Source organism: Cyrtonyx montezumae, unplaced genomic scaffold (genome assembly GCF_038088225.1).
Source record: "Cyrtonyx montezumae isolate F1298 unplaced genomic scaffold, pur_monq_1.0 scaffold_5, whole genome shotgun sequence".
Taxonomy (NCBI): domain Eukaryota; kingdom Metazoa; phylum Chordata; class Aves; order Galliformes; family Odontophoridae; genus Cyrtonyx; species Cyrtonyx montezumae.
Window position 1 is genome coordinate 6,252,361 of NW_027072056.1, and position 144,179 is coordinate 6,396,539.

Sequence of the window (144,179 nt, forward strand, 5' to 3'; positions counted from 1 at the left end):
ACAGCTTCTGTTTTCAGAAGTCTCGTTCCAGAATAGGTGCAGTGATGTAAACAGCATGAATGAAAATTGCCAAACTTCGAAATAAACAAAATGTTTGAGAAGCTCCTGAACCTTCTTAACTTAAAATAATATTCAGTATTCTCAGATGCTGACAGCATGATGTTCAGCTACTGTGCTGAAGTTGGTCTCACAAAGAAAAGAACCAAGCTTTATGGATGCAGTCACCCTAATATATTATCTCACTAGAACATACTTATCAATCATCATTCAGGAGTTAGACTAAATTAAATTGATACACGATTTCTCAGATAGGACTGAGAAATTGAAAAAATCAGTGAAGTTAAAAAGTCAAATAAGTCTTATGTTGATGGGAATATATTCATTTTATATGGTAAAGTAATAACCACTCTCCTTGTATTTTTTAAGAACTGTGATATTGATCATAAAAAAAAACGTATATGAGCAATGTAGATGTAGAAAATGACATGCATCTAGGAATCAATATTGAAATCCTTATGGTACAAAGGACCATCAGCAAATATTTAACTGTCAATAGTACCTGGCTGTCATTATTTGAAGTGGTTACAGTGCATATGCTCGCCTCTGCTGGAAATTGGAAGCATTGTAATCTAGAGCCATTTTTTCTGGACGTTCTGCAGTTCAGTTCTGAAAGCTGCTATGTGAGGATCACTGAGGACCACTGATAAATATTCAGATATAAATGTAAAAATTATTGCACAAATAGCCTATCTTCTGTACAGTGCAAAAGATGTATGAAACTTCCATAAAAAACTGCATGATTTTGCAGCTTCAAATAATCAAACTACTTTTGATGTATTGAATTTCCGAACTCTTTGACCTACGTAGAAGAAAATCTGAAGACAGAATTTAAGGTATTTTTAAATGCTACATATTTTGATTGTGTCTTAAAACTTTGAGAAGTGTGATAAACCAACACTACTGTCACATCATCATTGATGTTTAATTCAACTGTAACAAAATGCTTAATAACATAAGAAGTGTCCTGCTTGCTCAGGCTAACAGACCATGTTAGCCCAGAATTTTCTTTCTGGCTCTGGAGAAAAGAGGGCACTCCAGCCTCTTCATTTCCTGCAGATTATGCTCTTGTATGATTTTAGCATCCACAGTTGTTCCCTTGGAAATATCAGTGCATACATCCTTGTCAACTCTCTTAGGAATCCAAACACCTGCAATATTTAGTTTTCCCTTTCTTCTTTTTCTTTTAATTTGTATTTGTGGTGCAGAGACTGGAACTCCATGCTGTACTTAAGATGTGGGCAAAGCTAGGATCTATACAATCTATATAAGCAGCAAAATAATACTTTTGAAGTGGTTCTCCTACAAACAAAACACCTCACAACTTATCTCCCCTTTATATTCCATTCATAAACCAGTCCTAGAAAAGCAGTTATTTGCAGGTTGGTTTTTTTTTTTCCTTTGATTCAGATAATGGATGCTAAGATGCACCTTGGTGTGGGTAACATTCCTGTCCCTAACCACTCTTTTGGAGAAGAAATTTTTCCTACTGTTCCACATGAATCTCCCTGTTGCAGCTTGAGGCCATTCCCTGTAATCCTGTTACGAGATATGCAGGAGAAGAGGCTGACTCCACACTTTATTGTCACAGCTGTTTTATTTTGTCCTTTACCACTGCTAAAAGAAAATTTAAATGGAACAATTCTGTCTGCACATTTAGCACTAGTTTTGGGTCAGCAACTCCTGCGGCTGTTCACGAGTTCTAAATTGAAAGACTTGATGAAGTGTTTATATTCTGATTCTTTGAACACCTTTGTATTCCCTCAGTGCCTCAGTTTCACAGTCTTTAAGCCAGAGTCTTCAAACTTCATACTAGTTGATAATTAATATACACTTCTGTCAGGCACATTCATTGCTTAATTCAAACTTAAGCACTGATGAGTGGACTGCATGATAAAGAATCTCTTATAACCAAGTGGGGAAAACACCCATCTTATACATTAGGATTGCAGAATGCACTAGAAACCATCACTGTTGTGAAAAATAGATTGCCTGTACAGAAGAATAGACTGAGTTGTGATAGACACCTCTGCTTTATGTTCTTAAATGCTTAAAGAAATTACACCAGAATTAGGAAAACGTAGAACCAAACATCTCCCAGTCAGTCACTAATGTTCTGGAAGGCTGAAACAGTACAGGACAACAGATATTTTTCTACCTTCTCTTACCATTGTTCAGGAAGACTTCTACCCTCATTTTCTGATCCACCCCAACCTGGCATTCTCACATAATTGCTGCTAGCACGAGGCTCCTTTCTGTTCCTCCTGCTGCAGTGTAGAAGGTACACCTAAAACCTAGCCAGATTCTGAGACTCTAAGAGACTATTTTGTCTAGGTATGATAAATTCCTGCAATGACAAACACTTGTTTTTCCTCATAAAGATGCTATATTTTTCTGTTATTTATGATTTACCTTTGTCTTTCTTATGGTTATAAATGTGCTAGTTCATATTCACTAAGCTAACTATTCTACTTTCCTTTCTAGAAAGTTGAGGTACTTACTGTGAGCCTTTTTATTATTTTCCATTTCCATTTAATTGTTATGTTTGAGCACACTCCACACTATTCAAGTAATTTTCAGGATTCTCATCTTCTGTGCCTTACTCTGTATTCCTTGCTACGTGATCTGTCCCTTTCACTTTTGAGAATTATGTGGCTTTAGAATTAATTCAGAGACATTTGTGAAAATTATCAGTTCTCTAGGAATGTTAAGAAACATATTCTTCTATGAACTTGTTATGGTTAGTCGTGACCTCTCACCAGGACATATACTGTTTTACATAACAAAGACAAATTGAGTGTCTGTATGGGTTTCATCCCATGTCTTAGTGAGCAGAGATCAGTGACGATCTCTGTTAAAGTCTGGTTTTGCTTCCTGATTCTTCATACTAATCCAGAGCATCAATCATTGTTTCTTGTTCTACTTTCCAAATATACTTGTTGCACATGATGATATTAACCATGGCCAACTTAATCTCTCAGGATTTAAGTTACATCTCCATTTTGTCTACACAGATTTCAGTTCTGATTCTACAATTAGAGTTCAGTGATTCATTGAAATATTTCTGCAGCAGCGTTTCCTCTGAAAGGGCATCGGAATTTTTTCTTGAAAAACTGGTGGTATGGTTTTACTGAATAGCCTGTAGATGTCTCCTTATATTTGGTGCTAAGGTACTCTTTGCAGTGGTTACTATACACATTTTTTTTAATGTATTTTCAATTCTAGCATTTTTTTCTGACACTATATTTATATTGGAACTCTTCCTGCATTCCTTTTCACAGCTTTCGAGGTAGAGCATACCAAGAATGGAGAAACACTGGACTTAATCTCCAGCTCTGGTTTTAGTTTCACAAACTCAAAGTCTGTGTAGAACTTCATGTGTAGATACATGAGAAATCCAAAGTAAAATTGGAGAAAGAGAAATTCAGAGTAATGACTAAATCCATCATATTGTTTTTGCACTGCTTATAGAAAAGGAATGAAGAAACTACCCTCAGAGGACCTAAGCCTTAAGAATGCAAAGAATATTTTTAGGCAGTTCAGGGGGTATATATAGAGTTGCCAACTGTGCCACTGATTTCTCACTTTTTCAGCTCTATCTATACATGAGTAATTATGGCACTGTCTTTACCTTGGAACATCTCTTTTTGAGGCAAAAATGCAGAAGAATTCTATTCATATGAGCTTTTTATCTGTCTTGATTTTGCCAAAATGTCACATGTTAATGCTAGTTGCAGTGGATGCAATCTGTCTCCTGAAAATTGGACTGAGAATGTGAATGAGTTCATCCAGCTCTCAGCACCAGATTCCCGAACTCTGATATTCATTATTTAAGAATGTTATTGCAGCTGTTTTTGTTCTCTCTTCCCTTTTGTAGTGCTAGTAACTCCATGAAAGAATGGGCCCTTTAAATATCCTATGTAATATGTACACAAGGACACTACTTTTAATTAACACAGCAACTTTTTCTTGAAGCAGTTGAGAGCTTAACAAACCCTGAATAGGCCCACTTCCTCACTGTGATACATTTTAAAAACCTGCTGTCCAGACTGGTGAACTCAAGCATGACAACTTAAACAAACTGATGCCAGAGTAAACCACAGCCAGAATAAATCAGAGCTAGAAAGCATGTTATGTTCAGATTTCAAAAAACAAATTTTAGAAGTCTGGACTCTCCATCTGCCTGTCTGCTAATTGATTTAACACTTTTCTTTTTACTGCATCAGTTTCCTTTATTAGCAGTATTTTCAGCAGTGCTCTCTTAGTTGGTCTGAATTCGCTCCAGCAGAGCTAAAGGCAAGAAGTGAGCTTCTCTGAGGTACAGTGGCTCACATCAAGGTTGGTCAGTTCACCTTCCTTATATGGTCTGTGTACCTTTAGCAAACCTGGTCTGGCCTGGAAATTTTTGTGTCTTTTAGGATGCACTTTGAGATGAGTTCCTGCTATTATCTTTCTATTCTGAATCACCCGCAGAAAGATTTGGAGCACTGTGATCTTTGGTATGAGCTGTTGCCTGGATAATATTTATTGCATGCACCTTTTACAACTTAAAAACATAAGCTTTTACATAAGCTGTTTTTTTTACATCTGCATATGATGATGTATAAATGTGTGTAGCCAGTGGGTGGATATAGACTCTATCAACAAGTTGTTGCATACTTTTTTCTTCTTGCTGTAAGAACTAAGCTTACACTGACGAGGTGGGCTTTCTCATTACCAGTGATGTGTGCATACAGATTACAGGAAGAGAAGAGCTTTATAAAAGGCATCTTGAGTTTGTGGAGATCCATTTGTAGAGAAAGCATTTGAAATCTTTGCACTGTGTGTTCCACAGTGAATTGGCTCATTTTTCATATCACTTTGTTTTAAGACAGCTGAACTTTTTTGTTATGAGAGGTCTACAGAGTTTTGCCATATCTGACTATATAGATGTGAGTATATTTTTGGGAGTTTTGTTATGTGAATTCATAAAAAGAAGTGTTTGTAAAATAGATGTTAGCAATTATTTCATCTTTTGCCTTCGGGAGTTACAGCTGAATAAATAAAATCTTTCTTGTTCTATGACGTGGTAGATATCTCTGTTATAAGCACTCAGGATCTGAGATTATTAGTAAGTTAGAAACGATGAATGCTTAATCACCTTAATGAAAGAGAAAACTAACAAGGCTGACATGCTTTAGCTGTGGTATTCTTCTGCATTGTTCCTCATCTGGTTATCACTTCTATTTTCAAGCCTGGTTGCCAAGCTCTCAGCTCCTCTGTTAATTTCATCAAAATGCTGTCACAGGTCATGGAATGTCAAGGCACGAGAAACATTCTTTCCACTCCTCGTTTCTATTTATGTCTTTCTCTGTCATTCCTCTAAGCCATGCCTACTCCCAGTTTTACCATCTATACTAATGGTAAAGTCTATTTGGATTCATTTTTATATTATCTACACAAATGGGGCAAGCAGCATGCACTCATATTTTAAATCTTAGTTATCACCTCAAACACTTCTGCAAAATACTGAAGTGTTCCTTTGATTCTACTTGGTTGCTAAACAGATAATAAAACATTCTTCTAACTTTTCAGTTTTTTGTTTTATTTGATAAGTCCCCCTTAGATTGTAATACTTTGCATTACTTTTTGGTCTTCCTTCTCACTTTCTGCTTCAAAATTAAGGTTTACTTGAATGGTAGAAAACAAATGTTTTGCTTTTAGGTAAAACAGATTCTTTAGCTAGAAGGTAGATTTATCACTAAGATGATCTCCCTGTTTTTCTGTAGCTGTTAGATTATGCTCCTTGCTGGGTTCTCAATACCTCTGTCATTCTGTGATAATCAGTCAATTTCCTAGAAATTATTATAAGTCTCTAGAGGGAGAAATACTGTCCTCTTACTGTTTACTTTTTGCTTAAAAGAGAAATCTCAAAATTAGTGCTGAAGGTAATGTGATGTAAAAATGCCATGTTTCACTTATTTCCTATTAAATTAGAGAGGGAATTGCTGTGGGAGCAAATTTTGCCTTGGTTTAAAAAGTTCTGCAACAATTTTGAGTGCCAAATAGTATTTACCTAGAATGATCTGAAAACAGATACGAACAGTATGCATGATTCTCAAAAATGAAGCAATAATCCTTAAAAACTTTTCTAAGTGGGAAGGACCACCAGTGCAATAGAAAGGTTTGTCCAGTATCAGAATACATCCCATAGTGCTAACTGTGCCTCATGGCCCCTCATTCCTTTTTAGGTTTGAGGGGTCTTGATCTGTGTGTGACACAATCCTATTGCTTGTCTTTCTTCTGGGGGTCTGCTGCAAGAGCTGTGCTTTACCTTCAGTTTAAAATGGTGACCCACTCTAAAATGTTCTCTGGGAAAGACCTGAGAAGTGGCTTTCTTCATTCCACCTGTGCCATGCAGCAGTAACTAGCTGAAAGCTCCAACAGGAAAAAAAACTGCATTGTAGAATAAGTCAGCTGATGTCAGCACAAGTTCATAAGAATGTGCCCAAATATTAGAACCTTTATTAAATTTCATAAGGCGTTTGTTTGGTAAGGGACAGTTCTCAGATTGCACTGGAAGAGAATCCTTCAAGCTGATGCTTGGTGGAAGTCAGGTTGTCTAAATACTGGAAGAAAAAGTCTGGAGGGAAGAAAAACCCTTTCTTCATTTAGCCCAGCCTTTGAGCCAAATATTATTTTATATTAAAAAGCCTAGGAAAGAAAATTTCTCCTTGCCTCTCTGCAAATCTAATTTAGAGTCATTACCCTGTAGTACAGAGAGATCTGTATGTTCATGGCCTCTTTTAATTCGAGCATTAATTCATTCACAAGAAAAAATAAATATTATATAAAGCTATTTTCCCAAAGTTCTGACTTAATAATGCATCGTGCAGAACATTGTTATTTACCTATCATTATCGAGCAATTTTCTTCTAATTTGATAACTCTAGAATCACTGAAAATTGCAGCCGGCAGAATCATAGGGAAAAAAAAAGGTTATATAGTTCCCAAAGATCAGTATATAATTTTTTTCTTCTCCCCTGTACTATTTAGTGTTGCATACGTTTTGGGGAAATGTTTGAAATAGTTTCCTTTTCTTATTTGCATAATCGTCTTGATTTCAGGGAAGCTTTATACCCTTGAACATTTTTTTTTAACTCCTTTGTCAAGCAGTTATATGAGAGCATCCTGCCATCTAGTGGTGAAGAAAAGGAAGAGTAGGGCCCAGCTCCTGCAAAATCTGATTTAAAAAGTTAAAACCAGTAAAAGTCAATTGCATCAGTCTGTATGTGAGGTGTGCTTCAAGGGTCAGTGAGCCAACATAATTAAATTAAAGAGTTCTTAGAAGGCTTTAAAAACTTGTGATTAATTTATACTCATAATAAAAATTGTTCTGAAGTGTCCAATCTAAGTGTTAGATATTAATAATAATTTGGTTACAATGCTATTTGTTGGAGAAAAAAAAAAAAGAGGCAATTGCCCCTTAACCTATTCCAGAAAAAAAACATGCATAGCATGTCCTTTTAATCAGGCTCTAGCCTGGAAAAATGAAAGTTTAAAAAACTCTTGCCAAGAGACTTATAAGAACTGCTTTTAAAAAGTGGTACTCTTGGAGATTAACATGTTTAATTAGAAAAAATTTAATTTTGTGAGCTGAATTCAGTGTTCATCCAATTTACAGTATAATCTGACTTTTCTTGATATTGTTTCATTATCTTTTTATAATCAGGGAGACTCTAGGATTACTGACAATGTTGGTTTGTCATTGATGATGCTTTTGGCTTTCACAGTGCAGAGAACTCTTTTACTCCAGTATGTTCTCAGGCTTGAGCAAGTCAGAGCAACCAGCTGCAGTGCTGCTGGCACCTGCCTCCTGCCTACCCCATCCACCAGGGCAGGGCGGGCAGCACAGGGATGAGAGCTGGGTCCAGAGGGCACTGTGCAAAGTGGGTGCACAGTCTGTTGTGCACAGCCAAGCACTAGCTAGTGTGTAGAAGAAAAAGTGCACATGGAGCATCAGTGATGTATGAAGTAGCTGCAGAGGACCACTTACACAGTCACATGAGTAATTCCCATTCACGGACCTTGGTGGCATGTTTACTGGGCTAAGTGTCTGCCTTCTTCAGCAGTGCACAGGCTGTTCTGTACAAATTCTCACCTTCCAGCACTGGATCCCACTAAACCTAAGCAGATTCCACAAACAAATTGGGGGCATGCAGTACTACAGAACCAACTGCTGCCTTGAGAACAGCAGCGGGCGGCAGCCTGGCTGGGGGCAAGTTTCAAAAACACCCATTGGTTCTGCACTTACCACAGCCTAAAACACAAAGGTTGCTCCTCCTATTAATGACATGTTTTGCTTGTGCATTTAAAGAAGACACTGAAGAAGGCCCATAAGTGATGAAAGAACTATGTTCATGGAAAGTGTGAGGTGGGGTTGCTGTTGATTTTTTTTGTACAGCTGAGTGAGCGGCAGCCGTTGTGCAAAGGAATTGGCAGATGAAACGGTGGTGCTGTGCACTGTGGTTTTTAGGAGATCACAGCAGAATTCACTTCTAGTGATTTTCAAGCTGCCGCCATCAAAAGGCATTTAAAATTTACATGTCGGGATAGCCAGTTGTAGAGGGAGCTGCACCATAGGGAGAGTTCCTCCTTCTTTTTCCTCAATTTTCGAAGCTCAGTAGACTTGAAGCAAACACTGCCTCCCACCTTGTATCAAACAGACTCTAACTATTTTTATAAATTACAGTTTGCAATAGCTTTGCCTTAGCTAAATGAATAATTGTCCTTGTGTTTCTAATTTTAGATTGTTAGCAGACCAAGATCCGCAGCACATTCCTCTCATGACACTACATCAGGTGCCATTTTTATAGTATGTATTCATTTCAAATTTTTCCATGCTGCATCATTTTATTCTTGAAATGCTTCTTCACAGCTACTTTTCCTTAGAATACTGTGCATAAAATAGTTTCTGAATAGTGTTTTTCTTTGACTGTGGTGAAACTACTGTGCATTACAGGGGACCTCAAAAAACAGGTTTTCCTCACCTTTCCTAGTATGATGAACATGGATTCTGTTAAGTGCCTATAGATTTGCCAGCCCACGAAGAACAAATGAACAGTTTTTCTACCTCAGAGTAGTGAAATGATAAGGATAATAGGCAGAATTCAATTCTCACTTCCTTTACTGGTTTCCTAGCTATGCAAAGTGGCCTTATTAAGGAATAGATCAGCCTACTACATGCCCCTTTCATCCATCCATCTCTTTACAGAGTATTCAGAGGACGAATAACAATCAAATTGTGTAACAAATATGAGACAGATGCCAGTTTACTTCAATTGCTTTCATTTCCAAGATGCCACCAGGATTTAAGAAACCTTGGTAGTATTAGAAATATAAGGACTCACAGATGATCTTCTAAAGGAATCATGTCAAGTCTTGTTACAGTCCAAGCAATGACAAGAAACACCAATTAATTAATAAAACCTGCTATCTTATTACAGTGCAGCCTGCACTGGGCACCACATCCAGTAAGCTATGAATTCTTTATAATCTTTTAGGGATTGCTTGAAAGTCTTCCTGAGTAACTGCCTAAGACAGTTGTTTGAGATAGCAAACCCCTGTTTTACCACAATAAAGATACCATGCAAAGAGGTCTGAGAATCTAAATATGCTATTTTGTTTTTTAATTGCACTCATACACTTTAAATAGTAGTAGTAGCTCTGACTACAGCCATTGGATTCTTAAACTTCATAATGTTCTGTAGTTTTATTAGCTTTCTCCAAGCTTTAGGAAGCAGTAAAAGGTCCTATATACATAATATTCATAATCTTTTAAACAGAGGCTGGACCTTGTTGCAGTGAGACATTCATTTCCTGCCTCAAATAAGTGCAAGTTATCCATTTGTCTATTCATTTTCCTTGTTGGAAGGACAATTGTCTCTGTGCTTTTTTTTTTTTTTTATTAAGGAGAGTTATATGTAAGCCCCATCTAATTTATTATATCTCTTTTGTTCATATGTGATAAGCTCACTAAAACATCTGCAGTGTAGTAGAACATTTCTAAAACTGATTTTCAGTGCCTGTTTCTTCACAAAGACGCTCCTCTCTCTTTCATCTGGTCTTGAGAAAGAATGTTATGCTCCTATCTCCCTGAGAAACTTCATTCTTTGTTGAAACTTAAAACCCAGTAGTGAGCTTTCCAGTTTTTAAGTGAGGTTATCAGACTGAGTAATTTCCCACTTCAATAGTTTAAGGTACTTGCAAAGAAGCTGGCAACTTGGGGGTGGCTGCCTCTACGGAAGGAGACTGAAATGAGCACAGACCAGAAAAATGATCATTGGCCCTTTTAAGGGAGAGGGGATTTTGGGAAGTGGACAGGTGTCTCCCTTCTTAGAACAAGATCTCACTACTTTCAGGGCAGCACTAATGGAGGAGGATGATTTGTTCCTTTCTGATCTGGCAGTGAACATCAAGGACCTAGATCGCCAGGAGAAGGTGTCATAGTTGAATATTTAAAGCCTTCTATGAAGCTCCCAAATCTTGCATGTGTGATATGTTTCATGTGAAACCTCACTGACTGACTCTGCTGTTCACTGGTTCAATGAAACAACCACCCATTGCATTACTAGAAATGTGACACTTTTGCAGGGCTCTTACTCTTTCAAAGAAGACATGCTTAGCAAGCCAAGGAACTTCACTGTTTTTTTTTCCACTTCACTTTCCGCACCCCTCTCAGAGCAGTTCTGCTTTAGAAGTATTTAGTCAAATTTTGAGTTCCTGTTTTCTACTCTATTGGCCCTCTGAGGGGCTCCCACAAAGAACAACTTTCATTTATGCTCATTTCCTGCTTACTGTACTAGGACCTTTCAGGTTCAATATTCACATTTGCCTGAAGTCATTACTGTATTTGCTAAGTAGTGAATAATGGGGCTGCTAATAGAGCTGCACATCATTTGTTTCATGAGGAAAATGTATATTGACATGTAGCTAGGAGACTATTTTGAATTTTTCTGACTATTGATCCATATTCTGAAGTGCATCTTGACTTGATCGTAATCTTTAGTTCTCCATTTATTAAGGGATCGTTTCCAGTAAAACCGAGTAGACCTCTGGAATTTTGCCTGATTTGCTGGAAAGTACTGTAACTGTTTTCAGAAAGACATTTAGATTTATATCCTTAAAATGGAGGCTTAGGTCCAAATATTGACTTCATTTACACCACAGTAAGTCTAAAGTAATTATTGTGCTTGCAGTGGAACCCTTCTCTCTCACCATCCCCTCTCTGTGATGTGCTGAATATTTGTCAGGATGAGTAATAATTTCCCATTAAAATGGAACCAGAAAATAGTCAGCAAGTGGTGAATCTCAAGTGATTTTCCTAGACCAGTAAATGAAAAATAAAGTAAGATATTGCTTGGTCCTTGGTATTTTGTGTCTCGAGATCTGTGTTACTACAGCATCTCTCGGAAACTAGGGAAATATTTTCTGGAACTTGTCTACGTCCACTTTTAGTGAAGATGCATTTTTCTCATCCTCGTTAGATTCATATTTCCTGGGAAGAAATTCTTGCCTCAGAGAAAGGGAGAAAAAGGACAGAGCTGCAGATATATTGTCAGATATTGCAAAGCACTGAACGTCAGCTGAACTGTGATGATTTAGCACAGATCCTTAGATATATTTACAAGTATAAAGTAAATGACTTTGTTTGGAGGGAAATAGGGTGCAAGTGCAGAGGGCACTGAGAAGTCAATGCACACATTAGAATTCAAAGCACTCCTGTGTGCTTTCAGTCCCTTGAGACTAGGTCACAGATGGCTTGCAAGATGCATCTCAGTCTTTTGAATATGAACTTGGAGCTGCCAGCTGATGCCCCATTCTACGCTGCTGATTGTAGAGGCTGGCTGGTAGAGATCAGACATTATGACAACATAAAATTGCCTCGTAGCCTCTACCTCATGCATGCTCTGTAAAAAGCAAATAAACAAGCAAACAACCTGAAAATCTCTCATACAGAAGCGTGACCATACATTCCTTAAGCTAAATATTAACAAAATGGTTTGTGAATGTGGATAAGGGAAGCTAACTTCTAGAATTTTGCTCTCCTCATCACAATCACTGTTTTAATTATATCTCCCATGGCCAAGCAGCACCTGGGTAATGACCTTAAACAAACATGCCAATTGGGAGTTTAAAAGATTAATGCATATAGGTCCATTTTGGCTCTCTTTCTGGCTTTTAAGTATAGGATTTGCTCTGACAACGTTTCCAAGTTTTGCTCTAAATCCATGAACGCTTGAAAAGATTATAAATGCATCACCTAGCTGTAGAAGTCTGGAGGCTCCCAAAACCAGGAAATCAGCAGCTTAAATTTACAGCACTGCCTGTGGATGAAATAGTCATCCTCTTTCAGGAAAACAGCCTGCAGAATCAGATGTACAAATTTAGTGTCCCTTATAACAAGAACCAGAAACTATGTTGAGAAAAATGAGATTGAAAGAAAAAATCAAAGAAAAAGAATTTATGTATGGTGATAGTGGGCTGAGGGGAAGGGCTTGCTCTAGGAGAGGAGCTGTGTTGATGAGGAAAGAAATATCCAGAGGGGCAGAAGAGCTTTCCTTGTGCCCATCTGTAAAGGAAACAATTTGTCTCTCTTGTGGTCTTGGCAACAGCACAGAGATAGAAAGATAAAAGTGCCTTAAATGTAGCTCTTTTGCAGCTTATCCCAGTGTGGAATGGAAAAACAAGTACTTCCAATCTCTGCATGTATACAAACAAAGCAGGCTGTCAGGAGAACAGATTTACAAGTTGGAAAGCATTTTGCAGAACACTGACAAAATAATGGCAGAAAAATCCTTTTTCTCCTACAGGCTGTAGAACATGACCCACAAAGCTGCTGGTTTCCTCAGTGCCTTGTGCTGGCCACAAGCAGCATGCATTTGCACCAGACCTGTCTGTGCCTGGTTATCTCCCAGATGCTCACATCAGTCTGAAAACCCCAGAGCACCTCAAAGGGAGTCCTAGTTACTGTCTACTCATTTGCTAGGGAATGGCAGTTGCATTCTGTCCAAACAGACAATATTCTTTAGGTTTGGTTCAAGCTATATGAAGCAGTTTTGAAAACTGGGAAAGGGAATAGGAAGGAGGCTGTACCAAGAGAGTACAAAGACAGCAAATGAACTTAACATTTGATACCTTCAGAAAAAACAACTGACAGATAGGTGTTTAAAAATTCCAAACCTATGAACAAAATCTTGTTTGTTTGTTAGAAATGTCTGATAATCTGTAGTTTTAAGGTTATCATTCTGTCTGGATACAGCTACACATGCCCATCTCTTCATTCCTGGTTACTGAAAGACTCTGTTCTGTACGATTACAGCCCTTGCACTTTCTTTCTTCGTTTCTTCTACCTCCTGCCTCACAAAGGCATGCAGAATCCCAGCTGAAATGAAGAATTATACAGAAGCAGTAGAAATTTCTAGTTAGGCTGTTAAATGTATTGTGTTGTGGAATACAAGACGATTAAGATAATGCAACTACAGCCTACACTTGCTGCAGATAGCAAAATGTAAAACAAATTAAGCTGGCAGTCTTGAATGGACTTAACCACATAAACACACTTCACAGTCATTATTTTAATAGAAGTAAAATCAAGACAATTTGGGGACGCAAAACTAAATAACTGCATCTGGCAATGATGAGAATGGTACAGGGGAGGGTCTGAAAGAAAGTCTGAGTTTGGTCATACTCTTTATTGCTTTCATTCTGTTGCTATTTTGGAAAGTGAAGCACAGTTATGCTTTGTGCTTGCTTACCAAGTCAGATCTAGCTGGGAAAACGCTATTAGTGGTTCCACAAATTAAGGGTAAAGTTTCTTCTTTTGGTATACAAGAGAACTGAAATACTATTGGAGTTATTTTCTGCTTTTCAGGCAAATTATGCAAGAATTCTGACATCCTTTTGAAGTATTCCTGCAGGAATGTGACATTTCAAATCTATATATTACCTGAACCTTGATCACATCTTGTCTGCTATCAAAATATATGACCCAAAAGTGCTTCTTTGTGAATTAGGCACTTATACATTTTAACCTCCTTGGAGAAAATTATGCAGGCCTTTGGGTTGCCTGCATGAGTTATCTTTTATTCATTAGAATCCTAAATGTTATTGAAATGTATTCTTAATTATTCCCTGCTGAAAACAGTAGTGTTTCTGAACAAGTATTTTGCATTTGTTATGTCCTGCTGCTAACACAGTTAATAATGCATATAATAATAAGAAACTGTAATAATATAGTAAGGAACTCTGACTGCAGAACAATAGAACCTATTAATATGGTTCAATTTAAGAAAAATTTTATTTCTGACTTTTGCAGGCTACAAACAACATTGTCAGAATATTTCAAGCATGCAGAATCTTTGCTCTAGGTCCACAGCATAGAAATAATACTGCTGAAAGGGAAGCTGAAAAGGCATCACCTGCTATCTGTGTATTCATACCCTCTAAAATCATTTACTGTAGTGGTACTTCATTTAGTGCAACAGCTATTGCCAAAAAAATTCAAAGGCTGTCTTTGGACATATTTCTGGAATTTATGGTCTTTTATTCCCCTTAAAATTATATTTTTTCTTCAATACTTTCTCTGTCTGCTTTATCCACTGCTCTCCCTCTGTACCCACACATTTTTCATTTCTTTTTCACTGTATGGGAAATGAAAATGCTTCTGGAAACTCAGAAGCTGGTTCTGAAAAACTGCAATATTCAAGGTTTCTCTCTAGTAGGTGATCTAGAAATGTCAAAAGAGTCATTAAAAATTGCAGCTTTTTGTGGACTAGTATTTCTCATGCGGCTCCATCGTAACCCCTTGGCTCAGCACAAAGTGCTTGTGATTTGCCAGCACATCCATCCTTTCTGGATGCAAGTCCTTAAATACATGGCTTTGCATGATGTGCAACTCAATATCACCCAAAGATCTTTCATTTCTTTCTGTGATTATTAGGCATCTGTGATTATTAGTAAACTCTGATTATTAGTAACAGTAATACAGAATGAATTCTTAAATCACTGTCACATGAAGGAAACCCAAAGACAGAAAGTAAAACTGAAAGCAGAGAATATTATACCATCGTGGACACTTAAGGAACTTTTCAGAGTTATTTTCACAGACAGTAACTGGCTGATGCTGAAATATTTGCTTGCCAGAATAACAAGAACTAGCTTTTTTTTTTAATCTGCATTTTAATATTGGCATGATTGGATTTCAAACTTCTGTCACTAGTTTTGACAAAGAAGAGAAAACAATTATTAGAGCTGAAACGTTTGCCATCACTTCTATTTGAAAAGCCTTCACATTAATAGTCTGCATTGCACCAGACAAAGTAATGTGTTGAAAGATATTTGAAAATGGCAGGAACAAAGACTGGGTTCAGTTCTTATAATAGCCTTTGACCTAAAGAAGTCTATACACAGTATTTCTGCTTTCCATTCATTCACTGGTTACCTGAAGACAAAACTCTGTGAGATAGATATGGGGAATTTACTGATCCCACACATTCTGGATTAACTTAAAAATGCCTTGGCTATGCATGTACAGTGAGAACTGGAAATAACTGGAGGCAAGGCTGAGATACTAAATGTAGTCTTTTGTAACACTGCTATTTTGGAGAGACAATCTGTAGGGCAGCAGGAGTTAGACAATCATTAGGACAGCCTAATGATAGGCTGAGGAAAGGCAGGGGAATCACATTTCAGAACCTTCATATTTGGTGGACTGAAGTCCAATTTTTCTTCCATTTCACTCAGGATTTGTTAGAGGGGAGAGGGAGATACTGATTTACACTAAACTGCACAACTTTAAGCCCACTTTGTCAGACCTCTGTTCCGGTCTTTACGTGCTGCTGCCAATTAACACATAGCAAAGTCTTCCAGGAGATGAGATTAAACGTACCACAAGTCTTCATTTCTAATCAGAGCTCCATGGGAACGCCCCTGGGATCCCTGCTACTTTGCTGCTGTCAGAATTGCCTGGGATCATTTTCTATCCTTTTGTGAATTATGGAGGCACCAGTATGACAGATACAATGCTGACGATTCTGCTTTTCATCTTCTGGGCATTCATTGCAAAGAATAGCAATGTTTTCCTCCAATCCTCAAAGTCACTTGCTTACCCACCTCCTTTTGTTCAGAACTAAAATATTTAGTTTCAAAACTAGAGAGGAATAATGTCATTTTACATTCATCAACAGCAGGAAAACAACAAGATACTGCTTGTCTTTCTTAATAAGCTTATTTGTCTAAGCATCCAGGGTGCTAAATTAGCTTTCCCATCTCTGTGTGGTTTAATACCCTGTCCATCCATTGGCTGAGAACAAAACAGGCCTTAACACAGCACTGCCTGCTGTGACAAGTGGTGTAGTCTTTAAAACATCGTGACAGCCAGTACTACAAGGACTGAGTCCATTAAAGCATATACTGACAGGACTATTAACTGCACATTTATTATAAGAGTAAGAAATTATGTACATGAGAGAGGGGGAAATATATGCCCAAGATCGCTGATGCTAGATTTTTACAGAGATCTCTTTGTAAAAATCACTGATTTTGCCACGTAGTTACCATTCTCAGTCTGCCACGAGGAGGCTAAAGGCTACTGCATTTAATCAGCAAATTATTTTCTTTAGGAGTTTGAAGGCTTACTAGGTCTACAATTAAATATTTTTGCCTCTGCAGGGGATTTCTAATTTGCTAGAGTAGAAAAAAACATTAGAAAACTTAGTGTATTATAAATAGGGCCTCTAAACATTAGAAATAGGAGAAACACAGGTTGTCCTATAATCTGTTCAGAAACAAGCATTTGCTCCTCAATAAACAAGTGCATACAAACAGTACAGTCTCACTTTATTCACAGAAATTTTAACCCATTTGTCTTGGTTTTACTTCTCATGCATGGAGGTGTAGTAAATTTGACGCCAGTATAGCTGAGAGCAGAACTGAGAAGCCAGCTGCCTTTGTACCTGTGCCAATTGAGAGGCAATTTGTTTTGTACATAATCTTTATACACATATCTACCATACCAGCAGTTCAGTGGAAAAAAATTACTAAATATAAGAATGCTTTCCTTATTCATAACTTGCAGTTGCCTGTGGGACGTACTCATTGCCATCTGACTTCTAAAAAGGGCTAATTCTCTTCCCCTTAGTCATGCTGATGTAAACCTGAAATAAATCCCAAGGTCACTGGAGTGAAGGCAGAGTCCTCTTTGTGTATCAGAAATCAGTCTACAAATCAAGCACAACTGATATACGCTACTTTAGAAGCTCTGAGAATCTGCTAATGTCTGAGACTACTACTGTCACTGCATACAGGAAAACAAATCTCTTAAATGCTGTTTCAATTCCAAATTCAATTTTAGAACATTGGTTTCTGACCAAAAAAAAAGACAAATTTCAGTGTCAAGCTTCTGGAGAGGAATATCAAACTGTTGGAAATGAGGAAGGGTAATGAAAGTCTCAAAATAGAAAACTCTATTCACTTGATGGCTGTCAGAAAAATAGCCCCCTGGTTTCCTGCAGCTGTGGCACTGAGAGCTCACTTCAGTGACTGTCAGTGAGTGAGGCAAGTCACTCTTTTTTTCTCTGCACTTGAGCTACACAATACTTATAAATGTTTGGTACTGGGTTACAGATCTGAACTCTCAATCTCTCATAGCACAGATGTAGAGGGGAGGTTCCAAATCAGGAGATGTTTGTAGACCTCTGAACTAATGACAGACTGAGAGTATCATGCTCTGCCTGTCTGTCTGGTAAGTAAGCTCCATGGCATGCTGCATTCCACAGAGTGCTATACATACATAAACAGTTTGATGATCCCTTGGGCCCTGATCCCTAGGCAGGACCTGTGAACTTCAGATACTACTCCTAATTCACATTTAAGAGGGCCTGCAGCTTCTTCTTGATAGCAGCAGTAACGTTACTCCTTTCTCTCCTATATCTGAAAATGAAGCTATTAAGACTGCTGCACCTGGATCACTCTTCATTTGGGACTGTGGGATTAATCAGTTTGTTACTGACAGCTCCATTCACATGAACGTTTGCTTTCAGACATGTACTTGAGAAAATAAGCATTTGGGCCATTGCTTGGTTGATTCTTTTCGTTATGAGCGATGTGATGCTCATGCATACAATTTGTGTTATTTGGCAATTCTCTGTGGTGACTATTATCAAAGGGTCTTTTTTATCATCACACTGCCCACAAGTCATTTGTCTGTCTTGTATTCCTAACTCAATACCTTCTGATATTTTCTTGATCTTCTCCTGTCCTTGAAACATGCCAGCTAGCTCTGTGCAAAAACTAACAAGATAAAGAAGGCACAGTGTTTCTGAAAATATATGAGTTCCCAGGGACAATGACAAACGTTTTATACTGGCAAGCAGTCTTCATGAACACTAAATGCTGACAGACTCTGTGTTCAGCTAGATATTGTTGACCTGTAAGACCACCATTTGACCTATTACTAGTTCTTCTAACCTAAAAAAAGATGCTGTCTTTAATGTACTAAAAATACAAGTATTAATATTTTTTTTACAATATATGCAATGGAGAGTAATCTCCAAGCATCTGTTTTTAGCATCTATCATTTTAGTGAGCAGTTCAAAACATGTAGTTTTCTTTCAAGCATTCCTCAGACACACTGAAGTAGGTTTTGTTGCCACCCCATTACATACATTGGATCCTCATCTGTGGGAAGACATCATTCTCCTGACATACTATAGCATTTCAGGATAGTATCCTGACCCTTTATGTTTCATATTCTTTACACATATCTGAACTGATGGTGGTGGAAACCTTATAACAGCTGATTGTTGAGAGCCAGCAGTGCTATCTGTAGAACATTAAAAGAACTGATTAATAGACAACCCAGATCACCGAGGAAGATATCACTTGTCATGACTCTGGACAAGAAACACTGCCTGAGGTTCATATGAGAGGGAAGCATGGTGTTAGAGCCCTGAGGGCACCTCAGCTGGTGTACTTACCCAAGTCCCTGCTTAGGAGCTCAGGAGTCCATGTCACCTAAGTGTGGGGCCTTTGGTGCTGGTGTCAACTCTGTTGTTGTATGTAGGGAGGAAGCTGCACTGCTCTCTGGTTTATTTATAGCTCTCTGCATTACTACAGAGTCTACCTGTGGACTGGTTGCCTGGCTTAACTTTGGTCTTATTTATTGTGGGCCCGTCAATCTGACCTGGATTTACTTTGTAGCTTAACCAGGGACCTATGTTCTCACTGAACTCACCTGAGAATTTGGGCTCTAAGGCAAAGCTGGCCCCAATCTCTAAATTTGTGCTTCTTCCATTGCTTGGGTAATGCGGCTGTTACTGCTCTCTGCCCCAAAGGGAGCAGAAAACCTCCCCTATGGTATGCAGCTGTAGTTTAGAGGCAGTATGAATGGGATGTGCACCAAATACAACTGTCAATGTCTAAGGTACTTCTCTAGGATTTTAAAAGCATATGGTAAGTAGCTCTATTTATATGGCTTGAAATCTTCAGTAACTCTACAGAAGACAGCTGACAGGAAGTGCAATTGAATTGTACTTGCATAGGTAAGAAAGGGAGGGCTTAAAAAGGAGTGTGGAGGCAACTTGTAGGTTGGGAAGAAAGGACATTTAAAGAGCGTGAGGCTGTAGTAATGTGTTACTAAGTCATTAACAAAACATAAATGGCAGAAAACTGTAAACACCTTTCCAAGTTAGGACTCTAGGACCAACCAATGCTCTCTTAGATATTTTAGCAAAAAAAGAACCTGATTTGCCTAAGACGTTACTAGCCTGGACTGGGGTTAGTATTCTTATTGTATTAGGAAAAACTGTTAGAAATGGGCTTAGGAATCCACACTGGGGAGAAGGCCCTGATTGATAGTTCACAGATGTTCTCATCTGCCTAAGTTGGTGTGTCACCTCAATAATTAAGTAAGCTTATTGTGATCTAGATAATATTTGCTTGAATTAAATGACCTATATGCATGCTTATTTTCAGCTGCTATTTATTTCACAATTAGAAATAAAATTGTCTTGAGGCGTCTGTACATCAGTACACTACTATTCTTGCCTTGGAGCAATTGTATGTGTTCATTCTAGAAACTCATCTGATCCAGTAGCATGTGCACATGTTTGCATGGGAGAAGCCTTGTGCTGATTCACAATATGTAGGATTTGTTTTAGTAGTTTAGTGGTTAGGGTTGGTGATAGGAGGATGGTTGGACTAGATGATCTTGTAGGTCCTTTCCAACCTAATGTACCTATGAGCCTATGAATATATCAATGAGTGTTAATTTTAAGCTGTAAAGATTAAATGTTTGTAAAGGAAGGTCTTGCAGTACTATTTCCTTGCATTAGGACAGGTCCAAGCTATACACATCTTTCTTGTATTCTTAGCTAATTGGTATGTTCACACAAATATGAAGCTAAGCTATTCAGTTTCAGAATTCTTTGGTTCACATTTCTAGTAATAATATCTTAATACTTTTATTTGAATATTGTTTCTACTACGCCCACCTGTATTATCTGAATTTTTCTTTCCCTCCTGATGGAGCAGCACCTCACTATGCCAAATGTTGCTGTACCTATGTTACAGATCATATGCTAAGGAGACTGGCACGTACTGTTACGTATGAAAATTTCCCCTCTGTAGTGACAAAGAGTATTATATAAATAATATTTGTATTTCATCTTGAGCTTGTATGTGTGTGTCTGTTAAGTATTCCATGGGATCCCCCATTTTCAAATTTCAGCAGAAATAAACAAGTAATGTGGGACACTGGTATTTCCTATTTGGCACCCTTGGTTTTGGTTTTAATAGAAGGACAATGACTTGAAAGGAACAGCCATCCCTCTTCACATCTGGATGGAGCCCCTCACAAGCAGGTTTGAAGCACATGAATGAATGGGGTAAGAGAGTCAGTAATGATAATTTAAGTGCTGAAGCCTTTCTTTTTTTCTTTTTTTTCCTGGGTGCATTTTGCTAATAAGACTTTATAGAACTTGGCAATTTTCCTGAAAACTAAATACAGCAAAGAAATAATATAATGTGCTTAAAATTCACCTAGCTTAATGGACTAATTCTTTAGTTCTGCCTAACAGAAGGGTCAGAAATCCTCCCCAGCAAGGTGTCTGGAAGTTCTGCAGGTACAGGGAAGCATTCAGATATAAGCATTCAGTAAAATCCAGTTTTGCTGGCATCTGGTCCCACTGTACCCAGTAACAGAAGGCTAAAAGCTGTCACTCTGAATAACTTCATTGCCTACTTCTTTGGCAAGTCGAGGCCTAAAATCACATTTTGCAGAAAGAATATTTATGAACGGGAAACTCTCCTGTGAATGTATAAGGGTAATTTCCTATATGCTGCACCCCCACCCTTTCCTCCCATCTCCATGTAAACAGCGCAGCAATGCGGCCACCCTGGTTGCCTAGGAAGCCAATTGCTGCTCCTAATGGATCCGTTTAAAATTCCAATCCAGATTCTAGTCAGGTTTGTGAGACCCTGGGAATGGAGCTCTTGAAGTGGTGTGTACTTTCCACTTTTTTTTTTTGTTAATTTCCTACCCCATCCCTCTCTTCAGCTCCTCTGGACTGAGAGAAGGCAGCTGTGGCACTTGGCTAGGCAGAGCAGCTGGACTTGGTACCCTTAGAGCCAATTAAGTGCTGTCAGAATGGCATGCCTTATTCCAGGGAGACAGAGGGAGCTATTTGGTACCAGAAATAACACTAGAGAGTAGTTGTGTATATATGCAGTTATCTTAAAGGTTGTTTTTTGAGGCTTTTGCTCTGTCTATGCACCTGCTGCCTTTTTGTGGGGCATTTGTACTTTCATCTGAGCTGTTTGAAATGCAAATAAAAGCAACGATAGATATTCAGACAATCTCAGAGACCTGTGTTCCAGAGGACTTTTCTAAACCCTTTGTAGGCTTTCCTTTCAGAAGCTAATCTTGGTGGAAAATTACTAAGTGGAACTTTAAATAGGTGAAATAATAAGCTAGCCAAATAGTACGGGTAGAGTGGCAATGTGTGTATTGCCTCCAAGTCTGCTTCTATCTCATAGCTATGCACTGTTGGCTACTGTTTGGCAAAGCAGCACAGGGTGGTTTAAAGACAAATTTCCTTAACATTTAATTTTGGATTAAGGCTGTTCTTCAAGAAGTTGTTCTGAAATCTCATTGTATGTGCTATTCAAACTTAAGATGTACAGAATAACACCAAGGTCGAAATCTATTAAAAGAATAACTCTTTTATCATTGTAATCAAAATAAGTCTTCGGTTGTAACAAAAATCAGAGTTTGATTCACTTGTTTTGCTCTCAAATTAGTGAGTATTTAAAATTTAGTGAGTATTTTAGTAAATTAGTGAGTATTTAAAATTACTTTGAAATGAATTATGAACAGGACTCGTGTATACTCATGTAAAACGTGTCATAAGATAAGACACAAAACAAGCAAAAACCCATCACCAAAAAAGTCAGTTTGGATACAAAGATGATAGCTGAACCTCTTCATAGTGAGAACAAGTAGTTGGTTCTTGGGGTGAAATCACAGTGCATGATAACAGTATTTTCTTAGTGTACTTAGTCCATTTATGCTCTTCCAGGAGTGCGGTCCCATGCAGACTTCCTCTTCTAAAAGCTTCAGCCCCAAGTAGAACTTGTGGTTCTGCTGCTTGCAGTAATTTCTTCATAAAGAAACAGCATTTTTTCTTTTTTTCTTTGTGACACCTTGTTTTCACATTTAGAAACAGCGCAATTGAGGCATCATGTGCAATATTGCCACTCTGTGATATGTATCCCCACGAATACTCAGAACTTTCTCAGTTAGGTAACTGACAGCACTGTTGTTGAAAGTCTTGATCAGGGGGCCTCTGTTATTCTGATATGCCCTGACAAACCTCTTGTGACCACAAAGGGGTCCTGCTGGGTTAAGGTGTTGTCCTGATGGGTTGAGATGCCTGTATTTTAATCCTGTGATTGATATGTGCCCAGCTGTGTGACACTGGGGCTTAGAAAAGGAAGGAAGCAATGGGTCAAACCAACTGTTCAAAATGTATTTGTCCAGAGGTCCTAATCTGTTCCAGAAAGTCCTGCAACTAAGTCAGCTGAACTAAGTCCAGTTAGTCATATACATATATGTACTCCATTACATTAGAGCCATGTATGAACAACACAATTCTGTTCACTCTACAAGAGCAATAATAAATGCTTTCTTTCTTATGCTATCCAGAAGAAAGGAAAATATTTGCAAATACAGCCACATAAGGCATCTTCTTCTGTGTCTGCTTAACACCACTGAGAAACAGGGTAGAACCTGCAATTGTTATTTGGGATTTAATCAACCAGTAAAGAGTAGAAGAAAAAATAATGAAAGACATGGTAATATTGCTAGTACATACTTAAATTTCTGTTTGCTTAATTAGTGATGAAAGTGATGAGGCTAAGTGTGATGATATCAGGAAGTTAAGCCTGAGAGGAAGAGATGAAAATGTCTAACATGAGCATGACATACCTCAACCAGCATGTTTGAGAGCTGAACTGAACCAACTCTCTGCAGAGAGACTTTAGGGTTGTAAAGCTGTATTTGTAGATATGCTGAAGAATAAGTTAATAGGCAGCCACTAAAGAAAACAGAAGCTGCTCTAGTGCAATAGAACAGTTACAGAAATGTCAGTGAATTGCTTTTGCACTGTACCCAGACCAATGATTTTGACATTACTGAAAGATTCCTAAAGATATGATGAGACTCAGACTGGGGTTAGTGAGTTAAAATGTACATGAGTCATCAAGGCATTCTGAACTGTAAAACCAGAGATGCCTTTGTTCAGGCATTGGATAGATATGTCACATGACACTTGGAATGGGGCAGAAGTACGCGCAAACAAACTGAATGAAATGACATCAGATTTCAGGTATGTGGTGGCAAAAACAGGCATAGATAACTGCTTTCAAATGGTTTTCCTTCAGAACTGTGAGCAGTTTCTTACTATACTTAAAGGCAGTAGGAATGAGACACAAAGGATGTCAGTCTGTAATTAGCAAACTGAAAATACACTTGCTAATGAACAGGGTACTGTCAGACATGACCTTTTGCTAGATGGAGAGTAAGGACTGTAAAGCACTCAGGAATGTGACTGAGAAACGCAGCCGCAGGCAGGATTCAGACTGCTGAAACTTGTGTTTGTTCTTTTTTACTTTTTGTAAGTACAGAGCCTCAAAATAGTAGAGTACAGAGGCAGCACCAAGATTTAAATTTCCATTCAAATATAAACTCAGATAAAATATTGTCTTGCAGATCAAATGTGCAATAGCTTAGAAGTGACAGAAACACTCCTTTATTAGCAAAGCTGACAGGAAACTTGTCATTGGAGCCATGGCATGTCTCTCTCTCTTCCCAATCTCTTGCACTGATATGAGTCCAAAATTTAAGTTTTAATAAACTTAATGTGGTAGATATTACCAGCTGAATTTTGTTACACAAGACTTGTGACTAAAGCTCCAGAAGATGCCACATTATGGTAGGAAGCATAGAGGACACAAGCTGGATCCCTATTAGCATTCACGAACTTTGAAAGTGATAGCACACCAGCATTTAGATTAGGAGAATGGGAGTATCTGTAGTAGAGAGGAATCTGGATCCATGAAGGAATGTAAGCTTTGCTGTGAACTTTGTAAATAATACCTAGACAATATTAACATACGAGTATTAACTTAATGGTGGATAGATCAGAAATGCAAAGGACTGAATCAGGGAAGAAATGATAAATGGTTATAAACTACAAACTGCAAAGCTCATAGTCTGATGAGACTTCAAATATTTTGATTTGAAACTATCTGAGACAGTGTTGGCACGTGAAAGAGACAGTTTTTCCTCCATTTCATTCTTTATTAGTTTACCTGGTTTCTGTATTAGAAGTAAGCACTGGATATTTACAAGGTCCATCCCAGGTTTCTTGCTCATGGTCATCAAAAGGCATGCACAGACTTAAAGCGAGTGACACACAGAATGAAAGCTTAGCACAGGTAACATTACTTGAGTGATTTCTAAGAACAAGCCAACTCTTTGTTGGATCAGTGTCATGAATAAGTCTTTTCTCATAAACTTTGTTAGTTAATTTGCAGCGTTCTTTGCATCATTCAAGGAAAACTAAAACCCTAATCTTGGATGTGAGGCACATAAAAAGAACATACAGTTATGGTGAAATTATTCAGAAATGAATACCAGTTATGTTGACACTTTCTTCTTTAAATAGCTTGAAATTCAACATTGCACTTTAAAAATATTACTCATTTATATACTGCTAAGAATCAAATACACTGTGATCACTCCATATTAATATGCTCAAATGCTCTCTATGGGGCACCATTCCTAAAGACAGCAAAGATGAATCTTGTAGGGGACAGATTTCTGGCCGTGGTGCAGCCATTAGCTTTCTCTTCATCTGTTCTTTTGGATACCCACTGCAAGTCTGCATTGCAACAGAAGGCCTACCAGTGTAGGAATCCCTACACTTGTCTCCCTTTCTGATGCCCTCCCTAAAAAAAACAAAAGAGAGATTTTTCAGCAGTGTTAAAAAGAAGCTTTTTCTTCAGGAGTTTCATCTTGGGAAGAGGCCAGTAACACCTGTCATCAGTGTAAACTTGGTGCGCTGGAAAACGTTTTTTTTTCTTCTTTTTCCTAACAGTCCTCCTTTGAATTTTTGCATGCATTGTTTAATTCTTGATAAGCAATGTCTTACTCACAGTTATATTTGTATCTGTGAAAATGGGATCTGTTTTCCTATTCCTGTTTCCTCAAGCAATGGAGAATAAGGGAATGCAGGCCATAGGCAAATACAGCAGTTGGGATGTACTTGATCCTGCTTTATTTTTAGGAGAATAAGAATCAGGATCTTCTAAGTAAACCATAAAATGAGTGCTTCCTCCCTTGGATGATGGGGCTGCATTTCACAGTCAGTTATCCTTTGAATTCAGACTGTCAGTTTACCTCTTGGGATAGAGGTCAGACAGAGGACCTGTGCTGTGTTCTGACCACGGGCAGCTGGGGACTGTCTCAGCATCAGCTCGTGGCTGTTAGGTAGCTCAGTGTGTGTCCACTGGCGGCCAAAATACTTGTTAATTCATAGTTATTTCACTGAACTGTATGGGTACCTTAAAGATATTGCCAGAGGAGCAAATTCTGATGATGTGAAACAGTACTCATGCTATTTGGAGATTTTTGGCCAGAATACCAAGCAAAGTGATGTGGTGGGACTGCACATCACTCCAGTGTGCTCCACAGATAGCAGCTGCAGTTCCGTCCTCTGCGTATTCACTTTCTCCTCTGATTTCATCCTTGTAAAACCCAAGTGTATGGTGCTCTGCAAAGATATTTTCAAGATCTTAACAACTTTTGAGTTCATAGTCTTTTACGTGATGGATTTAAAAAATGACCATCTCTAGCAAAGTTAATTTCTTTTGTGTATCCAGACAACTGCATTTCAGGCTGCAAATTGAAAGCATTCTGTGAAGGAAGTGAAATCCTTTTGTTGCAAGTAAAACAGATTAGCAGTTCCCAAATTCCAAGTCCTATGTGAATTATACTTTGTTCTGATTGAGGTGGAAATGTAATTGTACTGGCAAGCATTTGCTGCCGTCATAAATCATTGTTTCCATATGGAGATGGGTTTTCAGTAAAACATGTGTTCTGCTTTCTGTGTCAGGAAAGGCTGGAGTTCTCTGTGTGTTTGTGGGCACTCTGCAATCCTGTGATGCCCTGAAGTGAGCCACAGAACAGCAGTCAGAAGTGTCACTGTTCAGCATCTAGAATCCCTGAATTTCTCTTCTACTCTTCCATAAAACATTCTTTTCTTTCAGATGGTTGGCACGAGTTTTCTAAAAAGAAAGAAAATAAAATAATAAAGAAGTCATGATGATGGATGAGCTTTAATCGGATGTGCTGCTGCTAGCTGGGGGGAACAGCAGCTTCTGTGTGTGCTGTGCAGCTGTTGGCTGGCAGAGGCTCCACTGTGCTGCTCAGCAACTCTGGATGTGGTTTTTAGATAGCAGAAGTAGGGAAAGGCTGCAGGCTTGTGGCTACCCATCTGCAGGGCAGCTTCCACATTGCTGCACAGTCCGTTAGTCAAAAATACTCAAATTTGCACTTCTTTTCCCAGAAGGTGAAAGATGAAGAACCTCAGGGCACGTCCAGCTGAAATCCTATCAGCCTGGCCAGCTGTACAGCATGCGTTGTCTCTCTGCTAGGTGTGGTGACCTGGAGTGTCACCAGGCTGGCGTGTGTCCTGCCCTGGGTGCTGCCTCCTGCCCACGGCCAATGCAGTGCTGACGGGCTGCTGGCACTGCTACGAGCTGCCTGGTGCTGGGTCTGCTTGTGTAGGTTCTGCATAGATGCGTCCAGGTGGGGGCATTGAGGCGCTCCTCCAGGCTGTAGTAGTAGTTACAGAATCTGTTTTAGGGATAGATGAAAAGCTGGCGTTTGAAGCACAGTCTGTGTGTAGGATGAAACCAGTGCTCCTGGCTTCTGTGAGGGGAAGGAGTGATGAGCTGGGAACTGTCTTTGTTGGCCATGAATCCTGGCAGACTTTTGGGGAGTTACAAAATGACTTCACTTGCATTAATGGAACCACGGAATGTATTGAAATTCACGGAATTCCCCTTCGACGAGGACTTGGGAGCCGGCACTTCACGGTTACACTGGATGATCTTAGAGGCCGTCTCCAAACTTGACAATTGCGATACTTCTAAAGGGCGCTTGCGAGTGACGTCACAGCGTCCAGTTGCACCAGGTGAGAAACGAGTGCGGCAGCCGCAGGGCGCTCCACGCCACCGCTCGGATCCCGCGTGGGGCGTGAGCTGGGAAACCACACGGCGCGGTGACGGGGCGGGCTGCCCGCAACGCAAGGAACGCTCGCTCCGCTCGCGCCCAGCCCCGGAGCCCACTCGGCTCCGTCACGCTGACGGTCCGCGGAGGCGGCGCGAGAGCCGCCCGACAGCCGTCGTGGCGCGGGCAGCTCCGCCCCGTCGGGGGAGTCACGGTGAGGGGCGGGGCGAGGCCGTCCCGTGGCGGGCGGCAGGGGGCGCCGGCGGGCGGGGTGGGGGCGGTGCTCGCCCGAGTCGGGGCGCCGGGCGGGCTGCCAGCCGGAGCGGTTGCGGCTCCGGCCCCGGGGAGAGGCGAGAGCGCGGCCGGGCAGGTACGGAGGTGCTGCGGGCGGGGTATCCTGGCTGGCCGCGTCCCGTCGCCGCTGCTGAGCTGCGGTCTGCTTCTCGCCGTCCCGGCCGGGCAGGTGGGACGGCGCACGGAGTGCTGCCTGGGAACGCTCCCCGACGCGTCCCGGCTGCGGCCGCCCTGCCGCCCGCGCCCCACACCCGCAATAACCGGCGGCTGCGGAGCGGCGGAGGGATGGGCGGCCGGGGCGTTACTGCGGCTGCTGGCGGCGGCGGCACGGCTGTCCCGGAGCAACGGCCGGGAACAGTCCGCCCGTCCCGTCCCGTCCCGTCCCGTCCCGCGCCGCTCGCCGAGGAGCGCTCGGCCAACCGGGAACCGCCGCCGAACGCGGGCGGGATCCCGGCGCGGGCTGAGCTCAGCGGGCGGGGGCTGTGCGCTGCCCCGTGTGGCCGGGCCGCCTCCGTAGGGCCACGGCCGCTGAACTTCGCTTCCGAGCCGCGCTCCGCAGACGGACGCGTGGGGCTCAGGGCGCGGCCGGAGCGGCGTGGGCTTAACCCGCGCGCTTATTGAGATGGATCCGTTCGGTTTAATGGCTTTACGCTGTGCGTATGTGTACGCTCACTGGCATGCAAGCAAGCCCGTGAAATGCACTCGCGAGTTCATCAGAATGTACGTGAGCCTTCTTGCTTACTACCCTTTCTGCTAGATAGAATGCGTTGTTCAGAGCTGCTGTGCTTCTTCAATGGACCGCTATTTAATCATCTGTGTGCTGATAGACTGCGGCTGGTGTGGAGTAGTTTGCCTGGATTTCTCTTTTCTTTCATTGACTGTTGCCTTTAGTGTACTTGATAGCAGTCCTTTCCTTTTATATACTTAACCCTGATGATTTTGTCGCCTTGAAAAACTTCCCAGTGTATTTCTGCACTGCAGGATCCTGAAAAGTAATCCTCCACCTCCTGACACAAATGGGCTTGCCATCCAATTTGTGTTCTGATGTGGAGATCTTCTTGGCATTCGAGGCTACACGCAAGTAAACAAGAACTGGTGAAAGTGTAGCTTAAAATGGTAGAATAAGTGGTTAAACAATGTGTTTGTAAGTCCCGTGACCTGACTTTCTGGTTTGGTCGCTGTGCATAGAGGCTGGGACAATGGAAATGACAGGGTAGGAAGTGTGTGACCTTAGGAGCCTTCTGTTTTGCCTGGCATTAATCTGAGACGTGCATCTAGTTCAGACCGTTAATGTTCTCCTTTACAAATTTTATGAATATACTTCTACGTGAGTGAAAAAAAGGACTCAGTAAGTGGATCTATACTTGACTAACTGCATAAACTGTCATGTCTAATAAGTTTCTGTACCCATATTACGATAATAAAGGGGTATTAAGCCAACATATTTTGGCAGTGATTCCTTGTAATACGTATGCCCTGTTTTGACGTCTGTAGAAGAAGGATTATCTCAGACAGACTTTGTAGTGGGAGGGTGTGAGTGGGATGAAAGCAAAAGCTGCTTAATTTTAATCTTCTCTAAAAGGTAACTAAAAGTAGTGTGCATGGTTAAGGCACGTATGCTTTTCTCACTAATGCCTTTTAATTGTAGTCTCTTAAATTTTTAATGTAAACTCAGCAGTACCAAAATGTTAATTTTTATAAGGTCCAGAACATACTGAAACAGTCCCTATTCTGCAGATAGGGAAGCCTTTACGGGATGGCCAGCTCTCTTGTAAAGATCTGACAGGAGCCAAAACCAAGATAGTGTGTATTCCTGCAGCAGTCACAATCTGTTCAGTCTTCTGGCGCTTGGTTACACTGTGTCAGTATTGTAATAGTGAGCTTGCTTTCAGTAAGGCATTCTTCTGTCTTCTGTGCTTTTTTAATTCAAAAAAAAAAAAAAAAAAAAAAAAAAGCACCTTGGAATAAGCACACACAAAACTCAGCGTTTCAAGATGTGCAAAATGATTGACCTCTATGCAGTTTGCTTTCTCTGGTGGTTTTAGATTCTTACCTACTCCTCCCTCATGACCTCCTTAGACAAAAGAAACTTCGAGCATCCTGTGAGATTTCTTATGTAGGCCTTTCTTTTCATAATCTCATATGAGACCTTTGAAACTAGTTTTTGCTTGAATCTTTCTGGATGCTTTTCCTGCTGAAGTTGCAAGGTTTTTGTGTTTTGTTTTTTTTTTTTTTAACTTATGAAAGAGTTTTTCTGAATTTTGAAAGGTTTGTATCTTACCTGCATGTTATTGCCCAGAAGATGAGTGGCAAATTCCTGCAGTCCTAAGATTGGCTTTTAATTGGATTGATGTTCAGGTCTAGTTGCATCTTCTCTTCCTATCGCCAAGGATTTTATTGTAACAATACAAACTCTGCTGGCAGTTGGTATGCAAAAATACCCACTGTGAGATGCACATTGCTCATAAATGCACATCAAAGGAGCACAGGAATGAAATGTTACTAACCACCTACTAGCATGCACTTCATGATTTAGGTATTGGATTTCTGGTTTATGATGGATGCTATAGAGGAGGTGGTGTTACCTTAAGTTGTTCAAGGAGGTGGGGAGAAACATGAAAGCTGAGCCACATTGCCATGCATACTGGTACCAGACGTGCCAGCACACAACAGCCTTGAAGGTGAGGAAGGATTTGTTTTAAACAAATGAAGAAGTCAGTGGTTCACGTGTTGAACAGTGTAAGTTGGTTCAAAACCGCTCCAGCAGAAAGTGGGATTTGAAGTGTTTGAACATAGCCTTTAGTCTTGACTTGCTGTGAGAAGGAATGGAGTCAGTAAGTAAGTGATGCGTTGATTCATGTTTAAGGCTGTGCTTAAAAATACTCTAGCTTGGGTGGGAAACTGCAGTTGAAAATAAGAGCTTAAATTGTGTAGAAAAATGAGGAGAAACCCTAAGCAACTGGGAGAAGACTTTTAAGTATCAATTCAATGCGTGATTTCTACCTACTTGATTTTTAGATTCAAGGTAATTATACTGGAATTGTACTAAAATATTGTAGCACTGATACGAAGGCTATGCTGTGAAATACACTTTTTCTTTGAAATGCTTTTCAGAATGCCTTCTTTGATAAATACAGGCCACTATATGGTATAAATCTCACAAGTATAAATATAAGTGAAAAGAGTTGATCACAAGCTACGTGTTGGATGACAGTGGCTGAAGGATGTAGGAACTTTCCAGAAAGACATCAGAAATACGATACAGACTGTGACATGCTTCGTGTTCCGCTATAATCAGGCTGCTCTTGGTGAAATCTAACTGGAATTCTGTCAAGCAAACATTTGTCTTTGTAAATCAGGGCAGAAAGTTTACACATTTTAGACACAATGCTTCCAGATGGAAGGTAGGTAAGTGTTTGCAGGACCATGTGAGCTTTGACCGTGTAGCTTTTTTTATGGCCTTTTTTTTTTATTTCAGAATTCAAAAAGAATGCTCTTGTTTTTGTGAACAGTATTAGGTGGTCACTGATTGCAGTTGGGTGAGGCTTTTTCTTGGAGAAGAAATAAAGTGGGAAGGGGTATTGTTAGAATCACTGAGTCTCCGATTTTTTTTAAATTTATTTTAAATGAGATGATGTCATTTTATTGTGCCCAGTCAGGGCCTGAGTCATTAATATAATAGTTAATCCCGATTGCATTGTTGCTTTGTGTAGAGCCACAATGAAATTGTAGCTTTCCTGAAAAATGCTCCTACGGTGGATGGTAAATGTGTGATTATCACTGAATGGTTCTGATGATTTAGAGCAAGATTGACAGGCTGCTTCATGTTGTTTAAAAGGATGTAAACTGGGCACTGAAAAGCTAGAGAGCTGACATATTTCATGAACATAACAGATTTTTCTATTGAAATAATTAGACTTATTTGTTCGTGCTTCTTGAGAAAGACATCGATCACAAGTACTGTTCAGATGTAGTATTCAATAACTGTACGCCAGATGTTTCATCTATAGTTTTTCAGCCCTGTTAAACTTCCTGTGTAATAAGAATGAAGTCTATTTCCCCCAGAAAGTTGACGCACAATTAATGTCTTCTATTGTGGAGAAGAGAACAAAACACCACTTTGTCTCCACATCCACTTTGATAAGTTCCCCAATTGCTTATGCAGTGGAAGAAACTTTCTTGTGTTCTCTTCAGGTGATATTCTCAAATGATTAAAAAATAAACCCTGTGAATACTGTGTATATATTTTTGTTAAGGGTTCTTCTAAAAGGATGATGCTTGACACTGTATTTTGCATTCTTCCATAATTGTTCACCTTCTTCGCCACCTTCTCTGGCTATTGTGTTGGCTGACCAATTGCTCATGATGTGTTAGAAGTCTGAATGCAGGCTTGCGTTTCTGTCTGTCAGATCTTCTGGTTACCTTCATGGGGAGCTTTAGATAGGCCAATGTGTTCTGGAAAAAACACCTTCCTGGATCTTAGCAACAAAAATGTATGCAATGAGCCTTTCAAGTGGGACGTCATGTTTAATGCCAGCACTGTTGACCCAAAACTGTTTCCTTTTAAAGAGATAATCAGCCTGCCTGCAACTTTTGTACTCAAATGGTCTCTAATTTTAAGATGACACCTTTCTGGAGGTTAGTCTGTGCTGCTGCCATGGCGAGCAGGGGTAAAAACAAGAGCTGCCTTTGCAGAGCTCTCAGTGTGCTCCCTGTATTATTCCTCATTCATCTGTTCTGCACTCAGACAAACTGACAGCTGAATGAAGTGTTGTGGGAAACAAAGGGGAGCAGAAAATACCGACTATATACTAATGCATTTATCTAATCACCCTTCTGGAGTTAGATGGCAGGAAAACTGACAAAATTGCCTTCCTATCAGTATGAGCTGAAACATTAAACAGACCGAGGTCATAAACAGACCAGTGTAAGATCATCTGGAATGAAAAGAATAAGGACAGACTTGGAGCTCAGATCCACCTTTCTTGAGTGCAAGGGGAGTTACGCAGAGGAAAATGATTTCCCTTGTACTAACAGCATCTCAAATACTGGGGAAGATAAATTGGACCTGGTGTGGGAAAATCTGCTTCTTCCACTTACCAGCTTCCCAGCCTAAACCTCTGACGTAGTCTGTTTATTCAACTTGACCTCACTGACTGATTTCAATTAGTTCTAAGTGAATCCCTGCAACATTTACTTGCTAAGTTAAGGCTTAGAAAAGTGTTTTTCAGCAGCATACATTCTCTGACAATGAAGCAGAGGGAGGCAGATTTGTGTCCAGAAACATGTTCAAAGGCTAATACTGGAAGTGCCTGCAGAAGACAGCCTCGTAGCGGGCAGGAGATTTGTTCAGACAGTTAAAACGGTTAACTAGAAAATCTTAACTAAAAAACAGAAAGTGTAACAACTCAAGCATGCTAGCAGCTTTGCCTTTGTGTGCTTTTCGGAGCTGCATTGTTAACTGATCATCCTTTGACTGTGATCTATGTGTGATTAAGATCTCTGCTTGTACAATTACGAACATATGGTATGCAATTTTGAAATTGTGAGCTTAAAATAATTCAATTCTGGTGTTTTTTTTTTTTAAGAGTTACTTAATTGTGTATGTTCTAGAATGGTTTTGCTGCCAATTAGGATTCAGTTCTGGCTCAGAGCCATCACAAATCATAAGGTTTCTTTCAAGTTTTCTAATAATGTTGAAATAGAATTGCTCAGTTTCCTTTTAGGAAGCAAAACCACTTCCTTTGTATTTGTTTTTACTTTCTCTGCAGCTCAGCGAAGTGGAAGTGTGTCCTGTCTTTGGATAAGGAATATGATGATATTTATGAAGTGGATGAAGATTTGGGCTTATGACAGCTATTAAATTTTTGTTTCCACAGAGACCTCACAGTGACAATACTGACCAGGTGAGTTCACAATGATTTTTGTTTGTTTATTTTCAAATTTCTGCAGTGCAATGTATGCAGCTATTAAGCTGTATGGCACTGGCTGTATTTGCAACCAGAAAGAGCTAGTTGAGGCCAGAGCAAAGCACTGAAAGAGAAGTTTGCCCAAATGGAAGGATCTGCCTAACTAAGTTTAAATGGATCAAAAGAAACTGAAGTGAAGGATACCTCCTCCTTGAAATGCTTCCTGCTCTCTTATATTTGCTATTGAAAGTAGTAAGCCAAATGAGATCTAATAGAAAACCAAACCATGGAAGCTTTTAACAATTCCTGAAGGGAATGTGAAAGTGAGAGGTGTTAAGCTAGCATAGGAATTAGTGTTGTCTTTTCAACACTTATGATTGTGTGTGCTGTAAGTCTGATTTTTTTTTAAAGAGGAACTGCTTATGTTCTTAAGTTATTTAAATACTGCTTAAAGCTTTAGAATTTGACAAATTTGATGTGATTACATTGATAGCTTTTTAACACAACAGTGAAGCTTCTCTGTGATTTGAAAGAGTCTATGCTACATCATTTTCTGTTCAAAATGTAGCTTCAAATTTGCATCTTAAATTCAGAATCATATCCATTTTCATATCAGGTGCTGTTCTCTGAGAGATGTGGTAGATAAGTGTGTTTTTCCCGTTGAATGAGGTGATCTCTGTCATCATTATGGTAATCTAAAATGCGTGGATTCCTTAGGGCTTTTTAAAAATTATTTTTAATACATTTGGACAGGTTAGTAGCTGGCATGGAATAAAAATGTGCTGATGATGAGAGAAAGAGAGGTTAGGAACGGAATGGTGAGAAATTCTGATTATTTGAAGTGTTACAAAAATACACATGGTGGTGGCAGCACGTGTTTGTTTTAATGCTGTTAGTAGTAGAACTTTTTTTTCCTTACTGTTGAATGCAAGGAGTATGTTATAAAAAAATCTCTATAACAGAGAATCTACCTCTTGCAAATATGTTTGTGTAAGACTTGTCCTCAAAACAGTGGTCCAGGGAAGACCAGTGTCACTTGGAGAATGTGGAGTTTTGCACTTGTGTGCAGTATCTCTACGTAGTTGGAAAGAAAACAATTTGTTTTCCAGAATGATTTTTTATTTCCTATGCAGGGTTTGCCATTAATGAGCTTTCAGTGATGTCATTTCATGGGGTTTTTACCATCTTTTACTTAACAGGAGTGTAACAAATTTTTGTACTTTCAAAATTAAAAAATCATAAAAAACATGCTTTTAGTTTTAGATTTTTGGTTCTGTTGATGTGTGTAGGTTCTAAAACCCAGTAGTGTGTGAAGATTCGGCTCACATATTAATAGGAATTGATGATGCTGTCACTTAAAAAACAAACAAAACCAACTAACCAAACAGAAAAAAAATCACGACACAAAACCAGCAATAAAACTACAGTGAGGTCTACAGTGAGGATGTGTTTGGCTTTAGCTTTGATTTTGTGAATTGTGAAGCAGGAAAAATCTGGTAGAAATCTTCTCCAGCATCTTTTTGTCACTGAGCTTTGATGTCTTCCTTGTTAGTGTAATGGTTTAGAAGCAAGCCCAGCAAGATAACCTAGATCAGTCTTGTGACACTGTAGCATGTCACCATTCCTTTTTTAGGATTAATTCTGTGAATGCAAACCTATGGATGCTGTGCTGGATCTAACTAGCAATAGCAGGGATCACATTTACTGCTCACAAGCAGCTCATAAGTAGTAACTAACTCTTGTGGCCGGCAAAATATAAGTAATCTCTAATCTTGTAAGATCTGTTTCCAGCTTTGCATCTATAGAGTTTATTTATTTATTTATTTATTTTGAGGGATAGCCAAGGAGAGAGAAATGCTGTAAGAAGTATGATATATATATCTTTGGTATAGGGACACATTGTATATACGAACTACAGTGGGTATTTTGAATATACACGTACTGACAGATTTAAGATAATCTAAAGCCTACTAGGAAGAGTGAGACTTCTGGCAAAAACTAGGACATGGTCTGGTTGCATTAAACATTCCATAAATGTTTCTGCCTGCAATCCTGTTTTTCTCCTTTGTTTACTGTCAGCTAATTTGGACTCCTGTGAGTTCCTCCCGGCAGGGGCATGTCATCTCTTTGTCATGGTTGATGGGAACAATTGATGTTCTTTATGAATAACATAGCAAAGCTGATAGGAGGAAAAGTTCCTGCCATCAGTGTGCTGCTACAAACTGGGCATGAAGGCAACAAGCTGTTACTGTGTTGAAGGGGAATGTGTTCTGGGAAGAGGGGATGAGGAGGGGGGAAAGGCAAAAGTCTAACTTAAGATTGATTTTTTATTTTTTATTTTTAAAGAGAAGAATGTGCTGGATTTAGAAATTATATTTGAATTGCAGCTCTTCAGAACTCTTCTGGTATATTTTCTTAAAAAAAAAAATTGTGTCCAGTTTCTTGCCTGTTCTGCCATCTACATCCTGCTCCCCATTTCACTGTTTCTGTCTTCCAGCCCTAACTGAAAGGAGCAGAGAATTCATCCATTATGGTGAATAACTTGCTGTAAGCCCTAGCTGTACAAATGGGTTTACCCTGAAATAGAAAACCCTGAGGGAGAAGCTTCTGAGGAACTGCTTTGCTGTGTTTGTACATTGACAAACATTGAAGTCATGTAGAAACAGCCACATGGGACACAGTCATTCTGTCTTAAAATATTGCTTCCTTATCTTACAGTTTCTTTTTTGACTTTGGATTTCCTGGGTTGTTTTTTTACGGTGATGATAGATTGATCGTCTTTAAATTACATAATCCTCCATCCTCCCTACTCACTGTCCTCACTTTTTTCATGGTTAATAAAAAGCAACCAGAATTGTAGCCAAGCAGTTATTTTTCTAAACAGTTCTGTGCATGAAGATTGCTATGTCTGTTTTCAGAAAGAACTTTTCTCTCCCGTAAAAGAATGTCATTCCTGTCTCTCTCCCCACTCCTCAGATTTTTCCTCCAATAGTCACTGCTGAGGAAGAGGCCTTCAAAGCAGTATCTTCAGGCTCATTAAATGTAGTCACTGTAGCATTCTCAGCCTTCTTCAGTCTTTCAACCTTTGAAGCTGAGCAGTGGAAGTGGTTAATCACACCTAGGATTTTGGAACTTTGGAATCTTCATTCCTTAGGGAGATTTGGAGATCTCCCACCTGCTTCTCAGTTTAAGGTGTTTGATACTATATTATTTCTAAATCACTTCCAGCTGAGCTTTAAGATGTTTACCCAACGAGAAGGCTTTGAAACTTATGTAAATCTACTGCACACTGAAAATAATGAGTACTGTATAGGAGGACAAAACTTGAGTAAGAGATCTGTTTGATCTCTTAGCTTTAATGAAGAAAGAGCTTGTGTTGGCAGCTTGGATAGACTGGACAGTGCTGCTGTGCCATTTTCAATAGCTTTTGGATGTCTCAAGAAGACCAACTGTGCCAGTATGAGGATTTAGAACTGAGAAGATAAGGAAGAGATAGAAGAATAGGAGAAAAGAGAAATTTAGATGTAGATATTTAAATGTTCTAAATACCAAAGTAGGTTAAATTTGAGCAACTGAAGTAGCTGTTCAGTTTCTTTTTTTTTTTATTAATCAGGTGCTTGCTGCTGAAATGTTATGTAACTTGAAAATAAAAATTTTAGAGCGTTTTCTAGCTGTTACTTTTTACATATTAATATGCGATTCTGCTCTAGTAGATATTCAGTTCTTTCTGTTGTGGAGTGATACATACTAAAGATTTTTTTAATGATGTCTTTGCTTATCTCATCTTCTGTTAAGGCTCAACAAGCTGCTGACCTGTTGATGCTTTCTGTCAAGTTCTGTGTTTTCCACAGTAGCTGCCTTCCAGCTTAACCATGGGGGGTGGACTAACATACATAATGTCACTGTGTAGGTTTTATTTAATTTTATCCATGATGAGATTTATTTCTCATTAATGCTTTTTAAAAACTGAGTATGTTTTTTCTTCCTGGCAGGAAAATGAAGAATTACAGTTAACAATTATGCCAGTGCTATCTTTGTTGGTTTATGATGCTATTCAAAATACAACATTAGTGGTGCAGGAGTAGTATACTTATTTTAAATCACTGAAATGGAAGTTAACTATAGGAGTTTTGTGAGTGTTTCCTCAATGTGACAATTACAAGCATGAAAAATTAAGCAGGTTGTGCTAACCTCAGCTCTGGTTCTCCTGTGTGATCCTGATTCCTCTCCTCTCCAATTCTTTCCTTAGATCTTTATAGCAGTGGTGGCTTCAGTCATAACTACAATATACTAGTCACTGTTTTTCATGTGGGGAGAGGGATAACAAAACCAAAATAAATAAAGAAACCCACCACCACGTCCTTTAATGCATCAAAGAAAACGTTTGGCTTGTGCTACTTGCTTACACAGATACTTTCTGCAGCTTCTAGTTTAAGGGTATGAAGTTCTTCAGATGTGTGAAAATACCTGGATGCTGTACTTCTGGACGTCAATAGATGGAAAATACACTGCCAGGTAGTCAGCTGCCAAATGACTGGGGAATAGCTGATGGAGCATCATTCATTAGTGTTTTGAAAGTAAGAGCAGAAGTGTTCATCATGATTGTATTGGGAACTGTCAGCCTCATTTCAGGGGCATTCAAAACAGAGCTTCTGTTGGAAAATAAACCTGCAGATGTAGAGGAAAGATAAAAGATGCATCAAAAGGCAATTACAATAAGAAATTCTCAAGTTGCTTATTGCGTTCTGCATGGAAAAGAGATCACATCATAAGTAGGTCCCTGTGTTCTTTCGTGATGTTTTTTCTAAAACTATCTGTGAATGCTCTTCCGAATGAATTTCACGATGTCTGTAGGCTTTCTGTTCTCCCTTGTAGGTGGTATAAGTTTGCAAGAAAATATAGTAGTCTTTGGCATATAGTTAGTTTCAGTCTTAATGCTGTCTTTCTGTTTTGAAGCTTCTATTGCTTTTTGCCATCTCATTGTGACTCCTTTTGCTTGCTTGTGTTTCAGCAATCTGTGTCATTTTTGGCGTGCCACATCAAATAATACAGTGTTTCTATTGAAGCACACTTTGACAAGTGCTATTGATTATTTATGGAGACATGCTATTTTAATCGAGTAAATTCATTTAAGCTGTCATGGTGATTCAGTGTAATAATGTGCTTATATTTCATGTTAAGTAGTAGGTTTGCATTCTAGATGGTTACAGATAATTTAGAGGACACAACAGGTTCAGTGCATTGGTACAGAAATGTGGTGGTGGTGGTTTACTGTCATGTCAGACTTCACGTGAGCTTTGAAAGGATTGATCCAAATGTAGTTTCAAGGCCTGACTTAAAATGTTTCAAAGAAATAGCTCAGCTATTCAACCCAGCATCTCTCTATACTTTTCACGTAAGGAGGGGGGTGCAAGGGCAGAAGGCTGCTCATGCAGTGCTACGTAGCAACACTCAGGCAGTGCTGAACAAAAAGTAGGTTAGTTGTGGCAGCTGCTCTGCTGGGAGCTGCGTGCCTAGCCCGGGCTTCTGGCAGTCTCCTATGTGTGTTTATAGACATGCTGCCCTCCCAGCATTTCTAGGGAGTCATTAAATTTTTCAGTTGAAATGGCCTAAAACAGAATGTGCCGAGCCTGGCGGAGGTATGGGTAATATCCTGACTCCCTGGCCTTTAACTGCAAGATCATTTTTACACTTGTGTGAGCATGCTGTGTCTTACATTAGCACAGGTCTCTCATTGTCTTGTGAAAGTAGGTGAGCATTGGAGAGGCTCTAAATGCTGAGTTGCTCTGGTTATAGTTGAGATTTGAAATTAGTTTTAAAGAAAAAAAGAATATTCTGTGAGTAGGGAGTTGTACTGCATAGGGGGGCTCACTAGTAGCCTTTTAATGATCTGTATTTATATTTGTATTTAATAGAATGCTTTATTAACAGATATTCTTCAAAATATCTGAACTGCTTACTTGTGTCATGCTTGTAATTAGCATTGTCTAAGTAAGTTTTGGGTTCTGTTAGTCTTTTAATCCAGTTCTGCATTCTCTCTTGACTAAAGTCCCATCATCAACGGTGACCATAAATCACTGTTTTTCTGGCACACCTCAGAAGCAATTGCAAGAGTGTTTAGTGCTTAAAATGATGACCTCTGCCTGTCTGCAGCAGTACAAAGGTGCGTGGTCACCTTTGAAAGCAATTACTCCTTACCTGTCTCTGAGGAAAAGAGCCAAGGGCCATGCCTGGTGACTAGCAAGGCAGCGTTGCCAGTTGGTGACCTTTGAGTACTGAGAGCTTATTGGTGGACATGGTGAGATTGGGGCATGACCTGCGTTCTGCCCTGTGTGCAGAGTAAATAGGTAAAGATCAATATGCTCTAAATGTCACGTTCACAGCAGGTGTTTTGCAGCACTGCAGCCTCTGGTTGTGTTTGGTTATGTGGTCGTATATTCTGAAGATGCAGAATGTGCTCTGCTCTGCTCTGCGGTGTGTTTTGTGTTCTGTCTGCACAGGAAAATAGATTTACGGGGAGGTGAGGTTATTTTATTTTTGTCCTTCCTGAGCTTCTTATTATTTTATTTTATTTTATTTTTTATTTTTTATTTTTCATTTTTCATTTTTCATTTTTTATTTTTTATTTTTTATTTTTTATTTTTTATTTTTTATTTTTTATTTTTTATTTTTTATTTTTTATTTTTTATTTTTTATTTTTTATTTTTTATTTTTTATTTTTTATTTTTTATTTTTTATTTTTTATTTTTTATTTTTTATTATTTTTTTATTTTTTTATTTTTTTATTTTTTTATTTTTTTATTTTTTTATTTTTTTATTTTTTATTTTTTTTATTTTTTATTTTTTATTTTTTATTTTATTTTTTATTTTATTTTTTATTTTATTTTTTTATTTTATTTTTTTATTTTATTTTTAATTTTTTTTTAATTTTTTTTATTTTATTTTATTAGCTCCCTTCTTATGATATGCTTCCAAATGCTCCTGTCACTGAATGCTCCCTGTGCTTATTGCACTGTCTTCACTTGGTGTTCTCTGTCAAAGTGCTGCTTTTCTCTGGGAGTACCTCACATGCCAGTACTGCTGAATGGACACTTCAGGTTCAGTCTTATGTTTGCCAGATTCCTGGCTCTGTGATATCAAGTGACAGCTGATGACAGAGGTTGTATTGACAGGTCCTTATTTAAGTTACTCAACAGCAACTTCTCCCATTCGCAGTCAGTTGTAACACACCAACTTTAACTTAGCAGGACAAATGTATTTAAATGAAAAATCTTTCTGCCTTGTTTATCATGACTTAACTATTGCATTTAAAGTGCTTTAAAATTTCTGATCTTGCAACTAAGATTTTAAACTAGTTAAACTTCTGCTCTAAATTGTTTTGGTAGTGTGAGATGTTATCCCCCTTTTCTCCTATCTTGTCATCTTTCCTTTTTCGTGACAGCTTATATGTGTGCAGTAGTTGTATTAATAAATGTAGGCTGTGCACAAGAGCTTTTATTCCTGAGAGTTTTTAATGTGTTTTACCTTCTTCTCCTGTCTGAGTCTCATTTTGCTTTTTTTTTTCCTGTGGTTCCCCTTCTGTTCTCCCATCTGTTTGGTTTAACTGCTTCATTCTCTCCTAGTGTTCTGTATTCACTAATCCTTTTACCTTCCTCCCATCACAGCTTTGTTTAGTTTCTTTGGCTCGAGTTCATTTTGGTTTCAGCATATCTTTCTTTAAGATGTTTAAGGTGAGCTATGATTTTGTGAAACTGGAACTGCTAAAATCATTCCTTCTTTTTCTTTTTTTTTTTTTTTTAACTTTTTAACTGCATGCATATGTCATTTGTGGTGCTCTTGGTATTTTGGAAAAACATTGTAATAGATCTGGTTTCTTGCTTCTCAGCATCTCCATTTTTTTTTCCATTTGCCATAGTTTCTAAAAGCTGTGACAATAGCTTTTCAAGTAAAATGAGACAAAGAGACATAAGTCAAGCAAAATATACATGCACAATACATTTATTTGCAAGTCTCACTGATTTTGTTTCTAAAGCATCACTCCTTATGCTCTTGGTCTCTTTGCTTAGTCTTAAATAAATCACAGTGGTCCAGTTCACAGATCACCACTCCTTCTCAAGACCAACAGTAATAGATAAAACAAGTGATTCATAAGACATTTTCAGATATTAATGACAGACTTTCAAACTTGGATTGCAGTTGGCTTATTAGTGCTCAGAGGCTGGCATCCAGGTCTTGGTGAGATAGTTAGATTTTGGAGTGCAGAACACCGAAGAAGAATTCTGTGATTTGGTAACTAGTACATCTCCCTTTATGAAAAGATAGATAAAAGAGAGATACATTAATTATGTGCTTTATATGTAAGTAATTTCCTTCTCAAAGGCAGGAAAGAAGCAAGAGAAGCCTTATTTTCAAGAGCAAATAAGTACCAGGGCAATAAGAAACACTGCTGGGGGGAAAACACTATTTCTGTCAACATATTTGGATGCACTGTCATAAAGAGAACTTGATTCAAAGAATCGGAGAATCGCAACATACTGTCAGTGCTGGGAAAAGTAATCTCTTGCACATAAAGGCAGCTTTTTTTTTTTTTTCCCCTTAAGAAAAAGAGGAAGGGGAGAACTCCAGTCCCCCCACTGTTCCTTATATGGCCGTCTGTCAGAACAGAGCAGCAGTTCAGCAATTCCTATGCACTTTACTTATTTGGGTATTTTCAGGTGGTTTTATTTTATTTTATGTTGTCTTTTAACTTCTGCATCAAGTTGACATTGTCAAAAGCCTGTTTGGATTTTCTTAGGTAGAGCTGATGCTTCCACATCTGAAATATGTTTACCCATGTTTTGTTGTTTGCAGAAACCATTGACACGTGAAGATGAAACCATGAAGAGAAAGCAGAACGAATAATAATGCTTTTCCGAAACCGGTTTCTGTTCTTGCTGGCTTTGGCAGCCTTACTTGCCTTTTTGAGCCTCAGTCTGCAGTTCTGTAAGTGTATATTCCTTGTGTGTTCTGAGTAAAGTGATCTATAGATGTGTTTTGAAAATGGCCATACATGTTGCTTAAGCATTCTTTTTGTATTTAAATATTTGTAATTTTTTTTCAACAATAGGGGAATAAGAATAAAAGTAGTTCAGTGCATTATATAGGAATGCATACAATCTAGAATCATTTCAAATAAGATTTCAGAGAAAGCTTTAGTTTTGCAGTGTAATTAAGAAATTGAATGTGATTTAGACCTTTCATGAATTTAAGCTTTTGAGTAAAAGCTGCTGCAATTTGTATTTCACATTGCATCAGACTAGACAGGGTTGAGAAAACTGCTGTGGGAGTGTTGAGTGTTGGAACTTACTTATGCCCTCCCTTTAGGAAAATTTAACTGCTTAATTAGCTCATCATAAGTGGTTGATTTCTTTAAGAAAACCAAATTATATAGTACTTCAGATCTGTTAGTTATTAGTTAAGTCAGAGGATGGTCATTTCCTGATGATGAATAGGAAGATGGTCCTGAGTGCGTGCTTGTTTATGTTGACAAATAAGCATTGTACCAAATGACTGCTTATCACCGAGTTTATAAATGGCATTGCTTGCAAGTTGAAGTCGTGTTATGGTCATAGAATACATGCCAATGTAATTATTTGCTGACAGAAGGTAGGCAAGGAAAAAGACATACCTGTAGTATAGGGTGATTTTTTGCTGTCTTGAATCATGGCCCACATCAAAAGCACAGCTAGTAGGTCAGAGGAGGCAATTCTCACCCTCTGTTCTCCTCTCTGAGACTCCATCTGCAGTGCTGCATTCAGTTGTAGACCCCCCCAGTGTCTACAAAGTCATGAGTCTGAATAGAAGGCTGGAGCACCTCTCCTGTGAAGACAGGCTGAGGGAGATGGGGTTGTTCAGCCTTGAGGAAAGAAGGATGCAAGGAGACCTCATTGTGACCTTCCCCTACTTTAAAGGGAGATTATAAACAGGAACGAGATGGACTTTTTATGTGGTAGATAGTGACAGTACAAGGGGTCTTTCTGCCTATATATATACACACACACACACAGATATATATACATATATGTTGGCAGAAAATGTGTGTGTATATAAATATATATATATATACATATATATATAAATGTATGTATATTTGAGTTTGCATAGAGTGAGTAATTTCCTGGCTTGTAGCTACAAATAAATATAGAGGATTACTTTGGATTTAGTGTCTTCTGCATATATTGAGCAGGTGCCTTCTTTCACTGTTAAAAAAAACAATAACAAAACACAGGAAAAAAAAACCAAACCCAGAGCATTGATTTTTATGTTATCTTTAAACTAATTTGCATGTAATAGACAAAACTGTGGCTCCAAATTCCTTTTTCAGCTTCCTGTGAGTGTATGCCTGTTGGTTTGTTTGTAGCTTGTCTTCTTGCAGGCAGTTAGACTTTTTAGGGCTCAGCCCTGATGCTGTGCTGTTGGATATGAAACACATATAGGGTGAAGGTCTTGGAGGAATCTCAGCTGAAATATGAAATTGAACTGTTCACAAGAATGGGTTTTATTTAGAAAAGGTAGAGGAGGTAGATATGTAGAAAGATGAGTCTTCATCAGGAGAGCAAGTTAATTTTCCACTTAATTAATAGACGACACTTGTGCAGGAGGGATTCCAAGAGATAAATAAGTTTGAGGGGTACTTTAAAAAGCACTTGAGAAAAAGCAGCCATCATGCAGCTTAGAGCCAATACCAAAACGCATATCGAAATTTTTATAAAATGAGACCTGCAATACAAGCCAGCAGGGACTAAGTAGCTCAGCATATACAGATAGCCTAATATTTTAACTTCTACCAGCTTTAGCTTGCAGAGAGATTAAATTAAACTTGGAACAAATGCCATCTCCAAAGTTACGGCAAAACTCTCTTCTATCACCATATGGAACTATTATGGATACCACCTGGAGTTTGGAGAACTTAGAAACCAAACTGAAGTCATAAAGCCAGAATTTCATCTTCACTTGCATCCCAGAACAACCAGCAAAATTGTTTTAGAGTGTACAAGAGCCTGGTGAGCTAGCTGCTTTCAAATTAAACATAGCTGTACATTTTTAGCTTGCTCCAAATTATTCTTACTAAGTAGTTTAACATTAAACTAAAGAAATGTTGAGCTTTTAATGAAATGGACTTGCAAATACTTAAGGAAATAAATACATTGTTAATGGAAGTGTACTTTCAGCTCTGTTTAGAGCAGAATCTTCATTTGGTCTTTATGACTTTGTTGTCCCTGCTGATACTAATTGATATTGAGCACTTTACTGTAAAAGGGTATTGAAATACTGGGAATCTTAAGTGTTGAGCTCCGTGGGAGACAGAGAAATGTGGTTTATTATTTGTTGTTTTTTAAATAAAATTCCAATTGCTGTTTGTATTTTTGGCGACGAGGTTTCTTTTACTGCTGATTTAAAGAAAGGCTGTTTGTTGGATCTCTACATACTTAATAGATCTGTACTATTTTTTTTTTTGATTGTTTATTTGTTTTACTGTTGCCAGGCCCATTCTATAGGGTGACTTTCCTTGCGCCGTGTCTAAGATATTGCATAATTCAGAGGTCTGCATCCTTCGCTATTTGATTCTCACTGTTGCACACCATGCCAGTAATGATGTCTTGTTTCACATACAGTTCTGAAAGCAGTATGCTTGCTTTTCATCAAACCATAGAACTTCCAGTTTTTTCCTTCTAAGCTACCTGGTGCAAATTGTGGTTATGTTGCTTTATAATTTGAGACAGATCATGGAATGAAAAATGAGAGTTAATACAAATGTGCCAGCTGTTTTTTTCTCCTGAAGTATTTGATGTGGAAATGTATGTTTTGTGATCTTCTGATAGCAAGTAGCATACAACTTTGAGGAGGAGGACTGGGAATCTTAAAAGATTCTGTTACTTTTCTAAGCAGTGAACACTGAAAATCTGTTTCTCTCTGTGATAGATTCAAATAGAAAACTGAAACATAATTGTATAAATGGTATACAGTTTTTAAACTGCTGTAGTGCAGAGCCCAACTCCCATAAATGTTTGATGCTTTTCCCTTCTTGTCCATACCTGGAACTGAACCAATCTGAAGCCACACCTGTGAGCTCTAGCTGATTCTGAGGTGAAGCAAGCTGTGAAGGCCAAATTCAGAGGGATTTTGGTAGGTTCTGAATCAGTATTACAAATGGACCACGCTGGTATGTCTGGCAACATTACAGTCAATCTGACCTGTAAGGGTTCAGGCATTGCTTGCAGCAATTGGCAGCCCAGTGTTTCAAGTCAGGTGGAATTCAATACTGGTTCACTTCAGTAGACTGTGTTGTGAAAGATCTGGAACTGCTTTATAAGCAATGATTTCTAGAGCTGCAATGAAGTGGAGATGATGGATGTTGCATCTGTCAACAGTCTTTATGCTTGTCTGCCCTTCCTTATAAGGGAAAGTCCCAAGGCAATTGAGAGCTAACAGTTGTCATATCTGAAGTTTAGATACAAAGAAGAGAAACAGTGGGAAAAACTGGACTGCAGAGTCTTGGGTATTGGCAGGCTGGGTCAGAGCCAGATTGATGGATCACATTGTTTCCTGTTCTGATGTTTGTTCTTAGACTCCTTTTCTGAAGTGGTTTCTATGCTCTGATCTGAATGGTTCTGCTTTCTGGTGTTTTTTCCTGAGCCTGGTACTCCATGCACGTAGAGCATACCCTGTATTAGGGCTTAACTTAGTGGTGGATCATTGAGGAAGTTCTCTTCCAAAACTTTTTTGACAGAACTGATAGCTCTGAGTGCTAAAAGTATTTCATTGCAGCAACAGTTGCAGTGAATAGACATCCACCAGTTGGCAAGGCTCTGTGTGACCAGAGCATTGTGTCTGGAATGCTGTGATAGCAGAGTTGCAGAAGTTTGGAGCAGTTGGTTCGTGTTTGTCAAACATGTGCTGGATGGGTTTGCTGGATCAAATCAAATTCTCTCATATGCTGGAATATTGAGCTCCTAATTTCTTCACTTATTTATTTGAGTGTTGTGGGCACTTCATATTTTATGAGGACTGGAGAGAGCACCATATGCAATCTTATCAGAATGTAGGAGATGGTGGCTGTACACAGACCCTCTCAGAAAAGTGTTTGCTTTAATAACCCCATCCCATCTGGTGTGATTACTGCTGTTTGAATCCTTGCTGTGTGACCAGATACATCTGTGCAAGAGTAAGGTTGAGGCACATGGTGCTCAGCATCCTTACTATCACTCACTTTAGCTCCTACTGTAAAACCCACTGCAGTGTGGTGGATGCTGTTGAAGAAGCGTTCAGATGAGGTGCTAAGGGATTTGATTTAGTAGTTCAGTGGGTAGGGATGGTGATAGGAGGATGGTTGGACTAGATGATCTTGTAGGTCCTTTCCAACCTATGAACCTATGCTCTGATTGTTTGGAGGGAAGGCTCCAGAGCAGAGTGTGGCTGTGCCAGATGCTCAGCAGGGACTTGCAGTTGGGAGTTACATGGAAAATGATGGGTATAAGTACTCCTGTTGAGTCTCTCCCCTTGCAAAGCCTCACCTCATTAATCTGGGGCTGCACTTTGGAGGAGCCTCCAGTCAGGACCAGAATGGGGATGTGAGCTGCACCAACACCCCTACATCCAGAGAATTGTAATGAGATACTGGGAAGAGCTGGGGTGTGCAAAGGCTGTGAATAAGTGTGTGACTTGGGTTCTTCCAACATGTAATTTCTGAAGAGGAGATTGGGAGAGGGTCCCTTACACCAGAGGTATTGACCAAGAAGCATTTGACAGTTTCTAGTTGGGATATGTATCCAGAAGTGAATTCGTTACCATCCCTTTCCCTTCCTTACCACTTCCTTACCAGTAATTACGTCCTTAACAGTGATTACTGGTGTTTCATATTTTAATAATATAACTTGTCATACCTCTTTTTCTAGAAAGATATATATATAAAAAACCAACAGCTTTGCAATCATTTCTCGAGGCAGACAACTTGTTTTTGTGATTTGCTACCTGCATGCTAAATTAAAAGGACCAGTATCTCCCCTCCTGTGTTCTGCATTCAAAAGCATGGCAAGTTTTCCAGAAATGTTTTTTTTTCTCCTTTGTACTAATTTAATCTATATATAAAAGGAAAAGCCTCCCACTATTAATATGTGCAAGGCTGTGTACTTGTTAGTGGTGAATGAAGAAAGCTGATTGTAAGTGCAGCTTTTTTTTTTTTTTTTTGTCAAAGCTGGCTTGTATGTTTTAATGGGAGATTTTAGTAAGATGTGGGTTTTTTTGTGACTTTTAAATGTGGTATAGTGCACTGTTCTGTAAGCAGGATACATGTTTGCATTTTGTAGAAAGAGGAAACATGAGAGGAGACATGGGGAATACCTCAGTGTGATATTATGGGATAGTCTTACTTTCTCCCACAAAAATGGAGCAATTGTTTTAAAATATATACTTTAAAAAATAAATGGGGTTAAGTTGCTTCAGACATGATCTGACCAGTAGAAGTTACTTGGCAGGCTACAGAACTTCATAAACCTTTAAATATATGTTTTGGCTCCATCCATCATGGTTAGTTGAGCTGTATTTATACAGTTTCATCTGAGCTGTTAAAACATACAGTTGGAGGCTTTTGTTAATAAAGCCTAATGGCTCTCAAAATGAACTGCAGCTCACTTGATAGGATTTAACAAGTCTGTACTGCAGTAATGAGTTAAATCTAGGGTGAAGAAGATGAGACTAGAAAATTGTCATCATTTCTCTTGAAACCCAACTCATATCATTCTTCTCATTCCTACAAGAAATTTTCAAGTATTCAAATCATGTCGAATTATATATTTTAATAATACTTTGCAGGTGTTTTTTTAATTAAGGGTAAGCAACTTCTTAGGGACTGTCTCATAGTTATGTTCCTTTATTTAATTATTTGGATTTTGTGTGAATGGTAAACAGCCAAGGAGAATGAACATTAGAATAAGATAAAAATGTTCATAAATATTTGCAGTAATTAATATTGTTGTTAGTCTTTACATTGATTAATGTATTGGTCTTATTTCCCTCTCTCTATGTATATTTGATCTGGGAGTGCTGCTAGTTGTTAAGCCATCTTTGTTGAAATACCTGTGCTTTCATTATATCATTCCTGTCAAATTGGGCTCTTGTACTAATTGCAAATAAATCACAAATAGGTACCACCAGCAAATGATTATGTTATTCAAACAAACTTGACCTATCTCTTTGTCAAGCACATGGATGATATCTTTATATTTCTGCATAGAATGGAGCCCTTCAGTCTAGAGATGCCTGGATTTACCACCAGAATGTGGCTTTAAAATCAAATGGGGATAGCTTATGACATGAGGAAGGTTATAAATTTTATTCACTGTGGTGATGTGAAACAAATCTATAGTTTTATACCATGAAAATGTGAATTAAGCCTTCTTCATTTTTTCTGGAGCACTCTTTGTAGACAAAGGTCCTTCTGCAGTCTACTGCTATTGTTCAGGCACAAAATGTGGAATTAGGCCAAGATTATCCCCGAGGAGTGCATTTATTCTTTAGTGAATCAGACTACTCTTTTTTTTTTCTCCACATCAGTGTTGTGCCAATGTAAATGTGGCAAGCTGTACTGCCTTTGAACTTCTACAAAAAATTCTAAGGCAACTGTATCCATAGCTCATTTCTATGTACACTTCCACATGGAGTGTGCTAGACTTCAGGGAAATCAGGGACCGAATGATGGCACGACATTTTCTTGTGATGACTTGCAAATGTTATCTTCCAAACTCTTTTGATATTGTTATTGTTCTACAGTTCTGTGAGCTTAGTATTACTCTGTTATCAATATGGTAGGGTTTTTCAGAAATGGGTTGCATGGGACTCTAATAGCATTGTTGCAGTCAACTTGCAGACAATTGGAGACATAGTGTAAGTAGCTCAGCTCTTCTACATTGCTTAAATACATGCTCTTTTCTTCTATATATAGAATATGGGTTTTGTTCTTAAGCCACTTTTAAAAAAAATATTTCTTCTATGAACCAGTAGTTGCCTTTGTAAGTGAATTGTACCATTTTTCAGAAGAGGACAATTTCTATTTTAATTTGTATCACTTTGATGAAGACCAATTTCAGATAAGACATGGGACAACAAAACATTTGGGATTTAGATTGTACATCATCATTGCTTAATCTTATAAGCAAGCCATGCAGAGATCTGCCTACCACTGGCAGGAGGCTGTAGACTATTTGTATAATTTTTGAGCCATTTATAGCTGGACTCATCTGGGCAGTGCTCAGAACATCCTCGTTTGAATTAGTGCTGCTTTGAGCGGGCCAGCTGACCTCTGGAGGTCCATTCAAGTGAGTTATTAGTTTATAGCAGCAGGTAAAGCTGTTTTGCATGTATTATTCATTTTGTTGTAACTTTAGGAGTGTTACCCTATTCAACTCAAGAAAAGATGTGATTCTGAGTTGGGGTACCTTACTGGTAACTGCAGGTGCACTTTGGATCAGGATATCTGTCTGTCTTGAAGCCAAAGATAATATTCCTATGTATTGTATATTGACCTATGCTGTGTTTTAACAGCTGTGACAAGTTTTTGTTTTTTTGTTTTAATCCTGAAAATCACCTCATTTTGTTGGCAGGAATAATAAAGAGGGATAGTTTAGTTTCTATTTGCAGCTATTAGGTTCTTTAAAATTGGTTTGGTGATTCAGGGTTAGTTCAAGTAGGTTAAGTCTGTTCTGTATAAGCTGTTGTGTGGCTGCAGTCCCCACAGCTGCTTCCTGTTCTGCACTGTCTTGGAGAGGTGCTTTGTGCACATCTTTGTTGTTTGCTCACCTCGGGGCATACTGAGAAATACAGAGATTGCCGTGCTTGATTCTGCTGCTCTCTGCTTCTCTCCCCGGTGAGCTTTTTTGTTCTTGCTGCCTGGGCAGTGGACAGTGATTCTCATCCCTGAAGGCATTTTCTTTTACACATGCAGTTCATTCTCTTGCTGCACGCTGCCTTCGTTTGTACTTTTCTCCTCAATGTTTTGCAGAAATGATATGATCAAAACAAGACCTAAGAAGGTAATGACAGCTTTGTCATGCCGCTTTGTTTTAGTATACAAGCCCTTCGTTAATTTTTGCTGACCACTGTGGTGTGAGATCAGTTTTCTAAGAATTCACAATCAATTCAGAATGCATTAGCATTATTCCTCCTACTTACTTTTATCAGAGCTTTTAGTACAGCAACGTCTATCAATTGTGGATGGATTCCTCATGCAGTAATTGTTTACTGCCCTTTGTTGGAGATTTGCCCTTTGCATCTTTGTTAGAGGAATACATTCAGCTTTCCCACTTTTAGGAAAGCATGAGCTACTCTTTAAACTTCAGAACTGACAGTAGGTGTATTTTACTGAGTAGTGCCTGGAGATTGTGTTAATTTCCACTATGCTCCTGCAGGATGAATTCAAAGCTATTTGTAGTTGGATTTCATGAATATGCTAGTTTTCATTAAATGCATCTGTTTTGGATAAATGTAACTCTATAGCTAGTTGTTCTTGTTTTTTTTCTTACTCCTCTTAATTTTCTTCTTCTGACTTACCCTCCAGGTGTTTTTGCTCTTTCTTTTCTGCTTTTTCTGGGCTTTCATTTTTGAAATGATACAGTGGCTTATTTGATCAAAAGCATCTCATCATTTGACTACGAAAATGTTAGAAAACCACGTAATCTCTGTTCCTGAAGTTACTTCCCTTGCAACTTTTTAAAACTTACTCACTGAGGGGAAAGCAGTGCTTACACGTACTAAATGGCATTGTGGTTGGTTGTTAATGAGATGGGATATTTAAAAGGCTGAGGCTTTTGTGGACTTCCTGCAGTGAAATATTAACTCCTGGAAAATGTAAGTGATCTCCCTTTATGATTTTTTTTTAAGAGTTAGTTGGATTAAAAGAGATGGAAGCCCTTGGTCCATGGTGTTATTTGGGTTACCAACTGTGCACATTAATTCTGGATGAAGACAAGAAATATGATTCACTAGCTTCCTCGAAGCTCTGGATGTTGCTTGGAGAGTAGTGCCTCCTATGTATTTCTATGGGAACTACAACAGATAGGGAGCGCAGTAACACTGATAGAAAGGGATTGTAATAATCTGTGCCAGTGGAGGTGACTCGTGGTCACTGTTACCATGGCTGAAACACCACTCACTGCCACTCTGCGCTCACCACATCCACAGCTCTGTCTCCATAAACATTCAGCAATCATTCATGAATGTCAATGGATGCATTTTTTTCTGCATGGGGGAATTTAATTCCACACCTTTGCTTCATGTGCACTTCCATGACAGATACCATTTTTGTCAGACTATCCCTCTGCTGCCGTCTGTCACACAGCAACAACATAGAATGGAATACTGGTGGGAAGGTTCAGCCTCTACTGCTGTACCACCAGCATCATCCTCTCAGACTGTGGGCCAACATATCAAAATAAGAGGCATTATTTTCAAAGCAGCCCTCATAGTTTTCAGTAAGTGTCCTCAAGACATCAATAAGTCTGTTCCGGAGAAGCTGTTTGGTATTCCTGACACTATAACTATATTTTTTTGTTACAAGCTTCACCAGCACAAAAATCTATCAAGCACTACTGTGGTAAATGTGCTTTTCTGGGGCTTGCTGCTGGCAGATCTGTGGCAGCTGCCTGGGCCTTTACAAGGGCAACCCAATGAGCTGGCTTGGATATGCAGTGGCATATGGTGTTGAGATCAGTTTCTTGATCAGATCAGTTTGTGGACAGAAAACAGTTGAGATTAGATGTGAAACAGAAAGGTGCTAATTTAATGCAGTAGTTAAAATATTGATTTGCATTTGTAAGGCTTTGTGTCTTTGAAGGACGCTGATGTAGGGAAGTGCCAGATGTCTGTGGATTCTGTTTGACATTAATGTATTAAACAGTTTGTCTCCTCTGCAATGGCTGCGGCTGAACTCTAGGCTTTCTGTTGTACCCTGACCCCAGTGTGAAGTGTAGGAGATAGATAATGCAGTGAGCAGCTCTGTTGGAGGTAACAAAGATGCTTTCACTTGTTAAGCTGATGTACAGAACTCATTGCAGCTGCTGACTTTCTGCTCTGAAACCTAGAGAGCAACACATGCAGAGATGCAGAGGGCAAGGCAAAGGTGTATTCTTTTATTTCTATATTCTTTTTAACCTTTGTGTTTTTTAAATTTTTATTATTTTTTATTTTTCTGTTTTCTGTTTCAATATCTGGATATTGCTTTAATAAATACACTTTAATAAAAGTTATTTCAAGTTTCAGAAACCATTCTGGGTATTTTGGGATGTCGTTTAAGGAGGTCGCTATGGAGAAGAGGCAGCCCACATGCACTTAAAGCTCTGGATGACTGTGCTCCTATTGTTTCAGATCTTCCAAAGGGAGGAAATGACTTTTTACTTAGGGTGGTAGAGAGCAATACTGCATACTTCCTCTTCGTATCTGTTAGAATAGTGAAAGTTTAGTAGCAAGAGTTAGTGAGTCCCTCAGGGAATAAACAGGGGAGTAAGTGTGTTACTATAGCAGAGGGACCCTGTTGAAGTTGTAAAGCATTATTAATGTTATGAAGCCAGGTAATGGAATGGGAGCAACCTCTGAACTGTCCTGAACTGTTCTGCATGGGCCATACTTTTATATCATATTCAGCTGCTGTGGTTGAAAAGAATGCTGAAGACTTGACTTTTATTTTATGTTCTTGAGGAAAATACGTACTTTATTCTGCTATGCTGAGTACTCCGTGTGGTTAGCCTCTGTCATCAGTTTACATGCAAAATCTGCTAAGCATCTTTTTTTCCGTCATGATGTGGTCGGTACTGCACAGCTTCCCACTAGTATTTTTGAGATCTATAAAATGTACAGGACAAAAAGAAATGAGTTTCTTTCACTTAAAACAAAGGTCACCACCCACAGGCAAATCATGGCAACGGTATTCTGTGTTTTATGTCCTGGAGCTACCTTTTTGTGCTGACCTTTATTTTGAGACAATAATATGGAAATGGGAACAGCTGACAACAATCTCTGAATCTGAATACAGCTGATAAAAGCTGTTCAGAAAATCTGTTCCAGGATAATTCAACTAGATTAGTTCATGTACCGCTTGCTGAGTTCTGTAGACAGAAGCAGGGCAGAGCTTTAAAATCCTATTGTGCTCATGAATCTTTTTAGATAAGAAACAATGGCTGGATCAGCTGTATTTATAAAATCATGCTTTCAGGCCATGAAACCTCCTTAGTCTTTGTTTACTTAAATCAGTAGTCTTCAGGACACTGATTTCATAGAGTCATCTCTCAGCCTGATGAGGTATGGCAACTGTGCAGATGTGTTGGTGGCAACGGCTTCATTTACAGCATTGTGTTCTTGTAACACTTCCCATGTGTGAATCCTAAATGAGCCTGCGGTAGGCTAGGGACTGGCAGAGCTCTGTAATCCCGAACAGCATCGGGGCTTTTTTTAGTCTTGCCACTAAGTAACCTGGAGCATGGGAAATAGCTGACCAGAGTGAAGTGCTTAAAGGGCAGGAAATGTGTCTAGCTTGTGTAGCTGTCTGGTAGGAACCTTCTCCCAGCCCTTGGACTGAGCTGGAGAGGCAAGCAGTGAGGTAATTAGTGAGAAGCTTTACAATCTGTGCATGCATCCACACACATATATATTTGAGAAAGGAGTGGAAATAGAAATGGCGGTGATATCTTTTCCATGTTAAGAACTTCAATGTTTCAATGTAGTAGGAAAATAAAATATCCAGAGGAGTTTTTTACTTTGGTAGGAGAAGTGGAAAATGACTGTTGTCTTGCAAATTTGGAAAGGTTAGAGCTTGCAGTCAGCACTGCTGTTTTATTGCTGTCAGGCTGAAAATCCTGGATGCTATTTAAGCAATGCCATATGCCTTCCTGAATTGTCAATGGAAAAACAAATGGGAGGTGGGGGACCCAGAACTGTAAAGCTCTTTTCAGAACCACATCTGGATTGAATAAATGCAAGCATCCATTGTATAATTTAATGTCTGTTCAAATTTGCTCTCAAAAAACATAGTGGTAGGTCTACCATGTTGTGTTTCAGAGCAAGAATGAGTTCCATAGCATATTCATTTTCCTTGTGTAGGTCAGATAGGAACCCTATTAAAAAAAAAAACACACAAAAAGAATGCAAACGCACAAAAAACTCAGAAAAAATGGCAGAGACTTTTTCTTGAGAATGCTGGAGTATGTTCTCTGAGGCTGGCAGAGCCACCATACCCGGTGGCTGTGTGTAGATCACAGTGTAGCTTTGAACAGGAACACGTGGTTGAGGCAAGCTGGCCTTTTGCATCGAGGCTAAAAGGGAACAAGGACCTGAGTCAGTACCTGCCTAGCTCTTGCTCCCTGGACTGGAGGATGATTTTGGCTGTTTTCCTAAGATTGGAAAATGCTTTAAGGAAACTTCTAAATTTTGATCCAGAAACAGTTTGGGCTGTGAAAAGCATCAAAGAAAAGCAGCCCATTTACAGTAGTTGTGAATTGTCCATAGGGAGATTTGCGTCTCGATGGAAAACTTAAGGGATCTGAAAACCAGAAAGGCTGAGCGCTCATGTGAAGAATGAACTTACAGTTACACGGAGTACAGTGAAATTACATCAATCTTGATTAGTAAAGTGGAGATGCACTTAAAAATTGTAGCTACAACGTTACTGTTACAAGGGAGAGAGAAAAGGCTGTGTTGTGAAAGTTCATACGTATGTGTAGATGTCCATTTTGTTTGACTGAAGTTTATCTTGTGTTTGAGTTTGTGTGCGGCAGGAGATCATGGTGAAATCTTCTGTTTTTTGTTTTTGTTTTTCATTCCTTCTTAGAAATGCTTGTATTAAGACGAACCAACCAAACCACTTAACAGCTCACACTTGTTCCCCCTTCAAGCAGTTCTGACTTCCACCAGGTCAGTCAAAGTGCCCCTGCAGCCTTCTCGCCCCGCTAAGTTTCCATTTCCTGTCCACTTGTGTGTGACATGCAGGGTGCTTCTGAAAGCTGATTTTCCCTCCATTTTAAGAAGCAGTGTTTTACTTACGTAATGAAAAGTGGTTCTGGCTTCTAGAGGGAAAATTGCTGTATAGTACAGACAAGTTACTGCAGAACTAAACAAAAATAACCGAAGGTTGAGGAACTCAGCCTTTGACAGGTGATATTCTTGAAGTTATCAGGGAAACCCAAATGTATTTGTTTTATTTTTACTGTGAGCTGAAAAGTAGTCAGTTGCTATACCTCTTCATAGGGAATGTTTTTGTTGGTTTTTTTTTGTAATTTTTCTTCTGATTTCTTTGACCTTCTTTAAAACATAGCTGAAACATCCTTACTTTACAGTATTTATTGGCAGCAGATGTGTCTTTAGTTAATGCTTTCTAGCAATCAACTTGATGATGATAGCTTAATGTTGAAATGGAGTAATGGAAGCCCAGCTAGCTAGCTCTGACGGGCAGTGCGGTGCTGTGCAAGCTGCTGTCCCAGTTTTGCTGTTCTTGGAGAATGTACTTCAGTGGGTCTCCAGCCAAGGGCTCGCTGCTTGGCAGCTTCTTGTCTTTTGGGTAATTAAAACTTAAGATGTAATGCTTCAGTTGAAGTTGTGGGAAAGGCATGGTCATGTACCTTAGTTAGAATGTTGCCACTCCTTTCTTAGACAAGTGCTGGTGTGCTGATAGGCATCAGCTATAAACCAGAGTTGTACAATGTGTCAGTGGCTGATCTTCTCTGCCAGGCACTGCTCAATGCTTTGTTCTCTAAAGGACAGCTGAAGCAATGCTGAACTATTCTCACTGTCTGTGTTTCTGCAGTGTGAAGTGCAGGTATTCCAAATTGCTGTACCAAACAATTTTTTTCAGCACTTTCATTTGGAAGCACTGAAGGGAATGTTTGTCCAGGAATAGCTAGGTGTTTACAGTTTGGATGCTACACTTTCAAATATTTTTCCTAAATATTTTTGGCATTGTCTTCCTTTGAAGGTGATTGTCGAGTAGGTTGTTGTCAGCAGTTAAGATTGTGTTGTAAGTCAGCAAACTCCATGAAAATTACTGTGATCTCTCCTAAAGAAGGAAGAACACAGGAGCAGAAAGTCAGCAGCTGACAGTAGGTCAAGTAGGTGCATGTGGATGTGCTCATCCCAGTCCAAAATGAACTCACCACTAGTGCTGAATGTTTGCAGATTTTTTGGGAACTTGGAAGGACGAATCTGTAATCTGTTTGCTCCCATCTGACTGTTCTGTGTATACCATGAGGTTAGGAATTAGTGCCTGCGTCTGTGATGAGGTTGAAAACTTTGTACTTTGGGTTATCCACTTTCAGATTTTCATAGTCTTAAAAATAAAAGATATAAAAGTGCTTACCCCTGCTGCCGAGCCGCTGCTGCTCTGAAAGTGGTGCATATGGGACAGTGAGATGCACACTGTTGCTAGGTGGAATTACTGGAGAAAATACACTCCAAGGAATCTTCATGAATTTGTTGCAGAAGAATTTTTTGTTGTTCCTGGGTTAGAATTTAGACTTCCCCCCTCCCTGCTGTTCTTCTTTCTGCTGCTCACCTCCCCCATAGCTCCCTTCAATTTTTTCTTTCAGTAGCATGCAGAGCCGTTAGCAGCACTGTGGGAAGAAAGCCTTGAAGCTTGGAGCCTACACTGCAGTAGAAAGGGCAGCAATTGCACACGGGGCTTTCTGCAGAGGAACATCTGTGCCTCTGAGGCCCTTTGCTTCACTTGCTCCTGAACAGGCAGAAGACTGCAGAAATGGAGAATATAGAAGGCTTATTGCTAAAGGAACCAGATACATGAAGAATTCGGTAGGCTCAGGTGTGGGCGGTTGAGGTTCAGTATAGACATATATATTGTTTTCTCTTCTGGACTATATGTTCAGAAGCTTAGGAAGCTTTTTAAAGATCTTTTTGCCTGTTTTTCTTGATGATATCTGATAGTTTAACTGCCGTGGAGTTAATAAGCCTTTAGTTGTTTGTGTGTTCACTCAGCATCAAGTACAGTCTTCTTGTGTTTGTGCCTTTGTGTGTTGTGGATAACAACTCTTGTGTGGTAACACACTAGAGAGGAGTAAAACCTCTATTTAACTGTACAGAAGAATAAAATGAGACGGGTGGATTGTGTTGCGCAGGTGTATTTGAACTTCACTGATGTACAAATACGTCTGTAGCCACAAACTGCAACAGTGGCCCTGGGCTGTGAGCCTTCTGTCTTGTGTTACAAGCTCCTCATTCAGCCCATGTGCGTCTTATCTGTTTTTCCAGCTTGTTTTTGCTGCTGTACATATTTTCTTCTTTTCCCTGTCTAATTTGTTTTGAAGAACTCCTGCCTGATCTTTACAACAATCTTTTTACATCTTCTCTTTTTATTGGTGGGGGGGGGAGGGCCAAGCCTACATTCCCCATCAGAATTCCAGAAGCTGGTGTTCTCCTGTCTGCTTTGCAGCCTTGTTAGTGCCCTTTTAGGAGCAAAAAGGGAAAGGGGAAGAAAAACAGTTATAAGATGAATAAGTAACTTGTTGTGTTCTGTGACCTGCGCGTTTACTTATCCCTTAGCATGAGGTTTATGTACAGTGGGTTGTTTTTGCATTTCTGCTGTGTGGCTCCATTTCCATGTGACTGTTTTAAAATAGCCTGCTTGCGTGGACCTGAAAGAACCTTCTGTCTCACAGCAGATGAAAACTTCAGGTCCCTGGTTAGTTGCCTACTTGACGCTAACATGGCTACTTGTGCTGCATCTCAGGCAGGCTGGAGTTACAAAGGAAAGCAGAAGCGGAGAATGATTTTATTGATTATCTTTCTGTATTTTGGTAAATGTTAAAGTGTTTCTTTCCTTCTCATAGATAAATTTATTTCGGATAAACAGTGCTGATACCTTTCTGTTTTTTTTCCATGGTATAACTAGGACCGCGGGAGGGAGAGAAACCGGTAATGAATTTAATTTGTTGTTTCTTCTACATGAACTGTACTTTGTGTTTGGTTTTCTGTGTGCTAAATTCTGTCAAATTCATGTTAGCTTGCTAGTCCTAATTCGTGTTGGACTGGCTTCCTGCTGGGAATTCTGAATACAGTAGTTGATTTAATAAACTTGATGTTTTCACAGAAGGACTGGTTGCTCTGTAGGAGTTATGATCATTACACTGAAGTTACCTTTGAATGATTCTCTTTCTAAATTAGAAACAACTTTAACAGTATTGTTATTATTTTGGTGCACTTTCTGACATACAGGAATTGATGTGTGTGTATGTAAATCAGACGAGTTAGCTGCTTACTCTTTAAAGAAATTGTGCTTACAGTTTTTATTTCCAGTGTACGTTATGTTGTAATATTTGAGATATGACTGGCTCTGTTCATAAAGACATTTCTGAGTCAAACATTTGCTTTCAGTTAAAACTGTTTTCAGGTTCTGTAGGATAAGTTATTTTGAAATAAATTGCTCAATGTATCTCCTTTAATTAAACTGACCATTCTTAATTTATTAAGAGAGTGGAAAAGTTGAGACCTATATAAAAACTTGGTAGCTCCATTAGCTTGTTATTGATTTCCTCTTATTTTTGACTTTAAAAAAGAAAATGGCATTTGAATTTGGGGCTGTAAAAATTCCTGAAGGAGTGAGTGTACAGCAGTAGTTAGTAGTTTTACCACGAGTAGTGCGTGTCTCTCTCTCACAGGACTGCATTTTGTCCTATCAACTTTTACTTTTGTCTGATACAAGTCTGTGTATTTAGCTTACTTCACGTCTCAAATAATTTTACTTTGGCACACCAGAGTTGCATTAAGGTTGCTTTTATTTTATTTTTCCTGCAAGCCTTTTACTTTCTTAACTATAGCTTTTTCAAAAGTAATATTTCCAAGTATTTTTTTTAATGTAGCTTCTTACCTTTTCCAAAAAGAAATTGGGAAGTAAAATATATTTTCATTTTTTTTTCTTTTTCCTTTTTTTAAATTTTGTTTTGGTCAAACTATATATCTCTATAATGATAGCACATATTCTTTCTAGCTTCAGTGTTGATGTAGTATCCAGATAGATGATCAAATATCTTTCAGATGTATTTCATTAACTGCTGTGGGTGTGGGAGAAGGACATAGATCAAAATCATGTGTTTAATCCGTTTTACATTGTTATATTCCTGTTGTTGTAAAACATGAGTTTTGAAAGGTATAGCAGTGTAGAGATCTTGTTCAAAAACTTTCTTAATCAAAGATTTAAGTATGATTGTATTGGCGTTGTCAGACTTCTGCTTTGAGCAACTGCATGTTGAACTAATAGAACAAGTCATATAAAATAGTGCTAAGCTATAAAAAGCCATATGAAAACTGCATATTAGAGTTCTGGACTTATAGTGATTTACAGTTAGAAGGAGAGAGCTTGAAAAAATATAATGTTCAGTTCCATACATATGGTATTTTTTCCTACTCTGAGCTATTCCAATCTGGTAGGACTTGTGGATGTGTAGATGTGTTAGCTACAAATGGACCACAAACTCCACCTGGGAGACAGTAGTGGGACTGATGCAGCAGTGGAATACTGGGATACAGGGAGACCGTCTGATCTGCAGAGAGCTTTGAGTAGCAGCTCTGTGTGATGCATCTGCTACCAGAAGGAAACCACAAATTGGGCTTCCAGTGAAACAGGAAGAACATTCTTACTGGGTGGGCTCTTTGGATCAACCTACTAAAGCTGAGCCAACAGAAAGCATCTTTCCAACTGGAATTCATTTGTCTACTGTCTAGTTTTTCCTGCCTTTTTAAATAAGTATGTATCTATACATTTTTGGAGATTTCCAGTGGACTGGCTAAATACTAAATACTGGTGTCCAGTTCTTATGTGGGTGTTTTTTTTTGTTTTTGTTTTTTTTTAATGTAGTTAAATAGAAGACCCAGGTATTTGTGTAGATGGTTTGGTTTATTTTTTTCTGATAAATGTAATTGCACAAGTGTTGAAAGTAAATACTACATGCAGTGGCAGTGCTTGCTTGGGTGTCTAGAAGTTTTTGATCTTATTGATGATGAAACCCATGAACAATTTGAGTTATTTAAGACAAATACCTTCAGAGATGAAGATAATATGGTTGTGCCACAGTTAGATTCAAATTTAGAAGCTTGAACTCAATCCCTGTCTGATGTACTTGGAAGAGAACAAGCTGGTAGCAGTTTGGGTTGGGGAGTCTGTTCCTTCTTTCTCCCTGGCATAATCCAAGCTTATTCACTAAACAACAAGGGAAATATTTACCAGCTGTTATGAAGTAATCAATAATTGTTCTTAGGAACATCATTTAGAAATTAAGGGCACGTTTTATCAACTTTTTTGTAATTATGTTAACTATTGTTGTTCCTAATCTGTGATTCAATTTCTGGTCCTCAAGTAATATTTTGCACCCTTAACTGCTGTGGTGACTTTAGAGAGTGCTGTTGTCAGAGGGTCTTGTAAACTAAACATATTGTGATATTCCTGTGGGTGCAATTGGTACTTGTAATTTAATTTGCAATATTTTGAGTAGCTTCTTTTCCATAAGGTTAAGTGCTTCCTGCTCTTAAATTTGCCTGGTAGAGTTGAAGTACTTCAACTAGGTTGATGAGAAATGAGACTGCTATCTGTAAATCAAATATTTGATCTCATGAATGCTAGGCAGTTGATCTCAATAAGAAAATATGGACATCTGTGTCATAGCTAGTGGCATCTATGCAAAGATGTGTTCTGTTCTGTTATTTGTGTTTGCCGTGGATCAAAAATTAGGTTCCTTATTCTGCTTTTGAATGTTCTAACCAAATTATAGTACAAGAGTTCTGAGCTCTTGCTACTGGTGTTTGTTTTCCTGTCATCCAAAACACTCAGGAGTTAAAGCTGAGCTATAATAAATCCATGAGTACTAAAGCCAGCTCTCCGTTTTTATGATGTTAGATGAGCAGCAGCAATGCTGTTGGTTGCTATAGAGAAAATTGTTAACACAAAGCTGAAAGTTCTTGCTCCTGACCTTTTCTGGATAGAAAACTTGACCAGTATAACATAACTACTGTAATGTCCTTTAGGACTCTAGGCCTAAAACTCTTTAGGCCCTTTACTGTAATGTTTATTTGCAGAGGGCAGCAGCTACTGCAATACTTTCTTAGGTTTGGGATTTATATTCCAAACACAGATTTGCTGCAAGTGCCCTTCAAAACAGTCACCAACCTCTAACAAACACAACCACGGCTCTGACTTACTAATAGTTTATTTCATCAGCAGTCTGCAGTGTCTTTCATTAATATACAGCAGTCTTAGAATGGAAGGAGCCAAAAGAAATGAAAATAAATAAATAAATAAAGTTGCAATTGCAGCTGAGCCGTATGGTTTAAATGGCCAAAGTTTAATGTTCTCACCCAGACCAGTCCTGTAGGCAGTCATGCAAAGTTTGAAACAGCTGAAGGAAAGGATTGAAGTAATACACAGTGCCTTGTGGATATTAGTGATGTCAACAATACTAGTAGGCTACGGAAAGTGCTTGAATTATGGTTTTGACAAGCAGAGAGAAATCACAATAAAATATTTATAGTAGCACATTGTAGTGTAAGAATGAAGAGCCTGTGCTGTGTTAACAGCTGTGTGGTCTTAAAATCTGTGTATGTTTCACTATTTTCTTTGGTTTTCTTTGTGCACACAGCTCTATATTGTAGAATAAATTCACCTCTAAAGTTAGTTCTGAGAGTCAAGGTGCAATGAATTGTTTTCTTGTCTTTTCTTCCCCTTCCCCACGAAGATAAATAGTAGCAAAAATACTAACAGTTTTCCTCCTTGTTTTCACCTCTAAATCTGATTCTCTCCAAATACCAGAAAAAGCTGGTGGGAAGGAGTTGGGGGGGGGGAGCATTCACTATTACATGTGCAGTTTTGAAAGGCTTGTAAATCCACCAGTGCTTTTACATCATAGCAGCCTGAAAAGGCTTTGCCAGTAAAACCTGCGGCCTGAAATTCAGATTTTAGAGAGGCATGCTTATACATGTCTGAAGCGCATTAACTGCATTTCTTTCAAATTACCTTTTTTCATTATAGTGATCTCAGTTGCATTTTATGAAATGTACTCTGTGTATATTTTCTTGAAAGAAGTTAGATTATTTAAGACTGGCAAGGTAGCCAAGTAAGGGGAAATAATTTGTAAGGAACATGGTGAGCAGTCTAGTTCCTTCAGTCTCGGTCAAAGGATCTCCATTACTTCATTTACCAAATCGCTTGTACTATCATTGTAACTCTATGGTCTTTTGCATGGTATCCTTCAATATAAGTTTTTAAATGAAAGTGGTGAGGGACAGCTGGACCTGTAATGGATCTTTTCTTTCCAGTTCACACTCTTATTTGCTTCTTGAGAGACTGACAGAAAAAGCAGCATCCAGAGTGCAAAAAGCCAAGTTGTTCTTAATTGAGGTGGGTTTCTGTGGTTTTAGACAAGCACTGAAGTTGCTAAATTCTGGAGTCCTCTTGACTATGGAAAAATGTGACAAATTCGCAACAAAAATCAGTTTTCTCTTTAGTTTGTTTTAAAGGCTTAGTTTTGTATGTCACTAAATTATTTTAAAGGTATATCATGTGTGTTTTGTGTCTTTCAGTGCATTTAATCCCAGTGAACCCTATCAAGGAAGATGGGTTGAACCCTAAGAGCCGAAAGAGAATAATGCCCGATTTGCTGACAGAACCTCCTGCAATAGATCCTGTTTACGAAGCTCATGTTTACTGCAATATTCCTACCATTGCTGAGCGCAGCATGGAAGGTAAGCTTCATGCTTGCAAACGATGACTTAGTGGAACTGATGACTTTGTGCACTGTTGGTTTTTCATTGCTTGGAGCAAGGTACAGCAAATGTCAACTCACGGATTCATTCTGTCAAACTGCTCAAAATGCACTGTTATTCTCTCTTTTGTGTTCTCTCTGATTTCTTGACTTTTGGAAGTGGTTCTGTTGTCACTCAGTGTTCAACTGTGATTCTTTAATTAAAAGAGTGGGAGTCTTGGATGGTTAATAGTTTATACTGTTTATTACAAGTGAACTAGAAGACACATTTACCTTAAAGTGGCTGCAGCAGTTAGTTTGAATTAAATCCCTCATGTACATATCCCACTGACAAATATTAAATCACAAGCTAATATATCAATAAACTTTGAATGAAGCATGCTGCATGATGCTCGTTACAGTAGGAAGAGGCATTATGAAACTGGAGACCAATGCTTGAATAATATTGTGTATAGCTCTTGGACTTTAGATGTACTTTTTCCATCACACTTTTTTTTTAACATTCACTTTTTACTTTTTCTTTTTTTTTCATTATAGGTTATGCACCCCATTATTTTAAGCTAGTGTCAGTTCAAGTATTGATTCGACATGGAGATAGATATCCATTATATGCCATTCCCAGGACAAAAAGACCTGACATTGACTGTATGTTGCTGCCTAACAGGTAAAATTTTGATGCTTTTACCATCACTACATGCATGTTTTGATTTATAATTATTTTGTTCCTCTTCAGGAAACAATTTTTGCAGCTTAAAGTATGATGTGGCTGCTGATGTTGTTATATATAATGCATTGATGGAGATGTTCAAAAAGAAAAATACAAGCTATGTGATTATTTAATTATTTAGTTACTTTTCTTTAGATAAACTTGTGGATACTTTCAGAATGTAAGTGCAGTGTTTGAGAATAAGTTCTATTTCAGTTAATCATGTTTCTGTGCGCGAGCACAAATATTTCCCTGTCACTACCACAGCAAAATTAATCATTGTGCTTTCTGAAAGTGAAATGATATAATTTATCAGAGATTTCCCTTAAATTAATGATTCGTCTCAAACTTCTTGGGGTAGGGGGAGAATGTTCTCCCCAGTAGAAAACTTTGCAGTAAACCTTCTGAATGCTTACAGTAAAAAGAAAAGCATCATCAGATGTGTTAGCTAAATCTCTTGGCACCTTTATATCATTGCCCACGCAGCAGCATCAAGTGTGGAGATTTCAGTGACTTGGGAGTTGCATCTACATTGTGTACCTGCATAAATTACAAAGGGAAAGGGCTTAATAGGCTTTCTTAACTATTAGTATACAAAGTGGTATTTTTTTTTCCAGAATTGTGCACAATCTCTTTCTTTAAATACGTTCTTGCTCTTCTGTAGAATTATTCAGAAGTGGCTTTACTTTGTCATACTGGAAATGTAATGACATGCTGAAAATACATTTCTGGGTATCAGATACACCAAATGTGTGTTTCTTGTTTTGATAGATTCATGAGCCATGTTCCTTAGAATTTTAGTAGCTTGCTGTCATCAGGAGCATTTATGACTTATAAAGGTAAAGATAAAAGAGATTGCCCTTGTGATTGACGTCCTGAAATCTGCAAGACTTGGAACGTTGCCTTCAGCTGTAGCCTGGTTCTAACATAGTTTTCTAACACAGTTCTGACACAAGTAATTGAAAAAATAACTTTGTCCAAGCTAGAGTTATAGCAGTAGGTGACCCTACAGAGTTCGAAAGCAAGAGCAGTTTTAACCCATCTCTGCACCCATATTATATTAGAAAAATTAAGTCTTTTGAAGATCTTAAAAGTTAATAGGCTTTTTTGTTCTTAATCATATACAATATTCCATATATAGATATAAAATGCAGACAGATACTTTTATTTACTCTTTTAGGATAAAATGTGATGGAAAATAGATGAAAGAATTCTGATTTTATTTATGAGGAACATGGTACTGGAATTTGGAAGACAGAAATAGCTTCTAATTTCACTATATTTAAATTGTATGTATATATTCATATCTTAGCTGCTTAATGCACATATTGTAATAAAAATTGAGAAAAATCAAATATTCAATATTTGAAAGGAGACTGCATTTCTTCTGCAGTGCCAGTCATGAACACAAACCTAAATATCTTTTTGAACTCTATTGGAACAGTTAGGAATGTTCCACTGGCATGGGACTTCTTACATAATTCAATTTTTAAAAAACCTTTCATCTGCTTTCATGTTGACTTCTATATTCATACTGCAGCTTCCGTGGAAGTGTTTGTTCTGTCCCGAAATGGCATCCTCTGGTCTTCTCTAACACCTTCCAAGAGAAGTTTCAATTATTTTGAGAGGGATCCAACTCTTACTGCTTTCTGCAGCTACTGCAAGCTAACTAGTTGTCTTCTATTTGGTATGCAACATGGGCTGCAGACAAGAGACCAAATTTGAGATCTCTCTGCTACAGAGTTGTGTGGCCAATTAATTTCTTTAAGAAGATGAAAAAAGTGCATTTTGCTAATAGTTGTGGTAACTTTTTTAATGAGCATCCTCAAAGTGATGAGATTATATTAATAATAATAGACCAAGTAAAGGAATATGACACAGATTCCTGCTGGAGTCCTTGCAGATCCGATACTCTGAGCTTACGCGATATGTCACGTTAGAATATGAGAAATCTCTAGCAAAGATGTTAACTGCAAGTGACAATGTTGGATGTGTTTCTATATTTCTCAGTATTACAGTGGAACGTGAGACCTCAGTTTTGTACTTATTAGAAAAGATTTTATCTCTATTTCTATGGTTTCAGGCAAGGAATACAATGTGAAGGCTGTGAAATCAGGAAAGTGATCCATAAAAAGCAAAGAAATAGTGCAGCTTTTGACACTGTCAACAGTGCAACCAAGTCGTGTAGTTCAGAGGGCATAATGTCAGGATGTGAGGCCAGTCATGCAGATACCCTGGGCTGTTACCAGCCTATGAAGCATCAGAACATCAATTTACAAATGATGTATCCACTACTGTTCATCACCACATGAATGAAGAACAACAACAATTGGTTTATTGAATACAATGTTTATGGATCTCCTGGCCGACTTTGAAAGGGCAGCAGATTAAAGGGGTTGGCTCTGTACCATTGTGACCTGAAGTGTTACAGCTGACATTTCTGAATAAAGCTAGAATTGTTTATGGTTTTAATCATTGTTTTGAATTGAATGTTTATTATTTTAGCATCAGGAATCTGTTTGCAGTTTGTTTGGCTTTCAGGCCTATGATTTTATGATATAAATTTGGTACTTGATTGCAAATGTACCTATTTAGAGAGAATTACAAGGTATATAATTGCTACCTTTGAATTGAAGATTTCTGTATGTTGTGTAATTAAGTTGAGATGTCTGATTAAAATTCTGTCTTGTTTAAGCTTTCTGGACCTTTGTTTCAGATAAGTATGCTGCTCGTACTCAGTCTATTCTTTATTTGACTTGGCATTCAGCAGATGGAATTCATTAGTTAAGCAGATGATGCTACAGCCCCTTGGACTTCTAATGGATATGCAGAATAGCCTTGAAGTCACACTTGGGTTTTTTGAATTATGGATTGTGACATCTAAGTGTGGAATGAATATAAGCAAATGGATTAAATGCTTTTGAGATTTCTTCCATCCAAGGCTCAAATTAATATTACTATTTTCATTGCTATGGATGCAAATTTCCAAGGGGAACTGACTATTATATATACTTTTGTCCCCAAGATAATTAATTGAATGGTGTTAGTGGAAATCTGTTCATTGCAGTGTTTGCTTTTTGGGAGAATAAATTAACCACCCACTTCTCTTCCCTTTGTACCTTATACACTGAGTGTCAGAAGTAACATGTATGCAGTGCGTCATCTTTGAATTTTCATCTGAGAGGGAGAAGAAATGCTTTTTAGAAAATGCTTACAATGATTTGGAAGACTGTCAGAAGTTATTAGTACTCTGGGTTAATGGGCATATGTTTCAAGGCACCTTGAGAGCTGTTGGTATTAATCATACAAAGCATTGCAACAAGTACATGAATTTTAGGTTTGATATGAAGAGTTTGAGGTTTAGCTGACAGAAAATGATGTACGGTAGAGGCAAGTAGGATATTGTGAGCTAAAGGAGGGGTGTGGATATTAACTTGTAGCGAGATTGCAGCATAAGCTGGACCACAATCGGGTAAAGAAAGATCTCAGGGTCTCTTCTGACTTCACTGAAGGTCTCAGAAGAGAAGTTGACTGGGTCAATGTAGAGTTTAAGAACCCCTAAAGAAAAATAGAATTTCTTATTGAGAGTTATCAGCTCTGTTGCTGGCAGAAATAAACGTATATTTCAGATAGTTGTGCAGTATGATTTTCATTCTACATACACTGGTAACTGTGTAGCAATAATGATGGAATATGGCATCTCCTTAAAGCTTGTTAAGACCTCTATAAAATATTTAAGTATTGAGCAAGCATTTTAAATGTTGGTCTGTATTAACAGAATTGCATGAAAATGACACTATTAAATCTGGGATCTATTATCACAGTGTTTACTTGAAAATAACCAAGAAGTTATGTTGAATGTATTATTCAAGCTAAAAGAAGTATCACATTTTTGTTACAGGTAACAACAACAACAACAACAAAAGTATTTTGCAACAATAGAATAATTAAAAGGCAATTTAATAGTTTTGAAAAACAGGAAATCTTCGAAGTTAGACGTGTGGCTGTTGCTAGTGATGATAAATAATACGCCATTCCCCGTTCTAACAACATTCAAAATACTTATTATGTAAATACATTCCTAAATACAATGCTTCACTGTCATAATGTCCAGCAAATTACAGTGGATGTTTTTTTATTCCACTTTTATTTTCTGCTGACTTCAATGGAAATGCAATTTTAAGGATATTTCAGTCTTTTCAACTATACAAATGTGTAATTTTCTTTGCTCCCAGCTCCAACAGTCCCAGCAGTCTTAGCTGTGTTGCCTAGATACTCCATCTCCTGCAGCATCTGTAAATTGGCCAATTCTACAGGAGGATTCATATTCTAAATAAGAGAAATCTTGGGGTGGGGAAGGGAATCGTTTGTTAGCTAGTAGCTGGAGCAGTGCTGTAAAACAGACAAGCATCTAAAACCCACCAACCAAAAACTTCCTTCACTTAACAGCAAAATGTGTTTGCTCAGTTGAATGGGGTTAATTGGGAGGGTTGCTGGTATATTCACAATTGTGCTGCATGTGTGAGAATTGCATTGGGTACAGAAGCATGTTATGTCCTGAGATATCTGTCCCCTTCTGGCAGAATGGCTTTTCTGTTGTCTGATCCCCTCCCCTCAAGATATATTTAACAAGTAGTAAGCTCATATTTTATGCTCAAAATAGGTCTAACAGTCATGTTGGTGTGCTTCTGCAAGGAGGTCCTAACTTTTGCTTACTTTAAAATGAATAAATTTAAGGCTAAGTAACTTCTTTTACATACATACATGATTACAATGAAATATGCATCTTTTCCAGTGATTGTTCAGTGCTTTACCTGTACAGGTTTGGTTCCCATAGAATGCAGCAGAAGAAACAAGAAACTTTTTTGTTTTCACTTTCTGATACCTGTGTTTGCAGGACCTGCTAATTGAGTAAATGAGATCTAAGGAAAATTATGGCTGACATTTTGTTCGTGTTTAGAGCTTTTTAAAGTGCAAAGTGTAGAAAATTGGTAGTTCAGCCTGCTACATCTGTCATAAGCTTAAAAAGCTTTTTGCTAATCACTTTCATTTAATTTTCTCAATTTTTCCATTTAGTGCTTCCAGGTTGTGAAAATAGCAAAATGTGCAAGAAACTGTTTTGAAATTCGTGTCTGGAGCTGGGTTGAGCTCTATATTGTGAAATGGTGCAACAGAAAATCTCAACTGGTTTCAAAAGGAAGGAAACTTTCATGTGCCTCTGCTTCTCCAATATTAATTTCTGAGATTAAAATTATAATACAGAGAAGCAGCTGTGGATTTAAAATATAAGTTGACAGCTTTTTCTTTTCATTTGAAGTTAAAAATGAAAAAAGCCTTTTGTATGTTTTTTCTCTCATTTTGCTTGTTTAATGCTGTCCTTATTGGCAGTGGTACCATAATCTATAGTATTGTTTTCTTCAAGAACTTTGCACATTCACTGGTCATCTTTTTCTTTTTTCTTTTTTACCCTGAAGTTAAAACTCGTGCAGTTTATAAAGTGAAATGTCAATGGAATTTCAAAGACCTGCTTTGATATCAGAAAAGGGCTGTTTCATACGAGATCTGTGCATACGTGCTGCGAGCATAGCTCTGCTATAAGTGCTTTCTCATTTAAGAGCTTCTGTGTTGGGTTTTCTATGTAAGCATGGAAGTCCATGTCCATTTAACTTTTATCCAGGCGCTTATTGAGCAGTTATGTTGCTCCCTCTTGTGGTTTCTGTCTGAATTAAGGAAGCTTTTTACGTTCCAAGGGTTCTGTATCAAAACAGTGTATCATTCTAGCAAAGTTTGAACTCAAACTAAATATTTAATATTTAGCTTAGACTTCTGGAAGAGTTCTCTGATAAAATGTACCTTTCTCCGTTTTATTTTTAAATAGTTTTATTGTGGGGAACGTCCACAAAATAGATCACTGTTTAGGCTGGAAGTCCATTAGAATTACAACCGCCTGGGGTTGTAACACAGTGGTTAGCCGATCCCTTTTAGATTCTTCATGCCTTGACAGTGTTCTTAAAGTGCAGCAAGACTTCAGAAGTTAGAGAGAAATTTGTTCTTTTTTGAAAGGATTTAATTTTAAAAAAATCGCAACAGTACAATTGCATTTAAAAAAAAAAACAACAAACAAACAAAAAAAACCAAACAGGCAAACAAATACCCTTGAAATTATTTTATGAAAGATATCATAATCATTACATGACAAGACATCAGTCCCCCTAGCTCTTCAGTATTAAGTAAGATTTCTTTTACACGCCTGCAGAAATCTTGAGTAAGAGCAGATGCTGTCAGTGGGAAGTTAACGTGTCACCATGAAACTTTGAGCTGACAGAATATTTCACTTTCTTGAGCTCTTTTTCTGTATACTTTTGGAAGTTTTCACACTGTTTTGTCTCTCTAGGAAACCTTCTCATCCTCAGCTGGAAGCTTTCATTAAGCACATGTCTAAAGGGTCTGCAGCCCAAATGGATGGTACCCTAAGCAGCCTGCCTCGTTACCCTAGTCATTCTATTTGTGAAATGGGGGAGCTTACACAGACTGGTAAGTTTCCATAGCAGCTTTACATTTTCCTCTTCTCTCTTCACACAGTCTGCTTGAAAACATATGCTCTGTTTTTCTTAATAAATGCTTTTCTTTGGGAAAGTCATAATATTAGTCATAGCTAGGTTTTACTAGGATAGGAGTCAAGTGTTAAGCGCTCTACTACAAAAGTGGTAACAGTCCAAGAAACTAAACATTATTCTGTAGCCTGCCTGCGTTCCGTTAGAGGTCAGTTACCCTTGGCATCTCTTATGACTTTATGTTTTACAAATTGGAACAACTTTAGTTGATGTTCCAAACCACAAAATTGCTTTGTCACCCTTGTGAAAAACAACACTGTGGAAAATTACATTCCTTCAGAGAAAGGTTTGCTATTCTCTTATTGGTTAGTTTGTGATTCAGAAAGGCTCGAACTGAAGAGCAATCATTAGTTGCCAGTTCTCACTTGTAAAAGAACTGCTGAGTTGACTATAAGAAGATTCAGGTGTAGCAGACAAATTTGTTTGTATTATCAAAGTAGAACATCTTTGAAATATCTGATATTTTCTGCAGTTTTCCCTCTTTTGTTTTTTTATTTTCCCTCCTCCCCTTTTTTGCTTTTTAACAAAGTTTCAAGAGTAGTAAGGGAACTGGGCTTATAGACGTGGATTCATCTTTTCTGCCTTGTTTATGGATATTTTCACACAAGCTTTATTTTCTATCTATCACGTCTCTTGAGCCAGTTATTGGGAGAACATAGAGAAATGCCAGCAATTAAATTCTAGACAAACAAAAAGCTTTGAGATTTCAATACTGCCACTGAAAAGAGAGGCTGCTGAGCTCCTCTTGTGAATTTGTTTATATATACCAAAGTGTGTTATTGCAAAGTGATCTCAGGACAGTTCTTGCCAGATTACCAAGGACTCTTACTGATGCAGCAGGTTGCATGTGAAACTGGATTCATCACTGCTTACAGTTTGTGACTGAACTAGTTTTTGTGATTCCTGTCATAGCTAGTTATAAAAATGTTCTAGTTAATCATGAGTTTGTGCCTGTCCATTGGCTGCTGAGGGAGGATAATACAAGCAAGGTGGATTCCGGAGCGGAAGAAGGATACATGCCTTCTTCCTATCCAGCTATATAAAGCCAAAGCATTAGTGTGAAAATTATCAAGCAGTTTGAGTACTTAGCCCTGGCCATGGCAGGGGGTTTGGAGCTTTTGTTCTTTCAGGTCCCTTCCAATCTAAGCCAATCTAGATTTCTACTTTCTGAAGGAAGATGAAGGAACACTGATGCAATTTCCACACTTTCAGGCTGGTTTTGTGAGTTTACACACTTGTTTACATTCTGTGTATTCATTATCCTCACTGCTGGTAGTTTTTATGCAGAGAGCACATCATTCACAATCAGTCTGGAAACCTGATTCAGGCACAGTCTGGATCCACTTTTTTTGTAATAATGTTACACCCACTCAGTCCCATATTTCTAGTCCAAAGAGCAATATTAAATCATCAATGTTTTAAATGAATTGTGCAAAACTAGCTTTTCCTATCTAAATCTCAATTTAGCTCCTAAAATCTGAGAGATATGGAAAGAACAGTAAGTATCTCACTCCATGTGATTTTCTAGTGCACAAGAATAGGTGAGGCTCGGTTTTGAAGTTTGTAGCTTTTTAAGAGAGCTTTTAACTGTAAGATTGCTAGCTATATATTTTTTCCCCTCCAAAACTAAGGAGATTATAATCATGTGTTGTAGCTTCTCAAAAAACTAAAAGGCAAATAATCTCTTTCAGGTGTTGTACAGCACTTGCGAAATGGACAACTACTGCGAGAAATTTATGTAAACAAACACAAACTGCTTCTGAGTGATTGGACAGCAAAACAGCTCTACTTGGAGACAACAGGAAAAAGCCGAACCCTGCAGAGCGCGCTGGCGCTGCTCTACACCTTTTTGCCAGATTTTGACTGGAAAAAAATTAACATGAGGCATCAGTGGAGCACCATTTTTTGTTCTGGAAGCTGTGACTGTCCTATGCGGAACCACTACCTAGAAGAGGAGCAGCGCAGGCAGTACAGTTTGCGGGTGAAGAACAATGATTTGGAGAAAATATATGTGGATATGGCAAAGATTGTAGGCATTCCTACCAGGCAGTTGAGAGCTTCTAACCCGATAGATTCTCTCTTGTGCTATTTTTGCCACAATGTCAGTTTCCCCTGTACCAAAACTGGCTGCATTGGTATGGAACACTTCAAAGTGATCAAAAGACATCAGTTGGAGGATGAGAGAGAAAGACAGGAAAAGAAACTTTATTTCCTGTATGCACTGTTGGCTACTCACCCTCTCCTCAACCAGACTGTTAATAGGCTTCAACGAATTGCAGAAGGCAAGAAAGAAGAAATATTTGTCCTTCACTCAGCACATGATGTCACACTGTCACCTGTTCTTAGTGCCTTGGGCATTACAGAGGCCAGATTTCCACGATTTGCTGCCAGATTAGTTTTCGAGATGTGGCAGGATGGGAAGAGACCCAAAGAACACTTTATCCGCATCCTGTATAATGGTGCTGATGTCACATTCCAGACCTCATTTTGCAAAGATTATTATAAACGTTCCAGCAAGCCAATGTGCCCGCTAGAAAAATTTGTTAGCTTTGTTAAGAGGGATATGTTCTTAGTTTTTAACAGCACTAGTTATTACGATGCATGTCGTAGAAGACCACTGTAGGGAAAGAAAGTGAAACCGTTAATTTGTGAAAGTCTGTATTCTGGTTGAGGTGCGTTTCAGTTCTGTTGTTTCCTGATAAATGATCTTGCTTGAATAATTCTTCAGTTTCGTTTTCATTCAAGCTGTAGATGGTCTCCAGTAGAAGAACAGATACTGAAGGAGTCTTTTGTCTGTGTTAACTGTTGTGAATTGATAAACCACATGAGCTACTGTAACGCTGGACTTTGCTTGATAGAGTGAGAGAGCACAGATTTAATTTCCATATATTCCAGAGCAATACTTGGATACCATGAGTTTAAAAACAAAGCATTCTTTTTTCACCATCACCATGTAAGCAGCTGTATCAGGGTATTTATAAAAAGCCAGACATCTGCTTGTAGGATATTCTGGATGCTCCTTACTCAGAAAACAATTTAATATTTAGGACAGGACTTCAAAGCAAAGTGCTTGATTTTACCTGAGCATGTACAAATGAGTGTGTGCCTTTTTGACCTCGCAGACCTACAGATGCTTACTTAAGTTGCCTGTGCCAGAGAAGGGTGTACTGGAAAATGTGTGCAAAACTCTATTCTCTGACTGCACTTTTAGCACTTTGAACAATACAAACACAATCTACAAATACATAATGGTCTTGTTAGATTAAAATAGATAGCAAACACTAATATTACCACTGAATTTGAGTGGGAAATTAGGTTTATAAATCAGTTTCACAGTGAGACATTGGGCTTTTTCCCATTGTGAATATGCTCAAGCAGCTGTGCTATAAACAAATCATTGTTTTTGGAATTTGATGTAGTGGCTGCTTGAGACAGCTCAACTGAACACTAAGAGTTTTGTAGTTGATTTTAGTATTTTTATGGGCTACGAAGCTCTTATTTTGTATGATCAGACTTGTACCTACTGCACTGTGTAAATTTGTGACACAGTAGATCTTTCATACTTCAATTTGTAAAGAGCCGTGGAAGGCTGACTTTTAGACATTTTTTCCCTTGATCGGGATGTACAGACTTAAGAATAAACTGTCTTTTATGGGTAACTTGAGCAACGTGTAGGTATGAGAACTTGTATTCAAACTGTTTTCAGCTCTTTAGGAATAGTAAATTGAGAATCGGTTTTTAATAGAAACTGTAGAAATTTTATAATCCTGTAGGGGTGTTTTTTTCCACATCTGGAAATAATGTAGTCTGTGACTCGTGACTCAGTGGTGCTAGTTTATTAAAGAAACAACAACAAAAACAACTACATAATTAAGCATAGGTTCTCTAACTGTTGATATTCCACTCTCTGTTCTCAATGCTGCATTTGAATGTATTTCTTTAAATAAAAATGTAGGGAACTCTTTGTGTATTTGTGTGTTACATTTATTCTTACTTTCCTAGTTGTTAGTAGTAACTAGCTGAAGTGTATTTTGCTAAGCTGCTTGTCACATTAATAGCTTCTGCAGTGGCTCATTTCATGTATTCCTGTTCCAGATCCGAGCGGGAGCAGGTAAACACTTCATCGGTATCAGATTAGAATGTCTAACTGCTGAAAAAGTTTTCTTTTAGCCTGACGGATCAGCTCTGTTAATCATCATATTGCTGGAGGGCAGTCAGGAAGACAAAAAAACGTGAAAGGTGAGCTCACTTTTTATAAATTATATGAACTAGGCCATTTGTCTAAAATAAGTGCGAAACAGTCCAAAGAGTTCTACAGTAGGTTGCGAGAGGCAGAGTGCCTCTGCAGAGTGCCATCTGTTGGAGTTCTGATGATATTTGGTGACCACTTACAGGAATCGTGCAGAAGTGAAGGAAGCATTACTGTTGGTGTTTTATATCTGTTTTTTTTTTTTAATCAATGCATGTGGGGGGGAAAATGAAAGCAAACTCAATTAGTCTTCTGTATGTACACAGTTTATGAAGATGTGCTCTTCTGAAAGACTTGATACAGCTCTAATGGTACTGGAAGACCTTGAAGAAAGAGCTGCGAGGCTGAGATCCCTTATACAGCTTCCTGGGTTGGTTATGGAAACAAAATGGTGATCCAACTGCATTATCAAACTCAACTACAAGGCTTTAAAATTTGACTTAATTTATGATTCAGTTGGCACCTGAGAGTGGATTTATATTTGAACTTGAGTTATAGATTTACCTAGGCAATGGAGAATGGCATATCCTAGAACTGATGAATATACTCTCTTTTGGGATGGATTTATGAATTAGACCTTCCAAGTAGGAAACCTTGATCTGAGCAACTGCAGGGTTTTATCAAACAGAGCAGAACTAAACGCTGCTGCTTCAAGGAATGCTACTTAAGATCTTGTGGCTGCCTTTAAATTGATATAGGATTGAGACATTATGTGCACTGAATGCAGTATTTAGAAACTAGTGTTTAAACATGTCGAGTACTTGTAGCTGGGTTGAAATGGGTCATGTTTTTTCTTATAAAATTCAGCTTACATATATCTCAGTGCAGTGCTGAGGTACAGTCTCATTTTTTGCCCTCTACTTGTTTCAGTTCTGGTAGATATAACAGCTTTAGTTTCAAATGCTCTTTGGACATTGGGAATGTCAAACGGCTTTGTTTGAGCTGTCTATTTTATGTATGTATTTGGGAATGTCCAGAAAGGCAGTTAAATGCTAAATATTTGCATGTGAAATAGCACACACAGATTCTCTTTGCAAAACACATTCTGAGAGTTGGGGAAAATAAAGAAATGGGGTGCCCTCCCGTGGTGTTCTTCTGTTGCACAAAAATGATTTGGTGTGAATTAACTGGGCAAAAAACATGCCTTTGCTTTGGAATTGCAGCACTGTGCAAAAGCAGTGTTAACAACTATGCTGCTGATGACTTCCATCCTGCAGACTGAAAAAGAAACCTCTTTTTTGACAGTTTAAGTGAATGGTTATTAATTTATAGAAGGTACTCAAAATCTTGTGAGGTAAAGTGGGGATAATGGTAACTGTGAAACCTATTTTGAAGTAGTTCATATTGCTGAGCATAAGTGTATTCTCCAGGTCACTGCAGCTTTGCTGTTCTGTGTATCAAGCTCAGTCCTACTCTTTTCATCAGAGCGAGTTTTGAAGTTAATAAAGGTGACAGTATATGGAATTATAAAGCAGAATGTTTCCCTGACAGTTTGCTGGCTTTGTCTCTGGGGGTTTGCTGGCCTTGTGGTTTGCTTTCTTCCCTTCTTCCACATGAAAGGAGCCATGCTATATGTGTATACTATGTCAATTTTTCAAGCAGCTGAGATATGACAGGCTTTGAATCTCACAATCAGTTCAACAGTGGGCCTTGGAACCACAGCTGATCTTGACAGTATTTGAACTCTTCCTGCAGTGAACTAAAGTTTAAAACCATTTAAAAATAAGGAGAAAAAAAAAAAAAAGAAAAACCTTGCAAAGAGCAGGTTAGGTTTTCTCTGATCCTTTTTGAATGAAGCAGTATTGTGGATTTAGGCTCAGTAATGAGTGTTGCTGCTGAACACTGGAAATCACTGTGGCCATTTCTGCTTAAAGGCAATAACAACTGAATGCAGCTGACATCTTATAAACACGTAATGGGACACAGCAAATCAGAACACACCTCATGCATTCTTTTAAATTTTTAAGGTGGTATAAACTAATGATCTTACGGAGTGACAGAACTTTTCAATTGCTTCTTCGATGTAGTTTGACTGAGAGAAGCTCTTCATTTCTCACCATCACAAGTAATGTGATAAACTTCAGAGAATGGAAACAAATCAAAATGGAGTAGTCTGTGTCTTTGGTAAACTTGAAGACATCATACAACCGCAATTCAGTCTGTTCTGTGTAGGAATTATGAATTTCTGTATGTTTTCTGTGATTTTCTCCCTTGAAGGCTGGCACAACCTTGCAAGGCCCACCCAGGGCTCTGCTGACAGCACAGGAACTGAGTACTGCTCATGCTGTTGTTGAGACCTTTGTTTCAAAAATCTTGGACAGTCACATTCAAAAATGACTTTGCTGTACTTGTCAGGTACTCATTTGGGTTGCCCTGACGAAAATCATTGTTAAAAGCACTTAAAATGTTACTGAAATTCAGAAGAAAAGGAGTAAGCAAGGTCACGTTGTCTGAAATGTGAAGCACTGCTGATTTTGTTCTCAGGAAGTTATTTTTGTTGGGGGAAAAATAATACGTTCTGTGTTTCAGTCCTTAAGATGCCATTGCAAAATGGTTGGTGAGGGGAACGTGGAGGATCGAAGAAGAAATAGTTGAAATAGAAGAGGTGGCCTCCAAGTCTCTGGTGCTCAATCTCTCACGAATCTGCAGCAGGTAGAACAGCAGGCTGCTCTAAGCACCTCGTTTCCTCAGGCAGGAAGGGAAACTCGTGGGAACGGTAAAAATAGCAGCGAAACACAGCTCTTCCTCCTGTTCCTCTCCTCTGGAAGCTTTGAGTGTCACTGTACTGCTGAAGAGATGGACAGTTTTGTCGGAGAGCAGCAAAAAAAAAGCTAAACTTAGCAAGGTTTGTTAGATAGAAAGACCATAGCAAAAGGCATATTGGGCACTTTAAAAAGCTGCTGGTATAAGTTGTGACAGGAATGAAACTGCGCACCTGTGAGTGGTGGCAGTGTATGTGCTCCTCTGTGTGTGCTTGCTCACTGCGTGTGAGCACTGGAATAGCAGTGATCATATGGTAACAGAATGTGTGAGCTGCTGTTCACTGGGCTCCTTCCAGCGTGCCCAGGTCTCTGGTGTAATGAGGAGCCCAGACCTGGACGCTGGGTCTCAGTGGGGCTGAGCAGAGGGGAATGGAGCGATGAGCTCGAGCCACTGGCAGCGCTTCTACTGACACAGTGCGGGGAGGCGACGTCCGTAGAGCTGAGGCAGAAGAGCTGTGCAGTGCCTCAGCCTTCTCCCCGCCAGCGCTTTCCCATTCCTGTGCTGTCCCTGGGTGAGCTCGGGCCGCCCGCTCAGGAGCGTGGCCTGGTGTGGGCCCATGCGTGGTCCCCAGAGCCCCACTGCCCCTCTTGGAGCTGTCTCAGCCGTTCGGCCTCCCCGATGTCCCCCGATGGCCGGAACCGGCTGCTCCCGTTCAGCTCCCACTGCCAGGAGAGGCTGCGGACGAGCCGGCGGGGAGGCCTGGAGGGGCTGCACCGTGCACGTCGGGGTGAGATGCTCCGGGAGCGGTGTGGAGATCTTCTCCTTTCCCGCCGCCGTTGGCACCTCTGGAGCCTTCCCCGTGGTTGGCGGGCGGTGACGTTCACTGGGGGCCGTGGTGCCATGTTCACAAGCATGCCGATGTGCTGGCGGCACAGCGCTCGGATACAGTCCCTGCAGAAGGTGTGCCTGCAGGGGATAACGTGGACCGTGTTGTCCTGTGGGCCGAGGCAGATGGGACATATGTACTCTAGGATCTCCACCGGCCGTGCCTGTGCCTCCTGGCTCATGGCCGCAGCTGCCCTGGCACAGAGGTGCTCAGAGCACTGAGTCTGGAGGTTGCCTGTGGCAGAGCTGTCAGTGGCCTCTGGCCCTCAGCACCTCTCTCTTGTCCCACCAGTGACGGGACTCCTCGTGCATCTCTGGCAGGACCTCTGACGTCTGGCACTCCTGGAGTGGATCCTCAGTGACTGGTAATCCACTCACAGGACTCTGACGTCTCACATAGCCTGGCAAGGTCTTGAGGTCTCGTCTTCCAGCAGGAAGACACTGACTCCTTGACAGTCGCCAGCTCTGAGCAGTGATGTGGCTCCAGTCTACCTCACTTTGTGTGTCATTGTGATCTGGGTAGCTCTTAAGGTAGTGAAACATTTCTTCCTAACATCTAACCTAAATCTCCCTGAAAATCTTCTCTCTTTTAGTTTAAAACTGTTCCCTGTTATCCTGTCATTATCTGCCCATGTAAAGTGTTGATTTCTCTCCTGTTTATAATTATTAGAAGTGCAGTGTCAGGTCTACACTGAGCCTTCTCTTATGCAGGCTCAAAGTCCCTCAGTTTGTCTTCCTAGCAGAGGTGGTCCAGCACTTCGATCGTTCTCATGGTCCTTCTCTTAACATGCTCCAGCACTCTCTCATCTTCCTTGTGCTGGGGGCCCCAGGCCTCGATGCAGTACTCCTCCAGACAGGGACTCACAAGGGCAGAGTAGAGGAGAGTTTGCTTTCTGTATCTGTAGAGAGTGAAGCAGCCCTGGCACGCTGTGACAGAAATCCATCAGCTGTTGTACAAATGTATATTTTGTCAACCCCCCCCCCTCCCCCGACCAACCCCCCACACACCCCCGCCCCCCATCACCCGCCCCCCCACCCGACCTAACAATGCCCCGCACAACATCCCGCCCCCTACCGACACCCCCCTCCAAACGTCACACATACTGCACGAGCTACCAACACAAAGACAACGCATCAAGGGCCCATACGTTTGCATGAAAGCTCAAAACTGAAATGCTTCATGAAATCCATTTCAGTATTTCTGGATGTTGCACTTAAAAATTTAAAAAATGAAAATCATGTGTGGTTAGTTTGTGGCTGGAAAAATGGGCTTTGTGAATAACAAGTTCATTGTGAATAGCTGCAGCTCTAAATATAATGTGAGTAATTTATATACAGCTTTGGAATGGGAATTGTAGTGTTTCTTTAATTGCTCTTCAAAGTTATGTTCTGTTTCATCAGTGCAGAATCCAGGTCATGTTTTCTCAGTCCTCTGTGCTTCTAGATAGTGAATATACTTAGGATGAGACATGGCCATAATTTTACCCTCATTCTCTTATGCTTTCAGTTTTCCATGGAAACAGGGAAAATTTCTCTTTACTCTTAAAGTTCTTGAGCACTTTTAAACAATATTTTATCTATATGACATGGTGTTAAAGAGGAAATCAGAATAATGTAGTCTTTGAAGATTTCTCTCCTATTTGTATTTATTGAAAGTGACTCTAAGGATAATTCAGGGTGCTATGCAGGTGATATTAACTAACAAATAGACCCCAGTAACTCTGCTCAGGATTAAGCAGGCACCCAATGAATACATGCATTTCAATGTGATTTTTCCACTTCCCATGCCAAGGGAAATGTTTTCAACCTGTTGGATGAAGTAAAACAGGTGAAAAAGATTGTGACCCCAAGATACTGTTTTAAATAAACAACATATGTCACTGGTGTTCTGGTGAATTTGGTAGATATGGGGAACTCTAGAAATTCTCCTCTGTTTTTCCTCTTGAGATTTTCTGGCCAAAGAGCATTCCTTTTTAAGGTGTGATAACGCAGGGTAGCTTCTGATGCTGGCTTTCCAAATTGCCACGTTAGGATGACTGGCTGACTTTTGGGAGAGGTGGCAAAGGGCAAAGCAGGGGAAAAAGAGCAAAGGGAAAGAGAAATGCAGCCAAGTGGTGTTACTGTCTGTGGGCTGCAGGAGGGAGCCAGAGGGAGAAAAAGGTGGCATGCTGAAGATCTAGCATGGCCTAAAAACTGCATGGAACAATCCTTTCACTTTGCTCAGCATTGCTTAGGTATTGCCTTAAGTGGCATCTCGTGCTGGTCATACAGCTTCAAGAGCAATGGGAACACTCAAAAATGTGTTTGAGCAACCTGGAACGGCATAGACTCCTGAACAGAAAACTGACAGGGGAGTAGGACTTAGTTAAATTAAAACAAACAAATAAATAAATAAATAAAATAAAAAGGCTACTGTAAGAAGAAAGGAAATAATCTCTTAATTATAGTTAGGCATAGATGTGATTGTAGGAAAAAAAAAACAACTGAGGATGGATATTTAAGAAAAAATTGCAGGAGAAGTCAACATGGTGGAATGGGCTGGTGGGACGGGGACTGTGGGATCCATGTCTTTAGGAACAGGGGATGGAAACATCTCTCGGGCAGTGTCAGTTGATCTTGTTTGACAACTAGGATACAAATAGGTGATATGAATCAGTTTCATTCTTTTTACTCCATCTTTTTATTTTTCCATGATTCTATGAAAGTATATTACTAATACACATTGCATAAAATACTGCTGGTGCATATTCATGATATTTTCCTGACAAACTACTTGGGAATTCAGAAGTTGTACTCTTCTTCAAAGTCTTCAAGTCATGTTGAAACCACAGAATGTGGCAGGGCTGGGGTTTTCTCCATTCCCACAGGAGTGTGCAAATGTGCGTTTCTGCCAAAAACCTCCTCAGGGAAAAAATCTATACTGTCTCAACCTGCTACCTTTCATTACTTCCTTTTTTTTTACTGTTGCTTTTTGTTTTTCCCTTTATTTCTCTTTCTTAAGAAGTTGAAACATTTTTCTGTTAAATCAGAGACACCTCAGGCAACATCAGTATGCTTGCCTGTGTATGGGGCCTTCTTTTCCAGACACAGAATTTAGTATGGCTTGTTGCATACCTGATCAACCATTTTCAGACATTGGTATTTATGTTTTAAATTTCTTATTTAAACTGGTTGCAACTCTGGCATTCCCAGAACCCAAAGGCTGCCTGTGAGTTTGTGCATGTGTGTCTGCTTATAAATGCAACTTTCTGTAAGAGATTCTTACATAGAAGACTGTAACAGTACATTTGGTTCTCAAATCAGTTAAGGTAGATTCACGTTTGAATGGTGTTGTTCTTTTTGCTCAAGCCCTCCTAAATGTGAATTCTCAAGATTTCTTGCTGCATTTTTTTCCCACTATTGCCTGTAGGAAATGTAGTTTTGTAATGAAAACACTTGCCTACAAGAGATGAGTTGCCCTGCTATATATTGATCTAAAATTTCCAGCTGTTTCAGCATTCATTAGTTCAGTTGCCATCAAAATCACTGGGAAACATATTGCTTATCTGCAGAAAGCTAGACAAGGATACTGCTCTTTGCCTTGTTGTGATGTTAGGAACAGAGAACAACTTTTGCCAGAAAAAGAGAGTAAGGTGCCTTTTATCAAACACTTTAGCAGCTCTCTTTGCTATTGAAGAGTTTTCCTGAGTCTGATGCATTGCCAACGTGCTGCTGTTACCTTGGCAGTTTATTGGATGTGTGGAAGAAAAAACATAATGTTTTGGTACTTTGATCTGGTTCTTGGCTGAATCTGGAATGTTGGTAATATTTTAACATGGAAGTGAGGTTTTGGGAATCACACTCTGCAACAGCTTAAGAGAGGTCTGCCTTTGGTAGCTTCAGAACCTGTACTGATTTCAACAACATTTGATAGGAAGGTAAAGTCTCTAAGTTTTTACAGATTATCTGAAAATATGCGATCAAGTGTAAGAAAGAGAAACTTCAATTGCCTCATCTGTAGGGAAAGTTAGAATGTGCTCTGAGGACACTGAAATTGGTCAGAGATGGGATAAACACACACAGATATCGGACTTCTTAAACTCTGCAGCTACTTGTTTCTTGATCTCCATCAGTTGATATTTTTCCCTAAGGGTGTGGTGCAGCTGAGCACTGCATGATTCGTGCCCGTACTGTCAGATCGCTGACGTGCTCTAAAGGGTGCCTGTAGGAAGAGCAGCTGTGTAAGTTCCAGGTGACTTGTTGACATGAGACTGTCCTCTGCTGGTCTCAAGTGAAGAAGCAGCTTCTAGAAAGATATCTGGAAGCACTAGCACAGTATTTGCAATAAGAAGTGTGACATACTATCTGCATGGTGGAAGCTAACAAAGAAGGTGAAGGAGCATGGCCCCTTTGCTGCTGCAGTCTGAGCTCTGTAAAGGATCACCTGCACCTCTGTTCCAACCCTGAACACTTTCCAAGGTGCAGTGTCTGCCGGGGAGCTCAAACAGGGATTGGAATTCCTCTGTGATCTTACTGATCACCTACGTTGCCAGATGAGTGAAGAAATGTCAACTCAAGGTAGGACTAAAGGGAAAGCTCTTTATTAATTCACGTTCTTCAGATGTTTACAAGAAGCAGTGAAAGGAATTTTAACCCTGGTGTTCCATTAAAATTCCAGGCTCTGTAATTACATTGGCTCTGAGGTCCACTTTCAGTTTCAGCAGAAAAGCAGTTTCCTGCTTTGGGCTGTAAGCTGCCACGCAGGTATGCTGCTTAGCATGGAACAGGTGCTGGAGTTTGTCTGAGAGTTAACCAATACAGTAATGTGCCCAGTTTTACACAGTGATTTATTACATTTTTCAAAGCCTCAACCAGATTCTTCAGCACAAAATAATCGGCAGGAATAATCCACAGAAATGAGATCCTATTTGAAAGGTAACTTTTTATCAGCCTGGTTGATTTTTGCAGGAGATTACATTCTTGTGTTACCTGTATGCTTTGCTAAAGCTTAGAACGTAATTGCTGTATGCATATGCAGTGTCTTGGAACTTAGATCAACTGGGCTTACAAAGATCAGCAATAATTCAAGCACATATTTAGTGAACTGTAAATCTCATTTCTACTTATTTAGGAGCAATTTATGAATTCAGTTTACTTTGGATTTTTTTTTAATGTTTTCACTGTTTTGTGGATAGTGGTTTACTAATTGAACACTACAGCAGTGTACAGGGTTTCTGATATCTCTAGCCTGATTTTGCCTTTATACCGAACAGATCAAATTATAGTAACTTCTGTGTTTAACTTAAAATTTTTGCCATTGTTCTAGACTGATGGTGGTTTATTCTGCTGATTCTTCTCTGTTAATTCAGCTCACATGACAATCAGAATGATAATTTGGGTATTGTACTCACCGTCATCTTTTAAAGTAATTATCTGTGTTTTTAGACACAAGGCCACAGGTGAGGTTAATTCTACAGACATAATGTCAGTGTGTATACCCTGTGAAAATAAGCCTGTCACCAAAACTAGGCATCAAAATGCTTTAAGTGGACAGCCACAGAAAAAAGGTCTTACTGCCCTAGCACCCATCCAAAGCTGTCAGCTCTACAGTACAGGATTGTCTTTGAGGTGGTTGTATTTAGCTTGCTTTTTGCCTCTGTGGTTCCTGCACCAGCAGTATCAGAATGTTAGCTCCATTCTTTCTGCTTATAGGCCAAACCACATATTCTTAGCTTAGCATTTGTACAAGGAAATGCTGAGAAGTATTTTTTGTAAACCCTAAACTATAATTGAATGTAGAACTGTTTGAAGTGATTGGAAGGCAACTGCAGAATTTAATCAGACTTTCAATGCATGCTATGTATTCATATAACTTTCCCTCCTTCCTATTAACCCTCTAAGAAACACTGTCTGTACTGTGGTGGTGGAGTAGAGCTATTGAGTGGAAGTAGAGCTATTGATGCTGCAAGATGCTGCACAGTGCAGAATGACAGGTTCTGCCTGCATGTGGCTATTTACTGTTCAAGTAACTTGAGGGAGGGAATCGATTTGCCTTGGGCAGTGAAAACCTTCACACTTAATGCAAGTTAGAAATTTACTCTACAGACTTCATAGAGGCTTCAAGAACTGACTGGGACCTGCAGTGCTATGCTCTTGCTATTCATTCTTGCCTTGAGGTAAACAGTGATTGAACACTGCTTAAGCCAAGCAGAATCATCTCTTTGATCAGAAGTAGTGTGAGCAGTGTGCTACTGCTCTGTCCCTCTGCTGTTTCTAAATTGGGCTGCAAATTGAAGTATTTGGAGTTAGATCCTTTGTATTTCATTAAAAACATGCACAGAAAGACTGTGGTTAGAAGCTGTCCAAATGAGGGGACTATCTTGCCAATTTCAAGAGAAAATCACATCAGTGATGTCCCTGAGCTGTGACTTTTTTCTTCTCCCTTCCCCCACCACCTTTTTTTTTCTTTTAATTTTTGCATTATGGCATCTAATTAAGCTGCAAATCAGAAGTGTCCATGTCAGAAACTTGACTGAGAGGCATCCCGTCCCGCTGTCTGCGTGCAGCGTGTCAGCTGGCCATCTCAGGCCGTACAACGAATTCCTTACACATTTGCTCCATTGCATTGTAAGATATTACAGTTGTCAATGGAAAGCTGCCCTGTCTGAGGCCAGCCTGCTCATCTGGGAGCCCAGTGCTGTAGATTTCTTACATTTTTGAATGCTACAGTCAATGAGGCACTTACATTCTGGCACTCAGTCCTGCTTACTGGCACCACAAATCCCTGCTCTGTGTGTCTTCTTTTAAAAGCTGGTTCACCCACAAAGCAGTAGCATGTTGATTATTACGTTCAGGCCACCTCTAGCATCCATTCCCTTAAGAAAATTTGCAACTTTAATGTCTATAAATTTTGCATATAACATTCCAAGAAAAAATAAATGAAAATTATTATAATTCATAAAGATGATTACCTGTGTAATCTTAAAGAAAAGGGAATAGGAAATGTCTAGGGCTCAGGCTTCTAGCCAAACAAAGTGACTCTGTCTTTCAGTCTGAGCTATTTTGATTATTAGCTTTAGGAGCTAACCAGCTGAAAGGTGATGCTATAAGGTTCAAAGTGACACAGCTTGAAATGCAGGGACTTGGTCAACCAGTGAGATCCCCCTTGGGAAGGATTTGAGTTCATTTCTTGATTGATTCTTGATTCTCACCTAGGTATTCTTTTCTACAGTGATTCTAATATAGCCTAAAGTTGTTATTATTTTTTTTAATGTGGTTGATGTTTCTCTGAAGACCACTGTTTCTTTGTCTTTGCTGGATGTTGGGAAGAATGTTGTGTAGCAAGGGGATAAGGGCCCAGTATTTGCATTGTATAAAGATTTGTCGCGGCTGTCTGGCTCCAGATCCCAGGAATACCACCGGTTTCCTATTCTCAAACTGAAGGAGCAGGGAAAGTGTTTCTGTTTCTCCAGGAGGGGGTGTCCCATCACTGCTTGCTAGAAAGATCTCACGCGCTCAGGACTAGCACATACTCTAGGCTGCTTTTCCTAATGCTGCCGCTCAGCAGAACACAGCTTTGAGAAATGCAAAGACAACTTACTGTAGTTAAAGAATGAGTTTGAAAAGGTTGATGAAAATGCTACAAGAATAGCTCTTTCCCTTAACTTTTGAAACTATCTGTGCTTACTAGGAGTGTTAATGAACACAGGATTAAGCTTTAATGCACTGTACTTATGTAACAATCTATCCTGTCCCATACACTTAATTAATTCATTTCTCAAATACAACATCTTATTTGTGAGCAATATTTCTGTCCTTTGACTTCCATAAGTGAAGTGTGATCTTCATGGCAACTACTATGTTGTATAAGCATGTGTAGTAAGAGTACCTTCATTTAATTCGATCTTCCTCTTCCACGTGAAAAAAGGTGCTTTTTCTGCTCTTCTTTTTAAACAGTGATTCATTATTTAAATGCATGGCAGCTTTAATGATAATTTGCGTGAGGCTGTAGAGGTCAGTCTGGCTGATGACTGCTGAAAAAATATGTGCAAACTTTACTTGGGTCCTCAATTTCCTTGTTATAGTTTGTTGTTATTGCTCTTCCCTAATCCTGCCAGCTGAAGAATGAGAAGAAGAAAAGCCAGAGAGACAATCAATAGCAGGGAAATTAAATTCTAATATAAAATGACAACTTGACAGTGAACATATTTGGCATGAATTGCAAATGCAGCAAAGAGTGAAAACCATAATCCGATTTCTTTTGATTCTTTATCATGCTTCTCTACAATGTGTTTTTTTGTACAAACACATTTTTGTCATAGAAGCCTTAATGTAATCAATTTATGTCAGAAATGCATTTGCAATTAATTTTTATGATAGTAAATGTTAATTTAAAGGAATCCAGACTAGTTCTAAATGAAATAATTATTCTGTACTGGATTGACTCACTTTAAAAAGAACAGCTAATCTCAATTATGTTTTGTTTTGTTTTGTTTTTTTCTGGGATATCATGGAAATAACTGAAGTTGGTATTGTTAGATGTGAATCAAAGCACTGGCCTTGACTTGGCTCTTGAATTGTATCTACAATCAAATCCAGACCCAAATCTTTTGATTTGAAGGTATAGCTGATGGCACTGTATATATATATCATGTACTCTTTCTGCATTATTGTACCTGGCAATTGTTTCAGCTGTATCTCCAAGTTTTGTATGTAGCATTTGGGTTTTCCTCCAGCTAATTCTAGTTCCTTTTGCTAGAGTTGGTCTTCCCCTCCCTGTCTCCTGGAACAGCCAGAACTCTTTAAAAACCTTACATCATGTGTGAGCTTGAATGCAGCCCCTTGTGGACTTTTCCTTGGGGTTTTTTCAAAGGACCTCACACAGAATATATTTTTAGAGATTCCTACAAAATAACTATTAATACTTAACAGATCTTTCCCCCAGCTGCAAAACATTCATTTAAGGTAAACGAACTTGATTAAAATTAGAGAAATATTTAGTTTATAAACAGTAAAAATTGAATTGTCTTACCTAAACAGGGCTAAGAACTAGATATTTTTTTGTGGAGGAGCTTGTTTTATGAGCATGCTTGGAAAGTAATGCTTTCTATTTTAGTATGTTGGCCCACAGTGTCAGAGGTGGATGTTGGTGGGATGGCAGCAGGGCTTGAACCTTCCCACCAATATTCTATTACATTTTGTTGCTGTGTGACAGAGGGCAGCAGAGGGCCATTCTGACAAAATGACATCTGACACGGAAGTGTGGATAAAGCAAAGATGTCTCCTTGGATTCCTCCATGCAGAAAAAATTGCACCTCTTGATATTCATTGATGCTTGCTGAGTGTTTCTGGAGGCCAAGCAGTGGATGTGAGCACAGCAAGGTTGTGGGTGGTGCATTTCAGCAGTGGTGACAGTGACAGTGGGTCACCTCCGCTGGTGCAGTTTGTCACGAGTGTCACATGCAGGCTCTTCTTCATTGCTGGCAAGAATTTATAGCTAATGGTGATGCCTATGTTGCAAAATAGTGCTTTGTAGATGAGAATTTGATCTCTTGAACAGTGTTGTTGTGGTTTTTGTATGTTGTAGTTTCCATGAAAATAAATAGATGCATTACATTCAGAGTTTACTATATAATAGAATTCCTGGCCAAGTGGCTTGCTTTGCTGTGGTATTGAACCCATCCGTATGGTTGTGTATGCCCAATGGAAAAGATGACATCAAGGAAATGAATGTCTGGCTTATGCTCACTCAAGTTTCCTAATGAGGTTTAGTACCACTTTGCTGAGAACAACTTTTAACTTTGAAATGCTATGTGTTATTACGATTCAGATATTTGTTCACAGCTAAAAACAGACCCATCCATTTTAATTCTACATCTTAAGAAAACTGTACATTCCCTCTGCCTTGCTTGACTCTTTGGATGTGGATCACAGCTTCTGTACTTGGACTCATTTTAATTTCTTTGATTGGTGGAACTGAAAGATCATCAGCCTATTCATAATTGAGAATCATAATGCTGTCTCTTCCAGAGGTTCATTAGTACCTACCTACTCAGCAAGGTTCCCCAGCCATGGCTGTAGTCTTTGGAAGCAGCAAGCAGATTCCATGTAGGTGTGTAGTAAGTGTCTGCCAGCAGCATGAATCAGTCTTTTGCAATCGGTCTGTTTAAAAAAAGAGTAAAAAAGATTCTTTTGCTGCTTTATGTCACCCACACTTTGTAGCACTAACAGCGCTTGCTGCACGCAAGGAGTATACATAGGCTCTTCTACTGGCTTAAACAGCCTGAAATGAGATGGCGTTAGTGTGCTTTCTTGTTTCCAGATTTATGCTGGTTTTTTTGCCAAGCTGAAACATGAATGTCAAGCCATTCCACAAGTCTAGAAAGGATAATAAAAATATTTATGAATGTTGCAGTTTTAACTGTTACGTTTTTAAGACCTCCTCATCTTGGACTGATTTATGGCTGTTCATCTCTTTTTTGAAAAAAAAAAATCAAAATGTATTACATATAAAAGAAATTAAGGAAGCCAGAAGCTATGCTTTGAAAGTACTATCTAAAAATAAGAGGTAAAGCTATAAAATTTAATATCCCACTGAGCGAAGAAGGTTTTTCTTGTCTCGCTACGGAGTATGCAGTTTTACTGAAATGTAGTTTGCATTTTTGCCTCTGTGGTGGTGAGTGCTATTTTTAATTTTGACGTGGGCTTTTTAATTTCCTTATTTATGTTTTCATTCTCATCATCAGTGATGAATTGTAACTGTTCACTACATTCTGCATGTTTAATTCTGAACTCTGACATGGAACAGCCTTGCTTTGAGTTGCAGCAGATGGAAATTCAGCATGTCTGATCTGCAATCCCCAGGTCTGAAAGGGAAGCTGAGTCACAAAAATTAAAATTTCATGACAGAACAAATGACGAAAAACATTCTTACAGGCCAGCTGGTTTTGTATTATACCCACAGAGACTGTGCTACACCGCTGTCTGGCTACTTTGTGCTTTTTTTTTTTTTGGTAATTTTAGCTCTGCATGTGATGCAGAGGCAGCCAGTTGTGAAGGCTTGTTTCTAATGATGGCTGTATAGTGTAGACAAATAGTGCTGTCCAGCAGAAATGAAAGAAGTGTACAGCGTGCACCCTTTTAGTGGCTCATTCTGGAAGTCAATTAGAGTGGAGATGCAAAGTGGGAAACAGTTTGTCCCCCTCAAACAGAGAATGTTTTGCTGGTTCTCCTAAAGGAGTTCCCATCTCAGAAAGATGTGTTTCCTGTTCCATTAAAAGTCTCTACCAGTGGTGCGAGCAAACACTGGTGAAAGTTTTGTTTCTTTTCAGAAGTGTACTCTGCTAAATTATTCCTCCTTTTATTTGCCATGCTGATAGCCGTGGAAGCAGTGACCTGTATGAGGAGAGATGTGAATTTTAGTATTAATGTTCTTGGGTGAAGAGTACAGAAATCTGAGGTTTCTGTCTGGCCAAGGTTTTCGGTCATCTCTGAAAGAGATCTAATTTTCAGAGAGTACCAACTATGCCCCGAAGAATAAAAAATGTTTGTGGGCTACTGCTTAAAACTAGAGTCGTCCAATGCTGTGAACTGTATGCGTACCACTTCATGTTCTAATTTAGATCACAGTCCAGCAGTTTTAGCCTAATGTGACTTAAATAATATGTATTTTTTTTAAAGCTGTATTGAGAATTGTAGGAGACTGAATGATTCTGATTATCCAGAGAAAATGTAGTTATCAAAAAATGAATATTTTTAATATACCTTCTTTCTAAGGTGAAATGAATTGCCTCAAGCAAGTTGTTTGATAAACAGTGCCTGAATATTGATAGATTTATGTTGCTATATGCCTGTATGCCTTCTTAACTAGTAAGTGCGGCAGCAGCATGAACACTTATGAATTGTTTCCTGCAGACACTCTGAAGATCTTTTTGTCACTGCTTGATTTCAGCCATTGGTCAGGGGAGATGATAGGAAGCAGAGGCTCAAAACACCAGCTTCCAATTAGATCTGTTGAAGTTTTATTTCTGGCATTGTCTTTTACTTGTGTGTCCCAGAAAGCACGCTGGTTTCTTGGAGAGAAATGTAGCCAGTGCTCTGAAGTACTGTGTTGGGATTCCAGAGGAAATGACAGAACAGTGTTTTGCTTCTCTTCAGAAGCACAGGCCAAACTCCACACCTAGAATGAAGGTGTGCATATATAAATAAAGTGAGATATACATTAGAAAAATACTGTTAAAATGCTCAGGTACTGCACTGGTAAGTCCTGTATAAAATCTTTAAATTATAACTAGGAAAGAACACAAGTTAATGTACAGAATTGCTGTTCTAAGGTATTTCCAGAAGCTAACGACATTTCATGTCCTCATTAGTAAAAATTTCCCAAGTCTTCTTTCATCCCTATTATTTCATCTGTTATATGAAGCAATGGAAATCTGAGACTGGTTTTCAAATATAATTCTGGAAAAATGTCCCCTCCCTTTAGCCTGTGCCATGAAATACAGCACAGAAGAGCGTTTATGAGACATCAATTATGGAATATTTGCAAAAAATGAAATGCCACAGGCTTTGTGGTGTGAGCTTGCAGGCATCTGTTACTGTTGTAAGGGGAAATGAGAGGACCCCAAGTTTGCAGAACACACCAGAACCTTCTCTCACAATCTTCTCTCTGCAAATAAAACAAAGGCTTTAGGCTTAACAACAAGCAAGAGAGATATATTACAACATAAGCTAGGATACTTACATTAAATAAACAAAATCCATCCTGTCTAAGACCGCCAGAATGTAAATAAAGGAATTTTCTTTTTTCTTTTTTTTTTTCTAAACAGCTCCCCCACCATGTGGTGGTACATTTAGATCCTTGCTTCTGTGTTCAGTTTGACACATTTCAGTGGTTTAGTGAAGTGTAAAGAATTCTCTAGCAGTTCCCCTTGATCCCTCAGAATGGTGTGTGGTTTTTTTTCCACTCACATTTCTTCCAGCATGCAGGTGCTTGCACCCTGTTTGCTTTTAAGCTTTCCGTCTGGCTGCTGTGACTTTCATTCAGGAATCCCAGTAGCTATTGCACTGTGTGGTGAATTGCAGGTGATAGGGTGTTCATGGAGAAGTGACTCCTGGCAGTGTGGTAGGGAATGGCTCAGCTTGAAGAATGGGTGTGAGTAATTCCAACTTTATTCTTTAGAAGCCTATTTGTGTCTCTAGACATAGCTAGACGTCCATCACTGTACTTAGAAAATTTGTATTTCTGACTATTGCACAGGGCAATCAAAACATAATTGAGCATTTAACAGCAAAAACTAATGGCAATTTGTAGTATTTTTAGTATTTCATTAGCCAGCCTCAGGTTTGCTTCATCAAACGCTCACATAAATTGAACAGATTAGGTTGTTTGTTTTTGTTTTGTTTTGTTTCCTGAATGGTTACAGTCAACTTAAAACTCAGACATTTCAGTTGTTCAAATCTTGAACTGTATTAGGCAAGTGCATGCCTCCAAAACATTCAGCCCAGGAAACTGCTCCCCAGAAATGTAAACTATACCATTAACCCCTCTTTTACCCTTCCTCAGGAACTATGTTGGTTGTTCACAAGATCAAAACCATATGAATGGTCTGGAGAGGGTAAAGGCAGTCAGCCACCCAGAACTGAATGTAAAGCATCATTATGGGCTCATTCAAACTGCTGGTTATCATTGAAAGCCGAGCCTTGTACCAACTTGCCAAAGGTACTTTTAACCCATTAACACATCATCATAATTCTGAAGTAATCTGAAAGGAAGAAAATAAACCACAAAAAAAAAAAATAGTTTTCCTTGACTGTAACTTGATCTAGTAAATGTCAGTATGTTCTGAATACTGTTTGTGTAGCTCTCATTATGATTTTGGCCTTAGATAATTAGTTAATTAACAAGGCTATGGCAAAGGTAGTGTCACCGCTTTCATCATAAATTGCTAGTACTTCAGAGGTCAAGAATGAATGGCAGAGTCAATGACGTCTCTTTGAACTCATTTGCCTCTTACTGCTTCCATGATCTTTAAATCTGTATTCCATTACCTCCAAAACTTTTCCTCAATATGACTGTTTCTCAGTTAAGCCTCCTATTCCTAGGTTCAAATAACCTCTGTTGCCCTCTCTTCCTCTCTCTTTGGCCTCCTTTGGGTTCCACTTCAATGCACTTCAAGCTCTCCAATATGTGGTAGCTATTTGTGGAAGCAAAATCATGGTATTTCTTCTTCTTCTCTTATAATGTCTGGCTCCTTGAGCAAATCCTGCCAGGTCTTGGAGTCTGTTTGTGGTTTTGTCTTTGTTTGCTCAGTTTTCCTTTTATTGAGACATTTTTTTCTATTCATTATAAGAAGAAACATTCCCCCTATATTTCCCTATGGGTGTAGGCACTGCATTCTCCTCTTCCCTGGATTTTCATTTGTCCTTAGTCCCATTTGTGCTACTTTTCCTGCTACATCTCCTGCTGTCCTTTTTTCTCCAACTGTCTGTGAGGATGACACACAGAAACCATGCATGTCTTCAGTTGATATTTTTTTTCCTGGTTAATTTCATTGATGTAACTGAATTTCAGTTACTTTCTCTATGCTGAAGACTATTAGGTTGACCCATTTCATTCATTTATTCCTGTGGTCCAAATTAAAACTGCACCTGGTCTTTTAGATCTTTACGTTGCCTTGTCCATCAAATCAGTTCCAAAAGCTCTTATCTGAGCTTTATATGTAGAGATACTCACATTCGTTTGTTGCAGTACTCAGTTTTGTACAAATTTGTAATGTGTTTTTCTCAGGCCTTTTCTATTCAGAGAAACATATTCCATTCTATTACAGACTCTGGAATTAAATGGGATGGAAGAAACTGATTGTAACACAATGCATCCATGATACCTTAAGATTTGCAATCAATGTATGCTTATTTCTCTTTATAATTTATGAAATTCGTATTTTGCCAGAGTAAATTATCTTTTTCTAGATCTGATGCTGCGCTACCGAATTGCTGAATCCAATCAGTATCATTAAAAACATGAACACATGACTGTGATTGTTCATAAAGGTCTATTTCCTGCATATATTTTCCCAGTGGACCTGTAAAGGTTGTTGTATTTCTAAAACCAGCTTTAGGGTTGAATATAAAAGAAGCAATAAACTCAAACTCTACTATGAGAATTCTCTTCTGAAAGATGGTTTCTAAAATACATTCCTAAAAATTCTCTTTATCCTTTTTACATTAACTTATTATCTGCATGGTCTGGTAAGGGCTTTCTGAAACAGATCTACTTCCTCTTTGTGCAGCAGTACTCACATCCACATACATACTCTTAGGGGAGAGAGGCTGTGCTATTGAATAATCTCCTTAGAAGCTCATTGAAGTTTTCTGAGATTATTTTTCTATGAGGTGATATGATTCAGTCTATTTTAATTTTCCTTTTTTGATTGTCTGCAAAAGGATCTCTGTCAATTAAAAAAAAACCACAACAAAATACATAAAAACACTATTTCATTACAGCTTTCTTACTGTCTGGATGTTAAGTAGGTTTTGATCATTTTCTCTAGGAACTGAAGCTGGTGATCAACATACATATGATCTTGGTTCTGAATAAGATTGGTGAACAAATTGTCCTCCAGAGAGGTGCATGACTCGAATGATAGAAGTATAGTAGAAGTTAGAAATTAGATTTTTAGTGAAGAAAATTTGTTTTGATACAGATCTCAATACTAGGTTCACTTCTAAGAAGTATGTATAGTCTTTTTATTTCAATAAACTGTCTTCTTTCCAACTTAAAAAAAAAAGAAGAAATTTCTGTGAGACCTCAGACATCTGAAAAATGCCTGTAAAACAACTGAAGTAGATTAGGAGAAATCTATGCTGAGAGTTTGTCCTCTCTGATCTCATGAGGGAGGGAAAAAGACTTCAGAGGTGATCTGACTAATCATTTGTACATCTTCACTAAACACAGAAACCTCTCTGGTCATGAAAGATTGAAGATACTGGCAAGGTTAATAAGGGTCTGAAGTCCTCACACAATTTTTAGCCGATCTATTGTCTGAGAATGATTCTTAAGGAGTACATGGACAAAACTGCAGGTCAGTATGTCACTGGACTTGACATTTAAGTGATTGGGAAAAACATCATGAACTCAAGCACTCCTAACCTTTTTTTTTTTTCTTTCTCAAAAAGAGGAAGCCAGCACTGTCCGTTGGACCTAGGTTAGGATTTAATATAAGGTAAAATGCCAGAGATGGATGTATATATTTTTATTCCTATTGATTCTTACTTATATTCTTTTCTCTTACTGTTTTGCTGGGGCTGGCCTTTTATGCTTAGCAGTATTAGTTACTGAGAACTTCAGAATGTCCTGTTGAGACCTTTACCCTCCTATGCTGATCAGCTAAAACTGGCTAAGCTGCTATTCCATCCACAGTTGCAAGTTTTAATGTTTGATGGTGTGTCTAGTGAAATGTTCCGGAAAATACCACAGTATAACTATCTGACAAAATCTCTTTGTGTCCTAAGCGTAAGAAATACTCTGATGCTATTATTTCAGGGCAAAACTGAAGAACTGAGAAACTTTATTTGTCAGAGAATAACCTAAGGAAACCAGTGACTCAAGGCTGATCCCATATTCTTTCACATTGTGCCTGTACTGTGTCTCATAAGACAAAGCAAATGTTAGAAACCTCAGTCAGAAGAGTCACTGAGAAGGAAATGGACTCGATGGAAATTAGGACATTGCTTAGAGATGGGAATACATAATATACAGCTGGAAAAGCAAGCTCAGTAGACATTTCTGTTTTCAGAGGCTATGGTAGGCTCATCAGGACTCATTACCTCTGCCATCTCCAGGTTTAGTCTCTAAGACTTTACATTCAGGACTGTACTATCCTGTATCTGTACAATACAGATCTGTATCCTCTGTCCTTACTCTGTTCCCTCTCCACAGCTGTCAAAACTCAGCCTTAGGGGCAGATACAATTATTTAGCATTTGCTGTGAATCCTTGAGCCAGTTCTAGAGGTCAGGTTTAATCAGAACACAATGGCATGTTGACAGAGATAGACTGCTGCTGGGAGCAAAAATGAAATCTTCACGTTGCACTTCAGATACTTAGTACTCTTAAAACTAGAAAGTTTATCCCTGAAGTGGAATAGGATTCTGCTATGCTGTTATTCCATCACTGTGCTTGGGCTTCGGGTTAACACAATTCCAGCCAGACAGTGGTTACATAAATTTAATTATAATGAAAACAGCTTAATTTTCCGTTAGGATGTATTTCTCTTCAGAACTCTCTGCAATACTATAGTCATCTTTGTTATGTTTGATTTTGCCAATAAAGCTTCCTTTAAGCTGACATTAAAGACTAGCTGTACTGCTCCCCACAAAGATAGATGTAAAACCAACTCATTTGCTAGGCCTGTGTTTCATCTACACACCTGCAAAGCAGGGCAGTAGTCAGTAGCTAAAAAAATTATGATGGATAGCAGCAATTATAAACCAATAATACACGGGAAACAGAAAAGATTGCAAAGAATTTCCTGCCATATGCATTTAGGAGGCATCTGGACTACATCTGGGAAAGCATACACTCAGGGAACTGCAGCTTGCTGGAGGTGCATGTCTGTGCTATCAAGAATAATGATAAAATAGTGCAATTCATGTTTACTTCTTTGTGCATTAAGGGGAGGGAAGGGACGCTCAATATGAAACATTTCTCTGAACAGATGGAGTACAATACAACATTAATTGACTGAGAAGTAGGGGAGATCACCTTGTGAGCTGTTTTCTCGCTTTATTGCTTAATCATATTCAAGATGATTGATAACTTTTCTTAAAGAGTACAGTGCTGGGATTGCAATTAGCATAAGTGGTGACATGTAAATATGACCGACCTTAACAGTTACATTTTGGCTTATTGGCCATAGGGACAAGCTGATGTTTAGGAATGCGTTTTGCTAATGAGTCATTAAAAAGAGGAGAAATGGAAGCCATCTGAAAGGTGTGCCTGCTGATACACCAGAGCGGAGTAATTTCTAAAATAGATTTGGTTGTCTGCTGGGAAAATTGCGGAAGGAAGGAAGGAAAGAGTGATTTCTTACAGAGTATTTGCTAATGTGTGGAAAGTTGTGTGCATTTCCCTTCCGAAACTCAGTGTAATACAAGCTGTTCCTTGCTGTTACTGATCTGGTTTTCTTAAGGGCTACTGAAAGGTTTCAGTCAACCTGTCTGTTCAGTTAGTATGCCCATTCACATGAAGACTGAAACAAACTTTTTCTTTTGTGTGTGTATATTTTTGAGGAAAAAAAACCAAACAGACTGCAAGGATCCTAATCCTACTGAAAGACTGAAAGGATTGCAAACTAGCTACTTTCCATTAATGGATGATGATGTTTTACCATCATTTGTACTGTCTATCACAGGAATCTTGAAATTCACTTGAAGCTAAACAGCCGGTAGGATTTCCAAAATTTTCAGTGAATCTGTCTGAGGGTCATGGTAAGGTGCTTCTCTTACAGACTTTGAAGTTCTGACTTTTAGCTAATAAATGTAACTTCAAGCTTTTAGTGAGGGGACGATCATGATTTGGCTTGTATCTTTTTTATGGGCCCTAGGCTGTTTGTTCCATCAAAAGCTTGTCTGTGCTGGATGTTACAGTGAAATACATTACTACTTGATCTTCCAAGGCTTGCTATTACTCTCATGTTTTGTTTTGTATATGTATGTGTGCATTAATTGCATGACTGATACATGTGAAAAAACACATTTATTTTGTTGGAGATGAGCAACTGTGTGTCTGATGGATGTGTTACACAATGAATTATTCCAGACCTTCAACCAGAGAAGCTCCTACAACATTAGATAGACCTTGTGGAAGTCTAAAATGCATGTGTGAGACTGAGGGCAAAGTTCTGTGCTCTGTAGTTAATCCATAACTGTCAAGAAACAACAATGACAGGGATGCTATAGGAACAATTTTTTTGACTAGGTCTCACACAGGGAAAATGAAGTTAACATCTGAAGTCTTGTTTTCATATTTTAGTGGACGAAGTTACCAGGTCTTTTCTTGCCAGCACAACTGTTTTTTAGTCGAGATGTTAGGCTCAATACAGATTTTCAGTTGCAACCTGCTTGTTGCAGTATTTATGGTTGAAGGGGACCATGTTTTTGGGAGAAGGTATGTTTAAAAGTTCTTTTTCTTTGCTTTTCTGTCTGTTCTACGCTTTTGGTAGAGTATTTTCAGGATTCTGTATCAAGTTCCTCTTGAGTGCTTATATATATACATGAGAGTAGGCCAGGGGAGTAGGGTTGTATTTACCTATACTGCCTCCACAAATGGATAGCTGAGCAAGTTTTTCTTGCTCCAACTCTTCTGTTGGGGGAAAGAGCTTGCAAGCTTTATTTAGTACTGCAGGCGCTAGAGGTATGTGGAGATGTTTATGTGATGAGCATGAGCTAGTTATTTGAGATCTGCTTCCTACTGACTTGATGGTGCCTGTTTCTGGAGGTTGGTGACTGCAGCTAGTACAAGTCTCTCTGTCTCCAGTGGGCTTTCTGTTTCTGGAGGGCTGCAGGAAGAGAAGTGCCATCTAACGGGGACATTTTTAGGGGTGTATGTCTTTTTTGGAGACAATATTGGAGAGCCAATGTTAAATTTCAGGTGCAGTTATAATAAATCATTTTAAACCCCAGGGAAGAGAACAGAAGCTCATTTGCAACATCATTCAATATGTTTTGCTCTTCTCCAAGTTAAATATCCACTGAGAATCCCTGAGGTCCTGTACTCTTGTAGTCTGTTGTATCATTCCACAAAACAAAGCAAAACTCAGTAATGGTTGCCTGGAATATCAAATTAGTGACATGTTCTTATACCTGATAATAGTCAAGTGGCAAACCTGAGCTTTTAATTTTTTCTTCACTTTTCTATTTGCTTTTTACTCTCATCTGCCTGCTTTTGTGCATTCCCATTACTTAAAGCAGTATTGTAAATGATTTTTTCATGTTCACTGGAGGATGTTGCCTGATAGTTACCATTATGGGCAACATCTGTTTTTATTAGAAGATGTTTAGGCTAATTTTTGGTAAAGTAGGATGCTATCTAATTGGAAAGATTCTTTCCTTCAGTAAGTCCAATATAACTTTTATTTTTATTTTATTTTTAACTGTTTTTTTCCTCTGTGAAATGATTTATATTTGTGAAATTTTAAACTAGACTGGTTTAACTGGCTTTAACTAGAATCCATAATAATAATTCAAGTTTATTTATTATTCATAGCTATAATAAACAATTTATTTACTTCTGTACAGAATTACTACTTTTTTTTCCATTGTTCCAGCATTTTTCAGTCTGTTGATGATCCTCTGTTCTTTATTTTTATTTCTATATTTCTATTTTAATTTGGAACCCAAACATGATAAGAAAGAAAGGAAGAAAGAAAGAGAGAGAGAGAGAGAGAGAGAGAGAGAGAGAGAGAGAGAGAGAGAGAGAGAGAGAGAGAGAGAGAGAGAGAGAAAGAAAGAAAGAAAGAAAGAAAGAGAGAGAGAAAGAAAGAAAGAAAGAAAGAAAGAAAGAAAGAAAGAAAGAAAGAAAGAAAGAAAGAAAAAGACAGAAAGAAATTCTATTGTATAGTGAAGTACTGCTTCCACTTATGATGGCAGTAACTCATCTTTTCCCTAGGTGATACATGTCCTGCTGTGCTGATAATTTTAATCCAAAAGCTTTATCTTTTAATAATACTTGTATTTATTTTTAGCAATGATTCCTCTTTTTTATGTAATTTCCTGGACCTTATGGTGGAAGGATTTTATAAATAGATGTATATTCAGGAAAGATGTACTCCTGAGATACGTATTAAATATGATCAGCCACCATCTTCTTTCTGGACAAGGATAGTTGGTTACATCTGTGGAAGGGGCATTCTTTCCATTTAGAATATGCTGGTGCTTCTGCAGGGATTCAAGTTCATGGACAAAGCAAAAAAGGTAGCAGGGAATATACTGGGGAAAGCATAGACTGCTGGGGAAGGATGTACAGAGAATAAGCCTCTTACTCATCTCTTCTGTAACAAACATGGATCCCCTGGAAAGAAAGTCTGAGTCAAAGAAAATAAAAGCAAATGAGAGCTCACCTCCTTCCTACTTGTAGATAGGAATTTTCTTATGGAAATATCTTATTCTACTACGCTTTTGCACAAATGCTAGCTCTCTGTGGAACTGTGTAGACATGCTGGTGACAAATGTGGCAATTGTTATTTCAGCATCTGTCACTTACAGTGCCATTGGGGAATGCAGGCTGTGTCTGGATATTCTTTACCTCCTTTGGTCACAATTATGGTTTCTGTTTCTTAGTGCAGTAGCTGGGAGAAATGTATCTCACTCCAATAAGGGAATAGTTTGGTTGGAGATCTGTCAAAAGGAAGAGAGGCGTTAAAAAATCCAGTGCCAGGGAGGGGGAGACTGAAAAAAGTCACAACACAAAGTTGGAAATCTGTTCCTTGGAAAGAATCTCCTGGCAGGAATGGGGAACAGGCAATCAGACAGCAGAGATGTGGGAGGAACTTTATAAACAGCAGAGAACTAGGTAGGATTTTCTGCAACTCAGTTATTGAGTTTTCTGCTATGACCTAGAAAATAATGACAGAATGAATGTGGAGAAGAATGTGCATGAACTAATTTTTTTTTGTTGTTTCAAACGTGCTTCTTAAAGTTCATGATAAAAACAAAACAAAGCTTTCTAATTTTTTTCTTATTTAATTAACATTTAGAGCTGAAAATGATTTCCAACTTCTCTGTGGAATGTTTTATGAGAGAAGATTGTCCTTCGTGGAATATCTTCAGAGATCACTGTCAATTCCTTTCTTCTTACCCTGCTCAGGGTAACTTAGTATATGCTTAGTTGACAGCAGTCAAATGCAGGAGATGATGTGCAAAATTCTGCCCTCATTTTCAACTGGATAATGAATATTAATAGCTGCAGCTGCGAATTTCCTCTACAGACTTAACATTTGTTGCCATTTAATAACTTTATTCGAAAAACAAGCTAAGGAAGGAATGCACAGTGTGGGACACTGGTGCTGTTGACTTTTTGTGAAGTCACAAATTGTTTGTGGTAGGCATCACCAATGAAAACATCCAGCTTCCCTGGAATATTTTGTATAAATCTGATTTTAAATATAAAAGCTATTGTTTCCTTCATTCTCCAGGAGGATTTTATGAACATTTTCTTATCAGGAAGATCATCGAGAGGAATTCAACAACTTAGGGTTATCAAGGCTTAGACTTCTTTGCAAGCTGTATGTCTGCCCCATACTCAGACTGTTTCTAATCACTAGAAAGAAGAATCTGCTGATACTTTAGTATTGGGATGATTGACTTCATACTGGCTTGCTTTCAATTGAAACAAAACAATTAAAGAGAAAAAAAAGATATTTCATTATTTCCTTTTGAGGCTTTTTTTTTTTTTATGACTGCATTCTGGTATTTTTCAGCTGTTGGCCAGATACAAGAGCAGTGTAACTGATTAGTGAAGTCTTCACCCAGTGTCTCTGTTCATTCCATGGAAGTCCCATCCATTGCTATATGCAAGACTTGCCACAATGCAAACATAGCAGGTGGCACTCCTATCACATGCGCTGAAAAACTGGAAATGACTCATGGAGGATCTCACATCTCAAAGTATTTTCTTTATATGTTAATACCCGTATCCATACCTTGCTGGTTAGAAAGGAGATGAAGAATGTAGTTTGATCTCAGAGGGAGACTTGAGGCTGATGTATGTAATTGTTGCTTAAATAAGCTCTAAAAAGATCTGAGACTCTTCTCTAAGTGAGTTTCTTTCCTTTCCCTCTTTTTCAAGCTCGAGGGATAAACTTTTGCAGGGCTAGATTCAGAGGCACTAAATATGTAAACACTGTAAGAAAGGAGCACAAAAAGAAGTCAGTGACTTCTCTTGACCTACAAAAATGAGTCTTCAAATGATGTAGCACTGGTCTTATCTTGGATGCTTTAAGGAAAAAAATAAAATATGTCAGAGAGGATCCTGGCAGAAATTTTTTTAGCCCTAGACCAGACTTGGAAACCAATGTGCAAATGAAATTCAAGTATAAAAGGTGGTAGGAAGGCCTAACTGCAGACTTAGATGCTGCTGTAGCTAACAAAGACAAAAGGAAAGAAATCTGAAAGCCAAAGCTTGTGTACCTTTTGTGACTGTTTGCTACCTGATCTGCTTGTGACCATATTAATTCAGAAGACACTGAGAATACATTTCCCCATTTTCAGATTTTGTTATTTTGAAGAAAAAGGTGTTTTGGTTTTTTTAATCCTGACCTATATGTCTTGTAATTTTAATATCATGTTTTCCTTGCTTTTATTTTTGACAGGTTTTTTTTTGTGTTCTAGATTATAGGTATTGTACATTAACGTTCACCTTTGCAAAAGCTTAATTAGAATTAAAGTTTTGAACACACAAAGTTGATGAGATTCCAAATTCAAGCAAGCCTCTAGAATAAGAGAGGAAGATGTCATGAAAGATGTCAGGTAAAGAACTTCTGGAAATTGGCAAGACCATCCCACCCGACTCATTCTCAGAGTATAAAAAGGGCAATGAAAAGTAAGTCTTCCATGTTCTTCAGTTATTAACTTAATGCAATTGCTCATAAAAAGCTGGTAGAGTATGAACAATCCAAGTGACATTAAAAATGGTGACATGTTTGGGTATATTGTTTCAGAGTGGAAAGTGGTGAAACACTACCTAAGAAGATTTAATATATTGATTTTTAAAACATATCCCTGAAGAATTAAAGGTAGAAAAATGCTACTTTTTATGTTAAAATTTCGTTCACTGTTTTTTTCAGTCATGCTCCAAACTCTTTAAATAGAAATACACTGTTTTAAGAATATATCCCTGGATCATAAGGAAGGGGAATAGAAAGGCATCTTTTGGTTTTGCTCAATTCCACAATTTACAGCAAATCACATTTCCTTCTCTCTGTTCTCAACTTTTAACTTTTCTCATCTGTCTCCCTCCCTGCCACCTCTTTCATTCTCCCTCTATTTTTGTTCTCTTGTTGAAGTTTGCGGGGTTGTTTCACCTGATGTTTACAGGCATTAGGACATTGAGAAACAGTATAGATTTCTGATTAATTTTGGGATCTCTAGGTGTACGTTAATTCCAGTAATGACTTCCCAGTTGCACTGATTTTTTTTTTCCTAAGTCAATATTAGGTGGTTCTGAAGGCCTTTTATTACCTGAGCTATTGAAGATTATTGTCAAACCAGGCACAGATAATTTTTACTCTCTTTCAGATTTCAGCCCTATCAGTGACATGGGTGCTATATCTTTTTATTTTTATTTTTTCCAAATAAAAAGCCAAGTTTCAAAGTTAAAATAGTAATTCTGTTACAGCTGAATTTTGCTAATGTTTAAAGCATCCCAAACTTGTCAGAGAAATTAAATTTTTCAACTTTTGGTTAGCTTTGCCTTTTCTAATTGTGATGGTGCTACAAATGGAAACTTGTCTGGTGATGAGTTTTAGTGTGTATCTATGAATTATCAAATACACTTTTCATAGTAAGTGGAAAATTGTTTAGTATTAGAACAGTCTTGGCTTTTTGGTGGTTTTCTAGTTATTGATCTATTGCTGTGCTATGGGTTGTGTGAGTGGAGTCCTTTCAGGTGGAGACAAGCCTTCAGAAAGTGCTTTGGAACTACAAGGACTGCTCCAAAAGTAATGCCTCCTATATTATTATGTTGTCTCATGACATCAGATGTGTTGGTGGTATGGCAGTAGAGATTGAACTTTCCCATCAATATTCCATTCCATTTTCTTGCTGTGTGATAGACGGCAGCAGAGGGGCAGTGTGATGAAGTGGTGTATCATGCAGAAGTTTGTATGAAGCAAAGCCGTGGAGTTAAATTCCTCCATGCAGAAAAAAGTTGCACCCGTTAACATTCTTGTTAAGAGAAATGGGAGCTATTTCTGCTGCTGTTACTGATGTGCTGTGAGAAGCCCTGTCCTAACCTGGAGAGCGTAATCACTCCTATAAGCAAACCTAGCAACATGTTTTCAGACAAGGAAGGTCATATGATACACTGTTATACTATATTTTGTAGAATCCTCTGCTTTTAAATCTTCTATGGTATTGATTTCCTATTGCATGTCTTTCTGAATTGTTGAACAAAAGTAAAGTTGTCAGCGAAAGCCTGGCCTTCTTGAAGTTAGTGCAGAACCCTGTACTGATCACTGAGACAATCTAGGCTATTTTTTATTTTAATCAAATAATATTAGAATGTACATTCTCGAATCACATACATTTGCAGTCCTGTATTGTACTGTTGGCATTCCAGTCCTGCCAGTCCTACCTGCTAGTATGAGAAGGAACCCCAGAGAACTGCGTTGGGTTTGCTGTCTCTGTAGGGGGATGCCAGCCACACCTTCCAGCAGCTCAGCCAGCAGAGCAGACTGTAGCTGTTATGCATTTTTAAAAGAATGTGTAAACAGAACCAGTGGGTAGCTATGCAGTGTTTTTTTGTGGTCTGTCATGAAATCATAAAGAACTTCACTGCTTTGTCCTAACCCTGCAAAAGTCTCAGTGCCTGGGCCAAGAAGCTGTCTAAAGCTGTAGTTAATGTGGTAACATAAGGGCTTTAAACAAAACAAAGCTAAAGATACAATCACTGGAGAATGTACAGTGCGGATACTGACTTGCAGCTGATGAGATTAAGAAGGGGCTAATGTCTGTGTCTTTTATTTATTTATTTAAAAGGTGCTTTTTAGCAAACAACATATTCTTCAGACATTGCTGCACAGCAAACATGATGAATGTTGTTCATTTTGTAACTTTAAAACTACTCTTTTCTTCAAAAGCACCACTAAAATTATTTATGTCGTCTTCTGAAATAATACACTAAAGCAGAATTTGCACCATTCTGTTTTCTTTTGAGGCTCAGGTTTTGATTGTTTCCCTAAAGCCAAAATATTTAGCAGAAGAGTTGCCAGCTTTTACACTGTTTGGTTTATCCTAAATGCTATCAGTTTCCCTGCATGGAGAAGCCACACTGTGCAGGGCTCTCTCTGTTCATTGTTCTTGCAGATTGCTGATTGAACTGCTACTGGAGTTTCTCTGAACTCGTGACTATCACTTCAGGAGGCATTGTTCTGGAGTACTATTTGCAAGCTCAAATATTTTTCAAAATGCATTTGAATATGATCGTAGTTCAGGAAGTCATCTGTATAAATTGCATTCTGGGGCAGTTGAGACTGTAGATTGAATTGTAGAAGTCTCTGCTGTGTGGTTCAAACACTGTGTACACCACAGTCTGCTTCTCACAGTTGGAGTTCTGCTGTGCTTTTCTTGGTTTTGTTGTAAAGTCAAAGGGATTTTCTTTTGTCATTAAGCTGTTCTTTTGACCAAGGGAAGAAAAAAAAAAAAAAAAGGAAAGAAGTGTGGATATCTACAAGTTTTATATCACCTTTTTCCCATATGTAAGGCTATTGTGTCAGAGATGGTTGTTTTACTCACAAAGAAACATGTGGCTTCATTGCAATCATCTATTATGCCATGCTTTTAGAAAGATATTGTAAGAAGATGATACTATTTACCTCTGCCCACTCTGCTCTATTTCAACCAGAGTATCACTTTTTTCTATCCACTTGCTAGCATTAAAATCGTTTTTGTAGATTAGACATTAGAAAATAATCAAACACGTGGAACACTGAAAACTTGTTCTAGGCACTGAAGTTAGGAATCTGTTGCAGAAGGCTTTTGCAAGCAATGCTTCAGGAAGAGTTTGACTTAGTCTTTCTGGGAATAGAAAGAAAGGGGACCCAGAAGCTATAATGCATAGGTGACTAGAAGAAGAGTGTTCAATGTCTAACATCACTGAAATGCTCAGTGAGCTGAGTTTTGCATCTCTAAGGAAATAATCTGTCACTACAAGAAAGCTCTTGATTTGAAGAATCAGTTTTTTGAGTACCAAAAAATTTGGCAATTCATTCCAATCCCTTCCCACCTTAGTGTCTTCTCCTTTTGTGTTGTTATGATAATACATTGAAATACCTGTGTTGCACTGGACTAATGCAATACTAGTGGAACTGCAGGCTCAGATCCATCATGACTTTTCACCAGATTTGCAATACAGTTGCTGCTTATTTGAATTTCAGGATAGATTTCAATCAGTATTGCATAATTGGCTGCCTGGAAGAAGAAGAGACCTACTGTGAGTGCACAACATTATGAAGTGTTTCATAGCACTGCCTGGGGACAAGAGAGCAAGTGTTGAGTGTGATATCCTACACTGGTCTGATAAACAGGTAACTTAATTGACCTCTCTTGAACCATCCTGATTTACATTCTCACTACAAGCAATCAGAATGAAACTAGATTTCCCTGTAGAAATAGGTCCTAACATTTATACTCAGTTAAAATTTAGATTGTTTTCGTCTACTTGTTCCCTGTATCCTAAATATGATTAGCATTGAAATTCCTTTAATGACTGGCTATGTCATACATACTAATTTCTGATCCCTATATATGTCTTGGTTTGTGACATGTTGCCTGAAATCAACCTATTCTTGCAGGCATTATCTGCCATCAATACCTACCTCAGAAGGGTTTTGGTTTTATTTGCTTTTGTTAGTTGTCAGTAGTCTGTTTTTGAAGAAGGATTTTGTCCACACCTTATGAATGTTGTCCCCCGGAGGTCCATCTTGGGACCAGTGCTTTCATCATCTATATCAATGTCATAGGAAATGTGATTGAGTTCAGCAAGTTTACTGATGAGGCCAAGATGACTGGTGCAGTAGACACAACGTAAGGCAGGGTTGCCATCCAGAGGGACCCTAATGAGCTTGAAAACTGGGCACATAAAAACTTAATGAAGTTTAACAAGGCTAAGTTGAGGCAATTCCAGATATGAACACAGTCTGGGAGAACAACTCATTGAGAGCAGTCCCATGGTGAAGTGATTGACAATCCTGATAGATGAAAAACTGAACATGAGCCATCAATGTGCTCCTGCAGCCTGGAAGGCCAACAGTGTGCTGGGCCAAGAGAAGTGGCCAGCAGGGAGAGGGAGGTGATCGTCCTCCTTTATTCTGCCTTTGTAAAGCCTCATCTGGAGTACTGTGCCCTGACCTGGGGCCTCCAGTACAGAAGGATGTGCAGCACTTGGAGCAGGTCCAGAGGAGGGCCACAGAGATGAGCAAAGGACTGCAGCACCTCTCCTAGGGAGAAAGGCTGAGTGAACTGGGCTTATTTAGCTCCAACATCATGCCGGGAGGTACAGAATTAACGCTGTGCTGGGGGCGGCAGAGGGGCTCCAGCCGCTCCGCTCGGAGCGCTCTCTCGGCTGCCGCGGAGGTAAAGCACGTGTGCTTCCCCTGCGGTTTTTTTACTCGTAAGCCGTCAGATTTGGTTTGGAAACTTGTCTCTCCCATTTGCTCGATTTTGTTCGATTTGGTAAAGTTACCTTTCCTCCTCAAATCGTTGCCGTTGTTTTTTTTTCTTATTTGACCCATCTGTTATCTCCGTACCATTCCTCCTCGCCCCCCCCCCCCCCACGGTGCAGTTATTTTTTTCCTCCCTCCTTTCATTTTTTCCCTTGTGTTCCTGTCACAGATAATACAGTGACATTGTAATAGGAAAAAATCTCAGTAATCTGGATATTCTGGTCCTAGTTATAAAACTTTATTTTCCAACTTACTTGAAATGATTACAATATAAAGAAGTGAAAGGCAATAAGAATATAACGTATGCTACGGATAATATATGATGTGTACCAGAGCCCTTTTAACTTTTGGATTAGCATATTGAAAGAGAAAATTTATAGTGATTTTCAGAAGCGTTTTATAATTATAGCAAATTTTAACTTGCCATGGCACTGACTTTGCATTATGTAATTTTTGGAAAACACAGAATAGAAACATTATTTCTCTCACACCATGTTTCCATGTTTCCTTTTCTCCTTCTTTATTTTCTAGTTCTAGGCTGAGAGTTTAGCAGATTGGATGCTTGCCAGAATTTATGAATGAATGATAATACTTAAGCTTAAGTTCCTGTTTCTGATATAGTACTATCAGAAATTTTATAAACCTAAGAGGTGAGAACACTTTTTTGGGCACCATGACATCTGCTGAAACTGAAGGGACAACATCTGCTGGAAGTGAATAGGGAGTAGTGAAAAGAATGCATCTCTTTTTTTCTGTCTGACGAGGGAATTAAAGCAAAAGATAATCTCTCCACAATTATTGAATTCCTGTATAGAAAATTTGATCAGAAATTTGCATATATTCAATTTATTTTTCAGTTTGATGAAAGGTACTTACAGATTTTTTTTTCAAGATGCCTTTCTTTACTTATTTAATGTTTTTTTCCCTATCCAGTAGTAGTGTGAGGAATTTTTCATAGTGAGTTCAGTAAAAACAAAGTTTCCTTTGAGTTTCATAAGCTTGAAGGAATTAATGGCAGTCTTGCACGCTTTTTCTCCTAAGAACTGTAGTCCTCTCTCTTCTTATTCCAGCTGTTGTTCTATTGTTTTGTTTTTGCTTTTTTTTTTTTTTAATGTCATTTTTAGGAAATTAATGTTACTTGGATTCCTACCTTTTTGTTAAATAGTAAACTGGCCAATAAGTTCAACATTTACTATTGGAGAGATGGGTAGGCAAGTAGGTCTAGAATGTGATCTTAGAAACCTTGTTTCTTTAGGAAATTTGGCTAAGAATAATTTGTGCTTTGAATGAAGCAGAACTGTTCGATGCAGGAAAATTTACAGTGTGACTGACTTGGATTTCATTATAAATAAGTATGTTCAGTTAATGTCATAGGATCATAGAATCTTCTGAGCGAGAAGGGCTCCTTAAGGGCCATCTAGTCCAACTACCCTACGATGAACAGGGACATGTACAGCTAGACCATGTGTTTCAGAGCCTGGTCTAGCCAGATCTTGAATGTCTCCAACAGCGGGGCATCTCCCACCTCTCTCACAGGGCAACCTGTACCAGTGCTTCACCCTCTTACTGCTAAAAACAATTCTTCCTTACATCCAGTCTAAATCTCCCCCCTCTTTTAGTTTGAAACCATTTAATCTTGTCCTATCACAACAGACACTGCTAAAAAATCTGTTGTTTTCCTTCTTAAAATCCCCCTTTAGATATTGAAAGGCCATTCTCAGATCTCCCCAAAGCCTTTTCATCTCCAGGCTGAACAACCTTGGCTCTCTTAGCCTGTCCTCACAGGAGAGGTGTTCCATCCTTTGAATCATTTTTGTGATCCTCCTCTGGATGCTCTCCAACAGGTCCATGTCACTCCTGTACTGAGGGTTCCACATCTGGATGCAGTACTCCAGGTGAAGCCTCACCAGCACAGAGCTGAGGGGCAGGATCACATCCCTCGACCTGCTGGTCACTCTTCTTTTGGCGCAGCCCAGGATATGGTTGGCTTTCTGGGCTGTGAGGGCATGGAAATAGATATAAAAATAAATAAATAAAATAAATATGTATATATATAAATATATATCCAATCTGAAAATGGAAAATGAAAAGAGACTGATAGCTACTGCTACCAGATCCACAAGGGCATTCATTTTTCCTCATGTTTGTATTTTATATTACTATAAACAGCACAATTTTGTGAAAAGTGATTTGAAATTAAACTTATTTTTCCAAATTGCTTACAGGTGAGGTGAAGATGCATTGCTCTTTTCTGTATGGTAGATGAATGATTGCTTCTGGGTTTGTATTTCATTTCTGTTGGGTACTGAATGGCAGCAAGGAGACTCAATTTAAGATTATTTTTATATATGTCTTAGAAACACTATTTTATATAGTTTCATACTTTTTTTCTTCTTTTTTTACCTATGCTTGTCTTAACTATTAGACTTGAGGAAATATTTATGTATATATATGTATCTAAAAATTACTTTATTTTTCATTTAAAACACCTTTCATGGCAGAAAAACACCTTCAAGTAATCTAATTTTATCAGTGAACACAAGCTCACTGCAGATAGTAAAGGCATTTTGCTAAAGTAACAATAAACTTCTAATGCAACTAAATCTTTTGGTTTAAAATATTGTTTATTTCTGTCATTGTTCAAACAAACGATAGCAATGTAAGCCTGAAGTGATCAGGTTTCATGTTTTCTGTGCATTCAAACATTGTGTGGTGTGTTTCTAAAATGCCCACAGTAATAGCAAAATGAAATTCCTAATATTGGCCAGAGCTATGCATCTTCTTTGCAAATTGATTCAGCTATAGCAAGTAGAGAGTTTTTTGCTCTTTTGTTTAGTGGTAGATTTGTTAGATCCTTTGTTTTGTTTCTGAGGTTTGTTTGTTTAAAGAAGGTTTCTGCAGTTTTAACAGAATATTTGCCTGTTTCACTGCGTTAGAATTTGCTTTAACTGCATGCTGACCATGCTACCTGTGATTGATGATCTTATTCATAGGGTTTTAATTCTAATCTAATCCTAACACACGCCTGAGTAGTACTTCTTTGGATATCTGCTCCCTGCTTTCTCCCATATGATTCTTTTTTGCTTATGTCTTCATTTTCAATTAACTATTCTTTAGAGAACAAACCCCTGGACTAAAGCCAATTTAAAGCCATTGCAAGTCATTTCACTGACTGACTGCAGTGGGTTTTGGATCAGACTGTAAGCGTATTAAGAAATATTTAATAATGGGTTTTATTTATTGAACAGACATCTTACACATTAGAACCTAACAACGACAACAGCAGCCTGCTATTCCAAATGAGGCTGCAATGCTAATGAAAGCGAAGCTCAGTTGTTTCCAGGAGATACTTCTGCTTTTTTGGTATATTCTTGTGAGCTGAAAATGCTTTTGTTGTTAGCATCAATGCAGCGTGGTAAATATCAAAATTTTACATCAGTAGTTTAATTTCTTTGGCACAACAGAACCTTTATCCACAAGTACCCATCACAGGAATGTACCTATTGAATGGAGACACTTGTGCCTGCATGAAACCATTTGCTATAATACACTGGTGGATAATACTTAAATTACTACCTGTCATATGATGAAACCTGTTAAACTTCTTGTAAATCAAACAGTAAATTACAATAATAGGTTTAGCTGTTTAGGGAGAAGACACATTCGTCTACAACATGATGGAACCTTTTATTTATGGCTTTTATAAAAGAACAGACATATAAGAGCTAAAGCTTTTAAAGAAATCAGACGGGTTGCTAGCTTTTCAGATGTCTCTAGCTGCTTGGTAAGAAGCATGTTGTTCTGCTCTTGATTCACTAGATGGCAGGACAAGATCACCTTGCTTGTGTAGGTAAAAAGGGAATACGGTAATTTGCAGGGAGTGAAACAAAAAAGTAAGGTTACAATGGAATTGTATGATTTGGGGTGAAACGAATAAGAAACTGATGAAGAGACAGAAAATTTGTTTTCCCTTGATTAAAACAACAAAAAAATCCCAAGTTTAGATTCTTAAACTGCCATTCCCACAAGTATAATACAATAAAGGCTAAATTGCAGATGCCAGAGCTTGGAAAAGTGAAGTCTTTATTTCTGAGAGATAATGGAGCACATTATAAAGCAAGTAACTTGACAGTAATTTCTCCTTGTCTGTTTTCAGTGAAGACCCTTATATTTGAATAGGAACCTTCTTCATTGTCTCAGCTTTTCTTTTGGATAACACTGTATTCACAGCCTTAAAGCTCTGTAGCAAGGAAATGGATCGTGAAAAAGGAGATAGAAGTGGCCCTCGGGGTCATATTTTTTTTCTCAGCAACAGTAGTGTTAATCCTAAGTAAGCAAGCAAAATCTATTCCATTATGTAATATAGCTCGTTTCCTTGTCAATAGACAGTCATTTCTTGTAGTGAATTTTCTGTCTGCTTTTCTAACAGCTTTCAGTGTCAGCAAACAACTTGATTTCAGGTACTTCTCCTAGAAGACTGGATTCTAGACAGACAAAATGTCTGTGACATCTGTGACTTAAATCTAGGATCAAGTAGTAGCAAGTGTGCTTTCTGCAAAGCACATTTTCCCCCAGCCCATGTACATACCACTGATCTGTATCCCACTGTTTACTTTGTTATCAGATCTTTTGGTAGGAACACAACTGATGTAAAGAGGGCACTGAGAAACTCAACCTTTTCCTTATTCTCGTGCTCATATTCCCTGCTGCACCAAGATGGAGATTCTCCTTGGCCCTCCTCTTACTATTAATAGATTGCTAAAAGCATTTTTTTGGTAGTCATTTACCACATCGGCCAGGTTGAGCTCATGCCAGCCTTTAGCCTTTCTGCTTTTCTCCCTGCATATGCTGGCAAATTCTTTGTACTCTTCCCAAGTTGCCTGTCCTTTCTTTCAGAGCTTTCTCTTTCTTTTTCTCCTGGAGTCTCAGCAAATGTTCCCTGTTCAGCCATGCCTCTCTTCTCTGCTGGCTCATCTTGCAGTACATGGGGACAGAGGGTCTTTCTCTCATAGTCTTTTAATTCTTTACTTAAGATAGAGAAGGCACCAGTGGTACAAATTGTTGGCTATGAAGCTATACCTGTCAAACTGCTTTTATGTTCTGTCAAATTTGTGGACCACTAACTTACATTCAGTGACTTTGGTGTTTCAGAAACATCTGGAATTCATGAAGCTGCACAGGAGACTTGAATGCTTGATTCCCACAAAAATGATAGATAAGTCAAGGATCATCCTTCTTTACCAGTGATTAAAAAAACCCAAAACAACCAACCTTTAATGGTGAGTTTCACTTAAGTTTTTAATGCTGTATTCTAGTTGTGTGATATTTATAGTTCAGACATATTTATTTTTAGAATTAAATAATATGGGAAGAAAAGAAAAAAAATCTCAATTTAATCTACATATACCTCTAAAATACTCTTCAGTACTCAGATTAAAATATGGTCATATATCATTACCAGATACTTATATGACCTCTCTTACCAGAGAAAAAAATGAGTCATGCCATATTCATGTCAGCACTTTTTGGGAGTATGTACGTTTCTGAACAACTGTTTTCAAGGATGAAGTACAGGAAGAGTAAGATTACATAAAAAATCTCTGACAGACTCCTTCAGAACTCTCTTAAGAATTGCAGCCACTTCCATTAAAATGTAATGGAGAAATACTTGTTAAAAATGCACCATTATATGTGACTGTGTATTAGATTGCTAGTAAGAAGTACTTTATTTTTTTTGATAGCAATTCTGACTAAAACTTGTGAAATGTTAGTAGGAGGCTGTCTTGTAATTAATAGTAAAGGCTTTAAAATTATAATTCTTCGGAAATTTCTGATCTGACCAGTAAATTATTTTCTTTTGAGAAATTAGGTAAGAAATAATTAACCAGAAATCTAGCTAATAACCATTATTTTTACTGCTACATGCCTTCAAGGATTTCAACATGCTTAAAAAAAAAATCAGTTGTGAACTGAGAATCTACTGCACATTTAGATAGGCTCTCACTGTTCTAGCTGCCCAGAAACAGAAGTACAAACTGTCACGCACAGTAAGAAACAGGAAGTTAGCAATTAATGAACACAATAAAATAGATCTTACAATGTTTTTCTTTTTTTTCCTGTGTGTCTTTGTTTTATGTTTATTGTGTTTTCTTGTGTTTCATGTGATCAAGATACATGTAAGATGTGGTTTTGAGGGAAATGTTTTAGTGGGCAATACTGGTGGTAATTGAACAGTTGGACTTGATGATCTTAGGGACCTTTTCACACCCTTATGATTCTATGATTCTAGCTGTTGCCATATCTGGCAGTGTCCTTGAGTGATGGCACTAGTCTGATTCCAGTTCTGCCCTATCTGCTAACAGTTCATAAGGTCTGTGGGAGTGTAACTACCTTTGAAAATTCCACATCTTTTCTGTATTTGGTTTTAATTAGCTAGCAGGGACAGGCAGCACAATCACATAAACCTTATTTCATTAAGAAGTCGAGCTCAAAAAAGCTAACACATTGAGTCAAACCAGTTTCAGGACACAACAAACAACCGCAGAACAACTTTAAAGTCTTTAAAGTTAGATTATTTAAGATCTTAATTTTCACTCTATTTATCCAACATTTTTCCTAACAGAACTTCATTGTACCTTTCTCCAGATGACCAAATGTTCTCTCTCCTAAGGTGTATCTGGTAATAGTCTAGAAAAGGAGTACAGCATATTAGTCTCCAGTTCCCTTCTGCTGTGATAGCCCTTTTACCTCATTTTGTCACTTTTAAACTGGTGATAACAGTTGTGACATCCATAGTAAATATTTTCTATATGAATGGTCCTTAATGAGTCAGATATTACTGTATTGTTCATAGAGAAGGGTATGGATCTCCATCCTTCAGCACATATTGTTTCTGAGAGGTTAAGAGACATTTTGTATTGCTATAGGCACTGACAAAATCCAGAACTTCTTTCTTAATTTCCTAAGCATGATTTTGTGATTTGATGAAGAACAAAATATATCTGGAAAGTGTTAGAACAAATCTGATGATGCAAACATCTGGCAAAGCTGTGGCTGATAGGCTCAGATTCTCTTGTTTTATCCAGATAAAGAATCAACAGCCTTATGTTTTTCTGTCTTAAAAATCCAGAAAAGCGCAGTCTGTCACTGATATCCAAGTGCTATGCTATTTGATGCCATAAAAAAAGAAAGAATATGAGCTGTTGAAATAACTTTCATCATCATCTTATTCGTTGTGTTTGCTCACATTTTCACAATTGTTTCTCTACCAGGGAAACTTTGTATTGTATGATTCCCTTAGACACACTGGCCTCCAGGTGGGAAAAGCAGCAGGACACCAACAACTATTTCTACCTTTACAATCATTCAGTATCTTCTGATTCCTTTTTGCACTGTCCAGGTCACACAGTTGGAAAGAGAAGAGAGTTTGCTTCACAGCTCTATTTAGACCTAAGCTAGGTTAGTAGAAATAGCATTCTTCACAGCTGCAGGATAATGTAAGATCATAAATTGAGCTATCAAGATTGTCAGGAAGCCTTTGTGGTTGTCAGAGCAGTGATGTTAAAAGAAAAGAACTTTTTAGGGTTTTTGTTCTTTTTTTCTAAATAGTTTCCCTCAGACTGTCAAGAGAACACCTGGTAAAATGAAGCCTTGCCTTTGCTGCATAGCTTTTGTTCTCAGGGGTGGTTTAAGTAATAAATATGATAAAATAAATACATAGAAAAATAACAACTTAATTTCCATCAGAACACTAAGGGTTGCTTGTGGTTCTCCAAAATATCATAAAAATATGAGAAAATAATTGTAGGTGGGCTGCAACTGAAATATTCTACACAGTATCTTGGTGTCTGTGGGTAACAGAGTCTACACAGTACCAGAGAAAGCATGGAAAGAGGGTTTGATGCTCATACTACTTCCTCTGGAAGTAGATAATTCATTGATAATGAATCACCTCTCATTTGTTTATCGTTCAGCAGAACAAGTGCTGGATAAAAAGAAAACCAACACTTGCAATTGCAAGGAGAGGCAAAAAGGGCTGTTTTTTCTGTTAATGTAAATCATGGTGTGTTTACTAGAAATTCACTGGAGCTTAGAATGATTTATGTCTGCTGAAGACCTGATCTTAAGAAAGCAGGTAGAACAGTAGTTCGTAAGGGGACCAGATGCTTGCTTTGGAATGTCTGCAAAACTTCACAGTGGGTTTCTGTCTGCTAGAGGCCTACTCATATTTGTGTGTGATTTATCAGTAAATAGATCACTGGGTTATCATTTTCTACAAATATGATGGATGTGGAGCTATAAGATTGTATGTCATTTGCTGTGGGCCTTACTGTTAAGGTAAGCACTGGTACTGTCCCAGTATTTCTTCTTAATTCTCCTGCAGGAGGTGGTTTTGGCTAAAGAAATAAGGGTAGGAAAATGGTGCCTAATATAATCACTAATTACAGCTACTTTTTGTTTTATTGTCTCTCCCACAGGTTTTATGTAACATGAGGTTGACTCACTACCTCCAGCCTTCTATATTACATCCTTCATGGAGGCCACAGAATATTTTGGGAATGGAAACCTGCAATGGTGAGTGGGAAGGTAAAATCTGATATTAGAGCTGCTCTGATACCTCTGGAATAAGATGCAGAAAACTGCGATAAGTCTTTTTTTTTTTACAGTGCAGCTACCTGCTGATAAAGCAGATCTCTCTATAATGCAGTTGCTAGCTGTTAGGTTCTCAGTAATATGTATTGTTTTGCCCTCTTCCCCTTATACATGTAAAGAAGAAGGAGAAATGAGTCTTGCTTTGTGACTGGAGACTGTGCCTGCTTCCACGACTAACGATGAATGAACTGATCCTTAAGACCTGTGGAAGCCTTCTCCATATGATCTGCTGATCTTACGCAAAGTTTTGTATGGTCCAAAGAATTTGTAGTCTGTCAGAAGCAAAACAGATTTAATCTGTTTCTTTTTAACAGAGTTTAGGAGTATTCCTCCTTTTATTTTAAACTGACTCAACAGTGAAACCCTCTGGAAATATATTTTGGGTGACTTGAAGTAGCTTTGCAGTTCCCTGACAGCTATATTTTCCTCAATATGCTGAAGAGTAACACAAAACATTTGTGGATATTTTACACCATGAAGTGTTGCTGTTGGTGTGAGATAGAGCAGTGGCATAAATCTGGTTTACAGCATAAAAGGTTGCAACAAAGGACAATAAGTAAAACAAGCCTCATTACTGATACAGAAGTTGTCTCTGCAAAATTTATGGTGGAAAAGGTTTTGTTAGCAAAACACGGACTGCTTATTATAATAGGGTTAGACAATGAATTTTTCTGAATGTTTTATTGCTAGAGAGTGAGGTATGATGTATGTATGCTTCTGGAGAAATGGTCTTTTCATTTTGTGAGCTCAAGAAAGTTTGTGTGTGGCTAGCAGAAGAAACAGTTCAGTTCTTTTTCATGTGGTGTCATCTAGAAGAAGTCAAGAATGATTCACACTCTCAGGTCTCAAATATGCCTTGTAGATCAACCACTCGACTCTGCAGAGGGCAGTAACCCACAGGCTAATGGGTTACAAGACACGTAAAACCTGCCACTGAAGACTGCTAATATGGAGACCAAATGCTTTTTACATTGTCTTATTTTTCCTACAGTTTAAAAATTAGACTTATGTTTGTTGTCTCTTCACACAAGTCAATCCTTCCTTTCTTTAACATTTATAGCTTGTACAGCCGAGCCTTAGAGACTTGTAGAGCTAGCAGTGTTGCTGGAGGCTAACACCAAGATGTCAGAAATTCAGTAGCAAACTCATTAGTGATTTGATTCCTAGGGTGAACACTAAGACTGCTGGAAAGCAGAGCAGTATGGTAAATAGAAATGATTTACTTACAGGAAAGATAAATTAAATAAATTCAAGTATCAACCAATACTCCTCTCTTATGCTGTTCAGTTTTTTTCAAAAAGCAAGTACCTGTAATTTAGTATAATGTACTAGAGTGAAAGTAATAAAATTTGAAGGCTTCTTTCTCGTCACTGTAACATCTGTCATACTCAAGTCAGACAGGCTAGTAAGTTTGTAATTATATAAGGGAAATATAGAAGTGAAAATGTTGTCTTTATGATATTTTGTTACTAATTAGATGAATCAAAACTTTCTTAAAGGGAAGGAAATCTTTATGAGTGTATATGTTCTTAATATAGTGGAAGTATTGGGGCGTTCTCCTCATTCTCTTCATTCTTCTCATTCCTTTTCTCCTCTCCTTTCATCTCCACTGCAAAGTTCTTTCATACTTTTGTTTTATTTGAAAATGATTGTTTTCTCTTCATTCAAAATACTTATTTTTCCAAATAAAACCATGATGTTAGTATAACCTTGATTTTTACCATTTGCACAGATACAATTTTTCTTCAGGGATGTATTTGCATGATGGCCATTTCTTTCCTTAGAATGATGTTTCATTTTATTTCTTGTCTGCGTATATGTGTTTGTGGAGAGGTGAAGTGACTAACATGATTAGAAAATGGTTCTGTCATACATGGAAATGTTTATACGTATGTCATGCAGTCCTGAAGCATGACTTATGTAACCAATTGTATATCACGTGTACAATTTAGCAATATGTGACAATACAGAAACCTGTGTGTGAGAATTCAGAAAATGGGTCAGTCTGTCCATAACAAGAGAGACTGCTCATGCAAAGTGGCTGAAAATACCAGATAACTTTTTCACTGAGAATACTTTCTCTACTCTCAAGTTCTTTCCTGGAGTATATTACTCCCATGAATGAATATTTATGAAAACTCAATGCAGATTTAAAAATGAGCATACTCCTTGAACATGGGGGCTGTATCCTCCAGCAGAACGGAGTTGAAGGCAGAAATCACGTCAGTTCTGGCCAGTTAACTCTGCCCAATTCTTTCCATAGTAAGATAATATTCCCTTCACTCTTTTATTTAATAAGCTGCATATTTCACACTACTAAAATACCGTCACTCATTCAACAGTAGGAAAGAGGAGACGAAAAATTTTGACTGCAAATTGTGTTATTATATTGACAAAGAAGCAGCATCTTGTAATCCAAACCCTTGCCTTTTTTTTTCTCCCCCTTGTGGCTACATGCGACATCTACTATTCCTTTCTCCTTAAAGCCCTGCAGGGGAAATGATGGATATGGAATTCACATTGGATACATAGAGGGTTATGAAATAAAAGCATGATTGGGGTGTGATGAATGGATATCAGGGTGAAAGGAAGATGACTGAAAGAGACTGGTGGTTTTTTCAGCGTATAGAAGAGCATATGGAATCAGTGAGGTTCGGTACCTCAGGTTTTTAGGTACGATTTTCTTACAAAGCAGACAACTGTTTTAGCTGTGGTATGCAGTGCAGGGGTCTGAGTGCTGAAGCCAGGGATTAGCACAAATCAATGCCTGGTCAGGAGGATGTTTCTGGTCTGGTTAGTAGACACTAAGTTAGTAAAGTAATTACACACTCACTGCTTATATAATATGTAGCAGAGGAATCTCAGTTCCTGTCACCTGTGTGCAACTGCATTACAAATAATTTGTGAAGCACATAATCTATATTTTTATAATGAATGTTAAGATTCAATCTGCAAAGTTATTTACAAAATTACAATTTTTTGCTTTGTTTGTGGAAATTAGAAACACTTGGAAAGTTCTGTAACTTGAGTAATTCTGGACCAACTCAGTATTCATTGCTTGTGGATTTTTAGAGCTCGTCAAACATAAAGAAGTATTTAGTACTTTAATGGTAAAACAGCTGGAAACTGCTAGGCAGCAGGTTAGTTTCAAACATACAGTGTCATGTCACTTCAGTGATTTTCTTATCTGAAATCTCTTTTGAGAGTTCGCCAAACCGATTTTGACATCCCGCACACAAACCTAAATCTGGCACAGTCATCGTATGCCGATCAATTTCCAAAGAACATTTCTTTGTTTTAAATTAGTAGTGCTTACTAATTATGACTAATCCTGTGATTCTGTGAAAATTAGAGAATGTGTTACTGGGTAGCCTCCTTGTTTTTCCACTAAAATGGGAAAGTAAGTGACAATCTTTTTTGAAATATATACTTATGTCTAGGGTGTTTTTTTGTTGTTGTTTGTTTGCTTTGTCAGGGGGTGCTAATAAAACTTCCGACTCCATACATTTTATGTGAGAGAATATAAACTAGGCACCAAATTTAGCAAATGTTATGCTGCACTTGAAGAAACATTTAATGACTCCTGAGAAGGATGTGAAATGAAGCATGGTCAAATGGTTAGCTCAGAGGACTGAATCAGGACTCTTCAGCTTTTATTTCATAGTGGCTGCAACTTTCTTTGACCTTGGGCCACTCAACTTGGGCAAATGAAATTAGATACTCAGAAACACTGCTTCAAGCTCACACAAATTGATTGACTCCTGTAGCCACACAGAGCCCCACAAAAGTTAGTTCTCATGAAATAGACGTGCAGCAGGGTGTGTATTTTGTGATGCATACTGGATGATAAACTAATGACTTGGAGCTATCCATGTCTACATTATACTTTCAGCAGCAAGCAGTGAAATAAGCACACAGCATAGGAGAGAAAAGGTAGAAAGCACTGAGATACAATATGTTCAATGTCTTAAAATTTATATATTTGCAAATCTGTAATATACGCATGCACTATTTATGTTCTGTATTTTCTACATTGGACTTAAAACCTCTGGAACAAGTTTAGAAGACTATATTTCTTATGACAGCTTTGGAAGGCTTCACTCAAATGAAACCCTTAATAGCTGTTTTTCTGATTTGCATCCCAAGTTTGTTTTATTTTTGAATGAATTCAGTCTTTCCATTGATTTCACTGGGGGGGTGGGGTGGGGGAGTGCTGAATATGCAGGCTGGGATGTATCTTGTGCAGTTGAAGTAGTATCAAGATCCTGGATTGTGGTCTTGTTGTTTCACCACTGCATTACATCTTATAGGCCTTTCTGTATGGGAGAAAACAGTGCAACAACCATAAACTGACTTCTCTGAGCTTCTTGGGCTCCACTTTTTACAGCAGTGGATCCAAGACTGAAGGATACACCTGTAATTTCAGAGAAGTATGACAGATAGGCCAAAGGTAGGTGCTAAAGAGGACAGATTCTGTTGTAGAATGACTACAGACTACCACTGGAGAATGGCAAATTGCAGGGCTGCAAGCTTCGTAATCTAATTTGAATATATTAATATTGTTATTATGCCTAATTACCAAGATATGCTGTGTGTGTGCTGGGGATGTAATATGAAAGAAAGTGAGAGAAAAAGACTGCTAAGAATTGCTATTTTAGAGGAGGTTCTGCATTTATCCCCCTTGTAGGGCGTTCAGAAATTAGATCAAAGCCTATCAAAGATTGACAAGTATAGACAGTAACTTTCAACACCACCACCTCCAAACTTTCAATCCTGATTCAAATGTTTTCAATGCTGATGATCTTCCTGAATCATAAGAAATGTGTAAAATTATATGCACGAAAGACCAGCACTTGAAAACATGTAGAGAGCACCATAATTATCAGAGGATAAACTGCCAGTTATTATGATGGAGGATTTTAGGTATACCAAATTCCTGAACTGACAAGCCTATGCTGCAGATCCCATTTACAGGAGCATAAATTCTAAATGACTCTCCAAGCCTACATATACAGGATTTTATTATTTCATAAATGTGCTCTAAGATCTCCTAGGAAGGAGCATGATTAAACTTTGTTCTGGGATGAAATACGTAGCACTATCATCACCTCTTTAAAGGGTTTCACAAATCTTGGGACTTTAGCATAAAGCTAAACTTGGAATGTCTGGATGTCAGTGAAGGCAGTTCATATTTTCTATAGACAGTGACAGACAGTAGATTCTCAATCACTCACTCGGGTCAGAGTTCATCTTTCATCCTCATTCCTCTGGTCAGAGGCTGGATGATGTCCTGAACAACTGGCTTCCTGTGGTTTATGATGCCAAGTGACAGTGAGATAGTTTATAATACAATATACAGCCTTTAATTGTCTGGAGAGACATGGAGTTGACAATATTTGATAAGGCATTCACAGTGAAGTAAAAAATGCTGCAGAGAAACTAAGCTATGTCTATATCAATAGATGTTTTTGATCTGGAATGCTGCAGGTCTTTTTTTCCCTTTTCTTTATAAATTTTGACCTGGAGGCATGTGGTTAAAAGAATGAAAAAAAAATAACAAAATTACTGCCACTATTTAGTTCTGTATCAAAAGGAAACAGCTTTTCTGGACTTTTAGGAAAAAGTGCTATGCTAAATTTGAATACATATAGTATTATCTTATGAATTAACTTTTCTTCTGTGAAAAAGCATATATATGTATATATTTATACATAGATCAATAAAGAGACACAGTATTTGCATAGCATATTACAAAAGTGAGCTAAATATAATAGTTCTATAAAGTGAAAACTAATGCAAAAAATGTTAATTGTCTACTTATTTACACTAAGGTCATATTCTTTTCCTGGGAGTATTGATGTCAAAACTAGTGCCAAACAACTTGTTTTCAGTCTCCTTTATAGTGTCCTTGACTTTCTTATTATTTAGTTGCCCTCCTTATTAGCAAGAGGTTATGCTGACTGCTCAGGAGATGAACTAAAAGATCCATAGGCCAGCAAAAAGCTTGCAGTAATTGTAACAGCCACAGCAGTCTTTGAAACACTTTTGCTGCACTTGACACAATATGGACTTCATCTGCACCAGAACTGAGTCTTTCACCATTTGTTTGATAAGCTCAGGGGGCAACTGTTTCAGCAGTAAAACTTTTACTGTCAAAGAAAGACTGAATTTTCAAGCTTCGTACTGTTCTGGGTTAATCTTCAGTTTTGAAGGGGGATATCTAAAAATATTATTTAAATATCAAATACTACCATTATAATTAAAGTATCTCTGTAAGTTGATAAAAGAATGCAAGGATAGGAAGCCAGGTTTGTGGGTTATTTATTTATTTATTTTGCTTGTGAAGAGTTAGATTCTTATTAAGTAGTTCTTAATTGTAAATCCTCTACGAGCAGCTTAGGTGCTTTTCCCCACTGCTAAGAATTACCCAATGGCTCTCACCTTCCATAGAAAGCTCTGGCTACAGATCAGAGAGACATGGAATGACATCTGTCTGGTAGCATTTCTGATTTATGACTTGTCCCCAGTAACAGTGCTTAAGGCAGGCAGGATCATTAAAAATAGAGACTGATGCCATTCAGTGCAAGTACTGCTAAAGAATATTTCTGAGAGAAGAAAGTACATTTTGTAAAGATTTTCCGTGTTAGAATAGCAACACTTAATGGAATGTCATTGCCAGATGTGATCCTGAATGTGGTTTCTTTCTTTTAAATGAGGGCTTGAGTTGGATGAAAATTATTATGCAGAATTGTAGGTAAGCAGAATTGAAAAACTGTGATTGAAGCTATTTAGTGGGAGTAAGATTCAGAATGAGCTATATCATTTCATCTGGAGTGGAACTCCCTCTAAATGCTGCAGAACAAAAATGCAGAATATAATCACCAAAATAAATAGGTGTGAGGAAACAAGCTCTTAAATTCTATACTTGTACATTTGAGTGCTTGCTCTAGATATGTAAGCATACACATTTGAACGCAGGTCAGAACTCCAAGATCTTTCAGAGTAGTAAGTGGTGTGGAACAAAGAGAACTATCACCTAAATTTTGTCATAGCTGTTAAGAAAGAAGGGCTCTGTAAACCTCAGTGCTGCAGAGCATAACTTAGCTGCATACAAAGAGCTGCCTTGCCTTGCTCAGTGTGCAAGTGTGGAGAGAGAGTCTGTACTTCAAGAAATATGACAGTAGTGATGTTGTGATTCTTGCAAATCCTCCTTTCCTGGACATTCGAAAAAGGCTGCTGTAACTCAAAGCTGGAGGTCTCTCCACCTTTTCTGTCAACCAACAGCCAATGCTAAAGCATATGTCTGCACAATCAACTCCAAACAGATGCAAGCTTACTCAGCCAAGAAGCCATATAACTACATCAGCCTTGGCCTGACCTCAGTTTAAAAGGGGAGACTGCTGAGAGGTTGCTTTATTAATGAGAGATTTAGTGGAATAACACTCCATAACTTCCAGCAGGCTCAGAGATGGGTGAAACAAGATTATAGCCAATATCTTCAGATCCTGAATTGTTGCTATAAGGAAACCTCAGAAGGATACTTGTGTTTGGAAGGGCTACTTTTTGCATGCTTGTATTTCTGGAAAAGTAAGAGATGCAGAACCAAACCAATTGGTATTTGGTGTAAAGTAAAAAACAAAGATATCCTACTCTGAGAATATGAACAATACACGTTAAACAGTGACGTGCAGGTCAGGATGATGGCAAAAACAGACACTTAGCAAGCATTTTTATCCAGTGTTTGAACTAGCACTCATTTGCTGATAGGGGACTTATTTTAAAAGATAAAAATTATTCCCATTTTGTACCCAGGAAAGTTGTTGGGGTGAGCTATTTTTTATATTTTTCAAACTGGCAACTGCTGAATCACAGCTTGAATCACTGATTGAGCACCTGAGGCAAGTTCTGAGACAGTTGGGGGAGCACAGGTGAAGGCAATTCACCCATGTGACGAGAAGGGTTGAAGTCTGGCTCCACCTTTCCTAGTCCCCATTTAAGGGCTGACCAACACCAGGGAAGGATCTCTTTTTGGAGATTGCTGCTTTGGAGTTTCCTACCATGAGCCTAGGACACGGGTGAGCATTTTCCTTAATATTGTTTGTCTGTTTCCACAGCCATAATCTTTCTAACTATGCCATCTGTAAAATATCTCAGCTACAGGACTATTTGGTATTACTCATTTTGTTAACCATATAGGTGTCCAAAAGAAGGTCTTCTGTGGGAGTTGTAAATGCTCAGTATCTTGTCAGATTGCTTCAGGTGATGTTTAAGCCAAAGGTCTCGTTTGAGCATGAGGGCAGACCTCTGCTTGGGTTGCGTGGTAAATACCCAGTGGAATAATTTGCTTGAAGTTTTGCCATTCCAATTTGACCAACTTTTTCAGAAAGCTTCATTTGTTTCGTAGTAGTGGAAAAGTAATGCTGTTATTGAACAAACGAATGCCATGTACGCCAAGAGACTTAGAAAGTCACTAAAATGGAAGATACTTACATTAATGAAAATCACCTGGTAGCAATTAAAACAATACTTTCTAAGCAGAATAGCTGAACATGCTATTGATTTAATGATCCTTGGCAGTTACTGTTTAGCTGGATTTACAGGAAGCTTCACATGACATTTCATTAGTATCACAGTGAATTAACTTTATAGTGGTATAGTACTTAATCCAATTTAGGCTTGGTATTATTAATGATACTGCTAGGGAAATAGTTTTTAAGGCAATTAAACAGCAGTATGTAGTGTTGCTGAGCATCACTGCTGATATCCGATGGCATCACAAAATAACACATTTTAAAAGGGAATTAAAAATGGAAAGATAGCACTTCCTGGTGATTTAATCCTTTTCACTTGGAATTCTACCAAGACACACAAAAATCCATTCCAGAAGATCTACTTTTGAGAGGTTGTAAGTAAATACATTTATTCTTCCATTTGTTAGCAGCTTGAGCCTCATGCAGAGTATGTATGAACTCCAGAAAGTGTTTCTTTGTATAAAAAAGGAAAAAGAGAAGTTGTATGAACTGATATTGTTTAATATTAGAAGATTTAGGCTCAAATGCCCTCTGGTATAGACTGCTGCAGTGTCACAGTATTTGTGTAATGACTCAATATCTGTGGTTAACTAAGACCCCCAAATAATTTAGTGCAAGGGTAAATAAAGCTTCATCAGCAGAGCATATGGAGTGTTTAAGGTTCTGGCTCACAATTCAACAGTAACTTTGCTTCAAGAGGTTACAGCTTATGGCTGTATGTCCCTTCACTTTTGTGAGCTCTCTCCACTAAAAAGGTAGCAGTAAGGATATGCTCTCTCTGTTTGGCTTCCATGGTTAGTTGCCTGTATTAATATCAGCTGAACTGATGCTGAATTCATTAACATTTGTTTGTCTGTTACTTCTTCAGCAGTGATGGCAACTGAAAATAGCTGGGTTGGGCAATAGTGAGGATCAGGATACTGTTTAACTCTGTATGAACCAAGAAATGGAAGCCACAATTTTTTTTTTATACTGCGTTGTTTTCAACTCAGGTTTTTTTTTTCCAAATATTCAATAGTTTGACTGTATTAAACCAGCCCATTGGTGGTCAAAGCAGTGTCAACAGCTTCACTATGTGAAGTGAATCCATAATGTTTATTTTCCCTCCTCCACTTCTCAATTAGAGTCATTAACTCTTTAAATCTCATTTATACCTGGAAGTAGTGATCTAAAGATGTTCTCCTGAAACATGAGAATAAAAAATTTGCTTGCCACCCATTAGTTTAGCTCAGTGGAAAGTGCATTGTGGTCAGGTGCTGGAATGGGCTGCCCAGGGAGATGGAGTCACCAACCCTGGAAGTGTTCAATGAACACTTAGATGTTGCATAGAGGAATATGGTTTAGTGAGAACTGTTGGTAATAGGTGGATGGTTGGACTGGATGGTCTTGTAGGTCTTTTCCAAGCTTGGTTATTTTATGATTTTATGTGTATAGATCCAGTGCAAATCTCAGTGGAACCAATTGAAATCCTTGCTGCCGGTGTGAATTATGTGGTTTCAGGAACAGAAATAGACTTTTAATTTTTTTGCTTGCTTGTTTTTTCTTTTGGAATAATTCCAGTATTGATATATCTGAGGTAAATCAGGACATGAAATTACAGGGCTCCTTTAATCAAAATACCTGCTCACATCAGCTGCAATTTTGCCTGATATATGACAGCACCCACAATTACCTGTAACAGCAAGGAGCAATGAATTGGTCCAACTGAAGTGGCAAGTGCATTTTAAGTGATCATAAAAATTCAATTTCCAGGCATCATTGTGTTAATGTTGCATGACCAATAACCCACGTCATAATAGACAAAAGTATTATTAAACTATAATTTACAAGGTGGGCTGCGTTATATCAGGGGCTAGCTAAGATCCCTTATACTTCTGTATTGTTCTGATTGTGGTCTTTTAGTTTTACTTGCTTCCATGCTATTTTATTTAAGTTAAAAAATAAAAAACAAATCACATTTTAAGGCTGAGGTTTGGGTTAGGTAAATGTGTGAGACACTTTAAAGCTGCAGTTTGGAGTCAGAGGCTGTGGGTTCTCTTTAAATCTTTTATGACCTTGATGGATTTAGCTATGATTCAAATCCTAATCTTAATTACTGTTTGGCATAAAAAATACTACAGATGTGTTTAAATAAGAGACGTGTATGTTCCAAAATTCATCTTATGACAGTCTATTGATTATCTTGTTGTTTATAGTAATTACAAAGTACCTTTTGTCCTGTACTGTGACAATAAAATGCAGTAGCAAAAAGAAAGAGCAGCGAAAGGAAGCGCCTCTGACTGATGGGTCCTTGCTGCACAAATCACTACAAGAGTTAGGAGTCATTTTAGATAGATGTCTACCCCTTTTTCTTTTGTTTATTAGGTATCCACTGGGTTTTGGACTGACCCAGTGTGTCAGCTCATATGCTCTCACTACAGTTTTTATGATGTAGCTTGACTGAAGGAAGAGAAGACAAAGATGTTGGTACGTTTAAGACAAAACATACCAAACTTACTACTGGAGACTGATGAATAACACTTCTTTCTACTTCAAAGGACCTCTACAATCTGATAAGGGCTTCTGTTACCCCTGCTATACATGCTGTTCTGCAGGCAAATATGAAAATCAGTTATCTGAAGATTGCTGTGATCTGTGCTCACTTGCACTAATGTAATTGATGACATAATATCCTCAGGGCTTCATTATTAAAGTCTGGATCTTAAGCTAAGAACTTTGGGTGGAGTTTCTGCCCATGAAATAATGAGAGTGGAGTTTTGTATAGACACCTAGGGAGGGGCTTTTAGGAGTGCCAGATTCAAGTATGGATGCTACAGATGTGCTCTTCTACCCACAACATAGTTGGTTGTGAAGGGGTTATACTGGAGAGATAATGGAGCAAATGTGTAACCTGAAACAGCCCTGTCGCCAAAGAAGCATAAGAGCTAGTGAGTTATACTAAGCTACCTCCTACAATGCGTTAGGTTAGCCTGGTAATTGTATTTTTCAAGAAAACAAATTTTCTGTTCAGTTACTTTTGCTACTTGGTATGGAGAAACACTGGGAACACGTGCAGTGTGTTAGTTGGTTCCTTTCACGTGAAAAGCTTAAATCATAAATGTGTCATCCTCTTGTTCCAGTATATTAGCCATCACATCTATCTGCAAATAAAACACTGGATACCTAGAAGCAAAATCCTTTATTCAACCTATAAAGTTTATAAAGCTTGTACATTCCACTGGTCTAGCCAGGAAGACTGAGGAACCCATGTCCAATCATTGCCTTACAGTCATTGACAGAAACTCCAGTTTCACTGCAGATGGGAGCAGGAAATGGAAAACAGTTTCTCTACCAAGGCCTTTTTTTTTTAGTGTGCTACTGGTGCCGAAACTTGTCTACTTACAGTAAGTTTATTTTAGAAGACAGATCTAAAATGGATTCTGGCTTAAAATGAAGTGTTAGTGTTTGTAGTATTTTAGTAATGTCTTAGAAGTCCTGCATTAAAGTCAAGCAGCTGGATAGTCTAATTTCTTTCTATGACTGGTTGAAGTGTTTTAATTTAATTATCAAGAAACGGCTTATCTTGCAAATTAACTTCTGGCCAAGAAGGGAAATCACAAAAACAACTGTATCATATATTTAATTTGGATAGCTGTACTGCAAAGCTCTATTCTCCTTCCGGTACTGTTTTTAGACCAATATGTGGCAGCCTTTTAGGGAAATGAGATACCTCTTTTCATCTTTTTCTAGAAGACTAATATTTCACCTTTGTAATTTCTATTGCTGCCATCCAGTATGAATTCTACTCTCTTACTTGCTTTGGCTTCCACAAGTCAGCCCAGTACATCACCTGGAAAGTACCAGCATTGTTAGGACTTTAAAATGATAGCCAGACTTAGAAATCTTTTGGCCAACTATCTTTCTGGGTGATTTTTAGGGGAAATCCATTCTAAGAAATGGCAGTCAGGAATGGACTGTGGCCACAGACCTTGGTTCCAAATGACCTGTTTCTTGTCTTTCTGTATTAAAACTCAGAAGACAACATAATTGGAGAGGAAAACTGTCACTAGTTGAACTTCTTCTGGATGACCAACGTGCTGAAAAGGGTTGAGAGCAGTGTGATTACTCTAAAATGGGGCAATAGGTTAATGGCCAGCAATTTTAATTGTTGAATTAATTGTTTTGAAACTTGAGGTTCCTTTTCAGCCAATCAGTGTTTTGCTACCCAGATGAAAACACTGTTTTGTTGGTTTTTAAACCATTTAATCTTACTGATAAACTGTTTCATTTTATGTTTCTATTCTTCCAGTGTGCATTGCCAGTGTGGTAAGAGAATATGCCTGTCTGTTGTGCCAGAGGTGACAGTGTATGACAAACTGTTGTTTCTTCCATCTGAATTAGACTGTGACTTGTGGTCTGAGTTCTTTCCCCACTGAATCTTTTTATTTTTTCATGTTGAACTCTTAGACTGAGCTGCCATTTTGTTCTGAAGTCTAAAATGATACACACAATGCTTGCATGTTAGAATTTCTTCTTAAATTACGTTTTATTACTAATTATTTCTTACATACTATAATTAGTAATAACATTTTTCTCAATACTATTATTTTAGAGCACTTCTGTAAAAGATAAACAATTATTACACCAGATGAAGCCTGATAAATATACTTGATAGATATGTAAATACATGTATTTTTCAAGCCTGTGCTAATCTGTGAATTACTTTTTAAGCTCCCGGTATCTGTAGCCCATATGAATACTCTAAAGCATCACAGTCATTGGTGCTGGCCAGACTGTTACTTTTTCTTCTATCAGAAGACTTATAACAAAGATTAGAGAGCAAGCACTATTACTCTTTACTATAAAGTCAGGCTCTGATTGTTGCCTAACTTCTAATTTTGCTGAACAAAGTAAAGGAATTGTCTCCAGAATGTTCTTCAGGGATAAGAAGCAAATTTAATTATTCTAACTCCAGGGAAGAAAACAACAGGAACCAAGCAGTCTTTCAGATCCAACTCCACAAAATACTTTTTACTCATCTGCCTTTTTATAGCCCTGCTAGATATGTATGAGCAGCATAACTATCTGTGGTAATGTACTGTTTGATGCAAGCTTCCAGAATTACAGAAGGTAGAATGCACAGTTAATGGAATTATTTTAGTTCCTATCGACTGAGGACTTAATTCTATTGAGGTGTTCTCAGGTTTTTTTTTTAATATGTATTGTTCCACACTTCCTTCCACATCTAGGCAGGATGGTGTTAGCACAATTTCTGATCGTGAACTCAGTAAGTCTGAAAACCTTGGTCCAGGCTGTCCTCTGCTCCACTGTAGAAGTGTTCAGAGGAAGGAGAAGTTGTCAGAGGCTTAGGAAACTGTGCCAAGCAGGTTCACTGTGGTATGTTCTGTGGGTCCAAACCAATGATTCTGCTGGCACTGATAATTGAAAGACACCAGGTATTTTGTGGAAAAGAAACAAGGAAGTGTGATCACAGGTTTCAGGAAGTCATCATGGAGGAAAAGTGAGCTGTCTTGAAGTCTACTTAACTATAGTTTGAGAGCACAGCATTTCCAGTAAGTTTATTTTCTCATTCTTCGGTTATCCCCTTTGTTATAATATCTGTGGGTAGAGTAGGCTGGATAGTAGATTTGTGGTTACGTAAAACACTTTTGCTGCAAATCCTACAGAAGTTATTCTTTCAGTTTCCAATGCAGCTTAACTGGTCATTAATGTCAAACACATGTATGCACAGATGAATTCTCTATATGTGACACTTTACTATGAAGATTTTTATAGACATGTTTTCTGCATTGCTATTAGTTTTCACCAAATTAATTCTTTTTAAATCAACAGCTGTTTTTAAACCTCTTCAACCATATCACGTCAGCTCTTTGCCTCATTGATGAGGAGAATAGCTTTGGTTTGACTGGCAGCAGCAGGCCTCCGGATAACATTAATAACATCTGGAGTAGAGTCAGTATTTCCACAGTGATGAGGTATTTTTGGTGGCATTTGATTAATCACAATCTGATGCTTGCTACTAAGCCTAAATATGGTACTTGGAGAGTTTTCATGTTTGTAACCTTGCCATTTGATAAATTGCATTAATTTAGTCAACTTAAGCACTGTCATTTGAAGAATTCTGATAACTGTGAGGAGAAACAGAGATGCCTCATTTTTAAATAACGTACTGCACTGTTTTTTATGACTGTGTACGTAATATGTCTGTGTCCCACCTGCTGCTGTCAAGCTCTTTGAACAATTCAGTAGCTGGAGTGTCTCCAGGTGTGCTCTTCTGATGTTGCCAGTAGGAAATGTATGCTTTCAGACAGCAAAGCCATGCAGAAAGAATGGTCTTATGAGTCTTGCGTTCATGCTTTCAACGTTTACTGTAATCCAGCTGAAGGGGGAGATGGTAGAACTTAAACAATTGGAAATTCAACCTGAGAGAAAGTAAACTGCTGTAGGCTTTCCTGAAGCAAAAAAAAAAAGTGATTGTCATATTAAGATGGGGAAATGTCAGATTTCCTTGATTTGTGTGGCATAAGAGAAGCACTTAAAAGGGGTTAGAGCGATTGTTTTTGGCCGGCTGCTGTTGCAGGCAAGCTTTGTTGTGATGTTTAATCCTAATTTCCAAGAAGCAGATGGGAAAATTCCATTTTCCCTCAAACTTTTCACGTTTTATGTGTGATTATATGTCTGTTTTAGAGCATTTTCTAACAGGCATAGTGAAATCATTGAAAAATGAAGAGTTTTTGTTAAATGCTACCTATTTAAATATAATGGAAAAAAATATCATTTTGAGCAAAGATGAAAGCACTGATATCTTGCTTAGTATACTTAACATTGCTCTTTATTTATTTAGCAAGTGTTTGTATGCTCCTGTCCTCTGGACTCAGCGACACTGGCATTGGGGCTTTCCCTTTGTTCCTGAAATATACTTGGTTTCTGGCAGAAATATTTATGAAGGATGAAGGTGCTATTGCAGATGTCTTCAAAGGTTCATTGCCATAATAAGTTTAGTCTCTTTTGCTTGTCATGATTTTGGTGATCTTTTACTTTTTAAAAGCTAAGCCACTACAGACCTAGATTATACCTTTCACGTATGTAAAGAGAAACTTTGGTTGTTAATTCATTATTCCAGCTTGGGAATCTTTCCTTCAACAAACCTACTTAATACACATAACAATGTCTTTTGGCTGTGTGCACTTATGGCCCATCTGCTTGAATGGCATGGTGCCTGGTGCTTTGGGCACTGGCTCTAAGTGATGATGGGTTTAATTTGGCATGGTATGTGAACAGCATAAATACCATCACCTCTTTCAAGAGGTGCTTTCTGTTAGCTATACAAACTCTGAGGTCACTGAAGCCACTTTAAAAGTTATTATACCCATTGATACCTCATTCAGACAGTTCTAATATTTCTAGAAAACAGAAATCAAAACCGTTTATTTAGGTTGATGATAATATAGTTTATTTTTGTTGATGTCAATGAAATAAAGTTATCAGAGAATATGGAAATGACAGACTGTGACAACAACGTCTGCATCTGATAATGATCTCATGGGATAGATCTGCCTTGAAGAAATCCAACAATCTTCGGTCACAAAATACGTGATGTACTCGCCCGTTCAGCGATAACTTAGTGACTGAATTTCTTTTGTCAGCACTAGGGCAAATGTTATAACTGTCCGTATTTTGAAAGTATATGCCCAATAACACCTTTGTAGCATCTCTGAAGGCTAAATTGAGGAACAGTAGTCAACTGCACGTATTTACACAGCCTGAAAATCTAATTATCTTGTATATGAAAAAGTTGCTACTTCAGTAGTTATGTCCTTTCCTGATTTCATAATAGGAATGATATTTCAACTAAGATGTTGCTAAAAGCAAAAATAATGTCCCACATAATTGGCAGTGGTATTTGGGAGATGTTAGAAACAGGCTTAGGAACTGTCTGAGCTGGAACTCAAGTTACACTTGTCCATGCTGTGATTGCTTCAGACTTCTTACACATCTTCAGATATTTTACCAATAAGCTTTAGGAACATGGAATATAGATCTTTCGATTTATTGTGCACTGGGCTGTCCTCTGTAATTAAGAGACAGTAAGTCTTCCCTTATGGCAGTAAGATACTTTGTCCTGCACGTTGCTCCAATTATATTGCATTACATATGGAAAAGTGAAAGCAAATCTGAAAGCCTTTAGTGAACTTAAACTCCCCCTTCCAATATACTTCTTGAAATTTTGAAGTCAGATGCACACTTTACATTTTATCTCATTTAATTATCCTGGTCCATTTTTTGTGCTTGTTGCTTTCTTACACCATTGAGTGTGTTTCATGATGCCAGTAGTTTCACTGATTTCTCAGCATTGAGCACGTGAAATATCTCAGAATTGAAGTTTTTTTAAAGGATAAAATTTTCAGTTATAAGAACCTTTATTTATTTGGTCTGTGCATTCTCGTATTACACAGAAAACTATGAACTCACTGGGGTTTTTTTGAGTTAGGTTTTTGAGAAATTGAAATATCTTCAGAAAGAAAAAATATCTAAAGGCTAAGGAGTAATAGCTGAGATATAAAAACCTTTGAAAATAATTTGACTGACTATAAATTAGTGATTTATTAACACAATGGTGTTTCTACTTCTTCTCAGTGCTCCTAAATAAATCCTATAAAATTGATAACATTTTAATGCTTGAGGGCTGCTCAGAAAGTTATGCCTCTTATTTTATTATGTTGGCCCATAGCATTAAAGGAGATGTTGGTGGTATGGCAACAGAGGTAGAACCTTCCAGCCAGCATTCCTTTACATTCTGTTGCTGTGTGACAGCTGCAGAAGGGCAGCCTGACAAAATGGCGTCTGATGTGGGAGTGTGTGTGAAGCAAATGTGTGTTATTGAATTCCTTCATGCAGAAAAAATTGCACCCCTTGACATTCACTGTGGCTTCCTGAATGCATCTGGAGAACAAGCTGTGAACATGGCAGCACAGTGAGGCTGTTGGTGTGGCAGTTCAGCAGTGGTGACAGTAATGGTGGGTCACCTCTGCAGGCACAAATTTTGGGTGAGCGCAACACAGACTCTTCTTCATTGCTTGAGAAGGTGCATAGCTAATGGTGCTGTCTATATTCAAAAGATTGTTTTGTAGCTGAGAATTTTCTGTTATGTGGTGTTATTGCATTCTTTGTCTGTTTTAGTTTCCACAGAAATTAATAGGAGACATTGCACTCAGAGCAACCTGTATAATTTGGACCGCCTTATTCTAGAGGTCAGCCTGACATGTATTTTATAATGCCAAATTACTTCTCTCACAGTTAAGGGATACAATTAAAATATAGACTTTGATTTTGATTAAGGGAGCTGAAAAGTTTATTTTTTACTAAGAAAAATTGAGTTTTATAGAAATAATTTTGGATTTTAGTCATAATGTTGCTTGACCACTTCTTTGCTATTGACTTTTTTGTGTGACTACTTGGATTAAAAGTTTTAACAGTCTAGATACACATACTGTTTCTTCTGGAGATCTTTGTACTTTTCCCAGGAAATGTCTTGATCCAAGGTACAGTGAATTTTGTAGGATTCAACTGATAACACTGATCATCTGGGGACTCTACAAGACCTCTGCTTCTGTCTCTGGCAGAGTTAGCTTGTCATTCCTATCTATAGAAATGTAATAATTTTGCACTGTTGAAATTGTGCTGAAATATGCTGACAGATGAACAAGGAAGTTTCTTATTCCTATAAAGATATAGTTCCTCAATGCTCATGATTTTTTCTGTTCATTGTTATGTTTTTCAAACAGCAAAGATGAATGTTTGGTCAGTGCCTAAGTGGAGCTCTACTCTCCTAAGCCTCCCTTCTCAAGCACCAGTAATTGGCATCTCTGTCATATGCAATTAGTCCTTCAAGTCTGTGATGGCAAGAGAATCTCAACTTTCAGTTAAAATTAAAATGAAGGGAAAATCTTTTTAGCTGATACTGCCAAAGGGGAAATGTAGCTTGAAATGTGATCCAAGTGGCTTAAGTGCACATAAGGAAATAAGAGGAACTCCATGCTATTTCAATTTTGTCAAATTCATGGTTCTTAAGCCGTGTTTAGAATTCCTAAGAACCTGGTTCGTGATTTGTGACTGTGTCAAGCTGGCAGTCCTATGCTGTTTTAAGTAATGCAGATCTCACGTACTCACAGAATGCAGTTGCATGTCACAGAAGCCTGTTTCCTTTTTCTGTTTTCTTCTGAGTTCTGATCTGGAGCTGGATTAATCTCATACTTTCTAGTGAAATCAGCACTCCATGTTTTGGGATGAGAAACTTAATCTGATGTGGAGAATTTACCAGTAAAGGGACACATTAAATGCCGAAAAAAGGTGGCTAAAGTTTCTATCTGTATATATGAGAGCTGTGATTAAAAATGCTTGCAGTGACACAGGATATTGTGTGTCACGGACTGAGTTGGTGTATAATGAATTTGGCAGTTAGAATTCTATTTGTAATTACAGAAGATATTTGAGCTGTTTCACATCAACTCATTTCTAGCACTGCATTTGATTCAGGAGCCTTTGGCTTAGGCTATTAGGCTCAATGTCTTTTCACAGATAATTCTTTCCAGTGCAGGATTGATATACCTCGCCATTAAGCAGCAATTGGTCCAGACTAGCATGGGAGATCTCCAGTTCCTTTCTCTGTATGTACAAGGGGATGCTGCTTCTTCTGGATGGATTCCCTAGACTCAGCAGCTTTGAGTGTTTGTTAGTTTCTTAGCACGTAGGGCCGTGGGGCATGTCAGTCTACCAAGCAGCAGGAAATGAGTTAGGTCAGCTAACATCTTTGGGCTGAGATTTGAAGGTTAAAAAAGACTTTAAAACACTTTCCCGGGTGCTGAAATAGTATAGTCTGTTTTGCTGCTGAAGCAGGTTGGAGGAGAGCCAAAAAAATCCCTCTGGCTCTAGATTGTATATGAATAGAGTTCAAAAGAGAGATCGCTTGTTCTAGTAGACTGACAGGTATTTTCAATATTTTACAGCACAATTTCATTACTCATCGTTACCCAGATTTATTTTGTCCTGCTGCAGGCACTTATTGGGCACAGGGGTAGATATAATTTTAATAGAGGTTTGGACCTGGTTGTAGTTATAATACTATTAGTCTGGAGTGGAGAAGGGAAATCAAGCTCAGATTGTTGATTTGCTTCTTGGCTGAGATCTTATCAAGAGGGAAATAAATCTGCAGTAATAAAGTTGTTTTTGACATTCCCTTACGCAGAGGACAGAAAGATGATGATTAAATGGGGGTTACACATAAAAACTTCATAGCCAGAGAAGGGGAGAAAGGACAGAGTAGGTTGACTACCTGTACCATTTTTATGCTGAAAGATGCTAGTCTTTGGTTTTATAACAGGCAGAATATATCGTGCAATTTAAATTGTTTTTTGATGATTTGTTTACTTGTGAGATTATGATGGCATCCATGGTTAGCCATTATGTTCTGATTGGGATTTCTTTCCAGTCTGGTTAAATGAGATAGGAGGATCAGATAAAGATTTGTACTGCAATGGTGTGGATTTTCCACTTACTCTTATCTTGAAGATAAGGTTTTCTGAGGAACGTTTTAATTTGCATTCAGAATTTTTCCTTTTTTTTCTTCTCTCAAATAAATTTCTCTAGGATAATGAATACAAACCTATACTGGTTTAAACTGAAAAGTATTGGAGATGAATGTGCAATTTCTGGGTCACTCTCATTATTATGTTAGAGTGATACACATGTGAGATACAACTGACCTGAAAGAGAAGTGACTGGAACTCCTATTTTGATAATGGTCCTGAAGGGAAAACAAGGTTACATTTTTTTAATGCTCAAGAGTGAAATTTTGTATGCAGAAATGCAGCTCTTGAACTTCTGGTCTGCACAGAGGGATTCTGTATCTCTTGTTCTACAAGGATGAATTTCTGTGTTTTTGATTCCAAGTTTTGTGCCTCTTTGTCCATTAAATGTAAATTGATTAGTGCTACATCTTGCGGCATGGCTTTTATAGGACTGTTACTGAAAAGATGTCATCTTTAGGAAATCATATAGCCCAAGAAGGTGCCAGTTGAACTCTATGCTACTTTAAAAGACAGGTTAGAGAAACAACTAAAGATTCTCCATGATGGTGACTTCATAACTTCTGGAGAAATGTGCTGTTATGTTTAGGAATATGTCTTATGCCTAATCCTTTAACCTATATATTAAGATGTGCAAGACGTATTCCCTCGTATCCTCATCTTTTTCTGTATTTAGAGGTTATTACAAAGCCTCTTCAGTGTCTTCTCTGGAATAAGCAACTTTGGTCTTTCAATAAACCCTAGCAAGTCATGTTTTCTAGAAGTTAAAAGACTATGTACTCTATTGATGGGCCACATGGGAGGACGAGGCTGTTGTGTGAAATTCTGTGGGAAATTATCCATATTCCAAGATGTGCTAATGAAATGTTTCATAACTTCATTAATATAAACTAGAGTGGTATCATTTAAATTTGTGAAAGCTTGCATTCCTAGAGTGTGGATATTAATATAGTTATTACATTAAATGAGAACAAGCATCTTAGCATAAAATAAATAGAAAAATGTAGCCATAACTGTCATTAAACAGCATTACATGTGGCAAAGGCTTGGTGGGTAGCTCAGCAGGATGCCTTGATCAGTGAGCTGTAGAGTATCAAGGTTCTGCTGATGCTAGAAATGTCAGTCTTCACTTTATTATCATCTAAAACTCATCTTTTTTCATCACACCTCTCATAATGCCACAGGTGATCCTGGATTTTAGATGTTAACTGTTTCTTTAGAATGCAAATGTGACTACTTGAAAAGCTCAGTTAGAGACACCTATTCAGTTCTGCTATTTTTGCATTATCAGCTTGACTTAGCTGTGTTGTTTTTTCCCATTGTTATCTTATCAGTTATTGCAATGATGCAGTGTATGTGTAAATTCTTTTTTATTCTTACTTTGGAGTAGTATAGCAAGATTGATTTCTCAGCAGAACATTTAGTATCTTTATTCTCATCTACTCTATTGCCTTCTCACTGCTTCCTTTTGCTTTTCCTTTTCCTCTTTCCTATTTCCTTTGTTAATCACTCATAATTGCTACTATACAGCCTTCTCAGAGTACCCTGAATCTGAGAGGGATTTGAAAGTCTTTTCATTGCAAGACCTACCAGAAGTGTATCAAGGCCCCTTTTTCATCCCTTAAGACAGACAGAAGGACCAACAGGAATGAAACTTGATCTCTCTTTAGTGAAGTGGATGAGCTGTTTCCGTATGAAGTTCCTTTCCTTGTTTCTTTTTGTCTCATCCCACATTCCATATGTAGCTGGAAGGTAGAGCAAGACCTCAGTACTTTGTCAGCCAAGAACCAGCTGTCTCTGTAATTCATTTCATAACTACTTTGCTTTTACAGGAGGAATGAGAGTCTGAGAAAGTCACGGAGGCATCCTCTTATGGCACAGAGGAAGTGCTCACTGTTGTGCTCTTCAAGCGTTGGGCTGAGGCTGGTCTGTTAGCAAACACTCATCAGATACACTCTAATTCCTTTATTTCTCTGGCTAAAGGACTTTGTATTAATATATTATGTCCCTGTGACTGGTGTGTCTGGCAGGAACCTGCAAAACTAGTATCATAGATAGGACTCAATGTTTGATCTCTCTTACCCATCTTTATCATATGGTCTGCATTTATTCTGCGTGACAAAAAAATGTTTATTGCTTTTTTTTTTTTTGGCAGAGTAGTCTGGATTCATTTTAGGAAGAGCTTTGTTATTCTGTGTGAAGGATCACGGTGAAATTGTGGGCCTGGCTGGAATGTTCTGGCACTGCACACAGTGCAGATTTCTCTGTTTTAGAAATGATGTGCATGTCTGACCCAGCCATCCCAAACATGGAAGCCTGAAGCTGTGTTTCATAGTCACTGCTGTCACTTGCACAGAAATGATGGATTTGGCTTATACCTCACAGGATAACAAAGAGAATTTAGAGTAAGAAAAGTGGTCCAAACTATTTGAATCTTACTCCCAGCGTGATATATTTTTCTGCGTTAATGCCTATTAAACTATCAACAGGCAATAGACAAAAGACTTAAAAACACATAAGAGATTGATGTGGAACTATGTAGCTGTTCCTGTTATAATTGATTTAGAATAATTGAATCATTTTCCTTTAGAAATTTCTTTTGTAGAATGCTATAATTTTCTGCAATACCTTTTGTTCTTTTAGCTAATAGAGCTATATAATAAATATATATCTGCACTGGCAGATGCAGACCATTTGAACTCTAAAATATTAATTTTAAATGTACCTATGGCTATTTTTAATAGTAATTTAAAATGATCCTAAAAAGCACATGTTGAGATAATGAGATCCATAAATATTGGTTGGCACTATTGATTCACATGCATTGCTTCTGTAGATTACTTCCATTTTCCACAATTCTTTTCATGTCCACACTAATTAGAGGGGTGGATTTTAAAAGTATTTATTTATACTGAGCCTTGTACACATACAATGAAATAAAATTCTCCAGTGGGAGCAGAATTAAGCCAGGGTTTACCACTGTGGAAAAAATTCAGTCCTTAGTTTTTTTTTTTTTAAAGATTAAGGGAAAGTGTTTAACTTACATATGCTGTGAGGGAATAACTGTCCCTTATCTTAAAAACCTGGGGCAGCATTCCTTATTTCTGCAGTCTCAGTATAAGAATCTCTGTGAAATTGAGGAGCAGGTATGTGCTGTAGGAATGAGAAATCATTTTCAGTGGAAAAAGGGAAAACAATTCAGACTTGCTCTGTGAGCTTCTTTGAGTGAGATGCTGTTCCTAAAGCAGTTACTGTCTATGGTTAGGACAGAGGTATTAATTTTATTGGGTTTTAGTGTGATATTCTTCATTCTATCTTTCCTCATGTAATTTGTCCAAGCAAAACTGAGTCTTAGCGGATCAATTCTATCTTTTTTTTTTTTTGATTTGGCAGTGTGAATCTGAAACAGTTCAATTATACCCGTTCATATTTATGTAATATGTTCCTTTTCAGGCTGGGGTTTTTTGGTTACGTATGGACCTATCTCAAAATAATATTGAGGTACTCAAAATAAGCCACATCAAAAGATTGCTCAAGAAACTTCAAAGCATAAGTTACTTGTGGAAGATGTCCTGTATTAACAAAGAGCAACCTCATTATAATAAGTATTTTCTTACAATGTACTTGCTAATAACTTACTGGATAAGTAATAGTGGAGAGAAAATAAGCTCTACAGGGCTTATAAATGATGGACTTTAGTGTATTTAAGAGCTGAGGTGTCACTATACTTGCTGTCACTCCCACCGTTTAACAATATGTACCACAAACTCCATGCACTTGGAAGTGAGTTGCAGAGATGGAACTAACATGTTGAATAGTGAGATGTATTATTTGAACTAGACTGCAGTTTTTCAATGTTTAAGTTTTCATGTGAGGAGTGTAATTTTCATATGGAACTAGTTTTCTTTGTGTTTGTCATTTGCTTTGAGACTGAGAGGCTGAAATACTTGCAGTGCGTATTTTCCATTCCTGAAGTTCCTTCCCAACAAGGTAAAAGGAAAACATAGTGACAAATCTAACATGGAAGAGATGACATGTCAGAATTTTATTTTATGGGACATTGACAATACAGTATATCACTGAAAGCAGTTTTAGAGCCTAGGAAACAGCACTATTGATCTCCTGGAGTCCTGTTGCCAGAAATTTTATTAAAACCTTAACATTATGATGTGTAGCCTCGTGATAGTAGCGTAGCCCAGAATGAACTTTACCAGTGATGAGGAAGCAGAGTTCAAGTGACATGATAAATTTACTGAGGGTACTATGTTGCCTGTTTGCCCTTAAGTAAACCTAATTGTTCAGTACCAAGAGGAAGACGGATACTTCAAGGATTTGTGTTTCAGAGGAATTATCCAGAAGTAGAACAGTCGATGTGCTATTGCTCACCTCTTCTACTCCAGTCTCCCTCTGTTTTGAGCTAAACGCAAATTATATTTCTCTATTTATCATCCATTTTTAAAGAACAAAGCTAAAGTAGGTGAATGTAAACATATGCTAAGTTTCTGTTTAAATGATAAATGGATTTTCTACATCAGAAACAAAAGATTTATTGCACTTTTGTAATACTAAAAATGAGCTGGGAAAATTTGCTGTTACATGCCTGGAGATGCAAAATCAGTCTGTACCAGTGAAACTAATCGTTATATATTCATACTTGTTAGCTAACATCATAATTTGTATCTATGGTAAAATGGACTAAACTCGTATTTAAGGATGGCTTCTTATTTAGTTGGAGTTTAATAAGAATATTGCACTTAGCATATTGTTTAAATGCAGGTTTAAGTTTTTAGTACTGCACAGGATTTTGACTGTTTACATGTGACAGATTGCAATTACAAAATGCTTGTACTGCAGCGCACAGACATTCATAAATGCATACAGGTTTGGGATTATAAATTTATTTAAACTATTCAAGTTCTGGTTTAAAAAGTGAATGACTAACATAGTTTCCTGAAAACTATGCTCTGTTCATTTCTAAATGAACTTGGAGTTTCTTAGTAGTTTAGGGGCAGATTATTCATATGTGATTACCTGGAGAAATAGTGTAGAGTCTTCAGAAGTTCCATGTTTCACACTTATGATCGTAACTGATTTGAATATATTTAAACTGTCCCTCAAGACATGTTTGTATTATTAGACACTACTCTCAGTAGTATATTAGAAAACCTTATTTTTAGCTACTTTTAAAAACATCACCTACTATCTCTTTTAGAGGTTCTAAGTGCTGCAAATGCAAGCTTTAAGGTTTATTTTAAAAGAAGTTTTTATAGACTAAAACATACAAAACAAAGTAGGAAGTGCTCACATCTATATTTAATAGTATTTAAATTTTTTGAACTGTCATAAATATGTCAATGCTTTGGTCACATAAAGCTTCAGTGAAAGGTAACTGCTGCTATTTCTCATGCTCTTGCCTGTGAAGAAATGTGTTTTGGTAACAGTTAGAGATGGGCATTACTCTCATGACAAATATGTAGAAGCTGGACTCATTAGCCATTTTTTCTACTAGCTTCATAATTCAATCTGTTTATCAGAAGTGGATGGGAATATTCTTACATGGGTCAGCAGTATTCTGGTTTTGGTCCTTGGTTTCTATTTAGAACTTAAAAGGGGGATAGGTACACAAATAAAAAGACAATGGTTCTATATATCTGTTTTAGTTTCTCAATTAAAGACTTAGACAAATATGAAAGTGTTTTTTTCCTTGTAATTTTTTGTGCTACTGTTATGTAATAAGAATGTGTAATTGTTTTCACACAAATATATGTACTTCAAAAACAATTCTGATTTATAATGCAGACTACTTAAGAACTGTGACTTCTTTCCAGTGTTTGTGTGTTGCTTTCTAAGCTACATCATAGTTGGAAAATATTTAAATAAAAAAACCCAACATGGCTTTATTCCCAACAGCCATTGTGATTTGTGTTCGAAAGTTGCTGACTAAAGCTCTATAGATTTCAACACTTCATCTCTTTAGCTTTTGTTTCATTCCACATTGGTTAGGGGAAAACAGTATTTCTACTCAGAAAACAAATCTCTGCATTCCTGTTCAGATCTACCTCTAATCATTGAAGTAAGAACTTGTTGATGCCATTAATAATATTTACATTTGCCCTAGGCTTTGTCAACAGTGATCTGTTTTACGTAGATGGATGAGTGCTGAGTTTTAACCAGGTATTCAGCATGTTTTTATTAGTTATTGCCCAGAAAACTGAGTATGAAATAATTGTAAGAGAATTGCTTTTCTAACCCCTCCAACAAAATATTGACAGGGAAACTCACCCCCAAACCAATCCACCACCCCTCTGAAGGAAAGTGGGAGGATGCCTTTCTGTATGAGATATACTCATGATGTGCAGAAAGCTAGAATTCCAGCTTTTTGTGCAGAATGACACACATTCATATTTCTGTTGACACGTTTCCATCCATTCCCTTCTTTGTCTCTAAGTGTCATACAAACTCTGGAATTTGTATTTTTGGGTTACAGGACTGAGGTATTGTTTTCTGCTACAAGAACAGTATTGTTTCTTCGCTGTTGAAATGCAGTGATAGATCAGACTACTTACAGCACAAATCCTTAGGTATGGAGACTTTAGCCATATGGAACACAGACATGGCCTTTCATTTACGTGGGGAAGTGAGACTTCAGCATAGGAATAAAAACCAGCCATGGGATAGATGCAGCCATAGCTGTACTGTGTTCATGCTGTGTTCCATATCCTCCTCTGCCTGTCCTACAAACTGGAAACGTGGCAATTATGTCTGCGGATTTTGTTGTTGGTGTATTTTCTAATTCTCTTTTATTTGTGATTTTAGATGGACTCAAAGCTTCAGTCCCAGATTTACAGCAACATGGTGTGCTGCTGATTTCTCACAAACAAGACACCAGAAACATAGCTCTGAGAAGCTTTTGCTCCAAAAGAAATGATGTGATTGCTGCTCAGAAGCTAAGGAAGCTGCAAAAAAAACATAAGGTAACAATTTAAATGAAAACGCACCATTCTCTTTCTGAAGTGTGGTTGTGTTTTGGGCAGACGCTAATTGAGAAAGCTTGGGGGAGAGTGAGGAAAGGCAGCTACTAACTCAGAATACTTTTATCCAATTTGAGTCAACTGTTTTCATTTGTTAAATCTATTTATAACTTGGAGAGCTAAGAGATTTTTTCATCTCTTCTGAAGAGGTGGAAAACTGGTGGGAAGAGTTCTATACATTATTTGAAGAAGGAGTGGAATTGAAAGTATTCCTAAAAGACAGAACATATATACAGCCAAATGAAAGGGGAGAGCTGTAGTTCTGTCTACAGTCATCAGAGTAATGAAGAAAGATGTCAGTAAGTGCAAAATGCCACCTATCATATGAACACTTAACTTTCCTGAAGTGGAAATGGGACAGAGAAATAGTTGGTTTCATTGTGCCCATGCGTGCTATAGCTTTGTTAAGAAAACATCAGTTTAAGCCCTTTTTTTAGGAAAGGTAAGGGGAGATACAAGGATGTGTAGGTATTATTCCTACAGCCATGAGTACTTGCATGTGGAGAGTGTGTGTGCTAGTGGAAGCATATATGAAAACCCTTCTAAGGAGATGAGATGTCTTTCATGCACTTAGTGGGAGGAAGATGCAGGAAACTTATCTTGGTGTACTGGGCTTGTTCATAGGTCAGAGTGGCAGGAAGTTAGGCTGTGGCCAACTCTTCAGCCTGGGTTTGGGTTATTTTGCGAGTGTGCAGTCTTCTCTACGTGAGAGAGTCATCCATTGAAAACTCACTGGGGGAAGTACAGAAGTTCATATGTTGCCTTCTTACTTTGGTATCACTCTGGTATGGATCACGTTTAAAAATGACCTGTTTTCTGTATGTGTATCTTTGAATAACCTTATGTTTACATCTACACATTTTCCTTTCTCAGAACATTTCCCTCAATATAATGCACATTGTTTTATGCTGTGCTGCCTTCCTTATGTCTTACAGCGATT

The 144,179-nt window shown here is 38.2% G+C and overlaps 1 protein-coding gene across 1 annotated transcript; it reads left to right on the top strand.

Moving 5' to 3' along the window:
- The first annotated feature begins 34,037 nt into the window (after positions 1-34,037).
- PXYLP1 (2-phosphoxylose phosphatase 1) lies at positions 34,038-75,138 on the top strand. The gene is made up of 6 exons (XM_065748080.1): positions 34,038-34,089; positions 42,943-43,074; positions 63,685-63,846; positions 64,404-64,530; positions 70,967-71,106; positions 72,878-75,138. Exons 2-6 carry the CDS (start codon positions 42,996-42,998, stop codon positions 73,807-73,809), a joined length of 1,440 nt encoding a protein of 479 aa, XP_065604152.1. The 5' UTR covers positions 34,038-34,089; positions 42,943-42,995; the 3' UTR covers positions 73,810-75,138.
- Positions 75,139-144,179: the final 69,041 nt, after the last annotated feature.

Coding starts and splice junctions, on each gene's coding strand:
- PXYLP1 (XM_065748080.1), top strand. CDS start 42,996: ATGCTTTTCCGAAACCGGTTTCTGTTCTTGCTGGCTTTGGCAGCCTTA. Junction 43,075..63,684: donor GAGCCTCAGTCTGCAGTTCT/GTAAGTGTATAT, acceptor TGTGTCTTTCAG/TGCATTTAATCCCAGTGAAC. Junction 63,847..64,403: donor TGCTGAGCGCAGCATGGAAG/GTAAGCTTCATG, acceptor TTTTCATTATAG/GTTATGCACCCCATTATTTT.